Source organism: Phaethon aethereus, assembly GCF_964289735.1.
Source record: "Phaethon aethereus genome assembly, chromosome: Z".
Lineage (NCBI taxonomy): Eukaryota > Metazoa > Chordata > Aves > Phaethontiformes > Phaethontidae > Phaethon > Phaethon aethereus.
In genome coordinates, this window is record NC_138577.1 from 56,710,154 (window position 1) to 56,852,788 (window position 142,635).

Here is a 142,635-nt window from a genome sequence, read left to right on the forward strand (position 1 = left end):
CTTAAGAAATAATAGAAAGGTTACCCTCTTTACACATGCCCAGTTGTTTCTTAGTCTTCACCTTACCTCCAAATCTGCTGTTCCCCTTGTGCTGTTGTAGCTACTTTTCCACCCTTAATTCAGAAAGAAAGGGTTGTGATGGTGACTCTCTTTTTCTGAGTAAAACAAGAAAAAAAAATGTTTTCCCAGCTGTGTCCAGAAAAATCCAGACATACAGAGGAATATCCAATAAATTATTAACTCATTCTTTCCATCTGTGGATAATGGTGTTTCTGGTTCAGGTTTTTTATTATTATAGGTTTTTTTATTGCTAGCTGCCTTCTCCCCCATGGAAAAAGAGGATCTCTATTTGATTTGAAATGCAATGTCCTGAGCCATTTTCTGGCAAGTGCCTAGATGATGGCTTACATGTGGTTTTCTGCCGTTTGAATGAGGAGGAATAAATTGGAAGTGAGTTTCCTGTACTTCTCTCATCTCCCTGTGAGAGGAGAATAACGAGCAAGAGAGCACCCTTATAGACAAAAGATTACATAGTTTATGCACTGGTTATTCTTTACAGACCACTGGTTGCAATACATTCCTTTTTTTTCTGAGGGGGTGGTGTGGTGAGAGAAGGTATTTTCAGCTGTGAATTTTTGACCCAGATGATTAATGTTTGTCTTAGTAAGTGTGGGAAGAGGCCAGTGCACTGGAACAGGCACTGGTACAGCAATGTTGCGATGCTCAATCCATGCATCCACCCAGGTGCTGCCCTCTCGGTGAGGGAAAGCACTCTGTGGCTCCACACTGTGACCAGAGGCAGGTTTGATCCATCTGGTATGGTCAGAAAAATGCATTTAGTTTGCTGTCCTGCTCCCACTCTGGTGATCAAGTGTGGAGGTTCTTGATGGGCACACCTTAGCAGCCCTGTGACACTGTATAACTTACCCATTTTCCTGTTTCTTGACCTTCTGTTTTCCACCCAAGACTCCTTGCCAACAAGCAATCCACCATAATTACTTTTTTGCCTTGATCTCCCAGTTTTGCTACATGGCATACCCAAACTTGGTATTTTCAATACCTAGGCGATCTCAGTCAGTTGGATTACTGGAGCACCACTGGCCTTGCAAGGCTCCGCTTCCCAAAATATCCCCAGCGATTGCCTGTGCACTTTGGGCACTTCTGACACAACTCCCCCTTAATCAAGCTGTGAGATCCAGCGGTCCCTCATGCCGCTATCTGCCATGGCCAGCGGCTTCTGACATTGCCTCTGACTTCCCGTGTCCTATTTGCCCAGCTGAGCCTCAGGCCAGCATGCAGGCTGCAGCCCTTGGCCGGGGGATTTGCAGCAGCTTAGCCACTGAACCAGGTTGGATGTTCCTGCAGAGTTGACTGACATCTTCACAGAGGTTGACTGGTGGGTGCCTGCCTCTGTCGTCTTTTTTTTTTTAATTCTAGGTTGGGCATGCTCGAACTTAAAACCTTAAGCAACTCAGAGTGCTCTGTAGCTGTGATGTGCCCTCGTAACTACTTAGCAAGGTGCCACCTTTTTGTCTCAGCTTTTGCTGCAATCATTTTTTTAATATAACTAACTGGAAACTTAAATCAAGCCTTTGGACAAAAAATACAGATTTCCTTCTTAAACGCACTAAACCCACCCTATTTCTCTGCTGGTTGCCTGTTCACCGTAATGTTTAGGGATTTAATATGGCCCTAGTGCAGAAAGCAGTGATGGGGTAACAAATGGGGTAAGAAATACCGCCTTCCCTTGTGCAAACCTCAGGACGCATGGTGCCAAACCCCACCGCCCTCCTTTGCAGTGAAGCAAACCAACAGCTAGATGCCCTCGTGACAGAGGCTTGCAGGATCATCCTCCCCCAGGGCTAGCAAATGCTCTCCTCTCCGAGTCCTACGGCACAGAGCATATTCCCAGCGACCTAAATGTCCGGGTGATTCAGGCCAGATGCATGGATCAGGAAGAAAAGGTCAAATTCTTCTCAACTAAACACAAATACAGGAAAACAACAACCACAAAAAAACCAAATTGGAGACCAGTGGCCACAGCTGCCACCTCGGTGCTCAGGGCTGGGCGACAGGCAGCTGCCTGGCAAGCGGCAGCACCAGCCCTCCCCTTGAACCCAGCTTTTGCTCCTAGCTGCCTCCTGGCCTGCAGCAGCATTACCTCAGCCCTGCTGGGGAGGAGAGAGACAGAGCACATCACCTCCTCAGAGACCCAGGCACTGGGTGGTTTCTTTTTCCGCTGCGTTAGCCAGCTCAGATGTGGCTCAGATGGGGAACCTGCAGCCTGTGCCCCCACACCTGCACCCGGGGCCTTGGAGGCATCTGAAACAGATGGGACAAAACCCTGCTGGGGTCAAAATGTGCTTGGCCTCACAGCCCTGGCTGGGGGAGAGGGGTGAGGCCCTCCAGCACATCACCCTGCCCCACTGGGGCACTGCGGTCCGTGGTGCGTGTCGGCCATGGATGGATGGGCATGGGGCTGCATCACAGTGACATGCAGCTCCCATGGGTGTCGGGCTCTGCCCTGGCACATGGGACACATGAAGTGGTGCCTGTGGTCTGATGCAGGGACCTCTTTGGGATCTGTGCCAGCCATTTTGGGGGATGGAAAGCCAAGCTGTCATCCAGCTGTTCCCAGGGGACCGAAGTGACTGGAGTGGAGGGCTGCTGAGCAGGGCAGGAGCAGATCCTGTGGTGCTGCTCCTGGGATGCGTGGGCAAGCACAGCTTGTGGTGCTGGGGAGCCAGCGGGAGGCTTGGGATGGGGAGAGGGAAAGCTGTGGGGAAAGAGCGGGGTGCCTTCTGAGATACAGGGTACACCAGGCCTGAGGCACCCAGATGACTGAGGCAGCGCAGTCTTGTGCAGGGTGGCGTGGGTGGAAAGCAGGAGCAGCGCTGCACAGGGACGTATGGAGCTGGAGGTGGTGAGAAAGAGGGGGTTTGGGTTAGGGGGAGCAGTGTGAGCTCTGCGTACCGCAGCCCTGCTGGGAGGAGCACGGGGAGATGCTGCTGGATGGAGCCTCCAGAACTGGAAGAGCTGAGGAATGGTGCTGCCACCCCAGTCTCAATGTCAAACAAGGAAAGCTCCAGCCCAGGGTGCATCATGCTCTATGCCTGGGCTTACCTTTATCCTGTCAGAAATGGATTTTTTGTTTGTTTGGTTTTTTGGTTTCGTGTTTTGGTGCTGGAGAACTGAAAGGCAGCCATCACCCTGTGCTGGCAGGGAGCGTGGCTTGGCAGTGGGCCAGGAGGCCAGTGGGGAACAAGGCAGGGGTACACCTTCTCCTCGGCCACAGAGATGCTGCTGTCTGCGGGTGTGGTATACTCACGTCAGTGACTTCACGGTGATGCGCTGCTACCACCAGGACCAAAGGTCCAAAGCCTTTCATAACAGCAAAGCAGCTGGAACAACCTTGCCTTCTACCTAAGACGCAGCTTTTTTTTCCAGTGCAGGGGAAGGAGCAAACACAGAAGTGCTTAGCGAGTCCTGGTACTTGCTCCAGGTTACTCCAGAAAGCCCATCCTCAATTTTGTGGAGTGGGGAAAAAAAAAAAGCTTTCAACTGCGACTGAACAAAACACATATACGCTTAAACTGCAGAAATTAACATTCTTCTTTCTCCAGTCTGTCAGCTACTTGTGCAGCTAACTCCCATAACTGGGCCCATGAGATTTGGGGAAATTTTCTAAAGCACAGCTTCTGACGGGGAAATCCTGCTCTTATTAAAAAGGACAAGTTGCAGAGTTCCTGGTTAGAGAAATCCTAACGGTGTGGCTGCGTGCTCAGAAACCTGACGATGCGAGAGAACTTCCAGTCAGATGTGGAAAAAAATAAAAAGGAGAAGTGGGTTTTGAACGTTCAGAAGGGGTTACTCCAACGACATCTGTGCTTGTTTGAAGTCGGGCTCCAAAGGAAAGCCCCAGGGCTGGAAAAGGCTCTTGGTTCGGGGTTTTTTGTTAATTTGTTTTGCTTTGTTGTTTTTTTTTTCCCCCCCCCCCAGCAACTGCGAGCAGCACTGAAGGGATCTCGGAGCGGAGCACGGCATGTCCCGGCCCCGCGGGCTGCGGACGGGCCGCACCCCAGCGCCGTTGCTGCGGGCACGCGGTCTCGGTTGTGGTTTTCACTCTGTAGCTTTGCTAATCCTGAAATAATTCTGGGTTTTTTTGTTTTTTAATCTTTTTGAGGAGCACGTGGCGCTCCCCGTCCCCCTTCCCTTCATCGCGCCTCCCCTCCTCCCTCCGCCCCCCGCTCCCAATCCCGGGCAGCCCCTCCCGCCCCTCGGGCCCGGCCCCGCCCCGCCCGGCTCGCGTCCGCGCCCGCCGCGCGGGGGCTACCCGCCGCCGCGCTGCCCGGCTCCGCCGCCGGCGCTGCGGCCCGGCCCGGCCCGGCGCGGCTCGGCCCGGCTCGGCGCGGCTCAGCTCGGCCCGGCGCGAGGGCGGCAGCGATCCGCCGCGGCCGGCGATGGGAGATGGAAGGAGCCGGCGGTGCGGTAAGGGGCGGTGTGTGCCCGTGCGGGTGCGCTCAGCCGGGCCACTTTTTTCCTTTCATCTACTTGCACCTTTTTTCTCATTCCCGTCCCTTCCCTTTTCTTTTTTAGTCTCCCTTTTTCTTTCTTCCCTTTATTTTTTCCTTTATCTTTCCTTTTTCCTTCTTTCCATTTCCTTTTTGTTCTCCTTTTCCTTTTTTCCCTTTCCCTCTTTTATATCTTCCTTTTTTTTCCTCCTTATTTTCTTCTCTGCTCCCTTTTCTTTTTTTCTCCTTCCTTTTTATCTCCTTCTTTTCACCCTTCCCTAAGAGAAGAAAGCTCAGAGGCTGCTTCTGCGCCCATTACCACTAGATCCCCAGAGACACCAACTGCACCAGGGCGGCTGCACTGGGACCCCCACCCCAGGGCTGGGACCCCCAGCCTGCATTCGGTGCGGTTGGTTTTGCTTCTGTCTCTGCGTAACTTTGTCTGTGTAACAAATCGGCACTATTGCTGCACTGACAAGCTCTCTTAATCATGCCAAATTCTCAAATTAAATGAGATGTTGTGAAAAAGCCAGTGTCTTTGGCTGAGTAGTAGCATTGTGCCTTCTGGGGGGAGACTGGGATTGAAATGAATTCAGCAAAGGTGTAAAGTTTTAGAACATTAAACGTACACAGGGACACATTCCTGTGCAGTTGTGGTGTTATCTTCGTCCTTGCTACTGGGGACTGGAGCTACGCTTCTGAATGGGAACATAAACATAGAGTTGTAATGAGCTTGAACTTCACACAAACTCACCAAAGATGCTAGCTTCCCATATAGACGCAGTATTTCCATGCCATAAACAACAATTACCTTGCTCCCACAGGGTGCCAGTTAGTACAGTGTCAGCCAGAGCACATCTATATGTTATTGAAGCGATTTGGGTGTGTAACAGGCAACTGCAATTACTACTGCTTTTGCAGCTTCAGTCACACTTTAATTCTGTCTGTGTGTAGGGCCACTCAAACAGAGAGAGAAAGTCAAATGCAATATTTCTAATGAAACTGGTGGTTGCACACCCAGTGTTTGAAGCAATTGTAATAGGCTGCTGAGAATCATCCAAGCCTTTCTGGTTTAACTACTAGAAAGAAACCTCTCTCTAGTCCAAATGCTTTTTTCACCAGTCATATCCTTAGCTGTTGTGTTTCGGCAGATGTTACAATTTACGGCTAGCTGTGAATCTGACTTACCTCAGTTGATTTACACAGACTGAGAGTAGTTTGGCTATAGAGGTGTTGGTTTTGGGGTATGCCTTTGGTGGGAGAGAAAGTGAGGTTAAACTGTGTAGGAGTCCCTGTGGAAATGCTCCCCTTCAATTACAGACTTGGTTCATTGCAGAAAAGAGTATAAGAAAATCCTTTGCGGTGGTGGTGATGTTAAAAACAATTCCAAGAGACTTACGTGCTGCGCTCTTCAAAACTCGATACAGCAAAAAAATTAGGACTTCTTGAGACACAAAGAAAATTCTTGCACAACTTACCTGTGTGAAAGGGGTCTGCTTGTGTTACTGGTGCTTGAGCAGATTATCTGATTTGCTGTTGCCATTTCTATGCCATCAAACTGAGAAAGAAAAGAGCGGTGAGGATCCTAATGAACACGCTAGTGTTTTTTTTTTTTAGCAAGAATTTCTTCGCTGTGTCAAGGTGCATAGCTGAAAGACCTGCATGTCATTCAGTGTATTTGCCCTCCCTATCTCCCCCGCAAACCGGTCCTTCCTATTCTTGCCCCGTCTTACCAGGAAAGTTTGGCATTTGATTTTGCAGCTTTGATTTAAGAGGCAGTTTGGGGTTTGATTCCTGTGGGATGAAGAGGCAGTCTGTCTGCAGGAATACTGCGGACCAGCGCCACGGAGCGTCTCTGCAGACATGTGGTTGTCTCCATGGGCATGCTCTCAGCCAAGTGCTGGGAGCTTCAGCGTTGGGGCTGGTGGTCGAGGCGGCACAAGTCGCACACCCCACGCGTGGCCGTTGGTGCAGAGGAAGGATGCTTTGGCTGTGGCTGATAAACTGCCCTTGCGCATGCAGCAGAGCTGATGGCTTGAAATGATCCCTGCTCCATGGAGACATGGGCTGGCAGACCATTTTTTCTGAGGCGTTGCATGTCTTCTTTTTGGAGTTCCTCTGTGTAGTTGCAAGGGTCCTGAGGGAGAGCAAGAACCTGGGATACTTCTGGGTGCTGGTTTAAAGATAATTTAGAGGTAGCACAAAGTAGTGCCTTAGGGAAGAGAGCTCAACGAAGGGGAGGGAGGGGTAGCGCCTGGAGAATAAGATTACGTGGGTCCTCAGGGTATCAGAGAGTCATCTGCCAAGCTGCTGTGCTCCAGCTGAGGCTGGGCAGACCTGTGAACTGCTGCCAAAACTCGAAGGTCGGGGCAGGCAGCCACCAGCCAGAGTATCCTGCTTCATGTCAGCCCGGTGATGCAGGCGCTGGAGATCCCAGGGGTGCAGCGTCTGGTAGAGTTGGTCGGTGCGAGGTTTGTGGGCCCGCCAGAAGAGGTGGGAGCGACGTCCCTGGGCTCGGCGACATATGTTGCCCATTCTCCTTGAAGGGACGTTTCTTTGCAGCCGCTTCTTGATGGAAAGCTGGCTTCTGGTGGAGCAGGGATTTCATGGTCTGGCTTTCCCACCCAGACCTGTTTCGTTGCCTGGGGGGTTTGTTGCATCCCGGTGGGTTGTAAAACTGTGTAGAGGTCCTTCCCTTTGGACGTTTGGCTGAGAGATAGAGAGCTCCTCCAGAGTGTTGCCATGCAGGGAAGTGGGGCTGCAGATGGACAAGTTTAGGTCTTGAGCAATTTGGGTCTTAAACATCTGAATCTCCCTTTCAAGGGATTCCTGTCCTCCAGCACCCATGGTAACAGGGGCTGTTTCCAGTCCTTTTTTCCTGTTTGCACTGAGATGGGGTGGGGTGTAGAAATTGTGTGCTACCGTGGGATGAAAAAACAATTTGAGACCAGCTCCGACACTTTCAGTCTGGCTGTTAAGTGTCCTGTTCCTTTCAGGAATGGCACTGTTTGAAGTATGCTTCTGCAGTATGTTTCCAGGTGCTTTTTCTGAAGCACTGCCCCTCCTTGCTCTGAGATGCCTCTTGCTGTTGCGCCAGCTCCTTGCCAGAGACCGCAGGCTCCTGGGATGCTAATGCATCCAAGCATTTATTCTCTGCATTACAGGGAAGAGCAAGGCGGGTCGTGGATGTGGCTTAAAAGCAGGGTGGGGTGAGGGCTAGCCCTCTGGGTGCGAGCTAGGTTGCTACAGGGTTCAATCAGGAGTCAAGAGGAGCTCGGGTATTATCTAGCCCTTGGAAGCCTGAATTGCCTCTGAATTCTTCAAATTCAAAGTACTTCCTGGATGCTGTAAGCAAACAGACCTGCCAGGGCACCGGATCAAGCTGTCCATCAGAGCGGGAGCTCTGCGCTTCCACCTCCACCACGTGCCTCGGCTAACCAGCTCCGGCTGCGGGAAGTGCGCGGCGTTTGCCGTGGCTTGCTTTGCTAACTGTACGAAAAGATTGTCAGTGCTGTGACCGCTGGACTAAGCCTGAGGAGACCGGGCTGGAGCTGGCTTTTGGGGACGGGCTGCCAAGGCAGAAGCACACTGGTCACTGTCACGCCTGCCGAGCGCTTCATGTCGCAGCCGGAGCAATTTTTTTGACACCTGGTGAAAGGACTAAACAAGAGGGTGTTGTCTTGAGTCTGTGATGCAGTATGGTAGCAGTAAGAAAATGACCCAAACAGCACAGATTACACAATGCAAGCCTCCCTTTTTGCACAAGCAATGAATGGGGCTTGCTTTCTCTTCTTAGCATGAAAAGGCACAGTGGAAGAGGTGGGTTATCTCCCAAGTGCACTCATTTTTTTACAACAGTTTTCAAACTGGAAGTGTCATTGGGGTAAAAAGTGCATCTCCCAGGCTGCACAAATGCCAAGTGTGATGGCAGGATGCGCTTAAGCCTGGGATATAGCTGCATGTAGGTGTTAAAGGAAGAACCCTTTTCCAGGAAAGCCCTTTTCTCAAAAGAAAACAAATTCTAGTACTCGCAAGTTCTGGTTTTCATCAGCTTTCTCATCTGTAGACTCGCTGTGGCCTAATGAGGGAAAAAGAAGTATTACCTTACTCAGCAGTGGGGACACTAAGTGCCAGCCGGCGTACATTGTGCTGCTTGTGGGGGGTGCATCACCTTTGGTGTCTTCTGCCCTCCTGCCACAGCAGAAACTGCCTGGTAGCTCCTGAGTGTTCGTGGGGCCACAGCTGCCCGAGGATGCTGGTGCTGGCACTCCTTAACGCGCGCTTTTTTAGCAAGCAAACAGCCTGCTCTTGCAGCAACATCTTTTCCATCCCCCAGGCACTTGCACAGCAGGAGGCTTGCATGAAATTTGTTGGTGTGACTTCTAGCTTCTGCCCTAACTGTGCAGGGGGAAGATGGCTCAGATCAGACTTCAGTCAAATTTCTGATCCGGGTAACTTCTGTTAAATCTAGTTAAGACTCAGAAAGAACAATCTAGGTGAAAGCCGTAAAATTAATTGAAATACGTAATGTGAAATAATCGTGCAGGGTGAATGAGCTATGTCTAAGTTAGGGGGAGATACATACACCTTTTTGCATGCTTTGTCACTGTGCTGTAGCTCTACAGTTTTCCCTCACCAGAGAGGAAATTCAGTTTTTTTACACCTTTGCAAATGTAAATTTTTCCAGTTGCTTTTGCGTAGAGTGGTTTGGATTTTGAGTGTGGGGTTTTTTGTTTACTGTTCGCTGAACTTGACGTGCAAAGCCTATTTTAATCACTTGGGGATACTATCGCTAACCATGTTTGTAATATTGGTTTGAAAAAGGCAGATGAGGTCTCCTGCTATCTCGTCATTCTTTATCTATCATCCGTAAAAACAACGCTTATTTAAATGGACGTAGAGAATATACAGCACATGGGGAAGGATGTGCCCTGCAAGTTCTCAAAGCTCAGCAGATGTTGGCTTGGGTTTTGGAAGAAATTTAGTTGCTTAAAGATCCACATGTAACTTCTGGTAGGCTCAGGAGGTGCGTAGGCATATCCAAATTTTAGCTTCCATAGAGTTGAAATCCATGTGCGGCAGACCTGTAGCCTGCCTAAACATTGTTCTGCCATCTGAGATACATGAAGAAGATGGAAGCGCACTACCTGATGAAAAGAAGCAGTCTGTCAGTTTGCTAAATATACTTGGAACAGATTGAACAAAAAAAGTAAATGCAAGATGTCTAGTACACGCAGCACTGAATTATCTGAATAAAAGATGCTGTCTTTGTGCAGTTTCTCTTATCAGGCCCCCATCCCAGTGCTGTTTGACATAACTCAGGAAAGACACTTGCACTATGGCTTTTAATGGTTTAGATCTTTTTTACTGTCTACGTTTTATATCTAACAACACAGTGGTTCATGCAGTGAGCTGAAGCCTACCTCTCAACTGGCTTGCTTTGATTCTTGCGCATACCTTAGAAATAATGCCTAGACATCCAGAGGTCCATACAGAACGCGTCAAAAATCACTGACTTGGCAAATAGAAAATGCTGAGTGACCTTTAAAGGTAAAGTGTAATCATACAGACTTTGAATTAATATGCTGTTCACATTCATGCAGTTACAGCTCAGACAGTGTCAGCCTTTGCATAATAAAAAGCATTTAATTCAGTATAACAGCTGACTGCCTCCTAACAACTTCAGCCAAACAACAAAGCAAACATTTCTTTAAGGGGAGAGAAACTCAAGTGTAGGCATAAAACAAGGCGAGCAGACTGAAAACAAATTTTACCTGCGCCTGCTTGATACTTCTGCTAAGGCACCCATTTTTTTGTCACTGTTCCCATGCCTTTTTCTAAGCAGCCACTCTTTTGCTTCATTTCTGAATTGAGCCTCTCATCAGACACTGAAATTTTGTCAAGTCTGCCTTTGAGCGGGTAGAGCAGCTCCGATGGTATCTGCGCCCTTTCAGTTTTGCCTTTCAGTCCAGCCTGACTGCTTCCTGGGAGACTGCTCCTGGGAAACATGTCCCGCGGCACTGGATGCCTTTTGGTGAATCCTTGGGGTGAAGGTGTGGGGTGCGTTGCGGTGAGGACTGAGGAAAGGAGCTGGCTGGACAGTACCGAGCCTGAGGTCTGCCCTGTCCAGGGCCATACCAAAGCCGGTAAGAGTGGCTGGCTGCACTTGGTTTGGACCCAAGGTCAGTTTAGCCCAGGAGCATGTATGTGGTCATGGATGTCAGTAGATGCCTGAGAAGAGTTCAGCTTGGAGCTGAAGGATGTGATTTCTATGTATGTTGTGGATTTCAATTCCTTGAGCTTGTTCACCCTCCTTTTCAGCTCCCGTAGGATTTTGGTTTCCATGACCTTGCTTTGCAGGGAGGTCTGTGGTTTTGACTACAAACTGTGTGAGGAACCATCTCCTGTTTGGTGTATGCTGACTCCTAATACCTTCTTTTGGTGTCCTCTGGCTGTTGTATTAAAAGACGTGGTGAATCACCGATTGCGCTTTGCCTTTTCCAGACCCCTTGTGACTGTGTGCATCTCTGCCACGTGTCTCTCAGCTGCCTCATTCCTTCAGATGAGAAGTCCTAGCTGATTTCTTTATCCCTTTCTATAATTCAGACTTCTCTGCTGGATAACGGCTGTAGGCAACGCCCTCATCCAAGCCCTTTCCTTCCTCTCCCATCTTCTGCCTCTCAACACATCTCCCTGCAACTCCTGATAGTTAGGAATTAGTTTAAAACCCAAGCTGAGATTTCTTCTCATCCAAAACCTTTGCTCGCATTAGCTTTTTGCAGCTCCAGGTGAGATTTAGCCATGCAAAACTCCTGTTCTTTTGAGTCTTGATCTGTTTCTGATGCTTTAAGAATTGCAAACATGTATATTAGCATGTGGAATAGTGTGTGTGAGGAAAACACAAATAGTATGGTGTATGAGGTCACATGGAAGTAAAATCTACAAACCTTGCTAGCAGGCTTTTTGTGAGCACCGGCACTCAATCTGCTCTCTCTGTGCTGTTGGTGCACTAGCTTTTGCCAGCTAGCACATTCATTTTCACTCCAGTTTTCTGCATTTCATCCTGTTACTTAGGATGGTGACTTAAGAAAAACTCAGCAGAAGTAGTCTTTTTAGAACAATTAGTATGGTCTGTCAAAAGCAGAGAGGCCTGCTAAGCTCATGCCCACACAGGAATGATAACTGTGATTAAAAACAAGGGCTGGCCACTAGTTATGCCAGGCTGTTGGGAGGGTTTGTCTGTCTATGACAGCAGAGGCAGAACATCTCAATGTGTGACTCCGTAAAGACTTGACCACTGCGTTGCAGCTTGACTCACATGGTCCTTTTGCTTTGCTGGGAACTTGCTGGAGAGGGTTGTAACCTGTGGAAACCTTCTACCCATCATTCCTGACTTTCTTCTATTTATTTATTATTTTGAAGCTAGCTCCATTACCAGTTACTACGTTTCTGTCAGTCTCTGGGGAAACTCCTGAGGTGCAGAAGACAAGATGAAGGGAGATGTTTAAACTCCTCCCGAGAGCATAAACTCACTGTATCAGGGTATGTGATAGGCTGCAGAGAGGCGTTTGGCTTTTTTGCTGCCGAAGATGTTGGTGAAGCAATGAGAATGGAACAAGCATGGCCTGGGGTTAGAAATGGTCCAGGTGTGGCTGTGAAGTCCTCCATAGCTGGCTGTGTGTTACAGGCCTCCCGCAGAGAGGCTTTCTCGTGCTTCCTTGCAGTAGCACCGACGGCTCCGTTGTGGCCGCTGCGGCATCTCCCCACTAGCCACTGTGAAACCGCCGGAAAGCGCCGTGCTGCCGGCGCAGGGACTGTCGCCCGCCGGTGGGGAGCTGGCACCCATCAGCTGTGTGGCCGAGGGGCAAGGCGGTCAGCACGGGGAAAAGGAGCTGTGCACATGCAAAAAGTGTGGAAAACTGGGGCTCCCCTGAGGCTGCGGCACGGTATGGCTTAGCTGTGGACACCCCCACCCCAACTAGCCAGTTCCCTCCAGGTTTTCCAGTAAGCCTAGAAGAATTGGAGTAACTTTTCCTTCCAGGGGTAGATGGCTGGGTTTTATTAAGAAAGCTTGCACGGGTCCCCCTGAGGACGCTTTGGCCTCTCTGTCCTGGCTCACAGCCCTTCTTGAAAGGTCCTTAGACCCCTTCCTGCCGATGTTTTCCTTTAGCATGACTGGTGTCCTGCTGTCTGGCATTTCATCTGACTCTTCCTCCTTGAAGGCTCAAGCTTGGGCACCCATCCCATTCTGCTTTTTCCCAAGCACCATTTTCCCAGGTCTCCTGCGAGTAGGAGGTCTCTCTAACAGCATCTGTCCTCTCAGGGGGTCTGAGAAACTCCACACTGACATTTGCCAGTTAATTATCTGCTCCTGTGAACACTTCCTCCTTTATTAGACTTTTTCAAAGAAAACACATGACCTTAAGTGTGAATGCTTCAGGAGGCATGGGTTCATGCCAGCTCTTTGTGCTCAGACTGACCCATTCCTTGTCCCAGCAGCCGTGGACAATGTCATCTCCTTCCACTGAGACCCACAGAGATGGAGCCCAGCTCTCTTGTTGGCTCAGCTGCAAATGGTGGTGAGAGAACAAGGCTTTGGTATTCCTCAGTTAATACTCTCTGAGATGTAGGTGTTTAAAAAAATAATAAAAAGCCCCAAGAAGAAAACAGTCTGTCCTCAGAAAGGCCCCAGTCAGAACCTCAGTTAAGTTCAAAAGAGGATGCCGTGTTGCTCTCCTTCCATGGAGAAAGGAGAAGCATTTTCTGCAGGCTTGGATGACTTGCTGCTGTAAAAACCACGGGGGTTTTTGGTGGGAGCTCATGACCGGAGTCGAAATCAAGCTCATCCAGGAGACAGTGTGCTTCAGGAAAGGCAGCAGCCAGCTCTCATCAGGGGCCTGCCTAAAGCCCCCTCTCGGGGGTGGCAACAGCTTCTCCTTACAGCTGCCGACCCACTGCTCCAGATTGCAGGCTCAGACAGAAGAGCGGAGCAGAGGCAGCATGCGTGCTCCGTGCTGGTTGACTTACCCCTCCGGGGCAGCTCCCGCTGCAGGGGCAGGGTCCCTGAGGGCTCATCATCCTGCTGCTGTTCTGTTCAGTCCTGAGACACGGATTCAGCAGCTTCGCTTCCCGTGCGAGCCTGAAACCACCACAGTCGCTGTGGACACGTCCTAAACGATCTCCGCTCCTGCAGCAAGGGACAAAGACCCAGCGAGCTGGGACCTCTGTTGACCCATGCCAATGCCTTGTGCCAGGTTGACAGAAACTGGTCCACTGTGTTGGCCAGAGGTCTGGGGGGTGAGGACTGCCACGTCCAAGCTAATGCAGCCTCACAGACGTTACGCAAAATTCACCTGAGAGGCAAATGCAGCCTTCCCTGCTCCCGACCAGGAACCGTGACCCAGAGAGGTAGGCTTGATCAAACATGCTGAAACAGGCAGAAAGTGCTGCAAGAGTGGTGAGTGGATGGGCAGGAACTCGCCGCTGCTCTGCCCAGAGCGTAATCGGACTGAAAAACTGTGTGTATGTGGCTCATGAGGAGTGTATGTACAGCTGGACTGATTTAAGGGGGTTGATGCTCTAAGCGAGCATCACCCTCTCTGGCAGTGACAAACGCCAGATGCATCAAAAGTGGCGGTTAAATCCTTCTCAGGGAAGCAATTATGAAATGAGCTGACCCGGATGCAGATTTCTTTGTCCTTCAGCTGAGGGAGAAGGCTTAAGCTGGAGTTTTGTATCCCTTCCAATCTTGCTCATATTTAACCCTTGCTAATGCAGCTTGGAAAGCACCATGAACATTTGCCCTGCCCTTCTCTGGGCTCCTGGTTTTGGAGCATGATGACTTCTGCAAGGTTTGGGTGAACAGCAGACTGAAAGAAGAAAAGGAGAGTACATGTTCTCTCTTAATTTTCTGGTGGTGGTGGAGGGTGTTTGTTTGGGGTTTTTTTGGTTTTTTTGTTTGTTTTTCTGGTTGTTGTTTCCCTGTCTCTAAGGAAGGACAGCAGTAAAGCAACAGTCTTAAAAGCCAGCTCTGACCTCATAGCATCTTCATTCTCTTCCCCTCTTGCTTTCTCTTTTTAATATCTCTTCCTTGGATGAAATATCAGAAACATATCCATAAGCCTGTATCTGGAGGCTCTGAAATGCTTTACCTTTACACATCCGTATAGTGCTCTGACAACCTAGATAGATGTTAGGTTGAGCTGTTCCCGTGCACAAACCAGTATCTGTAATTCTCATCAGTGGTCCTGAGCACTTCTGAAAATCAAGTTATCCCTTTCAGATGCCAAGACAAAGGACTTGCAGTCTCCGCTTAGGCACCTAACTGTGATAAATGCTGCACAGTATACTGAAAAACCATTAACTTAACCATTAATTTCTGCCTGTTATTGGATGATGCAGAGGGTGCTGTGAACCGAACTCTTCATCACTTTATGGTAAGGTACAGGCAAATACAGACCCTTGGAAGATTTTTTTGCTGGCAGGAAAGCTCAGCGCAGCAGATGTCTGTGAAGCCTCAAAGAGCAGGGCTGACGGATGGAGATGCTGTGTCCCAGAGGTGTGTAGTCAGAAATTCCTGACTGCTCAGGAACTGGACTGTTCTGTCCATTTTATTTGCTGTTTCATTCATCTGTGGGCGGGATTTGGCACTAGCTAGTTTAGCCATTCCATTCCTTCGCATCCATCTGGGTAGGCTGAATTTTTGTCTGGCTCCATAAGCTACTCCTGTCCAGGCTGTTGCAGACTGAGACCCTCCTCCTGTGTGCCGCGGGTCCAGCTGTTCCTTTTCTAGCTCTTCCTGCTTCCCTTCCTGCGAATGAATGCAGCCCTGTAAAAGCACAGGAGGCATGGAGGCTTCTTCCAAGCTTGTTTCATCATGCTTGTGATAGTCACCTTTGTGCTAGAAAGCCCTTCATCTGTTTCAACACTTTTTTCCCAAAGTATTTGGTAGGCTAGTGTTAGCAGGTCCATCAGAGTACCCATGGGAGTCCTGGTGATGCATAGTTGAACCAGTGGATGGTAAATAAATATACCCAAGACCCTGCTGCCCACTTATTACAGAGGTGTGTTGGACTAAATCCTGCAGAACTGGCACAATGCAGAAAGGTGGAAGAAGAAATGGGGGCAAAAGGCCCAGAAAACCTGGAGCAAAACAGTTCTAGGATGTGGGGCAAGACAGTTATTTGTCAATATGTTCTTGGAAAAAAAATGTAATTGTTGGAGAGCTGGCCTTGGAGGAATGTATGGATTTGTGATTCCATCCATCTCTGATTAAAGAGCCTTGACCGTGTGTTTCTGTGAATTATATGTCTTCTGTACTTTGAATTTCTGTTTGTAGCTGACGCTTACCCTAAGGTATTTGGTGGAATTGCATAAAAGTTATTATTGTCCTGGGAGGTGGAATGTTCCATCTGGCTTCTTTTTTTTAAAGAGTATTTTTGTAAGCTAAGGCCTTTGCCAGTGTGAACCATGCAGTGACTTGCTATGCCGTAACAATTGGCTGCCTCAAACATAGAGTATGAATATAAAGGTCACTGAAGAATTTATAGAGTTAATGATTTATTTCATCTGTCACTTCAGACAGAAGAATTATAGGCTCTGTCTTGGCCAGCTGCGAAGAAACTTAATGCCGACTGCAGACAGTTTTTGCACTACAGTTTATGGCTGGTGTGTGCTTTATCTTGGAGATTTGATTTGTCCCCACCTGTTCAGAAAACAAATTTTAATCTTAGTCCTGCCGCCTTTCTCTCCTTTGAGAAACTGGACCTTTACTGTGTCGAACTGTGGTGGGAGGGTTCTGGTGGCACCAGGATGCTCGATCTGTCTCTCCATCTGTCCCCCCAGGTGCTCCCCTGAAAGCAGGGAGACCACCCTGTGCCCCCTCCCGGCCTCGTGGCCACCAAGGCAGGTTTGACTTACGTGGTATGGCCATAGAAACAGGTTGGGCTATTCTCCTGATCTAGACGGTGGTGGTCAGGTGTGGGCTGTCCAACAGGGACCCTCAGGCAGCTCTCGCCACACGTTTGCGTACCTTATTACCCTTTTTCGCGTTTCTGATCATCCTTGTAGCCCTCGCTCCTCCCTTTCTCCACCCTAGTCTCCTCCCAAAGAAACAGCTTGCCCCATTTATGGTTTTCCCACGGGTCCAGTTTTGCAACATCCATACTGAAATTTGCTATTTCCAATACTCTTCTCTAGGCATTTTTAACCCTAACTGCATTACTGAGATGGTTGCCCAGTGCTGCTGGCCTTGCAGCGGGTAAGCCAGCTAAAGATGTGAGGGGTTGGGTGCTCTAACATTACTGCTTAATATTGAAATGCCTGCGTTTGAAGACTGAGAGGTGAGCTCTTCAAAAGCACTCTGGGTTGGGCCATGTCTTCTCTGGTTGATCTTGGTGGTGATAGTGTTAAATGAACACTTTGAAAATCTTACCTGACAGCCCACCTGAAGGGATTTCATTGCTGCTGTTTTTTCACTAAAAGATAGGTAAGCTGTGTTTGTTTTGACTCTACAGGCAGAGGCACTCTTGTGGGATAATGATGTATCAGCTCATGCCCAGACTGTTGCCAAGGCCAAATATGAATTTTTATTTGGCTTGGAAGAAGAGAAGCCTTCAGAAATGGGTAAGTGCTATTTATTACTATTGTGTGCAAAATAATAAAAAAAGTAATCTCTTAAGCCACTCAGGAACGTTTTGCAGAACCTCCTCCCTAACTACCCCATGAGGTCTCGCTCACTGTGTGATGCTGCCCTTCACCAGACCACAGTGCAAGCACCCGACCAAAGGAGCGTGCTGGTTTGGCCCCAGAAAATGACAGCAGCTCCCTGTCTTATGCCCCCACCTTTCTCTGTGGCTCACCTGGGCCACCTCGATGTGACGGCAGGGACTCGTGCGCCAGAGACATGTTGGCAGAGGGAGTCCCAGCACCTCTCTGCAGCAGAGTAATTTCAGCCACGTGTTCTGCAATCGCACATGCTGAAACACGGCCATCTCTGCCTGGAGGTCCTTCCAGGAATGCCCTTCATGGTCTGCATGCTGCTCTTCCTACGGCTAGAGGTAGATAAGATTTTAATTTAGATACTTGAGGTGGTACCTGAACTGCTCCGTCCTCTGCAGTTAGTAATTCAGGAAATCCAGGTGCGGTATCTAATGTTTTGCCTAAGGATCTGTCTTGTTTGTGTTCTTTTCTTGTAAATACAGGGCGTTTTCTACTTTTTCTCAGCCCAAGCTTAGAAAAAAAATGTAGTTACTATACCTCTTTCTCTTGCCTCGCTGTAATTATCAACAATTCCTGCCCTCTTTGCAAAAGTATGTCCTCGGGCTGTTCTCTTTGCACCTTGATCCTTTCTAATTGCAAACTTTCTGGAATGTCACTTTTAATTAAAGAAGACTCCCTTCTTGCCAGAGAAGGGCAGCACTTTGTACAGAAACAAGCTGTGTACGCTCCTCCGCTTCAGTAAGGAAAGGAAGAAAAAAAAAAAAGGAAAAATTGCAGAACTGAAGCCTGGAAAGTGGGTAAACAGTTTCTCCCTGGATTTCCTAAAGTTTGGTCTTCCCCTTGGAAAATCCTAATTGCAGATTGGAGGGGAAAAACCTCAAAACAATGAAAATATCCTCATTAAGGAATTCTTAAAACTTTTATGAAGTGCCACAAAGTGTGTATTGGATTATTACATGAATCTCAATGACTTCATTTCTTGTTTGGAGAGGCACAGTGTGAGAGTGCTGTCAGCAGGCATTAGTACATTTCCGGAGATTGGCATTAAATAAAGTATGCTGTGTCTAATAAATCCAAGTGAATCTATTGTCATTACTAACCAAAACAATTATCAAATGGGATGGGTATTCTGAGCTGATCAAGTACTGCACCCTAAAATAAAGGGCAGCAAAGAATAAGCCAGATATATTGGCTTATGTGTGTACTTTTCTGTATTTTTCCTGTGCTGCTTCTTGCCCTTGTTTCTGAATCTCCTTCTGTTCCTTTATTAATCAGAAACTACCATTAGGGGCTAACAGTTAGTGAAATGGGAGTGACTTCAAGGGAGAGTCTCCGTATATTTAACAGTGGTTAACATACACCACTTGTGAATTGTACCTGAAAGCTGGGTGACATTGTGCCCAGACTGGCTTCATGCTGTCACAGACAAATGCACCCTCTTCCTCCTCTTCCTGAAGAAGACGTTTGACTGCAATGGATAAATGAGAGTGGTGCTGCCCCTCCTACTTTTTTTTCTTCAAGTGAGCAGGTTTTAAGAGCTTATTAACTGGAGATGAATGAGGATGGCGTGACTGAGGGCACAGTAGTACAAACCCAGTGCTCTGTGCACCAAATCCTGGCTTCCTTTGATTTGACAGATGTCAAATATGTCATGACATAAATTTTGGGGGCAAGCAGCTATGCCTGAAAGTATCTCTGTCCTTCTTTGTGGTAGACGGGGAGGGAAAAAACACCACCAAAAATCCAAGCAAGCCTGCTATTTTCTAAAGTTGCCGTTAAAAGAAAGAACACATGCTTTTCATGGGTCAAAGTATGAAAGATTTCAAGCAAACGAGTGGTGGGGGCAGGACCAGGAGAGGTACTGGTGTTTAAAGTTGATCAAGAGAACAGCTTGTCATGTGGGCAGTAAAGCTGAACTTTAATTTATCTAATCCAAAGTAGGTTCACCCATGCCTTGGCTAGTTTCAGAAACCGAGAACGTAACATGTAAGCTGCTGAACAGCTTAATTAATTCTGCCTCCCAGTTTATCCTTTCCCTTTCAGCCACAACCATATCACTGAAGCCCTGCTGGATGCTGTTGAGGGTATAGATTTTTTACGTGGGTACTGAAATACTTGCATCAGACAAGGCAATTCACAAAGAAGGAAGAATAACTGGGGGTGACTATAGCAGACACTTCTGTTTGCCTAGATGGGAGATGGCGGACTTTGTTAATAAGCTGCTGTGCTGATTTTTACCTTCCATGTTGAAGCTTGCTATCATTTTCACAGGTGAAATGAGGGGGGAAAAAAAAGTTAGATGCCTGTAGAAGAGGTGTGTCATTGATGATATTCACATGCTAATAAAGCTGCCATGTTAAAAACAATTTGTCCTCATTTCTCTCCTTTGCTGTCCTCAGTCTGTTTTTTTCTGGGATGTTTGTGATCCCTGAGGTACTCATGTGCTCTCGTCTTTATTGTATGATGCCTCTTGTCTGGCTCCTCTCCTCTTTTGTCTATTGCCTGTCCTCCTGCCCTGGATGCATCACTTGGAGCAGCAGCAGTCCCAGGCCCCTGGGACCCTCATCACATCCCAAGAGGGCTCAGGGCCACGCGTCTCCCTGCAGACCCCTGCTCGTGGGGCTGCTTCTCGCTGCCACGGGAGTGGGGAGGATGCACCACACGTGGCCATGCGCCCCTGCGCCACCTTCCTCGGCGAAACCCCAGCCTGCTGCCTTCCAGCAAAAGAAAATGTTTTTTAAAAACTGAATTTGGCTGTTAGACAAGACGTCTTCTGAGCCTCGTTGACATAAAGGGTGCTTGTTGTGTATGGAAACATACTTGCCTCTGGAACTGGCTGTGGAAACAGTGATCTCTATTGAGTAGCCTTATCTTTAGGCTTAGGCACACTTACAGAGTACTGATTTTTATGAACTTGCAGTTAATACATTTAAATACCAAAAAGAAAAAAAAAGTCTGGACAACGTGACTTAATCCTAAAAAGTGGGATTGGGGGAAAAAAACGGGGGGGGGGGGGGGTTGTGCTACAAAATAATTGCTTAGGTAAACACGAAAGCCAAGTACCCCATAACTTCTGTTGTATGAGAAATCCAAGATAGTTGTTAGGAAGAAAATAGCTTCGTAAGAATCATAAACAGTCTTTTCTCTGGTGCTTCTTAGGAGGAGAAAGCTTTCACCCCTCCTATGTAACAGAGGGTTTAATCTCACCCTTCACAAAAAAGCTCTGTACAAACAGTCCCTGGGTTGCTATGCAAATCTGGTCTCTCCCAACAGCTGCTAGAATAAGCTTGTTTTTGAATTCCTGGTGAAACAAATAGCTTTTTGGAAAGCCTGTCACTTGCTGTTTTGTGTACAGTGAGGTGTCATGAGGCAACTGAGCTCATTTAACAGCTTGCTTCTGCCAAAAGAGATGGTCCCAGCCGCACACTGCTGCAGATTGTCTCATGCTAGTTCTTGTGCTCCTCTGTTTTCTTAGCAAGCTCAAGCCAGCAAAAACTGAGTAACAAAAAAAAACAAACCAAAAAACAATTCTAAAAAAAAAAATTTACTTTCTCCTGGCAACATGTGCTGATCACCTCTGCAAGGGGTCAAACAGTGTCAGAGCTGACACGTGAAAGAAAATGAAATACTTTACGCCATGCAACATACCCGTTCCTGAACGTGAATTATAGAAATGATTGTGTTTGCTGCAGAATTTCTTTAACTTGTTTCAGGAACAAAAGAAGCACACGACTTCCGCTTTTTTTGTACAGGCAAAGCCTTTCTGTGGTCCTATGATGCTGATTTAAACAGCCTTAAGAAAATGACCCCAGTAACTTTCTGTAAAATGAGTATCACTGACTTACTAGATTATCCTCTGCTCTTCTGCCTCGCTTGCTTTCTCTGTGTAACTTGGAAGTCGTGTGTGCCCAGCTCTGCGGCATCCTCCTTGCATTGCATGGATGCGGCACCTTCATGATTCTCACGCTAAAGACTGCCCGTAGACCGCAGTCACTCACATGTTGCATCGTTCTCAAGCTAGCCCAGATTGCTGACTGTAGTCTTGCCCAGTCCTCCAACAAGCATCGCTTTCCATTTTGATGTACCACCCTTTGTCATGTTTTCGTCTCTTGCTCTTTCCATCTCCAGGCAATCCTGAAAGTCTGGGCTCCCTGGGCTGATATCTTCCTCTGCAGGTCTTCTTTCCTGAAGAGGTACAAAACTGTATTTTCTGAGGACTGAAGGACTGCCCGATTTTCACTTTCATGTTGCCTAATTGTGGTGGGCAAAAGAGCCTGTGAGGATAGGTACCTTAGATGTGTCCTGCAACATTTACCAGGAACACATGCAAGGCTGGGAATCCGGAAAGCTCAGACCAGTGGTGCTCCCCCACACTTAATTAAAATTCCATCATCCTGTTGTGCGTACTTGACTGTACCAGCTTTTTTTGTTGTTGTTTCTAGTGTCCCACTGCGTTTTCTGACACACTGAAGACCTGCAGTTTTAAAATAGTAGCACGTAATCAATACATTTTCTCGTAGATACCCCTGATGTTTGGTGTCACTGGTTGGCAATGATGCAAGGAGAAGGTCAACTTTTAAAATTTTAAGTCTCCAGAGGTACTATATTAAAAGGTGCTTTTCCAGTTGAGTTTGTGCACTCTTAAGCGATTGCTTCTCTGGCAGCACCACGTTTACCGGCCGTGCTGCGTACTCCTTTTTCACTCCAGTGTGGAGTAAATCAGGTGATTGTGAACTACGGCTTGGAGGCTCTGAAGAGCAGCAAGCTCTTACAGCGCTGTCAGAAGAGCACATCTGACTTGTGCATGTGGAAAAACTAATGCTGGTGAAGGAGGACGGGTGGCACTGCACTCTGCATCTCGGCTGCGTGAGGTGGGGCCGTCTTGCTGTCTCTCCCTTTTGAATTTGAGTCCCACTACCCAGTGCTGGGCAAAGCCGGGGCACGCTCCGGAGCCGTCAGGTGTGGTGTGATGGATGTCTGGGTTTCCAGTCCCAGGGAAAGGAAAACTAAGGGGGTGTGAGGCATTACAAAAAGTCCCTTGCTCTGCAGGAGGAAATTGGATGTCTTGTGACCTGCACTTGAAAGCTGGATAGTTCAAGTTATCATAACCTACAGCTGCAGGGAGGAGATTACCACATCCTTGACTTGGTAAACAACAGAGTTGTTTGAAGGCCAAGGGTTTAGTACAAATAATTGTTAAAACATGGGCTGTTTGTTTGTTTTTTTTTTTTAAAGGTGCAGTGTTAAGCACTCAGAAGTTAGGAAATGCCAGACTTAAGGCAGTAATTACCTCCCCGTCTGGGCTGTCGGCTGAAGCCGAGAGCCACGCTGACGTGAGTGCACAAATATTTGGGGGGCCTGGTGATGCTGGCAGCTTGTTGGTGGCACAGGCTGAGCTCGGCTGAAGCTGGCAGGGCTCAGAAAATCTTTCCTGGAAGTGGTGGGGCCCTTCCCTTCCATCAGGCAGATGGAAGACGATGCATCCAGGTCAGTGGGCATTACGGGAGAGGCTCAGCCAGCTGACTTGTCTGGCTGTAGGCGGGTATGGTGGGGCACAGGGCACAGCTGCATTTTTGTTTGTCACCTTGGGCTCCTCTCCTCTCCTGGGCTTCAGCCCCATCACCTGGTTGGACAGGCAGCACGCCAGCGCAAGCCTTCCATCGTGCTGTAGCCTCGAATCATCTCTGAAGTTTTCTGAAGGAAAAGATGCATGTTATCCTCCTGCGGGGGATGGCCTGGTAATGAACATGGAGAAGGCATTTCATTAAAATGATGTGGGTAGATGCAGTTCTGGCCTGGTATTGCACCCAAAAAGTGTAACACAGGGTAGAGCAAGTACTTTTCCTGTTTGCAGTTCACCGCTTTAAACAAGTGCCTTCTGCTCTAGAGCCCCACGTTGTGTATTTAACTCTGCACAGCTTCCCAAGGAGGTGAATCTCACTCGCGGTGCGGCTTGCTGAAGAGTTACCATGCGATGTCCAGCAAATACTCCGAGCGTGGGAGACACACACGTCCCTCTGCAGCCTATTTTTGTTTTAGCTGGGTGCATAACTCGATGTCCAGCTCCTGGGGTACTTTGGAGACTGCTTAGCAAGCTTTCTCTTAGCCTGGCTATTTGATCCCGAACCCTGAAATGCAGTAAAGGGCACCCTTTTCTGCGGATGTGCCTAGTTTCTTCAGTGGCTGCTGCGAAGATCCAGAGTTTCTGAGATCTGTGAGTAGTAGTGTGGGTTTTTTTAAGCCATTCGTGCTTGCTTAAAGTCTGGTGATGCACTTTTTATCTGAAGCGATCTTTCTATTTAAAGGATTTTTTTTTTTAAGGATTCTTTAAAAAATACAGTAATTTAAAAATGGTAACATTAAGTACAAGTGGATTCAGAGAGGCTGTATAGTCTTTGTAGACACTGCAGGTGTCAAAGCAGCTGTGGGCTGTCACTGCTCCAGAAGTTTAGTCTTTCAGCTCAAGGCTCTTAGGGAGCTTTTAAAATAATTTGTGCTATTGCTCTGTGTATCACACTTAGAAAACCACCTGTTACCTGCTTTCTTTCTAGATGACGGCAGTGGAAAAATAGAAAATTTCAAATTTTTTGGGGGATCTGTCTCTTGAGTTTTGGGTGTAAGACTTTTCCAAACATAAGTCTTAAAACAAAACTCGATATTCTTGCAGCCACGTTACTCCAGGGGGTGGGTCTTTAAAGAAGAAAAGTGCATTAAATATAGTAAGGCTCATGCACGCTTTTGCATCAGGGTAAGGAGCCCAGATACTCCCTTTGTATTCCCTCCTGTTCCTGCTAGCAGCTGTTTCGCTCTACCTTTTGCTTCCCAGGGTAATGACTCTGGGGACTGAGCTATCTCACTGACCATCTGTGGCCCATACAGCAATTTGTAGCGGGTAATCCCTCACAATAAACCCTCCCAGCACGTGCTGCGTGTTAGTTTTGGACTTGGTCCTGTTCTGGGCTCACTGTAGGCCTGGGAGCTGCTGCGGCAAGGTGCTCTCCATCCCACAGCCGGGGGAAAGGTGTGGGGCTCCCTGGAGGACTCTTAGTTCAGTGTGGTTGGGGTTATGCAAGTGCTCCCAAACCCTGTTTACCGCTGGGCAATAGTTAAAATCTGTGGGGAAAAAAAATACGCAACCGAGTCACAGCATTGCTTACCTAAGGCTTTCCGTCAGGAACAGGGTTAGAAGGTTTGCAGTTGTAAAAAAACCCACACGCACAAAGAGACACACAGTGACTGCCATATTTTACATGCTGTTTTGGTCATTGTTTTACATTCTTAAGCTGGCAGCTTTTCTCACTCTCTGCTTTTTCAAGCCGTGACAACGCGGGCATCACATCACCACCCAACTCCATTCGCTGGCCCTCGGCTAGTGGAGAGACTCATGACGAATTACCTACTGTGGGCATGGCTGTCCTGTGGCAGGCTGAAGGTTCACCTTACATGGCCTCTGGTTGCACAGAACCCCCAGAATTTAGGGAACTATGCAAGAGCAGCAGCGAGCAGTACTTCCTCGATAACCTCTTCCAGTGTGCAGCAAGCCATGGGTGAAAGATTTCCTGGGTGCAGGGGGATTATTTTCTTCCCCGAACCGGTCAGTTTAATTTCTGGGTAACCCTGGGCCGCCGGCTGCCACACCACTGCCTGGCTGGTCAAGCACGGTAGGCGCGCGGCGCACGCTGCCGGTACGCGCCGCTGGGTCTGCGTCAAAGCTCCTGCCGGCAGCAGGGACCCCCTCCGGTTGCCACTTTTTGGGGTGAGGGATCTCAGCCAACACGGTCACTTTTTCTGTGTAGGCTCTGCTGTACCTCTGGTCCCCTCCACCTCCCCCGTGCGTTTGCTAAGCCAGCACAGGCATTTAACCAGGGCTTGTTTTCTAGGCAACTCTCCCCTACCTCTTCCCTTTGCTTCCCCGCCGGCCTTCGCTCAGCTTCCCCGGTTCTACCAGCTTTTTGCTTTTACATAATGCCGGTGTAACTTTGCAGGGATGAAGGCCCGGTTCCTCTTCCCTGGGGCGAGCAAACTGCCCGAAAGCCTGGAGGGGCTGCAAGCTGCAGAAAACCCTGCGCCCAGTCCGGGGCGGACGTCGTTTGCAGTCCAGTTACAAAAGCACAGTGCTTGCATTATGCTAATCCCCCCGCTTTGGCTAACGAAGGACCTCCGCCGGCCAGGCAGGACCTATCGCGGCATGGAGAATGACATCATTTGGGAAGAGGGCTGCTGCACGAGGCTGCCAGTGATTGTGCAGCATCCCTCCCCTCTCACAGGGGGAGGCCGCTCCGTCTCGGTGTGCGCAGGCACTGCTTTATAAATCCGAATACTTCTAATTGCCACGGAAGTTGTAACTCGAGGGAGTTCAGGATGAGGAGGCACATGTGATCCCCCTCTCTGGCCAGCTGCACTAATGATATAATGCCATAAATCCTGCCATTTGTTTGTTAAGCTCTGTCACCTAGAGATTCGTTTCCTCTTAATGCACGCATTGTTTTTACTTGCCCTAATTTGCCTTTTACAAATAATGGCAAGAAATGCCGGTACCAAGAAAGCGTCACTGGTGTGACGCTGCATCCAGGCTCACCCACGTGCTGCCTGTGACCGGCACAAGGAGCTGCGGAGAAATAAAATACAAGATGACTGGCCTGCTTTGTGAAACCTTCCAGCTCAGTAATCCCGAAACGCCGTCAGGCGCCCCATGCTCGGAAACCAGCACACGACTCTCGGCACCGTTGTTCTGCCCGTTTCTTTCCTTATGGATGCGGTTATCATAAACGGCAGCTAAGTCTCCCTGGCATACGGTCAGGCAGCCTTGCTGGAGGAAATTATACACCCCCCCACCGCAAGCTGCCAAAGGTGGACTCCTTAGCTCCTGCGATAGACTGAATGAGACTGCAGTTCCCCCATCAGTTTCATAATACTCAGAAAGCATCCATTTACATCATTGTGTGCAGTGCAGGGCAGCAGCTGCCAGGAAATTTGAAACTATTTTGATTCCAGTTGACTAGAACAGCAGCAATTGAATTAGCTGGTATCGCTATAGATAAACTGATGATCTGTGCATTTTATTTCTTTGACCAATGGGTAACTGCTGGAGCTACAGTAACCTCTGTGAGTAAGGAGACTGTTCAAGCAAATATATCTAATTTCTCGAGCTAGCTAATATATAGAGACACACACCATTCTTTTGTAAAATGTACCTGTAAACAAAATGTCTGTCTATGCTTGTAACTTGTGTTTTGCTTCCTAGAATTTCCTTTTATTATGCTGTAGACAAGCTTGCTTAACATGGAATGGTTATTTACCTATGAAATATCATATCTATGCCTGATGTAAGTCATGAATTCTTTCAACACCTAGTCATCAGAAAATCTGCCAACTGCTCTTAGGTTATATTTGCCCGGTCTCAGTTTTCTAGCCACTCATCCCCTTTCTATTTCAGCTTTTTCTCTCTCCGTTTAATCCTTTTTATTTATTTTTTTTTCTTTGTTGAAAGAAGCCACTTTCAATGCAAAGTAGAAATCGGTGTTACCTGAGAGTGTGTGTCCTTTCTTTGTTTGTTTGGTGATGGGTATTTTTTTTCCCTGCTCATCTTCAGTGCAGTCCTTAAATTTTGTTGTTGCCTTTCTAGCCTTGTTTGTAATGCAGTCATATTGGGGGATGGGGTTGGACAGGATATGCCAGTAGCTCCAGCAAGACATGATGCTGTGGTGGTGGATGGGAATAAGGGAGGAGTTTCCCTTAAAGAGCTCAAGCTCCTCTAGGCTCTGGTACCTGAAATAGCTCTCTGAGCAAAGGGGAAGGAAGGCTTTGCACCTTTCAGGATCAGGGGGCAACTGGTGGTGGCTTGCTGCAAAGAGTGGAGACCTCGGCAGTCCTGTGCATGGTGGTACCTAATGTGATGGGGACAGGCTGCTGCTTTGGTGCCATATGTGAATTTTTTTTTAAGCAGGCAGTGAATTAGGCAACGTTCCTGCAGGATGCTGTGAAGGCGAGAGGTCCGCTGACTTCTGCCTGCATATGGCAGCAGCAGCAGTCCTTCCAGAGCAGGGCTGCTGGCGCCTCACTGTAGAAGAGGCCTTAAATTTCTGCCGTGAAAGTGCTCCTCTCTTGCCCAGGCGAAACATGGCTTGCAAGCGGGGCAGAGAGGAGTACCTGCATGCACGCTCCCTCCTCCTGCACGTCTGTGTATGCATGTATGTGCTCCCTGTGTGTGCACCTTCCGCAGTCTGCCGGGCATGCCAGAGGGTAAAGTGTGCCTGGGATGAAGTTCTGGAGGAGAAGTAAATGAGAAACTTGCTCGGGATTGCGTACCGCCGTCAGCAGCAGCCTTCGGTGGCAGGCGGGGACGCGCAGCGGTGCATTTAGCATTCATCCCCAGAAATAAGGCCGCCTCTGTTTCCCTCATGTCGGTTCAGAAGCTAAGAAAGCAATTAGCAGAGACGAGCCTGGCCCCTTGGCAGGGCTTGTGTGCGGTGCCTTGTCAGGGCTTGGCCTCCAGCGCGCGTTGGCTGCATCCCAGCCCCTCGGCGGGGGCGATGCTCCGGGCTTCCTTCCAGCGAGGCGGGGTGCGTGGGTCGGAGGGAGGCGCGGGGGGTCCCACCGCCTGGGGCACTGTGCGTGGCCTTGCTCCGGGATGCGGCCAGAGTGCGCAGCCCGGGCAGCGGCGTGGCCAAGCGCTGCCCCGCGGTGCTGGGAGCATGAGGCGATCCCCAGCCGTGGCACCTCCCAGCCGCCGGCAGGTCCGCAAGCTGAGGGTTGCTGTAGGTGCAGCTGCGCCCAGCAAGAAGGGTTCACATCAGCCTCGATAGTGATGGGCTCCCTGTCGGCAGTCCTTCTCTCTTAAAAAAATCCCATTTCTGGACACGTGCTGAAAAAGCGACAAGCACTAATGTGTTAGAGCAGATGAAGGCTGCGGGATGGGGACCTGGGGCCTTTTGCTGGCTTGGGCTGGTCCTGGTGCAGGTGTAGGGGCGTGGAAGACACACAGCATCGTTTTCATCTGTGAGTCCATCCCAGTGGAATTGTCCCCCACGGGCAACCTGGTGCCTGTGCTGTGAAGTTGGTGGGCTTGGGATGCACCTAAGCACTGTGTGGCTGAATTGTGTGCAAAGGGGGCTGTTTGCCAGGGGCTTCAGGCGCTTAGAAAAAGCACCACGCCTGGAAACCCTCACGTGGGGAGAGGGAACTCGCTCTCTTCTTCAGACTCTCCCAGTGCACCTACACCTGTGTGTTGGAAACCTTGCTCCTCACAGCGCCCTGCGACCTAGCAGCAGAGAAAAAGGTCCCTGTTTTGTCCAGTGGCTGTCCTCAACAGCAACCAGGTCATCTTAGGTGAAGGCTGACCCACTGAAGTTTTATTTTGGAGTGATTAAATCAACCGCATGGAGATACCTGGAGAACCTACTGAGGAAGAGACTGTGGTTTGGCATGGTCTGTCACTTTGATCCTGCACCACACACAATGTGTGGTATTTACCCTGTGGCTAGATAGTGAGCCGGATAGTGAGCCAGCAGGTGTGAGCTGCCGCTTACCTTTGCAAACCACTGGCAGATAGATAGCCACATTAGTGCGGTGCTGAGCTCGCATTAAATTATCCTCCCTTTCACCTTGAACTCAGCCTATCATTAACCACAGCTACATGGCTTCCTCCTCAGAAATGGCTTGTGGCCAGCCTGCCTCGGAGCAGAGATGGGGATCAGTTTGCAGTACAGCATCTAGAGATGTACCTCGAGTGGGGCAAAGCGTCTGAATGCAAGTTGGTGTCTGATTTCAGAGCTGCTGCCCCTGATATTCTTCCGAGTAGGTGTTTGGATCTTGCCCCCCTGTTGTTTGTTTTAAAGCGCATTTATGCTCCAGGCCAATTTTTTTTCCAGATGCAGCTGTTGCCATTGTTTTTTTCAAAAGCTCAGCTCCTCCTTGGACTGTAATAGAAGGTGGCCAAGTATCCATCATTGTGCCATCCATGAGGTCCCTCTGAGGACAGCTGGTTCTCTGTTACCCCAGAACAATGGGAGCCACTGGGTGCTCAGTGCTTGGAAAACGGGATCACCGTTTTTGTTCCCGCTTTGTTTACACCCGTTGGAAAAGCAGCAGGAGGAGGGGAGGGGTAGCAAACGTTTTGTGCAGCGGTGAATTTGGTGCAACAGAAAATGCGAATTGCTCGGTATGTGTACATACACCACTGCAACACAACCTTCAGTTACATGAGTTGTTAAAGGAAGAGGATAGTTCTGGCAGAAAGTTAAATTGCTCATTAATTGCTTTGTAATTTAGCTAATTGGTTTTGTCAAGGCTGTGGAATATACGGGGTGTGGCTGATTATCTTCCCAGTATTTCATCTTTACAAGTGAAAATGACCTAAAAGCATTTTTTAAAAATAAAACCAACATGTATGGTGCATGCTGTGAGTGGATGTCAGAACTCTGAATATCTGCTTTCTTCAGCCTTTGCGCCTGGCCTGTGGCCTCAGCCTGTTCATGGGCCACTGGGACCCTTTCTGAAGTGCAGCAGACATTTCTGGCATTCCTTCCTCAGCAGTGCACACTCCCAAAGTAGGGCTGCCCAAAAACTCCTGTTTAAAAGGACCAGCTCCGGATAACTGCAGTGTGAAAGCGTGCAGAAGTGAGTGAAACTGCACGGTATTTTCCCTGCAGGGTAAAGTGTAGTTACTCTGTTAGGAGAGGGCTGGGAGGGGACGTCAGGCTTTTTGGTCATGCACGCGGTAGATAAACCCACGCTCTCTGTTTTTACGTTGCAGGTAGTGGCCATGGAAGCAGCACTTTGCTCCCTCATACCATCATCAATGAATTTCCTGAGTACGGCACCGTAGAGCCAAGCGGAGATGCACCGAGGGCTTCATCACTGTGCCCGGCAGAGCCTGTGACGCGCAGTCCAGAAAGACGGGACGGTCACCACCATGTAGCTGGCAGGGCCCTTCCTCAGCATGCGGCTCCTGCAGACAATTCGAGACCTGACGCTGGGACAGCACAGCTGCCCACCCCCGAAGAAGGTTTGCAACCTGTGGGTAACCTGCCAGAGATTATGAAAATCTCTCGACAGCTGGAAGCAACAAAGGTGCAAGAGAGAGCAAATACTTCTCTTGATTCTGAGACGCAAATGGAAAAAAAGAGCGTTTCTGGCAGCCAAAATGCTCAGGCAGACACAGAACCAGTTCCAGCAGGCCAAGAAAAACCCTCAGACATGCCTCTTCCATCTGAACGAACAGCTGAGGAAAAAATGCATTTGATCGTAGAGAGAGATCTGGCTGCAATATGGACTGGAGAAAAGCAGTCCGAGTCCTTGCAAGCCATCAGTAATAAAGCCGAGGAGGTCCACGCAGCACAGGAGACAAGCTGTCATAGACCATCTGTGAGAAACCTGGAAGCAGCCAGCAGAATGGAGGGGTGGGCGCATTTTGAGGAGTTTTCAGCGTACAGTCAAGGCAAAATGCAAATGGGTCCTGAGAGGAAGCTCTCTAAAGAGGCAGCTGTGAGCAAACATGTAGAATTTCAAGGGGTGGAGATTTTATGGCTGCAAAGAGCCGAGGAGCAGAGAAGAAAGAAGCACTCGCTGCTGGAGACTGTGTCTGTGGAGAGGAAGGCATTCCTCAAAACATCCAGCCACCCTGCACCACCGATGGTCTCCTCAGACTTGGTCTCCTTGCCAGACAGCACTTGGAGCAAGGTCTGTGAGGTCCCGAGGCTGGGACCTGCTGCCTCTGGAGCTGCTCCTCTGGAGCTGCTCGATGAAAGCGGGGAGGATGAAGTTTTTGTGAAGGACAAGAAAAACCACAGCGAGGAGGAGGCGGCTGAGCTAGCGAGAGGCCGGGGCAGGTGAGGTGGTGCTTGGGGGGCATGGGGGGCAGGTGGGGTTTCTCTCCTCCCAAGCGCATGGCTTGTGCCTACCCCTTTAGGAGCTAATGACAAACAACAAATGCTTGTCTGCTGCCTGTGGCATGGTGGCAGTGGTAGCAGTTCATGCCTGGTGGTGGCTAGTGCATGAAGCTGGGACTGAACCCCGTCCTTGCCGAAGTTTGAAGTCCATCTCAGGTTTGGAAATCTAAAGATGTCTCTTGCTGTTTGCAGAGTAACGAAGCACCTGTAGCAGGTGTAGCTGGGATCTGGACATGGCATGTAATTAAATACAGGCAGCATGCAGGCCTGGCTGTATGCCTCTGGCCAGATTTTCTGGCTTAGGACAGAGTTTGAGCAAGAATGGTGTAAGCACCTCTGTGAGGTCAGATAATAAAGATGTTTCACCCACTGTCGTGTATGTTGTAAGCGTAAATGGTGTGATGTGCTTTCTATATTACCTATCTATCTCGTTTTATATAATTTTATCTGTATGCATTGCAAAGATTGTGTGCTGCTTTTTACCAGAGCATCCCGATTTGCTCACTTTCCTCTCCTGGTGCACATCTGTAGCAAAGCAAAAGGTCCCAGCGGCACACTCTGAGCAAACCATGCCTGCTCTGACCTGGGGGGTGGTTGCTGCTGAAACAACAGGATCTCAGCAAGGGAGGCTCTCCCGCCTTTGCACCTCGGGATCCGTGGAGTTTTGCTTTTGGCTAGCATGTGGGATGGCTCAGGCAGGCGGCCCTGATGCCTGGCACGTGCCGTGGGAAGCCCTGCAGTATTCGGTGCATCAGAGAAGAAGACTCTCCGCAGAGGGATGCTACACCTTCCCCTGTGCATCCACAAGCAGGCCGAACCTTCCCCATTGAAATCTGGTTCTCCTGGCTCTGGGTTTTTAATTGCATTTGCTTCTCTTTGTGTTTTGGAGGGATTTCCTCCAGCCTTTTGTCAAAGACTCCAGCCCTAGGACTGCAGAGGCAGCAAACTGCCCTCCGGAGCAGACCACGTCTGGGTGCACGTCTGCAACCTGTGCAGCCTCTGGCATGGCAGTGGTGCCAGCGGGGACCTTGTGCAGTTGTGAGTGCTCTTTTCCTTTGCACGTAAGCAGCTGATGTTAACTGTTAGGCAATATTAGGCTTTCCCCCCACCCTTACCCCTTTTTACCCAGAAGATTGTTTCTTTTCATGTCCCCAGAGAGGTTCCAGTCATGAGCAGAGGTGTGCACGGAGAAACTAGCTTTTTACCTGCAGTGTCCTCTCCTGCATGAAGCCACTTTGACCCTTCTGTTGCAAAGGTGGAAGGCGAGGAGGTTCACCCAGAGATCTAAACCTTGCCCCCAAGCTGAAAGGAGCTGTTTCTGATTAATTTCCAGGATGATGGAGGAGGGGGAAGCAGCCATGGGAGGATATGAAGATGACCTTGGGCAGAGGCACTCCGACGTCTCCACTGATCTGTACAGCTCACAGTTTGAAAACATCCTAGACAATGCATCTTTATACTACAGTGCAGAGTCGCTGGAGACGTTGTACTCGGAGCCTGATAGCTACTTCAGCTTTGAGATGCCACTCACTCCCATGATCCAGCAGCGCATGAAGGAGGGCGGCCAGTTTTTAGATCAGACGTCAGCCTCATGGCAGCCAGATGTCCTGCAGCTTCCCCGTGATGGGGAGGTGAAGGGCTGCAGTGAAGGCATCACCAATGGCTTAAGGGATGTAAGCGAAACACTCTTCAGAGGAGATGTCACGGAGGTCCCTCGTCTGGAAAGGTAAAAGCAGTGGCTGAGCTTTCTATGTGCCTGCTGGTTTTTCCCCTGATGGCTGTTTGCTTCAGCGGGCTGTTGCAGAGTGTAGTTTTGCTTCTTTCAATGCTGCCTATTTTCTACACAGAATAATTTCCAATGTAACAAAGTGAACTGCAGGAGAGAAGTGAGCCATCCAAACCTGTCGTTCATTAGCAAAATGTGAATTTGCAGAGGTTTTGTAGGTGATACCTGTGGCTGATAAAAGGCTGGTTGGTATTGTTGCATCTCTGGGACGTGTCCCTGGAGGAGTTAGTTACCAGTTACAGATGAACCTTGTTCAACCTCATATACCTGAATTTGTTAGCAGCAGTTTTAGGAACGATAACACCCTGTGCATACAGATGAGTTGTCCAAATGCAGTTTGAGATTTGGATGTTAAAGGTGTGTCGCTGGGCATAGCTTTTCATCTCTTGAGATCAGTGGGAGTTTTGCCTAGTTACTTCAGCTGGGACAAGGTTTTGCTCCTACCACATCCATGGGATGAGAGACCGTTAGCTGCTTGTTCTGTTTGTGCGCTAGTTACTGATTGAGAGAGGAGAGAACATTGCAAAAATGTTAATAATTTCCATTTAGGTAAAAGGATAGGTAAGAAAAAACTATTAAGCAAAGAGTCATGTGAGAAGCAAAAACTAGGCTAAGTGGTCAGAAAATACTGTAATTTTACAAACTCACTCTATGAGCAAACTTTCCTCATGGTGTGTTGTCAAAGAGGGTGGGGAGAGTGAAAGGCAGCGACAGGCAGAGCAGAGGATCAAGCCAAAAGCAGTGATCTGTGAAGAGGTGAGGGATGTTGTGAATGACAAAAATACCTTGGGTCTCCATCCTCCAGGACCTGGATGTTATCTAAGAGCCCTTAGACTATGCCCTTAGATGGGACTGGTCTAGTCTGAGCTTTCCTGGGAGTCAGGAAGGTCTTTTATCTGATTTATTCCTTTAGTGCAAGTGTGAAAGAAGTCCTTTGAGCAGAAGTAGTTTGGCTAACTTTATGGATTAAGGTAATTTGCCCTTCAAAGAACAGGCAGAAGGACTTAGAAGTTCAGAATGTTTTTTCCATCAATCCAAAGGGGGGGCGGGGGGGAGAAAAAAGTGTTGAAATTTTGTATGACCTGGAGTTGCTTGGTGCCGATAGGCAATAAGTGACTGCTAATCTGCTACAACCAGTACGGAGTCAGAAACTAAGGTCAGTCCTGACACTTGTGGCTCCTTACTTGTACTGAAACCAGAGATTGCCATAGGACTGGGCAGTGGAGGACAAGCAGCCCAGACAGACCCTGATTCTGTTACCCCATAAGTGCAGCATCTAGTATCTAAAAAGTACTGTTGAGTAAGGCCCACATTGGCTCAAGACAGAAATTAGTGCAGCGTGTGCTTGGAGACAGATTAGGTGCCTGCCCAGTGTGGATTTCATTAGGAATTAAGTTAATTTCAGTTTAAATTTCCATCTGTAGTGATAAAACAACAGAGCATTTTTAAACTCTTCTTTTTTGCTCCTTGATAAAAAAAGAAATAAATGTCCCCAAGAGCAGCTTTGTTAGAAAGCTCTGCTCTTGTAGTTTGCAGGGCTGTCTTGGGGGAGAGCCCCACGGGCTCGCTTTGTTAAGGTGGGTGCTGATAAAGAGTGTAGCTGCAGCAGTACAGCCAGCCACAGATGTTTCCAAAGAGGGCAACCCTCCAGGCAATAACCTTATTAACCACACCATCCCCTGCCACGATACTCTCATCTCGTGTCGTATTGCACCACGGTACAGGTGACTGACAGATCAGTGACTGTATTGTTGGAGCCAATGATGAACCACGGCGTTAACATTGTGCGGGTGAGATGCTGGGGGCTGCGTGGGTTTTACCTGCAGAGGGGTCAAGATGGTGTGTCACTGTGATGCTCAGGTGAACCAGAAATAGCCGCCTGAGCCATGGGTGCTATTTCTAAGAGTTTGTGTGTGCAGTTGTGTTGCCTGAAGGCTTGTTTTTTCAATCGAAAGTCCAGATGTACGATATGCATGCGGTAGCCACCGCCTTTGTGCCTTCTCCTCCACGTTCTCGTTTCCTACGGTGCCACAAACCCGCGGTTGCGCTGGGGCCGTTGTTTCCCGTGCGTAGCACCTGCCTGGCGCTGCAGGGCGTCCGGGGTCACCCTCTGAAGCGGTTCAGCTTCTCCCGGAGAATGCGGTGCAGAAGGCAAGCCCACCGCCTTGCTGGACCTGGGCAGTGCTGCCGGGCCCCGTGTCCCGCAGCCACCGGTGGAGGTTTGCAGGCAGCGGCGTGCCTGCTGTACAGCCCGGAGCCACCGGAGGTCTCTGTGCCCTCTGCAGAGCTGCCGGCTCTCCCTGGAGCCGGGGGCTCTGGCAGCTCCCGCTGCCCACCGTGTTATGTGCAGTCCCTGGAGGGTGCAGGCAGGAGCCGGGGTGCAGGCAGGAGAGGGGGTGCAGGCAGGAGAGCAGCTGGAGGACCCCCTCCCGTAGGGATGGAGCCAGCTGTGGGGTGTCTCAGCGTGTGAATAGTGGCAAGCGCAAACCGAAGTGGGGGAATTTGGGGTGCGGGGTCTTGGGAGCAAAGCAATGCAACATTGGAGTGCGGTGCAACAAGAAGCGTTTCTCTTTCGCAGAAACTGCGCTGCCAACCCAAGCGAAGAAAAAACGAAACCAAAACTTCAGCAGCTCCCTGTGCCGTGGTATTTTGGTGACATAAAACAACGTGTGGGAGAGTGGGAAGGGAGGAGCAGGTGCTCCCCATGGCCAGGCCCTCCTGTTAGCAGGTGGCTGAGCACCACAGCACCTTTTGTATCTCTCCGGAGGGATCCTGAGCGTTACTGGTTAGGAGGACCCTCGGCGGCGTGAGGTTTTAACATGTAACGGCAAGCGAACCTAGTCTTGTCATGAGTATGCGGGAGGGTAACATCCTTCTCCACTCTTAGGAAATCGCTGGCTCTGGGAGGGGTCAGCTCTGGTATGTGAAGGCCAGTCACATGCCTTCAGAATTGAAGGGGAAAAAAAAAAAGAGGAAAAAAAATTAATGATTAGAGGCTTGTGGGCTGCAAGTTCCTACGGGCTCCTGGGTGTCTGGGTGTTTTGTCCCTGCTGTCCTCTCTGTCAGCCGCTGGCCGTGGTTAAACGCAGTAAGTCCTGGTGAGAGCCGTGTGAGGTGCCTGCTCTGACAGCCCCCCACTGCGCTTCCTCGGGCAAGGGGATGTCAGCTGGCCCCTGCATTTTTCTGCAGGACAGGTTGGCTTGCTTTTGGAAGCAGTGCTTTCTGAGCACAGCTTGGGTGTCCTTTGTGTCTGGCCAGTGGAGGAGGGAGGCTTGGGGAGAAGGGCGGGCAGCTTGCCTTCCTTTGGGAACGGTTCCAGCTGTTGGTGGCTTTCAGGAAGTTTAATATCTTTCCGAGGTCTGTCATGATCTTCCTTCCGGGGGAAGAACAAATTTCTGCAGCTGAAGTAGCCTTAAGTTTCCCCAGGTTGGGGGTGGGAGAACTGGGGGAGGTGGGGAAGCGTGTGAGGTTTCAGAGGTGAGAGACAGCCTTGCTGTGTATCAGGGCAACCATGGGGTCCCTGTGAAACGTGCTGAGCCACAGGTTGCCGGTGTAATGAAGCTTGGCAGTAAAGGTATTGCATTTGGGTTGTGTTTGGTCCCCTTGCCTCCGTGTTATCCCTGCAGAGGCGTGCAGTCCCCGCCGTCGCACACATGCCCCAGGTACTGCAATCCTCCTTTCTCGTGCCAGCGGGTTGCCTTGATACGGGGCAGGGCTCAGCTTTGGTGTATGGGAGTTTAATCTTACTTGCAGAGGCAGTAAGGAGGACTGTTTGCAAGGTGCTACCCAGGTGTTGAGCCTGAGTTTGCATTGCCCGAACTAGGTGTAATCATTTACACCAAATCAGAGTGGGAGGCAGGGGCTGTTAATTCCAAAGCAGTAAGATATACCTGAGGGAAAAGTGACTTATCTTTGCTGTGTATACAGTGAGCAACAGAGCATCTGTGTGTTTAAAAGTAAAGTATGAAGTTCTCTAGGTGATGATCCCCATCTTTCTTTTCTATTTTCAGACTTTAAAGACGGGATTTCTTTTAATCTTTCTTTTTTCTGCATTCTTTATAGTATACTTCCCTTGTATGCTTACAGTCAGAACAAGAAATTAAAAAAACCCACTGAAGTTCTGGCATTTCTTGAGTTGTCTTGGAAGGTGTGGTCTCTGTTGGTAGGACATTGCACAAGATTTTTCTAAACCTGGAGACAAAAGAAAAAAAATCTGTATTGCAGCTCCTAATCCTCAAAAATGCTAAATATTTGCCACCTGCCATCATCTTCAAAGAATTGCTGGTGCTCAGCAAATTCTGCAAGTCCTCTTTTTTTCTTTCTTCTTTTTTTTCCCCTAGAGATGCAAACACAAATTTAGTCCCATATATATTCTTTTGTAATTCAAAGGGGGAAGAAAACAAACTGCCCAAAGCAGTCTGGTGGTTCTCAGAATAAATGCGAACTAACATAGACTGCAGCTCCCAGTGGCTACCAGGTTACTCTTAATGGTTTGGGCCTCTAACAGTAGTTTCCATAGTTGTTGTCTTTCTTCTGTGTATGGGTCATTTCCAGTAGTTTCTTAGTTGTCACTCTGCGTATTCCTTCTTTGAGGCAATAAACTTAGTTGACAGATAAACCCAGTTTCTATCCCTTTCTCCAGGTTGATTCTCTAAGTCTCCTCCCAGTTCATCAGTATCCTGCGTGCCAGTTATACTTCTGGTTTTTAATTTGCACTCTGGTATTTTTGTCCAAGGTAGCTTGTATTTGATTTTCAGTGTAGATGTGAGACTCAGTACTTACCTATCTAACACGTAACCTTTATTCATTCATTTCATTAGTTTCTCCAACAGCGGTCTGGTAGAACTTTTTTCCCCTTTAAAGACTCACCTTGCAACCTGGTTGAATTTTTTCATTTAGTGTGAAATCTGCTGAGATCCCTGTGTTCCTAAGCAGACATTTTTTGGCCTTTGGACATGCCTCAGCTCATGACACTTGGACCTAGGAGAGGTAGGGCTGTCAGAAGGTGGTACTTCATATTTGCTGCCATCCATATGCCTGGGATAAGGAAAGTTATTCAGAGGAATGCCACTGGTTGTTGACCTAGAAGAACAAATGTGTCAAATGCATCTGCAGCCAGTGAGCAAGGAAACACGTGCTGGAGTCCATTTGCCTGCACATGGGCTATGGCATCTGTCAGTGGTTGAGCCACTAGTAAGCACAATATGCTGGACGAGTATGTTAAATCCAGGTAAAGATGAAGTGGCACAACTCTCGGGGTAGATTTCTGTAACCAGTGGCATTTTGGCAGCTGAGGATTTGCCCCTTTGTTGCATGGCTTAGTCAAAAACATTAAGCCAAACTGATCACCTTGGCATTCCCTGCAGGAAGGTGGCGTCACTTTATCAAGGCTGTGGAAATAGAACATGCGAGTTTGCCTTTGCTCTGGCCAACATGGTGCTTGCAACACCAGTTTAGTGAGAGTTTGTAAAACTGTTCCTAAATAAACTGTTGTTTTAGGGAAAAAAGGGCTGCTGACTTTTCGCCTCTTCAGTTCCCAGCCTCCTCTGAAAATAAAAATCCAGGAGCTGACAGAGACAGAAAAGAAAACAACAACAAAAAAAGAATAAAAAAGTGGAGCAGCTGATCAGTTCACTGCACAAAGCGCCTCAGTATAAAGCTGTCAGCTGCTTAGCTTGTAAGTTGGCATCTGTTGGCATGACTCTGTTAAAGTCAAAGCCATTTAGGTTAGGAAGCCTTCATTCACCGAAACCGAGGCATCCCTGCCAGCCCTGAGTCCGTCCCGAAGTGCAGTCTGCCGTCTCATCCGTTAGCCACAACTGGCTGCCAGTCAAGCCCCGCTCTGCATTGCTGCTGGTTAACTCTCTTCTTCCTCCGTCCGTCTGTTGAGATAGAGAGGCAGAGCCTGGCAGCTGGCAGGGCGGTGTAGAGGCATGTGTACCTTCGGATGTGATGCAGCAGCGCCGGTGAAGAAGAGCAGGGCACGTAGCGTGCAGACTCCTTGCTAGCACAGCTGGGTGAGCTGTGGGTTGGTTGGTGGTTGTTTTTCCCTTGTTGCGGAAGTCTGTTTTTTATTAACTATTCTTTTTGAGGACAGGTGGTTCATTTCGCTGCACGGTTGCAACGTAAACCTCCTGTGCGATACTACTGGCAGTGCTGAAATGCTCCATCAGCATGTCTGTGAGGAGCCTTAACCAAAAGACGTAAACGTTCGTATTTTTATGCATCTGTTTTGCTCTCTGCTAGGGAGGACCAGCTGGCCCAGCTGCCCCATTAAGATGCACTGCCTGGGCCAGTCTACAAACAGTTAAAGTGAGTCGAGAGCGTACTCCTCTGGCTTCCCCGTTTTGCTCCTGTCCAGAGGTCCCTGCAGGAGCCGTGTGGGGAAATGACACGCTGCTGCTGGGTGTGGGGACGCACGCGGGCGGTGCGTGGGCGCTGGGGAGAGAGCCTGAGGGCCTCAGGGGCTGGGTGTTTCCTGAGCGAGGTTACAGGTGTGCAGTGCATTCTTTGGGGCTGCTTGCTCCTGTCTGGGGGCAGGTGGGCCAGATCCTGAGTGTGGGACTATCTTGATGTACCCAAGAGACCTGTCTACAGGTCAATGCATTTGTCAGAAATATCCATTGCGGGGGGAGCTCTTGAATACCCTCTGTGGTAAGGGCCGGATTTTCACTTTCTAGGCATGGGGACATTAATGTGGCAAGAGTCCCTTTGCCGTCACTAACCCCCACCACAGCGGTGTAAGGAGCCTGAGGTGGAAAGGGAATCAAACTTGAAGTATTTTTAGCAAAACATTTGTACTTCAGGTGGCGGCGGGCCAGCGTTTGTGTGTAATGAAGGACACGCTGTCTCTCGGAAGGGCTGCAATCCTGTCCCTGCATGTGGCGGGACTTCTTGTCCCGTTACGGTGTGATCCCATAACGATAGCGTTTGCATTTGCTGTAATGCAAGCCTGCCAGAAATGGCATTTTCTGAACACTTTGGATGCTAGCTCTCTACTTACCATCAGCGGGAATTCTTTTAATCAAAGAAAAAGGCAGGTGATTACAGGGAGCAAGAGGTTATTTTTAAGCAGCAGCATCCATTTCAGCCCCTGGAATTGACTTTGCATATGGATTTTATTGATAACCAACAGGAGATTACAGGGCTTGTTCGTTTAGTTTTTACTTTGCTCCTCTCTGTGCGACGTGACAAGGCTGAGGTGCTTTTTAATGGTGGGTACTCTGGCTGCTAGGAACCATCCTCCCTTCGTGTGTCCTGGCTGATGCTGTGCTCGTGAGACACCCACGGAATTGAGTTGCAGCAAAGTGCAGCTGTGTCAGTCCTCAAAGAGGGATCTACTTCAAAGCATGTCTTTGAAGAGAATCCATACGTAGGACTTCAAAGCTGATTAAACCATGCGGAGTGAAACAGCACAGTGAGTCATCTGCTAGGAAGGGGCATTATTTTTATTTTTATTATTTTTGTCCCCTTCCTACAGTTGTGTATTGGAAGAGCCCTGGAGCTGGAGGTAACTGGCAAGGTAAATCGTTGCTTGATGTGCTTTTGTGCTTGCTCTCTCCTGGCCCCAAAGAAGCCCATTCAGAACTGCAGCAAAGCTGCAGCAGAGCCCTTCCCAGTCCATCTGCGGTCAGTCATTTGTAGCAGGAACTGACTCATCACGTCCCACTGCTGCCGGGCTTTCTTCGCTTTCTCTGGTGAGGCTACTCCTTTCAGAGCCAGGCTTTTCAAGCATGGCTTTTCGGCTCTCTCGAAACAAAATTCAGCCTGTGCCACCGATCGTTTCTGCTCCGCTCTGAAATGTGGAAGGGTGTCACTGGCTGAACATCCACATCTCTCTGAAGGGTTATAGGGCAGGGATTCCTTCCCTCAGGGCAGGACTTTTTCACAGAGGGAAATCTGCTCTCTCCTGCAGTCCAGGCTGGTGTCAGGGGCATCTGAGTGCTTCTGCCTTCCTGAGGTCCCTGCCACGCTGCAAGATGAGAGCCACTGCTGAGGGGCTGTTGAATTAGAGTGCATTTTTCACAGCCAGAGTTGATGGTTATGATTGGGGGGATAGTGTCCCCTGTTTCGGAACCGGCAGGAGAAGGCATCTCGGAGTGAAGGCATTTAAAACAACAGGGCCAGCACAGTGCTGCAGAGGGTGATTATCAGCCCCTGTGTAACTCCCCGGCGGATGCCGTACTCCTGCTGAAAACAAAATTTGTTCTGGCCCTAGCTTCAGCATGCCGGAATGTCTCTCTCCACCCTTCCTTATTTTTAATCATTGCTGTGTTTTGCTCCGATGGACTTTGCTGACAAATGCCTGACTTAGCCTGCCTTGAAGTAAAGCCGATGTTTAAAGGCATGCAGATTTCTTTGAGAGAAAAAGTTGGTTTTCCTCCTGTTTCCTCCTCCTTTGTTTCCAAAAAGACCGGGTGAAAGGTCCCAGCCCTTTCTCATCCAACCTCCTGCTGAAACATGCATCTGGTGCACTCCCTCCAGATGTACACGCCGCATGGATTAGCGTTCCTGGAAGGGCCCCATGTGCATCCAGGGGAGACCGTGTGCCATGGAGCGTAGGCTACGCTTCGGTCCAGCAAGAGCTGCAGGCAAGTGGCAAGCTGGGATCGCTGCTGTGGCTGGTCTGAGTTGTCACACCCTGACGCTCAGTGTCAGCTCCGAATGTCTTCTCCTTGTTAGCAGCTGGGGCAGTTGCTCTGTGCTGGATCCGAGCTCTTCTCCCCGAAAGCAAAATGCTAACATGCTTTTCTTCCTTGGGACAAAACAGAGATTTTTTTTTCCCCATGGATTTGCTAAAAAATGAAAAGCATCCCAAGGTTTAAGGCACCTGAAACTGCAGGTACTCCTGATGAGGTGTCCTATTGCAGCCTAGTAGACTGGGAGAGTGGACCACTGAGATACGAGGTACCTGTATCCTTACCATTATGTTACTGGCCTTGCTCTGGTTTTGTCTGGAAGTTGCAGCCATTCCCCATGACACATTGTTGTGGAGGGTTTAAATTTTGGTGAAAGCCAGGATGGGGTGGCAGGGGAAGTAAGTGAATCTAGAACATTCTTAGACAGATCAACTCTGCTAAGTGCTGAGCATGAGACGATTGAGATACCTTGGCATTGAGAGCTAAATCATTGTAGACCTGGTTGGTAATGGAATTAGTGAAGAAAAACTGTATAAAAAGTGTCAGACTCTGCCTAGCTGTTTCAGTGTGTTACGGGAAACCAGCTTTACAGATGTTGCTGTCTGTCCGTGTTTCATCCGTGAGCGTGGAGGAGCCGCTGATGCTATTAGAATGTATTGAATTTACCATCACAGCTGTTTATCAAATTGCTGTAATTTCTGCTGGATATGGTGGTCACAGGCTCCGTGCATTCACTGTGAACCTGGGGCTGCTTTGGCAGAAGGAGGGAGGATGTGTCAGGGGTGCATGGCTGGAGAGAGAAATAAGAAGGTCTAAGGACCTGGTTTCTGGCCACAGCTCATGCACCATGAGACCAAAGGGGTCTGTTTTTTCATAGCTTCTGTTTTTTGTGTTTTCTCATAACAGAGATTAATGTAAGAGTCTCTGGATGAAAATCAGCAGCCATTGCTGTACAGGCAATTACTAGTACTATCATTGCAGTCCTTTTGGCCTTGAATCCAGGATTAGAGGGAAAATAATCTATTGCATTTTCAGCTTACTTTTGTCAGTGGATGTTTCTCATTTTTATGTGACAGAGTAAAGCTGCATGAGAAATCTGTGTCCAGTCTTGCTCTGCATCACAAAGCCCTTTCTTGGCTCTGTTTAGCTGGTAATGCTGCTGTGGACTCTTTATGTGTAGAAACTGCAGACTGCAGAAGACAAAACCTACTGGCAGCCTTGGTCGCCCCTTGCCCTTGATTAGCATCCACTGTAAGCACTTTACAGAGGGAGGCAAGTATTGCTGTCTGTGTTCAGCATCTGAGGAAACGGAGACATGGAAAGAAATTGGTGCATCCAGAGAGACTTGGAGGTAAGAAGAGATGTCAGACTTTCCCCTGAGTAACACCCGCTGGACCCTGCTAAAATGACCTGCCCAGAAGGCAGCTTGCAGTAGTCATGCAGAGGGCATCTGTATTTCCTAAGCCTTCAGCGATTGTGGGCACTGAGTCTTGTCACCACCTAAAAAACATGAGAACTGAAGTCTCACTTTAATGTTAACAATCTGGCATTTTCCCTGAACAAGAAGCTTATGTTACAGACAACCTATATTGTGATTTGATCGCCCTCTTGTACTTATTATGTAATAAGATAATTAACTGTCAGAATAACTGAAGGAAGCATTGCTTATTCTTCGACCTGATACATGTACAGGGACCCTCCATCAGGATGAAGTTTTAAATCAGGGAGGTCAGAAGGAAAGGTTTCTTAAGCTGCTCTATTGGTTAGTTTTCGTGAGCAGGGGAAAGAGCAAGCTCTCCTTCTCACTGGGTGTTCCTCCTTCACATCCCAGCCGCTGCTCTGAGAGGCAAAACAGAAGCCGGGAGCTGCCGTACTATTTATTTCATTAAGTGGCAGATGCTGGCACTTCCTTTCTTTCTAAACTTATGGTGGTTTGTGGTAACGTTGACTCTCGTAGCGCACTGGTTCCTAGCAGGGTGCAGATGTTTCTTGTCAGCTTTGGCCATCTTTCAGGGCTATAAATACTGCTTTTAATAAAGAGCGGTGGTGAAACAGGGCTGTGATTTATGAGTGAGGCTCTGCAAGTTGGCATGGCTTTTGAAGCAGTATTTTTATGTGGAAGGCTTTGTAGATGTGTTAGCTCACCTTTGCTGTTGTCAATTGTTAGAGCTGGAAGTTTGAAACCAGTTGTGCCTGATTTGAACGGGCAAGGTGTTGCTTGGGGCATGTGTCAGAGGACTCTGGAATTTGCTTTCTTTGCAAGTTTGGAGTAGACCAAATCTAGAGAATTTTGGACATTGGCTAGTGCTTTTGGAAAGGGCTGAGGAGGCATTTCCTGCAAAAACAGGAGGGGCTTTTTTTGTTTTGTAGCATAGCTGGTGGTCAGTAATATTAATGCTGCTGGAATTATTTTTACGATATTAATTCCCCACTAGAGCACTGGGCCGTGAGCCTCTTTTGTTATAGCACCTTGTTGTTTACATTGAAATGAATGCAAAATCAAATCCCTGTAGAATCTTAGAATAGTTTGGGTTGGAAGGGACCTTTAAAGGTCTTCTAGTCCAACCCCCTGCAATGAGCAGGGACATCTTCAACTAGATCAGGTTGCTCAGAGCCCCATCCAACCTGGAATTGGGGCCAGGGATGGGGCATCTACCACCTCTCTGGGCAGCCTGTGCCAGGGGTTCACCACCCTCATTGTGAAAAATTTCTTCCTCATAACTAGTCTAAATCTGTCCTCTTTTAGTTTAAAATCACTACCCCTTGTCCTATCACTACAGGCCCTGCTAAAAAGTCTGTCGCCATCTTTCTTACACCCCCCCTTTAAGTACTGGAAGGCTGCAGTAAGGTCTCCCCAGAGCATTCTCTTCTCCAGGCTGAACAACGCCACCTCTCTCAGCCCTTCTTCATAGGAGAGGTGTTCCATCCCTCAGATCATTTTTGTGGCCCCCCTCTGGACCCTCTCCAACAGGTCCGTGTCTTTCCTGTGCTGAGGGCTCCAGAGCTGGATGCAGGACTCCAGGTGGGGTCTCACAAGAGCGGAGTAGAGGGGCAGAATCACCTTCCTTGACCTGCTGGCCATGCTTCTTTTGATGCATCCCGGGGTACGGTTGGCTTTCTAGGCTACGAGTGCACATTGCCAGCTCATGTCCAGCTTTTTGTCCACCAGTACCCCCAAGTCCTTCTCGGCAGGGCTGCTCTCAATCCCTTCATCCCCCAGCCTGTATTGATACCAGGGGTTGCCCTGACCGTGGTGCAGCACCCTGCGCTTGGCCTAGTTTTATCTCATGAAGTTCACACAGGTCCATCACTTGAGCTTGTCCAGGTCCCTCTGGATGGCATCCTGTCCCTCAGGCGTGTCAACCGTACCACTCATCTTGATGTCGTCTGCAAACTTGCTGAGGGTGTACTGGATCCCACTGTCTATATCATTGGTGAAGATATTAAAGAGTACTGGCCCCACCCCTGAGGGACACCGCTTGTCACCAGTCTCCATCTGGACATTGAGCCATGGACCACTACCATCCAACCAATTACTCCTCCACCAAACAGTCCCCCCATCAAATCCATCTCTCCCTAATGTAGAGAGAAGGATGTTGTGGGGGACTGTGTCAGAGGCCTTACAGAAGGCCAGATAGATGACATCAGTAGCTCTTCCCTTGTTCACTGTTGTGGTCACTCCATCATAGAAGGCCCGTAGGTTGGTCAGGCAGGACTTGCCCTTGGTGAAGCCATGCTGGCTGTCTCAAATCACCTCCCTGGGCCTCCATGTGCCTTAGCATAACTTCTGGGAGGATCTGCTCCATGATCTTCCCAGGCACAGAGATGAGGCTGATGGGTCAGTAGTTCCCAGGGTCCTTACTGCTCCCTTTTTAAAAAATGGGTGCAATGTTTCCCTTTTCCAATCTCTAGGATCTTCACCTGAGTGCCGTGACTTTTCAGATACCATTGAGAGTGGCTTGGCAACTACCTCAGCCAGTTCCCTCAGGACTCTGGGATGCATCTCATCAGATCCCATAGACTTATGTATGTTCAGCTTCCTCAGGTGGTTTTGAACTTGATCTTCTCCTACAGTGAGAGGGACTTTGCTCCTCCAGTCCCCACCTTGCAGTCCATCCCCTCGAGCGGTGTAGGAAGAGACACTGCTAGTGAAGACTGAGGCAAAGAAGTCATTCAGTACCTCAGCCTCTTCCTTGTCCATGTTCACCAGTCTGCCAGTCTTGCTTATCAACAAGGGTGTGCTTTCTTTGACCTTCCTTTTCTGGCTGACATACCTTTAGATGCCCTTTTTATTATTCTCTGCATCCCTTGCCAAGTTCAGCTCCGGCCTCTCCTTAGCCTTCCTGACCTTATCCCTACACAACAGGGCAGTGTCCTTGTACTCTTATCAGGACACCTGCACCTACTTCCACTGTCTGTGCATTTACTTCTTGCCCTTTAGTTCGACCAGATGGTCCTCGTCCTTCTAGTGAGGACTTTTCCCTAGATACTTCATTAAAAAAGTTGTATCCAGTGTGGATGTGTGATACTTTGATGTTCTAGCAGCACTAGGAATATGAAAGTAGAGGTGAAATGGGCAAGTCTCCTTCCTGTCGGAGTACCACACACCTCCTTCTCTTAAACGATGCATGGCAAGAGATGTAGGGCACAGAGGTGATGATTTGTGTGGAAGGAGGCATGCAGAATAGCAAAGATTTTTATTGTCAGCTCACATTATTTGAAAATTGCATCTTCAAGGGGTTAATAAGTGGCTAGCAGACATTTCAGTAAATGGCTAGATAATTGTTACTGGAGTGCTTGTCAAGCCCGAAGATTACAGTGGTGTATGAAACCATGGTATGTTGAAGTGTTGTGTTTAAAATCATCTTTAACTCATTCCACTCATATCTGCCCTGTGCATGACCCCTGCTGATTGTTCACTAGCCCTGTGTAAATGAGGATTTAGAGGGAAGAATTTCTGTATAGTATTTTTTTTAAATAGACATGCTGTCACACACACGCACACACACACAGAGCTGAGGTTTTGCAAGAATTTTCATGCCAGTGTCGCAGAAAAGCTTTTCCAAAGTTAAAAGCCTGCCTGCGTGCAGGGGTGTGTATGTGGGGATGCACTTTCTGGTGTGGAGGGCTCTTCTCTCCTCTTTGAGGGAAGAAGCAAAGCAGGCACACAGCTCAGCCAGAGCTTTCCTACTGTAGTAGAGGTGGGAGGAATCTATAAATGCATGATTTATGTAAAGTGCCTGGGATTGCCATGCTGAACATCCAGACTTTGAGCAGCCAGTGAGGGAAATTATTGCCACTGCAAGGGAGGAGGAGGAAAGCAAGCAGTTCTCCAGGCTGGCCTCGGTGGCTTGTGTTTCTCTCCTGTTCCCCAAAGTGGGTTCCTTGCTCTGAGTCCTGCTTTTTCTAGTGGTGCATCCCCATGGGATGCCCAGTGCTCATGGGCGGCACGGAAGCCGCTGAGGCTTCTGCGGATGTTATTTTAGATTTGGGGAGTTGTATTGTTTCCAGGACAACTGGGGAAGAATGAGGAAGAGACTTGTGCCGAGTCAGCTTGGAGCTAGTGAACACCCTGGCTTGCTCACTGCATTTTCCCCTGGAAAACGGCTAATGGCCTACTTTTACAGGGATCCCCTCAAGCCAAGCAAGTGATTGGGTTAAAAAATACTAGTGCAAGAAGCACATGAGGAGCCAGTGTTGTCAGGTGCAGTTGTAGTCTGATAATAGCAAGCAGCTCTCTGTGAAGCGAGCACTGTGAAGTTGTGGACACTCAGCACACTCAGAAGGTGAGTGCAGAGCAGAATGTGTTTCTGGGCTGGAAAGCCCATATTTGGGTCTCTATGTTTAACTCTCTTAACCTTTGATGACTGCTAAATAAATGTCCCTGTTCTACACAGCTCCTTCGATTAAGTGGAACGTGCTATATTGTGTGATCTTGCCTCTGTACCATTAATTGAATTCTATTCTAAGAGGAATTAAATCCTCTTGAAACTGTAATTAGTCACCTTATTTTTCTTCTTTCCATATTCTTTCTGTCTCATAGCAATGCTGAACTGCAGAATGTGGTGTTAAACTCCAGTGCTGCCATGGGGAGCAATAAACTTCAGGAGAAAGATGCCACTGGAGCTCCTGGCCACGATCTCAGCAACGGCAGCAGCAATTTGGAAGCAGCCAGGCGCCTGGCTAAACGCCTCTACCATCTGGACAGATTCAAACGGTCCGATGTGGCAAAGCATTTGGGTAAAAAGTACGTGCTGCTGATATGAGACCTTTGGCCACGTTGTTCTGCTTGCTGGTTCTGGAGGGATTCACTCTCAAATGATAACCTTTACATATTTATTTGTTTGTTTAAAGCAATGAATTCAGCAAGCTTGTGGCCGAAGAATACCTTAAGTTTTTTGACTTCACAGGCATGACGCTCGACTACTCACTCAGGTACATGCCCGTCTGCAGACCTTATGTTCTTGTTTTAGTAACAGTGCTGTTTGCTGTGTTGTCCTGATTGAAGCGGTTGCCCTGTGGGTGCTTAAGTGGGTGAAGAGAGGGATATGGGGCGTTTTTGGGACGGAGCATTTATCTTCTATTTAGCTTGGCATGCTGCTGTACTCCGGAGTGCTATTGCAGCAGTGGCATTTCCTGGAGAGGGAAATCTTAGGGTGGACCTGCTTAGAGATGGTCATTGATGAAGAGGAGATGGAGAAAAATGACCAGTTACTCGGTAAACAGGGGACTTGGAGTCTGCCAGGTGCTGCTGGGGAGTGAAGGTGTTGCTCACAGCTGAGCTGCGCAGACTTTTTGGCTGATGGCCTCTGGAGCTTGCTCTGCCCTGCTGCAGTTCACAGAGCCAGGGCCAGGGTTTGATGTGGCTCGGCAGCCCTCCTCCCTGCGTCCCTCTCAGGCACCCAAAAATGTGCAGAACAGCAAAAGCTTCCACGTGGAAAATGCCATTGAGAGTTTGGTAGCTGACAGCGTGGGTGTTTGAAAACCCAGCCCTTCAATTTTCCTTCCTTTTTACACTGGAATTAGGCCTCAACAATGTTTGTTTCCAGTGGTTTTTTTTCGTAGTAGGCAAAACACCCAACTTTGTGTAGCAGTGGCCTGTTAGCACAGTTGCTGGTGTTTGGGTGTGTAAAGGGATTTAAAGGGGGTTTAGATCATCTGGCTGAGGTTACTTAAGTGGGTTATAGTTTTTTTCTAGTGAGACAAAACCAGGAGGTCCGCAGGCACTTGCCAGTCCCATTGCAAATGCATTTCCAGGGGGTTAACTCCAGGAGACTGTAGCAGACCCCAAGGAAAGCCCAGAGTCCTACCTGCCAAAGGTGGCAGAAGGGAGACGCGCCTGCGGCCGGGGGATCGGAGCTGAGCCGGAGCACCCACTCCGCACAGGGTGGAAGCAGCCGGGGCAGTGGGGGAGGTCTGCTGCACATTCTGGGTTTCAGCAGCCCTGAAGCACGATGCTAAATATAGCCATCTTTTAAGTTGTGAAATCCAAAACTTAATTGCTTTGTGGCACATATTTAGGAGGTCTCTGCTCCCAGTAGATCTCCTGTTAATATTAATAGTCGTGACCTTCTCTAAAATATGCCCTGGCTCATGTGGGACTTAGACACATCAGGGGTTTGCTGAGGTTTCAGGAGTAGCTGCAGCAACTGCTGGCTGCACGCCCTGAGCATGCAGCAGAGGCCAGGGACAGAGCATCGTCCCGAAGCCTGGGGAGCCGAGGCGTGCTCCCTCAGGCTTGTAGAGAGCCAGAGGTAACCACCCTGTTGCTGCTGGCTGGCTGACAAGCTGTGGTTTGTTAAGTGTTTTGGAGCCCAAGGTGGCAGCCCAGACCTGTGCTACCCCAGGCTGTGGGAGGCCATTGTGCAGTGCGTATTGCTGTCAGTGGCAAGTCTGGGACATGGGGGAGGATTGGTCCTTCGTCGTCCTCATCTACTTCCACACTCTGGACTCACATTGCTCATGCATCTCCCAAGTGCATCTCTTGTGTCCTCTGCAGGACCGCAGGAGGGGAGGAGGTGGGACCGCTGCTCCAGCCCCTCTCAGAGTCCATCCTGATCCTCCCAGTGGGCGGAAACTCGCCCCCATGGCCCTTGGCTGCTGCATCGTGCTCTGAGAGCAAGGAACCTGTTGGTTCATCAGTTGCCTCTCTGAGGTGGCTTCCAGGGCGGTAAAGGTGCTGAAGAGGAGGAGAGGGTGTAGGTCAGTGATGCCTGGCGTGGGCAGGGCATGTCACTGGAAAGAGCCCGCACTGGAAGAGGGGGAAAGATGGCTAGGTGTCAAAATGTCCCATGGGGACATGAGGTAGGAAAGCAAGAGAAACCCTGCAAAGACTCAGTTGTATCTACTTGTGAATTGGGTTATTCGCAATACATTACATGTTAAATTAAGTTATTACCAGGCAGATCACACTCCGTATGGGTGTGAGATCAATGCAGGTACAGCCCATCTCTGATCTTGCATTGAAGAGAAAAAAATTAATGTTTATTTTTCCAGGCTAGATAGACGTGAGTGTTCCACCAACATATTCCACACGTCTCAGATCTGGTGTCAGTTTCAGTCTATTTTGGGTGTTTAAAAATTGTGTATTAGGCACTCATTTTGTGTGCCGTCTTGCTTCGGACGCAGAAGGTTTGTATTTTCAGGCTTTTCTTAGAAGCATCCTGACAAAGGAGCGTAGGCTCATACTGCTGAGGTCATCTCTTGGCTCCAGGATATGGGGATTTTGGGAAGTGCAGAAGTTCTTCTTTGGCTGCGAGGCGAGTTTTTCTAGCAGGAAGAGTAGCGGCATGGTTAAGAGGTGGGGTGGTTAAGTGTCAGATGAAGAGTGGAAGATGTCTGTGCGTCCCACCTCTTTGCACAGGCTCGCTGGCTGTTTCTAATGAACGTGCCGAGGTGGGCACCAGCCCTGCACCGTGGACTGTCATGAGCAGGAGCCCAGGAGGGCCAGGTTGCTCCTCCCACTGTTGAAGCTCAGTGGGAGATGTTGTGACTCTTCTGCCCTCTTCTCCAGATGTTTTCTGCAGGTCAGGTAGTCACATTGCCCTCTGCAAGGTGGCCTGGCTGGTCTGATGGGTCACCCTCCGGAAGGAGGATCACACCTTTGGCGTGGAGTCTGAGTCTCCAGTGCACCTGCTTGACTTCACCGCCTGGAGTAGCTCCTCTGATTTGGGTGGGAATACTAGTGAGTGTAACGTTAAAAGGTGCGGGCGTGACAGACAATTAGAAAAGGACAGAGAACACCCTGGATGTCTGTCATTCATAAACAACACCTGCTCCAGTTCCTTCCCCAAAGAAAATTATTAAAAATAAGAACAGCTCTTTCAAATGGTGTAATTCCGTATTAGTTTGTATATTCCGTGGCTGAGACCAATGGTAATTTAACTCCTGCTTCGTTACATGATGGGATTAATTGCAAACAGGATTATAGCCTGTTTTTCTAGAAAGTCTTCTCAGAACCAAATGTCTGGTGTGTGCTTATGTACTTCTTGCTGTGAAGTAAGGTGATGTACTCTGTGAGCTGTGTGAGGCGAAAAGAGATTTAAGACTTTGATTTCACCTTTTTCTGCTCTTCTTTTAGAAGTTTCTTTAAAGCCTTTTCACTTATCGGAGAAACTCAGGAACGAGAGAGAGTTTTAATCCACTTCTCCAGCAGATACTACCAGTGCAACCCAAACACCATTTCTTCTCAAGGTAACTTTGTTTCTGATACGAAGGTCTTTGGCTGCCTCCTTCTTCCTTCGTTACAGCCTTCGACAGCATGTATGGTGTGTGCCTGGGAACTGAAGGTGTGTAATTGCCGTGCCACACTTCAGAGACTGCCTGTGGTGAGCACTGAAACCCTCCACGTTCTCCAAACGTAATTGTGGTAAGGCAGTGAAAAAATCTGTATTTATCCCCAGTTAGGAAAGCTGTTGAGGCCTCCTCAGTGTAAATCCTCAGCTGTAGCATCTCCAGATTTTAACGTTCTCAGCTGTAGTTTCTGGTTCTTGCTGACTTCCAGCGTGTGTGGGTATCTGTACTCTGGCTACACACACGTGGCTGAGAATAAGTTCCATCTCAGGTGGAAGAGAAGCTCTTTCCTTTCCATGCTCCGTTCAATGCTTGTGTCTCTGCATGCACTGGCAGCAGGCATGCCAGTTCTTGCCAGTTGTGGGGGTGAATTTTGGGTGCTGTATCCAGACCCTGGCATAGTTTCATCTTGACTAGCTAACATCAGCCGGAGTGCTGTCTCCTAGCCAATGTTTTCAGTCATTTTGGAAATCTATGGTGGAAACAAACAAGCACACAGATCAAACCTGAGAAATCTGGCATTGGAGAAGAGGACAAACTGTCCGCTGGCATAGCTGCTGTGTTCCGCCAGCCATGCCGGCAGAGGCATGCGATCCTGTAATTGCAGCGCAGGCTGGTCACACGCTGAGAAAGGGAGGAGGGCGAGAAAGAAAATAAGCACAGGCTAAGCTGTGCCTTTAGTCTCAAGTGTGAATGAGAAGGAGCTGCTACACTTGGAGGTACTCCCACACTTCCTTAGCCCTTGCTTTGTGACCCGCCCCCATTGCAGTGAGGCGATGTTTGTCCACTTTGCACCAGTTCAGCTTTACTGGCTCGCACACCAGGGAAGGGAATAGGCAGCAGTAAGACAGGATCTGCTCCCATGGTGTCTCAGTCCTCTTCCTAATGCCTTTCTTGTTTCAAGACACCGCAGGCAGTCAGCTAGAATAGATGTGTCATGTCCAGACTGAAATAATGACTTGCATGTCAAGTCATTGACAAGAGATGGGATATCATCCAGAGGGACCTGGACAAGCTCAAGGAATGGACCTGTGTGAACCTCATGCTGTTCAACAAGGGCAAGTGCAGGATCCTGCACCTGGGTCAGGGCAACCCCTAGTATAATACAGGCTGGGGGATGAAGGGATCGAGAGCTCTGCTGAGAAGAACTTGAGGGTACTGGTGGACAAAAAGCTGGACATGAGCTGGCAATGTGTGCTCGCAGCTCAGAAGGCCAGCCGTACCCTGGGCTGCATCTAAAGAAGCGTGGCCAGCAGGTTGAGGGAAGTGATTCTGCCCCTCTGCTCTTGTGAGACCCCACCTGGAGTACTGCATCCAGCTCTGGAGCCCTCAGCACAGGAAAGACACAGACCTGTTGGTGCAGGTCCAGAGGAGGGCCACAAAAATGATCTGAGGGATGGAACACCTCTCCTGTGAAGAAAGGCTGAGAGAGTTGGGGCTGTTCAGCCTGGAGAAGAGAATGCTCTGGGGAGACATTACTGCAGCCTTCCAGTACTAAAAGGGGGTGTGTAAGAAAGATGGCGACAGACTTTTTAGCAGGGCCTGTAGTGATAGGACAAGGGGTAATGGTTTTAAACTAAAAGAGGGTAGATTTAGACTAGATATGAGGAAGCAATTTTTCACAATGAGGGTGGTGAACCCCTGGCACAGGTTGCCCAGAGAGGTGGTAGATGCCCCATCCCTGGAAACTTTCAAGGTGAGGTTGGACGGGGCTCTGAGCAACCTGATCTAGTTGAAGATGTCCCTGCTCATTGCAGGGGGTTGGACTAGAAGACCTTTAAAGGTCCCTTCCAACCCAAAGATTCTATAATCTATGTTGACATGGCAGCCTTACTCTAGTCTAGGGTGCAGGAGGGAGATTACCACTTCTGAGCCTGAGTAAGCATTTAGGTTAAAATGAGTCCTTCAGACTTTGCCCAGGATTCTACATGATTTTGATGCTGTATTTCTACTGTCGGTAGTCAACTCCTACACTGCAGAAATATGTTGGTGGTTCCTTTCAGTGGAGATCCAGGACTGCATTTGTCTTTCTTTTTTCCTCTTCCCCTTTTCCATCCTCTGGATGCATTTACAGTTTGCAAATGAGAGGGCAGGCTACTCTAGAGAAATGCGTAGACCTGAACTGGAGCACCACAGCCCCAATTCAAGCTTCTTCAGACTTAGCGCTGCTAGTGGTCACGGTTTTTCTCTTATTTCACGCTCTGCTACAGTTAGGTCGCGTTGCTTGGGTGCTGGAGCGTGTACAAACATTGTAAGAAAACATTGTTCTTACCTTGGAGAACATCTTCTTGTAATGGCTTCATCTTGCACAGATTTAAGGCTGTGATAGTCACACTGAGTGTGGGGTCTATCTGTCCTCATCCCCCATTCCTCTTCCTTCACAGCACAGAGGAACCCGTGCATGGTCATTATCCAGACTCAGCTACAAAGGTTTTTATGTACATCTCCCTGCAGTGTGTGCACGTCTCATGTATGACTCTGTGTCTTTATAACAACCCTGTGAGAAAAGGGAAGGTGGTACCATGTGTTTATGAACAAGAGAATGGAGAAAATATTTTTCCTAATGCGTTACTAAAGTTTGGAAACTGCCTAGAGGCATTTGGGTTTTCAGAGGTGATAAATGGCACCATGGGCACTGTCACCTTCATTGGGATTTGTGCACAGTCATTTTGGGTTTTGAAAGGGGTGCCTGGAAAATGAGGAATGTGAAATTGGTGTCCACTTTTGCAAATGGCAGCCTACACTGACTTTCCCAACTCTGCAACAGTGACTCCAGGGATGGAGATAGAGATACAGTCGGTCTTAGGTGGCTCATTGTTGAGGGCCTTTGCTACAGAACCACCTTAGAAATGGCTGGAGCACTCTCTACCCAATATGGAGCCAAGGCAGCGTAAAGAGCTGACTGAAGTTCTCCAAAATTCAGTCTAATTGAGCCCTGAATGAGGAGTGGGCCACAGAGGGAAGAAGACAGGATACCGTGCTGTATCTGCTCTGCACGCAAGAATGGATGTATTTTACTCTTCCCTCTCTACCCTGAAAAAAATGAAGAGGGAGCTGATTCAGGCTGTGGTATTGGTATTAGTAAGCAAAGGGTGACAGCATGGTTTCCTGTCTAGTTTGCCTCATCCATGGGTGCTGCAAGATAGTTTTGACAGTCATTAAAAGATGAAAGAAAGGCTGTTCTGGCTTGGCAGCTGCAGGATGATCTCACTGTTCATTTATTTAATTATGTGTATTTCTTGATAAAACAGATTCTTATTAAGGGAACATACTCAATTAGGGTATGAGGCTCAGCTTCAGCTGTTCTTGAAGGTCCAGTTGTGGGTTTGCATGTGACTCTGGTTATGTCTCTTTCTGCAGATGGAGTTCACTGTCTCACGTGTGCCATGATGCTGCTCAACACAGACCTGCACGGCCATGTGAGTACACACAGCTTTGTGTAGGCTGCTCCCATTGACACTGTGCTTGGAGAGGGTGGTCTTCTGTCAGCAGAGTCCCTTGGCTGGTGACCTGCTCCTAAAGCACCTCTGCAGACAGCAAACAGTGAGGTGGCTGCACCCCCAGGCTGTCATCCTGGGCAGGGCTTTCCAGCATGCCCAGAACAGTCATGTGTAAGCCTGGCATTGTGCCTAGTTTTGCCATGACATGTGAACATGCTCCTTGTCCTCAGGCCTCTGTCTTTCTTGTGTGCTTCCCATCCTTCCCTGGTTACAGCAGCTGGCTCTGGCTGGGAAGCTGTGGTTGGGATTGGCTTCCCCTTTCCAGTACGTAAAAACATTTGGGAAGGGAGAAGAAAGAACAGAGGTGAAAAGGTGCTGGGAAGGTCACAAGGGGAAGGTGATGTTTGCAGGCATCCAGTTGCAGGGGGGAGAGCTTGTGGAAGCAGAGTTCTGCTCAGCCAGGGTAATAATGGGTGTACCCAGAGCCAAGAGAGTGGAGGGGCGACGTGGGCATCCTAAGTGGGAGCACTGTGTTCCCCTGCTGCGCACCTCTCCCCACTGCCTGCCTGGGGGAAATAGTATTCCAGTTTGAGTCCTCTTAGTCACACTGGTGCAGGGTGCCAGCAGACCTAGGACATGTATTTCAGCACCCACGGTGCAATATGCCTGCTATGCCTGGTACTCCCGTGCTGTTGGCAGGCTTCCTCTGTCCTGGAGTCAGGATGGAGAGGGAGGAACACAGGGACTCTGGCATGGTAGCATGCAGGAGCGGTGGCTTCAGCCAGGTGGCTTTGGGGCTTCTTTCTGGCTGAGACCGTCCACTGCACTGCCAAAGGCTCTTGCAGGAGGGTCTCAGTTGGGAGCTCTAACACAGCAAGGGTGGTGGGTTGGGCAGCAGGAGATGGAGGCACCCTGGGTCTGTCTCCAAGGGCTGCTAGGCCCCTGTGGGTGCAGCTCTGCGGTGGGTGCAGGTAGTGAAGTCGAGGCTTGTGTGTGCTTCCCCAGGGGTTTTGAAATTGAATGCCTTTGTCTGAAAATTGTAGAAATGGGAGGGGGAAGGGAGTTGTGAAGAACTTTTTTCTCTGCAGGCTGAGCTTTCCCTGACTGAGGAATGTGTCAGTCACACGGGAGGGTGAGCGGAGGTGCAGGAACGTGCCCCGGTGTGCCTCTTAGCATATGCCGCTTCTCTTAAGCACACCTGAGACTGCCTGCCCAGGTATCCCGCTCCCCAGAGACTGCCTGGCCTTGCAGTCCAGGGAGGGAGACTAAATGGTCGTGCATCAGCCTGGCAGCATTTCCTGTTGCTCCCTGCAATGCTTTGGTGGGCCCTACTATCTTCATTAGGTACTGGAGTAAATGATCTGGCTCTGGCTCTGACCCATCGTTGCTGCTGCTGATTTGCAGCTGAAGCTAGGATGGCTCTGGCTCTTGCAGTGTGCAACTTTGGAGGCTTATCCTACTGGCAGTCCTTAGTGTGGTGTTACATGTACGCAGCTGTAATGTTTGCCAGACTCCTGCATGTTTCTCTTCTCTTCTCTCTCTCTCCCCCACCTCCCCCTGCCGTACTTTTCTGTAATTTTGGTCTTCCTCTTATGGCTTTGCGTTTTTCCACATAGGTGGTAAGTTGGGCATTTTTTACTTGGAATGCAGCCCCGTGCATATATACACTAATTGCCTGTTTCCTAACAAAGATAATGCTCTGAACCATCCTTAGCATGATTCTGCTAGAACAGGAAGCAAATGAGTCACAGGGCTTGTCTACACTGAGCTCTATTTGTTGCTGACATACTGATCATAAGTGCAGGCTCTTCTATTTCACAATAAGCTCAACTGGTTGTAGGGGTGTAGTGCAGCTGCTCTGCCTTCAGTTCATACTTTCCCTTAACTTTTGCAGACAAACTCTTACTTATCCTTGTATTTATCCCTGTCTTGCCACATCTCTTTGTAACTAAATCATTTCTGCTAGCTGTGTCTTGGAGATGCATGCTCGCTTCTTGGCAGGGATGTCATCACCCAGACTGTGATGCTAGAGACTTTTAAGGTATTTCTAGACTGCCAGGCACATCTGCTGGAACCTGTGTGGAACTGTGTGGAGGTGTTTGCTTTGATCCTGGAGCAAAACAGCCATTCCTCTGCAATGCCAGTTATCTCAGTGGGTGAAACGAGCCACACTGCTGTTGGTTTTGGTCAGCGTGGGGAAGCTGCAAACTGCTGCATGGGGGAAACAAACAGAAGCAAGTTGAAGTCTGTTGCAGGGAGGAAGGAAAGCAGTTGCAAGGCTAGTAGAATGGCTCCAGCCTGCACCCAAAGACGGCAATTATGAGCTGTATTCTGCAAGCTTAGCAACTAGAGAGCCAGGATTACAGCCAGACTGTGTTGTCAGGAGCCTTCCTGATGTGGGAAGCAGTGCATTGTGTGCCCCTCCAAAAGTATCTCCTCTCTTCTGGAAGGTGGTGTTCCTGCCTGCCTTCTTCCTGCTCATCTGTGCTGGCCACAGGCTACGGGATCTTTCTTTGTGGCTAGATGAGGCAGATGGTCAAGGTTTGCTGGTTTTCCATCTCTCCCAGATCATACATTATGGAAGGGAAATAGAGGATGTGCAGTCCAAGCTGTCATGAAACTGTAACATTGAATGACCTGCATTACAGATTGGTGCCCTTCTTCAGGGTCCACTCCTCTGTTAATTTGGGCTCTTACTCCTAACCCAAGTCACTGTTGGCACATAAAGTTCTTCCACTGTATTTCTGCAGCCATGGCATATCGTGATCGTGGAGAAGTCGTCTTCAGCCCCTTCTCCTGACTGGCAGCAGTGATATCCCCAAAAATATCCTGGTCATCACAGGGCCTGGTTTCCCTCTGCCTTTACCATGTCTCACCCCAAGCAGCTCACCCCAGGCTGCTTCCCTTTCTTCAGATCTCTCTGGGCTCCTTTTTCACCAACTCAGTGTTGTCATTGCTGTCTGCTCACAAGGCTCCCTGCATGCCAGCTGTGGGACTTCTAGCACCCAGGGGACTGAGTACAGACGCCTTTTCTGAGGGGTGGTGAAGACTGGGATCCAAGAGCAGTTTAGGGCAGCTTCAAGACTCCAAATGGAACAGTTTGGGTCCTACATGAACATAGCTGTTCCTTTCCTGTGTGTGGCTCAGTTGGGCAACTTTCAGCCTTGGAATTAGAAAGAGAGAAAAGAGAGCAATCCTATGGAAATGTCAGCCTGTGGATCAGAAAAGGATTCCTGGGAATCTTACTCCAACTCAGGGCAGTTGCTGCTGGAAGGGAGCATAAGAAATCATAAGAGAAAGGTCTGGAAAGGGCCTCAGTTGGCTATTTCCTTACACTCCACAGCAGGACCAAGTAGAGCTTTTCCATCAGAGGCTGGTAGAGCCTCTGGAGACACTGGGGGTGTAAGGCACCATGCAGATACCAGGGAGCTTCATCATCACCCTCTTCATTACCCTCCAGTGTTTAGCTGTTTTTCTTTTCAGACAGGTGTGTGGGATTTGGCATCCAAATACACCTTCCCTTTTCTCACTATTCACAAAAGGATGCTTGTCTCTGAGTAATTTTAGGAATGCCACCTTAGTGCTGCCTGCCTTGGGCTTAAATGAGAGCAGGGAGATACAATTCATTTGATGTTGCTTTTTTATGTCATTTTGGAAAGCAGCATGAATATTATGTGTTCCTCTGCCATTCCTTCCAGAACATTGGGAAAAAGATGACCTGCCAAGAGTTCATTGCTAACCTCCAGGGGATGAACGATGGCAAAGACTTCCCAAAAGGGCTGTTGAAGGTAAGGAATGCAGAACATGTGTTTCATTTTTAGTGAGAGATGGTTCAAAACGGAGCACCCTGCTTGCATTTTCTGAATCTTAATTGTCAAACAGGACAAACGCGGAGCACATTTCTCCTTCTAGAACATATATAGTATATACAGTGCTTATTCTGTTGTTTTGCCTCTTGACTTCACTTGATTGTGATCGAGACTCTGCAGCATGGAAAGGTGAGACTGAACTCCAGTGGGGCCAGCTCCAGAGCTGTGCATCTTGTAAGCTCATGTGATCATGCCGTCTCAGAGTGCTGTCTGCTGGTTAAAGTGGACAGAAGCAGCCAGTTGGTTCTGACTGTTGAATATGTAAGGACTAATCCTGAGCTCTGCATATCTGGAAAGAGTGTGTGTTTTCATCAAAGGTGCTTTGGGGTTTTCACATTAGAGCAGGCGATGTAATTTCAGATTAGAATGTGTTGTCTGGCACAGCCTGCTTTGCTTCAGGTTTTGTTCATTAAATTTGTGCCAGGAGTTAAATCTGAAGAACAGGGAAGGAGGCTGAGCAGGACCAATCTTGTTTCATTGTCAATAATAATGAGAATGTTTCATTTTTCTTTTGTCTGATTGCTAGTATGAAACAGCAGTCTCTTTGAAAGAAGAGAGGAGGACATACACTAGAGTTTATAATTTTTTTTTGGTAGTGGAAATAAAAATGAGAGGTTGCTGCATCTGAGAGCTGACCCAAAGCGTATCAAAGTAAATCAAAAGAATTGCTGTCTTCTGTGGGCTTTGTGTCAAGTTCATTGTGAGATGTGGATATACCTGCATAGTTAAAAGTAGACTTTGTTTTCTAGTATTGGTAATTTCTTCAGTTTCTCCAGCCTCTTCAGGGAGTTTTTTGTTGGGCTCTCCTGCCTCAGTTATTACTAAGGACTTAGGAATATAAACTCAACCCCTTTATTTTTAGATTTAATGTCTTGATTTTTAGAATCTGGATACAGAGTATTCATCTTCCAGCAGCAACACTTAGTTTTAAATTTTTTTTTTCCCCAAGGAATCTTATCTCTCATTCTGCCATAGAGAGATGTATTGAGATTAATTTGCAGGCTAATTACAGCCCTTATTGAATAAATAGGTCTCCAGACTGTGTTTAAATAACCTTCTGAGTGTACTGATGAGAGACTTCCATGGGTGCTCACTTGCTGTTTATTTTCCTGCTGACAGAATTACGCAGTCGAGGCTGCATCTTGGTGTTTAGTGCTGACCTGCTAATGCTAAGGCTGTCTGGCTCTTTGCCAGCCCACCCAAAGCAAGGGCTGGGGCTCAGGATTTTTTGGATGTAGCAGGATGGATGAAGGCCAGTGTCTGTGTCCCGCCTTGTTTGAGGCTTTCTGCCCTTTTCTGCATACTGCCCTGATGTCTTGGCAACAGAGGTAGCACGCAACCTTAGTCTCTCATCTGTCTGAAGATTTGCTGATGATCTGCACCTTGTTGTTTTAATTTAGCAGTGGAGAGGAGTGGAGTGACTGGCAGTAACTGTGCATTTCAGGAGCTACTTCCCTGTGTCTGCAGCAGCCACCCTACCACTAGATATGTGATTACAAAGACTTAGCAGAAATTAAATTTACATTAGTCTCAATAAATTAAATTTACAGAGCCTTCCTACAGCACAGCGCCAAAGTGCACATGGCTTGCCGGTGCATTAGCAGTGTAACTAATGAGCATCGGTGAGTGAGGCTGCGAGCCATCTCCCCGCATCCTTCCCCAGCCGCTTGGGAGAGGAAGGATGGTTTCCACAGGGTGGCAGTGTGCCCCTGTGGGAGTGAGGTTCTGAGCACCCACTGGTGAACAGTGCAGACCTGTGGGGAAGCTACTGGGCTTTTCTGTCTCTTCGATCTTTCTGCATTCCCCTCGTTGCTCTGCTGCACCCCTGTACGAAGCTCTGCAACTCTGCCGAGCCTCGGAGCAACGCTGAGTGGTGCTGGAGGGGAAAGAAGGTTGGGGAGATGTGGTCATGCATTGGAACAGGCTGCGCAGGGAAGTGGTGGAGTCACCGTCACTGCAGGTGTTCAAAAAACATGTAGATGTGGTACTTTGGGACATGGTTTAGTGAGCTTGGTGGTCTCGGGTGGACGGTTGGACTTGATGATCTCAGAGGTCCTTTCCAACCTTAATGATTCTATGATTCTGTGGTTAGCAAGTGCTTACATCTTTGCAGGCAGTATTCACCCAGGGCTTGGGAAGCTCTCCACAGCATTTACCATGGACCCAATTCACAGAGTCAGGGGTGCAAATACTGCTTGGGATATCCAGGACTGTCATCAGACAAGCAGAAATCAAATGTTTCCTTCAGTCAATTGCATTACCCTTAGTGCTACCGAGTGCAGCGTGGCCTTGAGCGTTTTTTTTGTCTGGATGGGATAATAGCCCTTCAAGGGGCAGACATCAACATCTGAGGGACACTTCTGTCTTCTGCGTGATAAGCCTCAGAAATCTTCAGTGTGAGATCTGATTGCTCCTTTCCTGGAGCTCCATGAGGGAGCCATTTCTTTGTTTTATTAAGTTTTTTCCCAACAATAAGGATGCTTTGGTAAACACTATAAGGCCTTCAGGGCATGATTCTCACAGTGTCACTGATAGTTCTTTAAGAACAGAGATTTAACTCTGGCTAGAGATGGAAATGAGAAATGCTAATATAATCTTGCTCACCTTGTGTCTTTCTCTCTGTTCATTAACACTGAAAAGACTTTTGCTTTTGTGCACCCATCTAGACAAAGATTAATTTCTTTTTCTTCTTCCTCGTTCTTTTTGTCAGATCTGAGGTTTCTTTTAAAGTTGGGACCCATAAAGGTAAATATGCCAAACAGTGATTAAAAGCATGGTTCTTCCCATGGGATCTGCTTGCAGTATTCATATATTCAGTACTTTGCCAGGCAGGCAGGTAGATGTACCTTCCCTTTTATTCCATCTTAGCTCTGGTTTGATGTGCAGACAGTAGCTTGATTTCCAGTTATGTACTGTCAGTGCATGCTGACCTGAGAGCCGTAGTTTATACGTACTGCAGGGTTCCTGTATGCCTTCAGACTGGGGTAAATTCCTTTTAAATGAGAACCAGCATCCCAAGCTGTGATTCTCTTCTCTGGTGTAAATCAGGAGCATCTATCTCTGTGGGTCTGGCTGGTGTAGAAGGTGAGTCAGATCTGTTAAATCCAGACAGATTAAGGTTGTTGAAAGTAAAATTTTTCAAAGGCAAGAAAACTTTTTGAAACTCCTGTCCTTTGACTCTGAGCTGTCACGCTCCAAGAACACAAATAATTTTATATTGTATCAAGCTGTGATCAGGCAAGGTGATGCTGAATTTCATCTTTGATCTTATAGTTCCCTGTAGCAAAGGCCTCTTTGCCCTGGTGAGTTGAAGCCCTGGAAGGAATGCTAGAAATACTGAGAGTTGTGACTGCCCATGTTCTAGTTAGTGCAGCAGTACTTTGCTGTGGCTGGGCTCAGGGCTCGCTCCTATAGCTGATGGTGAATCACACAGTTACCAGCACTTACAGGTGGGGACAGGTGACAGGTTTATCAGGACTGAGAGAGTCAAAGGGACCCAGCTGCAGCGCTCATCTCCTCAGAGCGGATGTACCTGACATCCCGGATCAGCTGCCGCAGACGCTGCTGCGAATGGTGAGGGAAGCTGGAGGAGAGATGCAGCACCACCATGAGTGACGGCTGAACACATCGGAAACAATCAAAACAACCAACTCCAATCTGGAGGTTGTTAACCTAGGAGAATCGTGACCAGACCATTGCTTGTTTATTCCTGTAGACAGGGAGGCCACAGCTAGAGTCTCCTTACTTGGAAGGGAAATGAAATCAATCTGGGGCAATGTCAGGAGCCTCATGACTACAGCATAGGGGCAGTTTATCTGCAGGCTGGTTCCTTCCTCCTGTGTTCACACCAGCTTTAATCTGGTGCACTGATGATGCTCTGGGCTTGTGTTATGTGTCCATAGCCTTCTTCAAAGCTGGGCTTCATGAGATTGTCTGGAATGAGAAGAGCAGGAGATTGGCTTGTAAAGAGTAGGCTTTGGAAAGATTTTGGCCATGCATGCTTGCTTCGTTTCCCGTAGGCAGTGCGGTCCTCACAAATGAAGTGCTGGTACACAATGCTGGCCACTGTCTTGTCACCTTTGTGGCAAGGTCTGTGAGACTCCATTCGAGCAAGGTGGTAGTGACAAGGTCTTTCTTACGCAAGGAGAGAAAACATCTGCTCCAGCCCACAGAGAGCCTGCAAGGAGTCACCTCTGAGGAAACTGATCCCTGCTTTTGTTAGGCAGCGTCTTGGGAAGAGTGCTCTGTCATTAGGCAGTGTGCTAAGTACCACCTGCCCATATTGTCCTTACATAGGTAAATGTCCTCTGCATCTCCAGTGTCCGAGGTACCTCATTCATGGAGTCGAGGGCATCACCCAACCTCTGATGTGGGCTGACGCTGGTGGCTGTGTTGCCCCATGGCATGAACACTGGATGTGAGGGGGTTGTGCCTGTCTTCTGGTAGGAGGTAGTATCTCCTTGCTGACCCACTGTGCTGTCAGGGAGCCTCTCCATCATTCTGAGGGGCTTAGGGTGCTCTACAGGGACTTGGCCATCCCAGCAGGGGCTGCTGATGGAGATAAGATGTCACTCCTGCGTAAAAGATCTGCTTTCTCTCAGAGGCTGTTTTTAGGCTAGGCCTTATCTCCTGGAGAAGCACTGTAATGAAGTGACCAAAGTTAAGTGGGAGTTCCTGGTGCTGAACTGTTCTGAAGAACTGGTCCCCCTTAATTTCCTAAATGATCTGACTTCTTGATCAGGATTGCTGGGATATGCAGTTTCCTACAGAAGCTGCAAGGTAGGGTTTATCTCATTTTGCTGTCAGTTCCCTGCACTTTAATTAAGGATATTTTTTGCCACTGTCTTTCTACCTCCCCTCTCTCTTTTTTTTTTCCTCCACCACCTCCCGTCTCTGCCAAAAGCCCTCCAAAGCAAACACTCAATTTAAAGAGAATTACTGGCATCTTGCTTCATCCGTTCTAATAATTTCAGGTATTTAGCAGAGAGAAGGGAATGAGCATCAGGTGGGTACCTCCCCCCCATTTACACAGAGGAAAGCACACTAATCAGACTGCTGTATACACCCTAATTGCTCTCATCTGCCGTCTCCACACTTCCTCCATTTCATGGCTGAGGCTCTTTGGCAAGGAATTCCCACCTTCCTGCTACTGCTGAATGGAGATGGGAGCCTGATGAATTCGGGGAGATGGGAGTGTGTGGCAGCGTGCCGGAAGGGCCCCAGGAGGACAGCCTTGACGGCTGGAGAACCCTGCAACTGCGGGCAGAGGAGGGGGGCAGAGGGGACCAAGTGTTTCTGCTCCCCTAAAGAAGTCAGAGCTCTGCTCAGCAGGAAGAGAGCTTGCCTCCTTGTTTCCCCCCGAAAAATGAAGTTTTTCCTGTTAAAAATATTTCTCTTGGGATAATGTTTCTAGGGCAGCCATTTCTTATCTGTTTGAAATGAAAGATCTGTTACTGAAGGCCCCTTTCAGCTGCTAGGAGACAACAGAGTCTAATCTGGCAGTATAAAAGTCAGTGAACGAAGGATAAAAACATTAATCCTTGTCTTAAACAGTTGTTTGCAAAAGCATACTTTCCTTTCACTCTCCACAGAGCCATAGTGACTGAAGAGAACACCCTGCTTGTCTTTGCTCTCCTCCATCCTCAGTGAGGACCTTCCTGCTGCGATAACCTTTGTTTCCTCTGGCTTGCCATTTTTTGCGTGTTGTCATTTGTCCTGTCTAAGAGTAATAACCAGTTAAAGCATGCCTGTGCAGAACTGTGAATTAAAACAGGTTATGACAGTGCGTGGATTGGTTTGGGTCCCAAGAGTAACAGAGATCCTGACACCCCCCTGCCCTGTTGAAATGCAAACGTGTTTTCTTTTTGCGTTCCAAGAACTTGTTTCAATGCACATAAAGAGAAAAATCTGAAATCTGTGCACTTCTCTCAAGTCAAATAAGCCCAGGTATTGCGTTGAGGAAAGCCACATAAGATCGTAACAAAAGCCTAATGCTCTCCACCAACTCTCTGTCCCTGAGAAGGGAAAGTAGAACTTTAGAAAAGGCTGAAAACATAAAATTTTGTAGTGGTGATGCAGGAATTCCTCTGTGTGGTCTAGGGGTGGTACTAGGGATTGCTTATCTCGCTAGGAAGCACCCATTACAGGTCGGGCCTGTTTCTGCTTTCATGCTCTGCATTTCTCTGAATTATTTTTGCTCCTACAACCTTTCATCTCTTTGCTTTCCAACTGTTACTCGAAAGATGTCACCTAGCCCACCAGGCCTTTGTGTCAGCAGGGAGTGAAACCCAAGCACAGTCAGCTAAGAATTTCCATTACTACTAGCTGCAATTACGTGGCTCAATACCAGGCTCCTAATGAATGTTTAGGGGTTTAATTTTCATCTGTGGAGGCAACATCTCTGTAGTGTCTTGTCCAGGTTGATCAGGCAAGTGAATCATTTGATGTTTAGCTTCTCCAACCTGTCAGATAGCCAAGGCTGTCAGAAGTCCCCTGGTTTAACTTAGCAGCTTCTGAGGATGAATGTCATCATTCAGAGCTTCCCATTCCTTGTGCTGTCAGTGTGGAGGATACAGACTGGTAGTCTCCAGGAATGATGTGCTCTGCCACTTTAAAGGAGGAATTCTGGGCTCTTTTCAAGCCGGGAAATCTCTAATACAATGTCACACATACATTTTGGTCCCTATGACATATTACTCCCACCTCCATGTAGGTAGAAAACAAATCCTGAAAAACATTCTTTGATCTTCCACCCACTGATCTGCTTGAAATTTAAGTTCTGTGCTGCAAGTTGAGGGAAGGAGGAGTAGGAATATAATTTATACCATATTTAAAAAAAAAAAAAAGAGAAGAGGAGAAAACGCCACTTCCACCAGTTTTAGAATTATTGCTGTGTAAATCTTTGGTATTCCTTCCTTCTGTTTGTCACCACACTTTTGAAATGACATTGGTCTATTCTCTCTCTGACCTAGTTACACTGTTTTTGTTCAAGCAAGAGCACTAGGTTGCTTTTTAAATTTTGATTATCTCTTTTCTTTCCTCCTTTCCGGTGATGTTAAATGGAATGTTTAGTTTACTTCCGAGGTCATGCTTCCTTGGGCGATGAAGTATTTGTAAGAGCCGGGCAGAAACATGGGGCAAATCCAACCCACCTACTTTTTGCCCTGCTGACAAATGGGTTCTGGCAGGAGTCGTGAGGGTTAGGAAGGATTTTTCCTGCTTTTGGGTCAAGACAGCTGGCCGTCACTCCATAGGTACATGCAGTTGCAGAGGAAAGGGATGTCAAAGTTTATGCCCGTTTTCCGCCCTGGAGCTGCTCCTTCCATGGTGCAATGCTTGCAAGTGCAGGTGACACCCACGTGAAACCTGTGTGATTCTCAGGGCAGCCTGGATTCTCCTTTTTCCTCCTTTTTCCTCCTTTTTTCCTTTCTGTTGTTATTGTGTTTGCTGTCTGAATCAGAGGGAAGCATTGAAGGGTGGTTGTTTTTCTTTTTTTATGCACATCTGTGGAGGAGTGCTGGGTGATGAGGGTTTTATTTCGATGTTGTTGACTCTAAGCACTCTCACTGCAGGGACAGAGGGAGGGGCTGTTTGCAGCTGATCTAAGAGAGTTGGTAGGCTTTGCACCAGTGCTTGGTTCACCTCCCTGCGTGTTTCTTGTCACAACTATGCAGAATTTTAGGGGTTTGGTGCTTTTACAGATTTGTTCAAGGTGCTGCTGTTTTCTGTAGCTACATTTGGCAGCTTTAACTTAAGAAGCTTGGTGGTCTGTGTTAGTTGGTGCCTACTATGTGTCTCAATTTCCATCAACCCTGTTGAGAGTAGGTGATAGTTCCTAAAAGGAGGAATGTGAGGGGAGAAACTTTTTCCTGTGGAGACTATAGTGCTTTGCCAGGAAATGCAACAGCTAGTCTGTGACACAGCTGTTTTCAGATATGCCGCAAGGAAATTGAAGATGGGTAATGGCATCTCTTCACTTGCAATGCTAATCAGGATAAAGGAGGCATGGTTTCTTTGCATCCCTGTTGCTATCAAAGTGCTTGTTTTCATTAAACCTGTGGTGTCCCACCATTCCCAGCAGAGCACTTATCTTAGGAGTGGTTTCTTTTGGCTTAAGATGCAGCATGAATCCCAGAGAGGTACACAGATACCAGGATTGATTTGGTCTTCCACCAGCCAATATTGTTTTGTCACTCTGCTCACTTTTAGGGGCTTACTGATGTGAAAAGTCAGTAGTCAAGACTTGTGTCTGTGACCACAAGCCAGCTGGCTGTGGACATGCTTTTAGCCTGCTTCTCGTGTAAATTAAAACATACAGACTTCAGTTGCCCTCATGGGATCATAGAAGCAATGCTTGTGTTTTCCTGGTGCTATGAGTTGATGTCCTTTGCTTCATGGTTGAGGTGGTCTAAAAGCATGTGCTTATGCAGCTACAATAGCCTAGTTGACATGGGATAGCTTTCTGGGCTGTAGTAATTTGACCGCTATCCATTGTAAGGATTACTTTCCATTTTATAAGAGAAATCAGAGTCATCCCCAGGGATTCCCTCAGAGCCTATAGCACAAGTGTATGTACTACAATATAAACTGTAAGAAAGTGAAAGATTCTTTCTCAAAGACATCAATATTTTTTTTGCTGGTAAATTCAGATTGGGATAAAAGCCAGCATCTCTGTAAATGTCTGGTAATAAGGTACTGTGGTTAGTGGAGAATAGGGGTCTTTCATGGGGAAAGCTAGGTGGATAATTTTGGTTAATAATTTTGAAATTTTCTGTCAATACCCATCATTCTTCCACCGTACCTGCCGTTACCCTGCTAGGGTTCCTGTTGACCTAGTTGCTTATGCATGTAGAAATGAAGTGGTAGTATTTATGCTCTTTACAGGGATGGCAGTTGGAGACATTTATATTTAATCTTGATTGTAGCTCCCCTTGGTCAGCAGACCTCAGAAATCATTATCTTAGTATCACCGGAGTGTCAGTTCAATAATGTTACTGCCCATCAGTTGTTAAGTTCTAGTTCTGTAGCCATCGTGTATGAGCAGCTTATCCAGCAAAATTAACTTTCCCCTCCCTGTCCATTTTGGGGAGAATAAAAAAACAGGGATGAAGGGAGAAGTAAACCAATCTTATGAAAGACTTAATGTTGTTTATTTAACAAACAGTAGTTAATAGCAGCATTAAATAGTGCCACTTCTGCACCACGCAAATATGTTACTGGTTCTTGAGACTATATTTCAGGTAATTGGTTTGCATGTGTTTAGATGTTTTGTTGGCTCTTGTTGTTGATATTTTTGTCACTGGGATCAGGCTTAAATGATGCTAATGGATTCTTGCGGCTTTGTGTGAGGACATTGGAGTTCTTCAGGCACAATAACATGGTCCTTGGGTTTGGTCCCTAAAAGCCAGTATTAATTTAATTTTGAATTCCACAGCGTTTCTTCTTGTGTTGTTGATTTGCTGAATGACATTAGGAGGACCAAGCAAGAACTGAGTATGTTTGGCATCCCAGGGAAACTTGACTGGTGGGAGGAAGAGATATGAAGGAGCTTATTGCACAGTAAGTTGAAATGGCTGCCTGTTTCCTCTATGGGTGATGAAGTTTGTGGTAGTGCCTGTGACAGGTGAAAAGCTTTTGGGTTGAGACGGAAGGAATGGTAGAGACTCTGGTTTTCCCCTCTGTATCTGTTTTGGCCCAAAGTTTCAAATAATCCTGCTGGTTTATGGTTTACTTCTTAGAGGTGGTAGTAGGGAAGATCCATGAATAGGGTCACCATCCTTTCAGTTGCCCCAGTGGTGTCACTGGGCTGTTCAGACTAAATACTGACTGAATATCTGCATTCTGCCCCTTTCTCACAACCTCTTTGCTGGCCTCTTCAAGGGTAAGATGATATCTTCTCCACACACCTGGAGGGTCCCCTGGGTGTGGTCAGCTTTGATTTTTCTGGTACTGTGCAGCCGTATCAGCCCCTTTTTAAAAAACAAAAATCCTTTCTATCCCTCTATTTATGTTAACAACCCACTTCTCCCTCAGAAATCCCTGTTGCTCAGTTACAGACAGAAATCAATCCTGTGTGCATGCGAATTTCTAAAATGGTGGGCCTTCTCTAATGTTGAAGAGTGGTCTTTCGCCAGCAGAAGACAGTCACTGTATGCACAGGGCTACCGGCTCAGTGAGGAGTACAAGACTGTATTACCACTTGCAGATGAAAATCATGGGCACTGATGAATCCCTGAGCTGAAGACATTTAAGGCTTCAAAAGCATGATCCCAGGAGGCTCTCTCTTTTGGAGAGTGTGAGCTGGGAGAGAAGTGTTTTCCGTACTCCGTTGGGGAAAAAAAATAATTGAACAAGATGCAGCCTGTCACCCTTGGCATTTTGGAGTGCTGCTTGGTTACAGCTGAACCAGACCTGTTCCCTTGTGAATTAAGGCTCCTGTCCTGCCTGAGGATCTGCTAACCTCAGCTGAGAGGGTGCTAGGTGGAGAACTGCTGCACTTAGGTAGCAGCGATGGTGCTGTGCTGTGGGCAACAGAAGAGAAATGTTGCTGTGATTCAGTCTAGCTTTTCTTTAATAATGAAATTGCTCTGTGTAATTCAAATTGGCCTAGGTCTGTGTGTGATATTTAGGAAATATTATTATTTCAGATGTGTTGAGGGTGCTTGGGGAGGTGGCCTTATAAATCCGAGAGCAAGAATAATCTGCTAGGCAGGGGCTGGTAGGATGGGGAGTGATTTGTGGCCATTTGCATAGCACCTGTCAGGACCTGCTGCTTAGCTTATCTGGAGCTGTTTGCAGTGAAAATTTCCTCTAAGAAGAGATTTTCTTTGAAAAGCTTTTCCACTAGCAGTGGATAATTTCAAATGGGTTAAGTAACGTAAAACCTTTTCTGGGAAGTGGCACAAGTAACTTAGAGCATGCAATTGCTGGTTGCCAGAGAAAAAGGGTCCTCTGTTCCTTCAGGTACGCCCTAGCAATGACAGGTTTGTGTAAAAAGGCTGGAGCACGTCTAGGATTTGATCTTAATATGTGAGGTTGGGGTGGGCTTGCTAGAACCGACTGTTGTGGAAATGAGAATGCATTTTGCTTGTTTGCCAGGTGGGAAAAAGTCTGTACCTCAAGCAGGACAGAGGCAGGATCTGTGAGGAATATGAAGTTTGTCACCCCAGGAACAGTTTTTATATTGATATTAAGGTCCCTTGTGCCCCATCCCACTGACCGTTGCCTTTCAGCATGGTCCACACTGATGGCAATCTGTGGGCAGGGTTTGCATCTGTGGCATCCTTGGGGGTAATGCAAGCAAAGGGTGGCTGCTGACCGAAGGGCTGCTGCATAGTGGGGAGGCAGCAATGTCTTTTATGAGAAAAAATGCACCACGGACAATAACGTGGCTATCTAGCCATTTGCCCATTAAGGATGTAAATCCCTCACTGCAGGAGGCTGGGAAGGTGTAACCAGGGGAAAAGCCCACTCTGCTTCTTACCTACTCCTGGGTGCTGTCACGTGGGTGTCAGGTAGGGTGAGCAAACTCTCGCTCTGCCTCAGCATGGCTTGGCTGACACTGAGCGGGACTCGGGCACGAATGGGGGCTTGAGCACCTTCACCCAGCCTTCAGCTGCCTGACGTGTTTTGGTGCGGGACGTTCACGTCGGTGTGCCAGGGCAGCAGCCCCTCGTCCCTGGCTGCACACGCAGACTTACAGCTCCCTCTGCATCATGGTGGCAGTGGAGACAAGAGGCTCTGGTGTCCTCCCAGACCACGACCCCGTTGCTGATGGCATTGCCCTGCCTGGTGGGCTGGTGGCACGGGGCAGGCTGCTGAGCCCCATGTTAGCCTGCGGTGAGGTCCCCGTGCCACGCAGTCTCCCAGCGCCTCGTGCTCCCTCTGCACAGGCTGTTCGCCTCTTGAGTTTGGGCTGATGTCACCGTTGTCCACTTCTGCCTTGGCGCTGGCATGAGCCGCTCCACCTGCCCCGGCATGTGCCGGCAGCTGCCACGACCCCGTGCGGAGCAGAGCAGAGATCTCTCTCTAATCAGAGCAGGTTGCCATGGCAATGCACAGTCTGCTTGCGCTCTGGGTCTCCAGGAGCCAGAAATGATGGTGCTTTTGCAACATTGAGGTAAACATCGCTCCTTTCCCTCATGGAGCGCACCCACCCCTGGTAAGAGCGCTGGCTGCCGTGGGCGCCGGCCTCCCCTCGCTCCCTGCGCGGGGGCGAGCGGCCCCAGGCGCCGGGACCGAGCCCGACCCACGGAGCCGGGCTCCCGTGCGTTGCAGCGGTGCGCGTGGGCTGTGGCAGTGGCCCTCCCGTCGCTGGGGAGGAGCGGGATGCCTCTCGGGGGTGAGATCACTCCCGGGGTCAGCCACCGGGGCGTACGGTTTTCTCGTGGCGGGGCGCAGCTACGGCTCCCCTGGGTGCCGAGGGGGGAGATGGGTCCCCAGCTGCTTGCTCACAGCTCTGCCACTGGTTTGCACTGGTCACCTTGGGAAAGTCACCTCTTTTCCCCGAAGCCCCTCTTAGGCCATGAAAGTGGTCTTGCTCTCCCCCTTCCCCCGGGAAGGCACGCCAAGGACTCTGACTAACGAGTGCAAACGCTTAGAGCTGTGGAAATTTGCTGGGGCACCTTTCTGGGGCTTGCCAGAACGTCATTATGGTGCTGTGGGCTTCCACTCATTTCTTCAGTGAATCCATCGGCATTTCTCACATCCAGAAGCCTGTAGCTGGCAGGTGATTGAAGACTCCTTTTTACGGTGTCCTTTGTTACTGCAGGCAGTAATGAGCATGGCAGGCTGTTGCAGGCAGGGAAGTGTGGCCATATGAACTGAAAATGAATCTCTTGCTTGATCTGCTGGCACTTGTTCCAGCATCTTTCTCTCCATCTCTCTCCGTCTCACTGTTGGTGTGTGTATGAAGGGGGAGTTGATGCTAGGGAGGGGAGTGGAGCAGGGGAGGAGCTTCTATCAGCCTCTTCTTTTTCTTTTTTTTCTTTTTTTTCCCCCCCTCCCGTCCAGTGACGTGAGCAATGCCTGGAACAATCAGGCTGGCTCCAAACAGTGTGCCCGAAGATGCTGGAGGAAACAGCCTAGTGCGCTTTAAGCAAACACTGATTGCTTGAGCCTGGGCTCTCCAGAGGTAACCTTTTCCAGTTCCTCTGCAAGGGATTGGGAAGTACCTTAGGCTTTCTTCTCCCCCATCCCATACACTCGCTTGTGGAAATGATCGGAGTTAACAGTGTTCAGAGCACCAGCAAAGTCCGGGTGAGAGCCACAGGTTCGGTGAAATACTCCCGAGAAGAATCTCTGTGGCGGCAGTCCCATCGGTCAAAATCTATGAAAATCTCCAACTCCTCTGAGTTTTCTACTAAAGAAAGCAAGGTAAATAACTGAATATTCATTGTGTTTCTCTCTGCTAGGTGTGGAGATGATGTTGTTGAAAAGGTTAGGCTCTGGAGGAATTAAGGGCTCCGGGTGATCCGCAGTGATCACAGAATTCCTGTCAGGTCAGGAAAAAAAAAAAATCTCTAGGCTTGAGGAGAGACTTGAAGGTGAAAAAGGTCTGGTGTATGGTAGCGATCGGGTCTTAGAGGAATGCCCTGTCACTGAGCTTGGTGCAATAGTAAACAGTGAAAACTTGCCAGTGAGAATGCTAATCGGAGCTCTGCTCTTGGGAAAGGTGCCAGAGTTGGCAAGTGATGTCCTTGGGATTATCTGTTTAATGGGAATGATTTTCTGTGGAAAAATAGTTTTTGCTCCTTCTCTACAGCCCTGTGGCTTAGTAGGTGTCGGTGCTAGGTAAAAATACGATCTCAGTTGCATGCATGGTTAAATATTGCCATCAAGTATTTATTAGGAAGGCATGTTTATAGGAATACATCCGTGTATTGTAGCGGTTGGTAGCACAGGCTGTGCCCAGCTGCTACAGTGGCTGTGTGCAGCATCTCCTCGCCCAGCCCAGTTGTTCAGTTCCTAGGCAAACAACCCCCACTCCATGCAATATCGCTTCTTTCCTCATTCCTTGCTCCCACTCAATAACTGAGAGGCACCTGGGGGCCCCTCCCCTGGCAAGAGCTTTAATAGCCGTCTCCCTCCCAAAGGTGCTCTGTGTCTCCAAGGGTTGGATGAACTTTATGCAGTGGCCGAATATTCCTCTAATTTAATTCCTGCTGCACATGGATTCTACCTTGGGATTAGAAGATGTAACCATTTGCAAAGGTGTGTTGAATGAGGCTGAAATATTTCAGAGCATCAGCCAAAGGCATTTAACCATGTCTTGTGTCCATGTGCATGCCAACAAGCAGGCACATGCATAGATCTTCCTGTACTGTCCCTTCCCTAAATCTCTTCTCTGTCCCGAGAGAAGCCTCCTCTGCTACGGTGAAAAGATGCCCATGCTGCACAGTAGTTCCTACCAGATCACTCTGCTGGCTTACAGGTTGTATGGTATTTCAGAGCCTCAGCTGCAGAGCTTTAATCACAAAGTAATGCAAATAGAAATAAATTAAGTATTTTATTCAGTCCAGTTTCAGAATCCTCTGTTTTGAGGGTCTTATTGCCCATAACTAAGAAACAGTGTACTGCTAAGCTTGTGGCAGAGAAATAGCATGGCCATCGTTCTCGGGCTGTTGCTGATGCAGTATATGCTATCCAGCAAATGCCGAAGTAAAGTCTGCATCTTGCAGGTGCTCTGGCACCCTGCTCTTGTGATCAGTTTCACCCTAGGCATGGGACTAATTGCACGATATTCAGTGGGGGGATTTATGTATGAAAAGTCTCTGCATATGGTGGAAACTCGAGTCTTTTGACATTGGGTGAATCACTTGATCTCTGTACGTCTGTTCCCTCTCCCAGGATTTGTGTCCACTGTGTATGCATGATGTAATGTCCTCAGGGCAGGGACTTTCTCCCTGGGATGGTGTCTGACACAGTTAGTTAGCTACTGCAGTAATGAACGCTCTGTGTTCATCCCTCTGTGGGATTCACATTTCTGCCTCCTGAGTGCTGTAGGTTGTTGTGTGAGAGATACCTACTAATCTTCCTGCCTAGCTCAGTAAGTTGGGAAGTGTACTGCAGCTTTGTTTTTGTTTGTAGTGCTGTTTCCTTATTTCACACAAAAGTATTTGTGTCTGTGGAGCATCTAAGACCTGTAAAAGCTGTGTTACGGGGTGCTGAGAAGATCCTAACATGCCCATCAGTGACGCCTGCCCAGTTGACAAGATGACAAGTGCCTCAGACACCGATTGGTCTTATGATTTTGGGCAGCCCTGTTCTTTCCATATGTCTGTTCCTCCTTCTCTTCTTTGCCCTTCTATTTTGCTAAGATGTCACTGATTTAGAGAACTGATTTTATATTTGAGCTTTGGCTCCTCCGTTGTGTTGACGGAAGAGACCTGGAAGTTTTTGCCAATGTGTAGCATTGCAAAGGAGGTCTTTTTATCAGTGTAAGTCTGCGTGTATGTGCTTGTACATCACCTCTCATGAAATGTCTTCATTTCTAGGCTGGACTTTCTAGACAGTGGTGCCGTGTAGATCTCCTCGGTTTCAATCAGGGCTTTATTTGTAGACTTGTCCTCTTCCATATTTCTGTGGATGTGTTTCCCCCTTTGTGTCTGGACTGCCTTGTGTTTTTTGTGCTCCCTATACAAAGTAATTACAATGCTCAAGGCCTGTTTCTGCGAATGCTTCATCTGACTTTGGGCAGGAGGCAGCTTTAACCCATTTGTGCCTCGGAAACACACTCCTCTGATACTTTGCACTTACGTGACTCAGCCTATTTTGCTAGGCTAGAGAGTATTATATATACTTATGCTCTAGCCAGGACGAACACGGCACCAACATGCTGCCTGCATATGAGGTCTGCCTGCTGCCAGCGTCAAAGAAGCTAGGTAGCCCATGGACGCATCATCTCCTTGGAAAACATCAGGTAGTGCTTTGGTGCACACATACGTACACACATGCACCTGTACATATAGAGGCTCTGCTAGGTGATGCGTCCTGGGTGTGTATTACAGGTAGGTATCACAGCCTCAGGCCAGCAGGAGAACCTGCAAAAAGGATACTGTGAATTGATGTACTGTTGTTCTCAGGAGAGTAAGCTCAAACCCAGGATGCGTGCAAGGTGAGTCAGAGGACCTTAGGATCATCTGTGTGACCCAGCAGGCTCAGCAGTCTCTCCTCCTGACAGACTCTGTTTTCCCATGGCCATGGACTGAATTGCAGAGTGCCTGTGCCTGTCCTGCCTGCAAATGCACAGGGCCAATAAAACAATTTCTGAAATAGGCTGTGTAGGTGCTCTGCTATCAAGTAACACTTCTCTAGCCTTTTCTCTGTTCACTCATAAAAATTCAGTATGTGGCCTTTACCAGGAACACTGATGAAACATTCCAGCAAGTACAGAACAATTCTTTTCTAGCAATGCCCATGTATCAGTTTTACAGAGGATGCATTTGTTGTGTAGCATTAATTTCTTGGCTCTCAGGAGCCCCAGCTAAACCATCCTTTTCTGTTTTATGATGATATATCTGGCACAATCTTTCCTTCCTTTTTCTTTCTCCCCCTCCTGCTGCTTCTCCATACGAACCAGATTTTTAACAGCGGAGTTTCTCTTAGAAATGTTCTCCTCTAGTTGGTGACGCACTTGAAATTCCCTGGGTGAAATGATCTCCTTTCCTTCGCCCTAAAACATTCCTATCAGCCCTATCTCCACCCACACCAAAACAACATTCATTGGTTCCATATGCTGCTGAACAGCTCTGTGCTGTTTTATGAATAATGTATGCTGGCTTGTTAGAAGAACGTTTGTTGTACAAACCTGTGGAATTTGAAATTGAGAGTGGTATCAGCAGACATGCCATGCCATGCACTAACCCAGAGGATTCTTGGGGTACTACTCTGGCGTCTTTACTGCATCCTTCTCAGAAGGGGGAAAATGTGTGAGACATTGGGGCATGTGGGCTTTGAGCCTGGGAAGAAGCTACAGGCACCCAGTGATCCGAGCCCTTATCCTTGCCTTGCCAGGTATTACAGATCTGTGCAAGAGGAGAGGAGAAAATTTCAAGATCTGGATTTTGGGGGAGGGTGGCAAATAGGAGATGGTGACGTAGTGTAGATCTTTATGCAAGCAACAGTTCTGGGGGAGCGTCAACCTTCAGGTAATCACCTGAACAGCAAATAGGGAATGCTATATAGCAATGTGTTGCATCCCATCCAAACCTGGCAATGACACAGAGACACACCCAGGTCCAAAGGACGGGCGCATTAACATCTATCAGGACTGCATGCAGACACCTGCGATGTCTGGTATCTGTTGCATCTGTAACCTGTTTTATTTTTGTAGGGTTCTGCTACTTTTGTTGTTTTTCCTACCTCCCATAAACCATGTATGATGGAAGCTGGGGCTGGTGCCTGGCTGACTGCTGTGGTCCCAGGGGCAGAGCTGATGGACTGGTGCTGAGTGACCATGGGAGGTGCTGAACTTCTGACTGAGCACTTCTGACTGCAAAGACTGAGCACGTCTTTGCCCAGAGGTGTGACTAGGCTGCTTTGGCTGCCTGGGATCAACCATGCTGCTACCAGCTGGAGATGAAGAAGAAATGTCCCCAGGCAGGGCTGCTTCTGACAGTGGCTGCAGGGGAGGGTGGCAGGGACCTGGGTCAAAGAGCACAAGTGCATCCCTGTCCTGGGGGCTGCAAAAGACACCCAGGGTATCTCCTGTAATGATCAGATGGTCATTCCCCCAACAACAACTCCAAAAATCAGGGTGGAATTAGATGTGAGCAGCCAGCCTGGGAAACAAAAACTGGAGAAGACAGTCTGGATCATCCCTGATGGCTTTTTGAACTCTGTTTTGGTTTTGCTTGTTTACCTGCTCATGGCAGGCATTTCTGGCACAATTTCTTTGGTGCACAGAGCAGGTATAAGAAACACCTGCAGTGTATTCCTTTCCCTCTTGGTAGGCTTTTCTGAATGGGCTAGTATGTACAGAAAGCCAGTAGTCTGTCTCGAGAGCCTTGCAGAGGCAAGGTCTATGTTGTCCTGTGTTGCTTTTTTGAGGCAAGGGCTCACACAGTGCCCTGGGACCTCTTTCACCCTGCTGGCCAGGGCCTGGGGACCCTGTGCCTACTTGTTACCTAGATGATTTGCCAAGACGAGTATTTGGGTAATTCGTTACGTCTTTGTCCCTGTGTACACAGCTGGTTGTGCCTGTCTTTGCTCACTGCTTCTGCATGCAGAGGCTGAGTCACAGCAGAACCAGCAGTCGGCAGGTGCCAGGAGCAGCCTGTTTAAATGGGTGCAATGGTTCGTGCATGTGACAAGTTTTTGAGGGAGGTGAGGATGGCGAGTGACCTTTTTTCTTGGCAGCTTTGTAGAATAAACAGTTTTCAGAAGCACTCCCTGCATAATTTTGCTTCTCTTTCTGATTGGAATAGAAATACCAATGGGTAAGGGCTTGTGAGAATCTGGATTTTTAGTTGACCTACCTGCTTACCAAAGGGAAAATGGGGATGGAATTCAGCAGCTTCTTATAGAGTTACAGGCTTGCCCTTAAAAAAGGAAGTGTAAGTGTACTGCCCAGTTTATGAACAAATACAAACAAATCCCACAAATACATAACAAATCCCATTGTTTTTTTATACTGCAGTCTGCTAAGGGTCAAATTTGAACTACGGGAAACAGCATTGGAGTTAAAATAAGGAAAGTGTCTAGGATGTTGCCTGCTATTCTGTTGTATGCAGCAGTTAATTTCTTTTATGCTCCCTTCAAAAATTGTTTCTCCAGGGAGCTTAGAGCACTGCTTGGCCTCAGGTGTGGTGGATGCAGAGATCAGCAATTCTCAGAAAAGGGAAAGCTGTAAGGAGTAAGTTTTTGCGGTCTGGGTAACGGAGCTTAAGAACTGAAGCAGTGAAGTTGGATACTGCTGCGTAGTTGGTAGCTGGGAGTTTGGAACCTGCCTACAGTAGCCTTGGGTGCCAAAAGAGAAAGTCGCTCCTCTTTCCAAGTTGTGTTAGTCCAGCTTGGAAGGTGAGACCTGTGCAATATTCAATTCTGGCATTCCCTGCTGTGGTCCAGCCTCCAGTTTTCTGGCTTAGACAGCAAATTTTCCACGCACTTCCCAGTCCAGCAGGTAAGAAGCTGTGATTGTTGTAAAACCGTAAGTGCTTTAAATCAGAGCTTTTTTTTTTTCATTTCCCAGAGAGTAAACATGAGTTAATAAAACCTGTCCTTGCAGCTAGTTAAATACGGTGAAAGTCATGTCCCTGCCATAATCTCTGATCAGCTTTGTTGCAATTTAGTGAAGCATTTAAGTGCTTGTCTCCAAGTTTGTTTGATTTAATCGTACTCTGGAGAAATGTGTGCTGAAAAGAGCTGCTGTCTGAATCAGGGCCTTGGGAAACAGCCATGAAATAAATGATAGAACAGTTGCTGGGCTGTACACGTCTGCTACTGGTTGGAAAACATGGGAGGAGGAAATTTTTCTTCTCCAGATCGTGTGTGAGCCCAGTAGACACCAGGAAAATGTTAAAGCGTAAATTGCTTTGGAGAAGGAACGTAAGGCAGCTCTAAAAGGCTGGTGAGTACAGCAGCCAAGCGCACAGCTTGGCAGCAGTCTTTGCCAGAGAGGTGGGTCGGGGGGCAGGCATGAGAACTCATGTATCTCCACCCCTTGAGAGGTCTGCTCACTGAGGTCTTGGTGAACGTGCTTGGTAGACACACTGAACATGCCCTGTATACAGCTGCCCAGGCTGTGGATTCTCTCTAGAGTTTTCTGTTTCATTTTTGTAAATAGCAGAGTCTTTCTGAGAGGCTATATTTGGTGGTCTATGGGGGACATTGTGTCCTTCGTCAGATGTATGCCATATGACTGGGTTACTGTCTGTTACTCCCTAAAGAAGGAAGATGGAGTCTGGCTCATTAGTAAAGATCGGGACAAACACATGTCACTTTCCACAAGGCAAAAGCCTGGGGCATTTGTTGTTCCCACACCAATCTGGAGTGCTGCTTTTGTATGTCCTGCTCTTTGGCTGTAGTGATCCCTAGAGGCTTCCTTAGCAGCAGAATCCCATAAAAAGCGGTACTGCATAGGGCAGGTGTTCATTTTCAGAGGTCTTGATGCAATCTTGCAGGCATTTGGGCCAGAGAGCAGCAAAATGCATTTCTGATACCCCAGGCCAGGTTTTTGCTACATTTTAAAAGCTCATTCAACCAGCTGGGGAGAAAAATGCTGCTTCTGAAAAAATGAGGAGGCAACGCAGGAAAAAACTGCAGCCTCTTTGCCTTATTGTGGAAGTAGTTTTCTGGCTCAAAATGTAAGATAATATTTTAATCATAGTGGGAAGAAAAAGACAAGTCAAAGAATAACAGGGGGGCTTTGGCCAATTCATTAGAAACATAGTGGCTTCTAACAGAAAATATTTCGTGACCCCAGGGAATCAGTGTCAGCATCAGCTTGTGCAGAAAAATGGAGGTGCATCTAATTCTGTTGGATTGCTGGCTGCATGGTAGGAGGAATGTTAGCCCTTTCTTTTGCTTTCTTCTGGCAGGCTGGTCTTAAAATCTCTTGATAGCAGTCACCTGAAAATTAAGCTAAGTGCCTACAAACTGTCAGCAATGCCCTCTCCTTCACCTTCTGGCTGTTTGCCTTTGGATCAGAGCTCCTTACAGAAGTTTGGAGAAGATAGGATAAATAGAAATAGACAATGAAAACTCCAGAGTTGGAAATATTTCATCATATTGCTGTGAGTAGCACAGCAAAGCCCTGTTAGCGGTGGGGACCTCTCTCTGATAGCTCAGTGTAAGTAGTATGTGGGGTGATTCTTCCTGGTGGTCATATCTGTTCTGTTGCTCTGAGAAACCTACTTTTATGGTACACTATGACTAAAAGTTGCTGCATGTGTAGCATCAGTGTGAGGCAAGTTGAATCAGTATGTTTGACCTGCTTGTGTATGGTTCAGCTGAGCCAGATTTTCACAGAGCTGAATATTAAGGATCTTCAGATAGACCATCAAGATTCAGAAAGGAGCCAGTGGATCACAGAGTGAGCAGTGGAATATGCTCATGGGATTCTTGTTGCAAGTTCAGCTGTGGCATATGCAGAAGACTAGTTTCAAATCTTCAATTTTCCAAATTATTTTTGTTTTGGGTCAGAGTAAAGGCTATATAAATGCTAATGTTTCTGTTGAGTGTGTCATAGCTATTATAGTATGTGATTTTCAGGCTTGTTCATACTTGATGTGCTACTTTTCAGTAATCATGTGCATCAACAGTTCTTCTACACGTTAACATATTTTGAGATTGTGTAGGAGTTAGGTGCCAGAGGGAGTAAATCTAGCTATGTATATAAGGTAAATTACAAATGTGGATTATAAATGTGAGAATCAGGGACATTCCATACCAAAATACTTCATTTGAGTCAAGTGGCCTATTTGAAGAGCTCCATTAGCTTGTAGTAATAGCAGGCATTTATCCATTGTATGCATCAGCTACTGGAGGGCTGAAATCAGACACACTTATCCAAGTGTTATACCTACTCCCTCTCGAAAGAAATCCATCCCAACCATCTGATATCCACCCAGGCTTAAGTCAGCCTCCAGACCCTTGTCTCTGTAGACTGGTATCAACACCAGAATTACGACCTTTAGTCTCAAACCTGCTGGCATCTTTCCTATGAATTGAAAGAGTAATGATGTTAGGAGGCAGCAATCCAAGACATTGATTTTTAAGCACGAAAGCTGCTTATTGTTCATTTTCTGTTTTGCACTTAGAAACAGAATGTGTTTGGGTTTGGGTGTGTGACTGGGGAAGCATTCAGGTGTCTGTAAGGCTCAAGGGCTTTGGATAGCTTTTCTGGCATAGTTTTACAGGTAGGCCCATACAGTGAAATCTTGGCCCCGTTAAAGGCAGTGACAAAAAGATCTCACTGACTATCAGGAATTAAATGGGACCTTGAATTTCAAGGCTGTAGTCTTGTAGCTTTTGAAAGTTTAACAGGGTTCTTTAAAAAAAAAAAAAACACAAAACCCCAAAATCTGCTTGAGAAAATGACTGTAATCTCAAACCCTGTATTCTGGTATTTTTTCCCTAGATCAGACTTTTGCTCAAGACTCTTGTTACTGTGAGCAGATACGGTACTTCCTTGATCAGAGACAGCTTGCTTGATGGTATTAGTTAGGCAGTTTTCCTCAGCATATTAATATATGTGTAGCAGGAGACAAACAATAATCCCATCTCATTTCTTTCCCTTTGCAGGCCCTCTACAATTCAATCAAGAATGAGAAGCTGGAATGGGCAGTGTAAGTATACTGCATGAAATTAGGAGTTTAAAAATAGTACCTGTGTAGTAATCTGTTTATATGTCCTATGTCACTGCCTGAGTGGGCTCCAAAGCCTGTAGAAGATAGCCAGTGTATGTAATGAGTTTGCTTTTCTGTTAATGAATGACCTGGCGATACTGCCTCATCTGTTTCTCCAGCAAGGGGAGCTGTTAATGACAGGAGCCAAACTGCATTTGTAAGGAAAGAGAACGTTTCATTTAGTAGGAAACTTCAGCCTGAAAAGAGAGAAATTAAATCCGCTGTTGTTCTATGACTGCATAAATAAAACAGAAGTTGACTTCTCCCTTTATCTTTCGGGACATTGTGTCAGAACCGCTGAATAGAAACACATCTTGGATTGAGTTTCCTGCTGTTGGTTTATTGTCTCAGTTTGTCTCCTGATTAACTATAGATAACTTGACAACAACCTAATATGAAAGATGATAAATTGGACAAAGTCTGATATACCCCATCCTTAGCTGCTTTCGACAGGCTAACACTTGTTGACTATGGAAATACTGCAGACAAGAAAGAGCTTCAATTTCTGATTGTGTTAAACTGACATTTCTCTGTGCTTAGGTTTTATGTGGTCTAGGTATGCCAGCAAAGCCTAGAAGGGTCTGCTTTAGATTTTGCTGCTTGCAGAACAGTGGATTTTGGTGTGAAATAAAAGAACAATGTCTTTTATCTACTTTGGATGTACAAGATGTTTACCTGCGTGGGCTTACGTATCTGAAACCTCACCTTCTTGAGAATGATATATGTCTGTGATGCATGCTCCTGCACCTTATGTGGTAGCAGTCTTAATAACTGGCATAGGTCTTGCAGGCCCGTTGGCTTCTGATGTTCCTTGTTTTAAGTTCATCACCTGCAAATGAATTCTCGTCAGGGTGTGCATCCTTGCTTAAAAGCGCTGCTGGTCCCAGCTGGGATTGCAGCCCCTGCTCAGAAGTGTGTTAGGTAATGTCAGAGTAGTGAGGAAGGTGTGCTGGTAAGGGGAATTACCAAGAAGTGCCATCTCTGATGAGCCTCATAAGAAGCACGATGGGAGACATTTTCCCAGAGTGTGTCTTGGATCTGGAACATGCTGTGTGAATCCTACACGTCACAACACCAAAGCTGATTGCAAGACACTCTCTTACAGGTACTTTTGACCCAGCAGAATCCATTATGTGACTTTCTTGATATCAGAATTTTCCTCCAGCTCTTGGCAAGAGACCATACTGTGTCTAATAGTCTTGGGCAGCCTCCAGGTGGGAACTGGCTCATGCCTGGCTCGGCTCCCATGAACTTCAGTCAAGGTGATTTATGAAACAGCTAGCTCCTGTATAGGTAGAAACTCCTCTGGCATTTATAACGCCCAGTCCATATCCCTTGCTAATGAGTTGTTTGGGGAAAAATTACAAGCAGGCTGGAAAAGGGAGAAATCAGAATCCTCCTTAAATAAGGCTTTGGGATGTAGGGGTAAAGCCACCTTCTCCCAGCAGAATGCTCAAAGTGGCCAATTGTCCATTCCAATCTGAAACTCAGACAGATAGCTGGGACAGATGTGACAATTACTTTCCATGCTGTGAAACAAAGGTCATTCTGGGCATAGTCAAAGAGCGTCTTGCACTTACCTTTAGGGCTGAGAGTGCTGTCTGGAAGAGGGAGCACGAAGATGTGTCTTCTCTAGACAGAAGTTTCAACACAAGCAAAAGGCTCAGTTGCTACCTCCAATAAACATAACTTGTCTTTTCCTCACCCCTTACTCAACAACACTTTGAAAGCTTAGTTCAGCATGATGCTTTCACTGTCACAGCTGCAGATTAGCATAATTCAAAGACCAGCTTCTGGTGTTTCTTGAAGGGCACAACTTTAAAAGGGCAGAAGGGGAACTCATCCACACTGGAAAACACCTACGAGCTTTATGACCATGGATTCCACATCTTCAGCTGCACTGAGACAAGGCAGCAGAAAAAGACGATGGGGCAGGACTCTACAAGAATTCTACAGAGATGTGTGGTTGATGTAAAGTAATCACTCCAAGGAGCCCATGGACTGCCTGAGCTAGAGGGAGGAGGCATATCACTCTCTTGCTCTGCTGTCGTGATCTGTAGAGAAAGGTGGATAAGAATGGGATGCGGCTGGTTTTGCTGTGGTGGGATTGAGGAAGATCCTCTCTCCTTTCCAAAGAATATCCCTTTGCTTCCCTGATGCAGTTGGCAAGGGAAGAAGTGGGAGGTAAGACAAAGGTGGAAATAGGTCTTCAAAACCCAGCATAAGCTCCCTTGCAATGCTGGCATGTTGAAGGAATGCCTGTCCTCCAGCCAGAATCCCTTTGAGGAGCTAAGACTCTCTTACGAGCTAAGTAACAGTTTTAGAGCTGCTCTGGCAGTATATTTGTGGTGAATTAATGACTGTCAATAAGCCCATAGGCGGGAGAGGGTAGCAACGATACATAAGATGGGGGAAGACATGGTCCTTCTCTTAGTTGTGACGTAGGTGTGTCATGAATGGTTTGCTGTCCATTTACAGTAGAACTACAGTCTGATCCAAGGCTCCCAGAAAGAAAAGGCTACCATTGATTCCAATTTTGTAGTCAAGAGAAGTGGCACCTTAATCAGTAGATGTGCTCCAGAGACTTTCAGTAAGAGTTACTCATTTATCCTTTATGAACAGGGAAGCACAAGTACAGGTCTGGAAGAGAGAATTTCATTACAGTTCTTTTTCTGCAGTTGTTCCAGTTTCAAGTTCTCTAAAAGGTTAAAAGCGAACCACATACCATGATTTGTAAAATAAACAGATCTAACCCCGAATTTACCCTGAACTGGTGAATGTAGGATCCTGAATGCACACTCCTACTCAGGACTGCACCCCACAAATTTTTTGGTTACTTTTTACAATAGAACTGCTAGAAAATATTCTGCCATTTACTTGGTGTGCCATTTGCTTTGCTTGCTGTTTCCTCTTGTGTGTTCAGTGTCGTGGGAGAAAAGCAGGATGGGAAAACTAACCGTCAGAAATACGATTATTCTGTCTTTTGTCCCATTCAGTATTTCCTCTCTACTGCTTACGGTTTCTCCTGTCTGTTGGACTGTGGTTCATTTCTTCGAACAGCAAGTGAAGCACTGAAGTTATTGGCAGAAGTTCCTACTGACTGCAGTGAAGCCACGTACTATTTCATCCAGTTAGTCCAATCTGTTTTCAGTGTGCTTAGGTCACTGGAACCACTGCAGGAGTGCATGTAGCCCAAATAATTGTGTCATAATTTCTCATGTTGCTTAAATTTCCCTGAGGGACTTGATATTTCTATGAGGTTTTTTCATACTTGAATGGTAAACTCTTGTTCTTCAACCCTGACATCACCTGTAAGTTGAAATGAATTAAAGATCCTGTGAACATAAGTGGTGAGATTCAGAGTTGGGTTTGTTTACGTGGAAAAGGGAGCACTGAGGAGAGGGACCTGAGTGTATTTTTTTTAGTGTGTAAAAGCTGTTGCAGAGGAGAAGGGTGTGAACTATTCTTCACACCCATTGTGGATGGACTTAAATTTGAAACAAGGGAGGTTTGGGCCAAACATTAAAAAAAGCTTTCTAGCAATAAGCTTTTTAAACCAGGGCATAGATTTGCTTGGATGAGCTATGGAAGTGCTTTTACTGGACGCTTTTGTGAACTGGGTATTCTGTCCAGAATGGGTTAGGAAGAGTGGATCCAGCCTTAAAGAGATGGATTGGCTGACCTCTTAACATTCCTTCAGTCCCATTGTCTATAATATTATGGCCCAGATTTTGTAGATGTTTTTCATTCTTTGGCTTTTGCACTGATCATTGTCAGCTTTAAGCTGAAGAAGAAAAAATAATGTGATTTCAAAGGCGCCAGAGCTAAATATGTTTTCTTTGCATGATGTCTACATGGAAATGTGGTGGTGAACATTATTATTCTCTATTGTTCCTAATATTATCTCTCCTTCCTGTTGAAGGTGATCGGAATAATAAAATCATCATCTTAAAATAGGCTGAATGGTGATCTAGAATTAACATGTGAAATATCCCAAAGTGCCCCTTACAAAATTGCAAAACCCAAATGGCTGCATTTGAGACAGTTGTATTCTGAAAATTTCTCTCAGCAGCCCAGTGTAGTTTTCAGGAGAATCCCTTGTTTTTTAAGTCGTTGATGAAACAGATTTCTTGCCAGAGAAGTTTAGACGTAGACACAGTGTATTCTTTTTTGTTTTTCTGGACTGCACTGAAAAATCCTCTCCTGCCTGCCAAACCAAAATAGATCCTTGAGACAGTGATAGTGGGAAAGGGCTGCTGCCAAATCTTTCTGTGTTTCCTGCGGCAAACTGTGATGCTGAGACTGGGGTGGTTACAAAGATGTCCATGCCGAAGCTCACCTTTCTCTAGGTCAAACCCAGAACTCTCTCCCCATTGTAATTAACTCTTCATCTCCCAAGTTCTAGAATCTTTCCTGTTTGCAACTTCATGATTGGTTTTAGAGGCAGGTCAGGTAGTAATCACCTGGTTCTCCTTTCTCTTCTCTCCTCCCTTGGGGAAATAGGCCAAAACTTATCTCCACTGGTTTTTCAAGTCAATTTCTTAATACAGATGCTATCAGTTCCACAGATTCATGTAATTATACATTATAAATCTGAATTTTTTTTTAAATGCCAATTTTTAAATGGACAAACCCAATCTCTTGCCATGTCATATAAGTTTTCTATTTGAAAAATGCAGAGATGAAGCGGACTTTCAAAAATGAAGGGCTTGACCCTGGCTTTACAGCTCAGTGACTTCAAAGTTTTCTAAGGCAGAGCCTCAAATCAGACCGCACAGCATACAGAAATGTTTTTGTTACTGAGAGAACCAGATGGTGGTTTTCTCCCAGAAGACAAAAATGGAACTTTCTTGTATAGGGTCTTTTTGGGGAGAAGCAAAAATATGTTTCTTCACCAAAATGGCAATATCTACATTTTTGCATGTGTTTCAATTCTGCGTGCTTAAGAGTAAGAAAGAGGCAAACTCCTTCTGGTTGTCAGTGATCACGCATTTGAGAAGGAGAATACTGCTGTTTCAATGCTGTATCTCCAAGTGATGATAGAGCAAGCAGATTCTGGCTTTGGTGTGCTGGTTCTCATGGGCAGCCAGTGCCCTGGTTACTGCTCGCTCTGCACGTCGTTTTCCAAAGAGAGAAGCTCAGGGAGGTGGAACTGAAACTCCTTGTTTTGGGAAACCTTGTAAATAACCACATGCTGCAAGCAGAGTCTTGGAGAATCTTTACAGGTGGTAGCCTTTTCCTTTCACTCAGTACCCTGCAGACCAGAGACTTTAGTAGGTCCCACTTTCCATGGATGGACCTACAAGGGGGTTCATAGCCATCAGCCCCTACCAGTTGTGGGAGAGGGGTCACCAGAGGAACAAATTCCAGACCCAGAGCCAGGAATGATCTCCCTCTGCTTATCAAAGACAGAAAATCTCTTAAGACTTCTGCAAACCTAAGTGGACACTCATGATGATGTTTTGCTGCTGAAATGTATGTTGGAACCAGCGTGGAGCTTTTCACCTGAAGGCACAAGGATTGTACTATTTCCTGTACCAAATGGAAAGGAGAGGCACCGAGCCTGCCCTTGACAAGGACCTGAGCTCTGCCTGTGTGACACTAGATCCTTGAATCTGAACATACCTGCACAGAGACACCACCCACTGACTGTTACTTCTGCATCACTGGATGCCTTCATGCTGGGACTGTATCATCTGTGAGAGCCATCTGAGGATGAGGAAGTAGTTGCACCCCGCACAGTCTAGAGTTTCAAACAAAGATCAGTTTTGAGGTGTATGTATCCAGAGGCCAGCTCTTCCTTTTTGCAGCTGTACCCTAAAGGTTGGTGAGGAGTAAGCTCAAATTGTTATATCCTTGATAAAAACTATCCAGGACTTGTCTATTCAGCCAACTTTGGAGGGCACATAAGCAAAGGCTAATCCCGGAACTGTTTTGCTACTTTGAAATTCCTCCCAATTGTCCTGCTTTCTTCTTATGCACTGAAGCAACATGGAGTATTTGAAGTGGGTCCCAGACCCCCTGGTTTTATTTCCACTGGTGTTCTATGTTCCAAGAACAGAGGGAGATAGAGGCTCCTTTTAGTTCTATTTTCTCAGCTGTTCATCCATTTCTTGTTGTCTGTAATGAGTCCTCCTTGCCTTTCTGGTTCCCTTCATTGCATCTTACAGACTAGCTCGTGCACCTTGACCTCATGCATCTTGTCAGAGCACTCAGCTCTCACAAGTGCCTGAGGCTTCTGAGTCTCAAGGATGTCCCATTTTCAATGACAGATTAAAGTACCAATTAAAGGTTTGTTCAGTGCTACCAGTAGTCATGACAGCAGATGCCATTTTGTCCTGTCTGCCCTGTCTGCATTTGTCTATTGAAGAATTCCTGTTTAATAGCTGCCCCAGAGGTGCTGAGTTTGAGAGCACTGCTCTCAGCACTAGTGGTGTCAAGGATCCCCAGGATTCCTCACAACACCTATGGCTGCTTGGATAAGGATACTGGTACATTCCCACAGGACAGTTGATCAGAATAAGATAATTTGATCTCATACCTCCAAAGGAGATAGCTTATCCCAAAAAAATGGTAAGCCATTTACTGCAGTAGGTCTCTCCTGACAGGGACAAATCCACTGTGTCCTTGGCTGAGATCCCAGAATTCACAAGGCACTTCAGTGTGACAAATCAGCCTGAGTGCTTGTACCCTATGTGAGATTTTAGTCTGGATAAGGTACCACAGACTTGTGTTCAGAGAATTTGCTCCTGGAATGGACACATCTCTAAGAAACACATGTCACACAATGGTCCAGGCTTGCCAGCAGCTAGTAAATGCTGTAGACACAGGAAGGGTGGGGACAATCAAAATTGTCAGAAATTCCTACACTTTTTTAATTGGCAGAGGGCTTCAACCAAAGCATGCATGAAGAAATCCTTATTGCTTTGACCAACAAAAAGTTTTTTGCAGATCTGTCTGTTCTGGAGTGGGAAAACACGTATCAATAGGCTGAAAGATGCAAGGACTGCTCTCCCTTGCAGGAATCAGGTCTTCAGGTAAAAGTTTTGTTCCTCTTAATCAGGAGACCTTGCCAGACAACACCGTGATGGTATGGTGCACCACCTTGGCTACATCTCTACAACTAAATCAAATGTGTGGCACCTTTGTGTGACTCTCAGGCTGAGTGTCAATGTGTAGCATCTGTATCCATGCTGTTGAAAAGTCTTACCCTCTAAAAGAAGATGCTTGCTTTTATACTGCCTGTTGGGGTGGTCCTTGACTGTCCTGATTCCCAACCGGGGTCTGGAAATTGTTTGGGAGTGTGGTGGGCTGAGACCATGCGAAGCACAAAGTAATATGAGGTGATCAAAGTCAAATGCCTGTGAACATGCCCTGGCACTGCTAAGTTCACTAATATAGCCTCCATGTCTCTACCTCCATGTCTCTAGTTGTCACACCAGTCTGTTACCCTTGTATCTTCTCAGACTTAAGTTACTCCCCAGAAGACCATTTCAGCAGAGATCAGGATAACATAGATTGTTGCTCTAGCCTGCATTTCTTGGGGGACATTTCTTTGGGTGGTCATTCCCATAAGCAGATACGGTTGCAGTGTGCCCCAAGAGGAGCTTTTGGACTGATGTGTGCCTTGCTAATTCTCTTCTGATACACGCCTGTGAACGTATGCATGTGATTGGAAAATCTACCTGAGTTTGTGCTCTCTTCTGATCACCTGGGTCCAGTGAGATGCAGCAGCTTGAAGTCCAACCTCACTATTGGCCATCATTACACTGAAGTGATAATGATTTGGTTTTTTAATCAGGTGCTGGTCTTAGGAGAAGCATTGCTACCATGATTTTCCAATGACAGCCTTCATCCTCCCTGACACACCTTTCCCAGTCACCTGGACAGGAATGTGTGGGGACTTCAAGGGACACAGGCCTGCTCTGTAATCTGACACTGACTGTGATTCCTCCAGATACACCATCCACCCAGATTCAGTGGCCTGTTGTTCTCTGAAAACCATCATCCTACTCTTGTGACAGACACCCTTTGTCTTCTAGGTTGCCTGGTTCTTTTTGCCTTTGGCTGTGACAAGCAAAAAGGCATTTATTAGTCAGGCAATGCTTGTGACTTGCTGAAATGGGTTGCGTTGTTGTCCTCAAGAGCTGTGTTGTATATGTTGCCCTAATAAGTAACATTTTGAGCAGTATTTTTTTCCTAAAATACAGATAACGTAATTCACCTAGTGTAGTATTTATTTTTAAATTACTACTTTTATGCTAGTCTGCAGAGGAAAACAAAGAAAAGGAGGTAGAGTCTGTGTTTCATATGCTAACTTAAGGGGTAAGCCACAGTGATCTGCAGTAATCTAATCCTTTTCGTCTACATGTGAACTCATGAACAAATTGGAGATTTTTCAGGAGAGTCCAGCAGGCAAGTATTTCCCATTTTAGCACTCAAATAAGTGGAATTAAAAATAGGTGAAGTTGGAGGACACATAACACTTTTGAAATCCTGGCTTTTGAGACTGTAAAGGGGAAACTTGGGCTTTTTTGAAAATCCGGCTCCTATCTGCTGTGCTGGTGAAGTAGGTGAATTGAATAATCTGAGTACGTTTTGGTACATTAGGTTTCTCTCTAAACAGGGTTCCCTTTAAAGAGAGAGGTATGTTTTGACAAGGAGCGTGCAAAAATTACTGAAATGAAACTTTGCTGGTCAGTCCCTTGTTCATGCTTGGTTTTCACTGCTTTTTAAGGGATGAAGAAGAGAAAAAAAAATCTCATTCAGATGGTACAGATGAAAAGGATAATGGGAGCCAGACGAAGGCTGTCAGTCGAATTGGCAACTCGAATAACCCATTCCTGGACATCCCTCATGATCCCAACGCTGCTGTGTATAAAACTGGATTTCTGGCTCGGAAAAGCCATGCAGATATGGATGGAAAGAAAAGTGAGTATCTTTCATTTTTAACATCTCATGGTCTTGTTATCTCTGCACAATGCCGCTGATGATGAACCCATATGCTTCTCAAGGCAAATAGTGCTGCTTCATTAGGGGAAATTGCAGCAATAACAAACAACGCAGCAATTGGATTATCACACTCTCACTACTAGGCCAGGATTTACAATGTTCAGTCCCATTTGCAGCATTTCTAATGCATGAACATAATGAGTGATGTAATACAGCAAAGCAATGTGAATCTTTTGTGCTAAAAGAAAATGAATCTCATGGTTTACAGAAGAGAAAACAATTTCAAGTGAATTACAGTAGCTGTTCTGTAGTAGTTTGGTAAGTCTCCTTTTCCTTATGTGACACCAAATTGTTTAAAATCTCCCCTCCTCTCTGGGTCTGTCTTTAAAGAAAGGCTGTTTTTCATCTCTGCTTGGAAGTTGCTGTAACCATTCCCTCCCCTACTCTCCCAGGCAATGAAGTTCATCAGCTTTTGGTGACAGCCAGATTTATGCCATGCAGTTCCTCGCTGCCCCTTCTTCGTAATAATCCTGCTGTCTCTCTTACTTTAATTATAGCCTTTCCTTCTTGTCCTACTTCTGTTTGTGGTGCACTCATTATTGAAGGCTTCTGATTAACCTGTGTGTGTTTTGTTGTTTGCACATCTTCATTTGTTTGTTTCCTATTGGCATTCTTGGAAATTAGAGAGGGTACTCAGAGCATCTGTATTTTCCCCGATCATTGCTGATGATCACCTATTCATGGTTCACGCAATTGGGCTGAATCTTGAAGGCAAAGTCTGACTTTGTGATAGGTTTCCAGTAACTGCAACTCTCTCCTAGCTGGGCTAAGCTCTTTGGTGTTCGCATGTTTTGCTAGTATATTTCAGAAGGTACAATTGGAGGTTGGTGTTTTGAAGCTGGAGGCTGACAGCTGGACAATCCAAACAGAGATGTTGAAATCAAACTGACCTCATTCTTTGCAATGACTGAATGCTCTGAATAGGTTTCTCTTTATTAAACTTCTGTTTATTGAACCTTAATAAGTAGTTGTGTCTAGTTGCCTGTATTAAATTATTTCTTTAATTATAAGTAATCAGAATTGCTTATTATTCAGCACACTGGATGTTGACATTCTGGGGATAATCCTTTTATGAGTAGTGTAATTAGGGCCATGTACATCTTAGAGGTCTGTCTCTCATTGTCATGCGGGTCTTGAAAAAGTTACATTCTGACTTCCCAGTTGCAAATAAAATGAAACAAATTTTTTTTAAAGTTAGTTAGACCTTTTCATACTTCATTTCCTAATGGAGTTGCTGCAGGGCAGAGATCAGCTTGTACGGGATTGCTAATGATTGCTAATGAAGTTATGCACTAGCATGCTGTATGTATTTTCTCAGGCAAGGAGTACTGAGGGCTAAGGCTCTTAGGGAGTCTAGAGGAGGACGTAACTGGGGCCGACGGCTGGAAGCTGAACCGAACAAATGCCAATTAGAAATAAGGCCCATCATACGAGATGAGCATGATTAACCTGTGGAGCAAGGGACTAATAACCTCTCCACCATCACTTGCTGTCTTCAGATCAGAATGGCATGCCTGTCTGAGGGTGATGCTTTAGTTGTGCATGGCTTATTAATTTCAATGTAGAGGCAAGTGGATGCTGGTCAGTGGTGTGTGCTTGGTGGAGAGTGAGCTTAAATGCAGGCTTCTGGTCTCTGGCTCTGTGACTGTATAGCCTGTCCCTTCTTTTCCTCTATTGCAGCTGAATTTCAAACTGGAGCCTTCATGCTGAACCCCCCCCTTTTTTTTTCCTTTTCTTTTATCTTCTTCCCCCTCACCCCAGCTTTGTTTCTAGGAATTTGTGGGCTGGATATGTCATTTCTTAACATATCTTCAGGTTAACGTTCTTCAACCTCTAACTGATACAAGTTTCTTGAGGGGTGATTTTTTTTTTTTGCTTAGGTTTTTGTTTGTCTCCCCTCTCCCTTCTCTCCTTTGGCTTCCCCTGTGGCAGCAGGAAGAGGAGAGGGGACCAAGAAGCCATCTGACCACTCAGTGCCAACTCGGGTGTGCAGCAGCAGCAAGGGGGAAAGATGCTCTTAGGAGGCACAGCTTTCTGAGCAGTGTCCTGTTGGTCCTGAACAGCGTCTGCCAGCCTGCTGTAGCATGGGGAAAGGGTGTTTCCTTCTGAAAACTCTTGCCACAGCTCAGAGCTCAGACCTAGCTGTGTAGAGGCAGTGTCTGCCTACCTGCAAGAGCACAAAGACTGGATCTCTCTGGCCTGCTTTCTGCATTGCTGCTGTTCCCTTCTGATCCAGTCCAAAGCTGTCGTCAGGGTTTATTACTCTCTCACACAGCAGGTATGTGCAGGCACTGTGCTGAGTTGCATTGTCCTTTGAAAAGGAGAGTACAAAGCAGGTTTAACACAGGACTAATGTAGCTCTCCTGTTGCCTAGACAAAGTGTAAAAATGGATCAGAGGTAAATGGGTTTTCATTTGTTTTCTTTGCAGCTCCCCGGGGAAAGCGAGGCTGGAAAACCTTTTATGCTGTGCTGAAGGGAACGGTCCTGTACTTGCAGAAGGTAGGGGAAATGACTGTCTTTTGGAAACTAATTAAAGAGGGGTAAAGCAGCAAGCATCCTCTCTGCTCTCACAGCTCACCTCCAGGCTCCTTTCCCTCCGGCACACAGTGTAGCGGCTCTCTCTGCCCCCCACCCTGTTTACACACGCATTGAGGCATGAATCCTTTCATTGACACTCTCCCCCTTTTCACACTTTCAAGTTCAGTTCCATTGCCCCCATCCACATATGCACCCTATCAATTCTAGTTTGTACCATTACTGTCACTCACGGCTGAAAAAATAGCCAGCTTCTCCAGCAAAGACAGCATCATCTCTCTGTGTCTTGCTCACATTCCTCTAGGCTGCTTTTAACATTGCATTTCATACGTATGACTTCCCCTCCTGTAAGGCTGTCCTCTTTTCCCATCTTTTCATAGTATACTTTCCTGCAATGCCTGCAAGACAAGCTCCAAAACAATTGAACGGCAGCTTGGCCTTGGTAAGAATCTGCAGTTTCTGGTCCATAGCAAAATTGAAGGATTAAAGGGTACTTTTGTTTTCCCCAAAGCAAGATGAGACACTGGTTTCTAACAAACTTTGCTCCCTAACAGCAAGAAGTCTAAAAAAAATGTCAGCTGAAACCTTTCAAGTCTTTTGGCGCAAGTTTAAATATAGTACAGTACAGTTTTAAGTAGTCTCTTGGAATGTGAAATGCAACATATGAGTGAGAACTGTCAAAAGCAAATAAATGGTAGCAGCTGAGTAGATTGTTAAGATTTTTGTCCCCCAGCATAGCTGAAATATTAATGAAAAAGGTGGTATTTGTCCAAACTGCCCTGTATTGTAGAATTATGCTCCTTTGAAAGCCTTTTTATATTTCCACTGTGTTTTGCAACCATCAGGAGCTCAAGTTCAAGTGCATACTGCTGTTTCCTCCTCCCCTGCTGTGGCTTTCTGAAGTTGTTGGCTTCACTGGAGCCAACCTGGACAGTCTCGGAGAAGAGAGTGGTTTTCATAAAATTCTTACAGCATGAGGTTTACAAGGTGGATGCTCTGGGTGCAGTATGTTTTTGAGAGTGCTGAAAATCCTGAAACAGGCTGTCATGAGGGAAGATTAGGGCTGAAAGTTGAATGTGACATGCTCAAAGCCAGTGCAGGAGACTAGAACTAAGTCTGTTGAATTGCAGCTGAGCCTTCCCTGTGGTCCTCTTGCTGGCAGCAGGTTCAGATTTTATTAAAGTGGCCTTCATGGCAGGTTTGTACTTGCCCTTTCCTGGCTGAAATGGAGTCACCTGTTTTGATTTCTGAAATAAGTCATCTTTAGTGTCACCCTGAAAGGACTGCATGATTCCCTAAGAAGTGAGAAGGCTCCTTGTCTATAACATATTAATTTCTTATTTGATCTTTTAAGGGGGGATTAATAAGCTTGCAAGGAGGAGAAATGGAGATGCTGTCTATATTTTGAGTCTTAATTAAATACTTTAGTGAGTATCACTGGCATATTAGTTGAAAACACATTCTGTTTGACAAAACGTATTGATGCTGATGTAGCGTGCAAATTTTCTACAAAATGTTGCTCTCCCCTGTCTCACCCTCCATCCTTTGGAGAGCAAGAGAGTAATTGCACATCTGACTGCATCTTCGCAGAATGAAATGCATTGCTGGAGTTCTTGTTCTTATTTGTTTCTTATTTGTGTGTCTTGCACTTGTCACAGCACTTGAATTCAGTGAAAGCAGGGTGGTTAAGCTGCAGTCTCCCACTTGGTCCTGAAGACACTTGCACGGAAGCCATCTCACTGTAGCACAGCACCAATAAAGGCTTTTACTTTAGTGCTGTTAAAAGGTTGGCAGAGGGGCCTGATGGAAAATGACTCATTCCCAGAGTGATGGGGCAGCTGTGAGCCTCCCCAGGGTGCCTCTGGCCCCTGCACAGCCACAGTGCCTCATGCCACTGCTATGAAACATCCTCTGATTTCTCTTCAGCTCCAGAAGGTCCAGCAGGCCTTTGCTTCATCCCTGAAATAAGCTTTGGTCTGCTAGGGATGTGGTATCACAGAAGGTGGGGGTGCCAGGTTTTTAAAATACACAGCTAGACCAAGCTGTTTATAGTAAAAGTTGCTGAGCTGTTGTTTCCTTTTGCAATATACCAGGAGACTGAAATGATCCTGATTTCAGAAAGTTCAGGAGCGTTTTAGAACAGCTTGATTTCTCTGTAGAAATGTATAGCTCTGGCAGTACTCGTGGGCAAAGGATTTCCTTGACTCTGTTTGCATTCTCTTCTGATTATGGAGTGCTGTAGGGCAGGGTGCATTCGCCTATGCACACACACATTTTCCCTCTTCCGCTCATTATCTGTATATTATCTGTATCTCTGTGGAGGTAACGTCTGTGAGGATGGATTCATTGCACTGAGTGCTATTCAAGCAGGGGAGAGAGAAATCTCACCGTTCTAGGTGCTGTATACATGCAAACACGTGCAAACCTCTGTGCTATTGCTTTCCATGTTTATCTTTAACTCAGCTGTTCCCTGAAGACACTGCTATAGTGTAAATATTGTTTGTAGCAGCTGTGATTCCCCCAGTGGGCAGTGTGATCCCAATTCTGCTGTCATTCCGTTTGCATACCAGTCCAGTTCTCCTTGTTCTGCTGTCAAAGTTCATGTGTGAGAGTAGTTTGTAAATGGTGGTCACTTGAGATTTACTGGGGAGTTTTATCTGGGCAGCCTTGTCTCCATGCCCACATTTTTTTTTTTTTTCCCATTGGAACTCTTCCAGTGCTAATTCCTGTGCTGCATATTGTTTTATTTTTAAACGAGTGATTTAAGAGAGACGGTTTCTGAATCAGTGAGCACAGAGGCCACCGGAGGGGCTCAGTGGAAGCGTTCACAATTAGCCAGCTAAACATGCCTGCACAGTATTACATAAAATGAGAGGTTTGACATGTTTGGGATGTTGGTCCTGTCTCTGGGCATCCTCAGGCCAAGGTTAATTTCCTGCCCTCTGTTCATAGCAAGAGGAAATTGAAAAGTAGGAGCTTGACAGAACGTCTGTTCACTAGACTGACGTGGGATGTGCTGTGTGTGCAGAAGAGAGGTTTAGGAGAGGACATAAGGTTGACCTTGCTTCCTTGCTAGAAATTGCTTCTGGGCAGGCAGTGCAGGACATGGACCTTCATGTTTTGTTCGGACTCTTCTGTGAGCTTTGTAACATCTTTGCTTTTTGATGTGGCAGCTTATAATCTTGCAGGCTTTTGGATATTTTTATATAACTTTTCTCAAATGTGTTTCCTGTATTAAAATATTAAAAAAGAGAGAAAGTGATGTAAGTGATGTAAAGTGTTAAGTGATGTGACTTTCTGAAAGAGAATTTTTCAGCCATCACATGCAACTGAGCGGAGATAACCACCCACGGTACATTGACTGATAAAAAGCCAAATACCATTCTCTGGTCTATCAAAAACCTATTTAGAAACATGCTGACTCCAGGTCAGCAGGATGTGGGAAAGTCATTCTCTAGGAGTCTGAGAAAGATGAATTCAGCAAGTCATTGCATTGTGTGCAGCACTCACTTCAGCGTTCAGTTGGTAGAGAAGTCACAGTTTCTTTCTGGCTCTTCATAAGTTTCTTGCCACTGTCTTAACTTCGCTGAGCTGCCTTCCATTTCAGCTCAACTTCCACGCTGACACCAGCACATCAGAGCATGTGCAATCCTTGATGGCGTACAAGATACGAATGTTCCTGCTTCTCTAGCATTCCCCACCAGTTGAAAAGAGTTTGAGGCCTTAGAGGAGGAATTTTGACAGCACATTGACATCGTTCCAGCTTTCTCTGAGGCTGGCCAACTATGTGGAGACATTTCCGGTATGCTGATCAGTGCCTTTGGAGAGGCTGGCAGAGCCCCAGCTGTCAAGGTAGATTGCAGCCATCTGATCCAGTGGGATTAGCAAGGATTATCATGAAAACTCTCTTCCGGTAAAGAGGGATTCTCCGCTAGGACTGCTTCTGGGACTGCCCAAATGTGGAGTTTTTCTGGAACAGGTTTAGACACCAGAGTGGGTTGTGAACGTTGGATACATCTCACAAGAGGAAGCTTGGAAGCAACAGGCAAGGTCATAGCTGACACTGGTTCTAGGCAGTAACTTGAGGAAAGACAGAATATGATGTTTCTGAGGCCTGACTAAGTTCATTTCCTGTCCTTGAAGTTTTCACAGTCTTCCTGGACAGGGAAGTCAGTCATTTACCCCAAAACTACCACCAAATAAATCAGCTTTTGAACCTATAAAGGGCTTAATCTAGGGGCTTGCTTCCTCCATCTTCAAGATGCTTCCTCCAGTTCTTGTTCTTCAAGTAGGGACTTTCCGAAATCTTACTTGAAGAATGTTTAAAGAGTGCCCTAAGCAGCAGTAGGAAAAGTCCATCATCATATAGGGGTCCCTCCAAAGCCTGCTGGGACTCAAGCTATGGGAGAGGAAGGACATTTCGCTTTGCTCACCACCAGACCTTAAACACCCCTTATGTCACAGATGCTTAGGTTGAAGGCTGCCCTTTGGTCATCTGTGCAGCAGTGCTCTGCCTTTCTGCTAGGCATGCCAGATCTGTGGTGGGTTCCATCCTTGTCTGACCCCAGGTGGAGGTGGTGCTGTGACAGTATTGATGGTTAGCTGCATCTCCTTTGGTGAAGTGTGAGCAGCAGCAAGTTCTGGGCCCGCACTAGCTGGACCGCAACTGGTGGCTCGCCATCCATTGAAGTCATTCTGGAAAGCCCTGACCAAACCAGCCTGGCGATAGCACAAGATGCCCTTGTAGTTCCCTCTAGCTGCAACACTGGTCTGTGTGCTGCCAGATAAGTCCTGTAAACCAATTAATGCACATTAACCAGCTCTTCTTTGGGGTGGGTGCCTCTGTACATGCTCTGCGTCCTGTACCCTGTTGCGTGCTAAACCCCATCTTGTAACTCTTGTGTTCAAGTGGAAGGATCAATAGTTATCATGCCTGCAGGGAAATGTTCCTCTGTTTTGCAGCCGCCACACCCCCTCCCTTAGTGGGTGTTTCAGCTAAGACTGATTTCTATGATGTACTAAGGGGGAGAAATGGAGTCAGCTGCAGACTGCGCTGGCCTCTCCTTCAGAAACATTGCATGTGCAGCATTGCTGGCAAATGACTTGTTCTTGAAAAAAGCTCCTGGTTTTCTGAAGCCATTTATAGTGAGGTGGGCTTTAAACTGAACTTGTGGCTACACCATGATTGTGCTCTCATCCAGCTTCTATCACTCAGGAGATCAAAGACTGCTCCCAGGCTGACACTTGCAACACAGAGAAGTTTGACTCTCTGCTTTTGTCATTTGGTGTTAGGACTGCTACTGTTGTGTCAAAAAACTGGACAGTGCTGTGCTTGCCATTTGCAGACCCTGAGAAGAGAGATTTAAAGGAGGTTGCTGTATTTGCTTTGTGGAGACTGATAAGGAGACTTCTCCACTGTGTCAGGGCCTGCCTAGGAGGACACAAAAGGTAGTTGTTTGAGAAAAATTGAGCAGTGGAGGCTGAGAACCCAAGCAGAAACCCAGCAGCTGAGCAGTGGAGGTGGGGAGCTAGCCATAAAGGATTCCTGAAATGAAGACAAATTAAACTGTTGGGATAGTCAAATACTCCCTGTTTACCCCTCTTCCTGTCAAGCAGGTAGTGGAACTACTTCTTTCCCTCGCAAAGAGATCAGAAAAGGGAAAGAAAGAGAAAGGAAAAGATGTTAAAGGTAATGGAAACCACAAGTAGTCAAGTCAGGTTGCATTCAGTTCATATACATTACTACTATTCATGACTATGGAACAAGGGTTTTTCCGTAGGTTAAGGAAAAAGAAGTAGCACGCAGAGAAATAAGATGCCATTTTACCCCTATTAACTCCTGCAGGATGAATATAAGCCAGAAAAGGCTTTGTCGGAGGAAGATCTGAAGAATGCAGTTAGTGTGCATCATGCACTGGCATCCAAGGCAACAGACTATGAGAAGAAACCCAATGTCCTCAAGCTTAAAACAGCAGATTGGAGGGTCCTGCTTTTCCAAGCCCAGTAAGTGCTCTCTCCTGATTTGTGCCAATAGTTCAGGAAGGAAAACAGTGCTGAAGGAGGGGTAAATTCATGCCTGGACAGGTTAAAAGAGAGGCTTAAGAGGTTCAATCTGTTTATTTGATCAGAAATAAGATTAAGTAGTGATTTGATTAGAGTACACAAGTAGTTCATGAGAAGGCTTTAAGAGGCTGGTTTTAAGAGGCTTTTTAATCTATCTGAGAAAGGCATAACAAGATGCAGCAGCTGGAAGCTGAAGCCGCAGGAAATTCAATTTGGAAACAAGGCACAAACTTCTAACAGGGTGATTAATCATTGAAACAAATGACAAAAGGCAGTCTTGGATTATCCGTCTCCTGATGTCATCAGGTCCTAGCCGGATGTCTTTCTAGAAGGTACACTTTGGTCAGAAACAGTTACTACTTAATACAAGAATAATTTCATGAAGTTCTTCAAGCTGTGATATCCAGACGGAACAGTTGACCAGCCTTTTGCTTCTGACATTAAAAACCTGTGCATCACTCTTGCACATGAGCCTGTTTCTGCTGAGATCCATGTGAAACCTCCTAGAGATATGTGGTGTCAGGCACAGCTGAGACCTTAGGACGTATGTCTGAATCAGGGCATTGGTTGGCTCTGTCGTCTGTGTCATTGGATTAGGAAAAGATGTATGCTAGGGTGAGTTACGGACCTAATCACGAGCCAGGCTGTGACTGAAATATCTGACACTAACTGCTTGCAAAGGTAGACCAGAAGACTGAGTAGACTGTAAGACTTGTCCAGTTCTTGTTATTTGTGCTTTTAAAATGCTATTGAAGCGGTGGGAGAGAGGTAGAGGAGGCTGCATCAACAGGTGCTTAATACGTGTTTCTTCCCCAGGAGCCAAGAGGAGATGCAGACCTGGATCAACAAGATTAATTGTGTGGCTGCTGTCTTCTCTGCACCACCATTTCCAGCAGCAATTGGCTCTCAGAAGAAGTTCAGTCGCCCACTCCTGCCAGCCACCACAACGAAGCTATCTCAGGTGAGCTGTTTTTGTATAGAGGGTGATGGCGATTTCTCTGGCTGGCTGAAGACTGGATGACAGTCCTTGGCTTTGTTTTGTGGCTGTCGCCACAAGTGTTCCTAGGGGAAGGAGGCTTGCATGGACCTCTGCTAGCAGAGTAAATCTCTGCGCATTTCCTGATGCAAGATTTGAAGTGAGGGGAGAGAAGGAGTAGTCTTGAATATACTTGTTTTATGTTTTTGAAGAAAAGAAGCAATCACCAGTGTTCCTAGTACCAGGTACAGGATTTTCAGCCTGCAGTTATGGCTCTGCAGAGGTCATTTCAAATACTGTCTGACTGGTGGTTTTTTTGAATTTGGGTGTTTATTACTACTTATTTCAGAAGAAATTGACACACTCCTGGTCTTTGGCTCTTCGGGGTGATAAAAAGTGAAAGCTGATGCGTCAGGAAAGCATCAATTGTATTTCTCCCGCAATACTTTTCCAGACTCCAGCCCTTATCAGCTCAGTGATTTACTGTTTAATGTAGATTTATAAACTGTCTCTTAGATGAATGTCATTGGTCTCCCCTTGTGATCGCATAAGCTTTTAGCTTCCACAACATACTGCGGCAGGGAGTTGCACAGCTCTACTACTTCTTGCTCAAAAAAACACCTACTTCTGCTTGTTTCGGACTGGCTGTCTGATGCTTGCACCCACAGCTGTGTGTAGTTTGGGAGCTGTGATGCATGCCTGTAATTCCTTCTGCACTGGCAGAAACACAATATTGATGGCGTTGATCAAGTTAACAAAGTGGCAGAGGTGATAGATCCCAGTCCTAGGTGTATACTTTACAAGTAACTTCCTGTAGCTTTTAAAGTCATCTGCCCATGCTGGATTGCCTCTTAAATGCATTTTTTTGACATCTTCATAGCTTAGCAACACTCCTTAGAAACCACTATCTCATAATCTGCATTTCTCTAAGGGGGTGAGAAGAGAATGTCGCCCCTGCTTTTTCCCTCTCTGTGGCAGTAGCCTTTCTTCTTACAATGAGGTGACTGACTTTCCATCTTCTATTCTGGGTTAAAGTTTAAAACATGTCTTATACAGAATAATACTAATTTGTCTTATCCTTGTGATTTTACCTTTTGCTCACACATACCTTTTTTTAAGATACTGTATGGGGTTTCAATAGTTTACCCCCAGTCACCAAAAAAACGTTTTCATTCATCATTGTTCTGTGTGATTTTTCGATTTAGCACATTGTTTCCTAGTCTTATTGTTTCCGTTTAATCTGGAAAGGAAAAAAATGGAACGCAGCCCTGTGTTTTGTGTCTCAAAGAAGGGGAGACACGAAAAGTGGAATAAGATAAGCTGTTTTAGCTAAAGGCAGAAGAATGTTAAGTGTTCAAAGCAGATAAATTCAAAGGCAAGCAGAAACATGTCTGCTTTTATCTGTCAGTGTGGAAAAGCTGCCAGCGGGCTGCTTCTCATTTGGCAGACAGAAAAATAGGAATTGTCAAATCCCTGTAGTTGCTGTTTTGGATTTTGTGGGCTGAATCATGATGGACAGTACTCCTTCAAAGGGCCTGGTTTTGGTCAGGCAGAAGTCAGGATGCAGCCAGAACCTAACATGGGTGAGGGAGAGAGGTTGGACATGCCAGGATGCGCAAGATCATTGTACCAAGTTTGCTTTCAAAAGCAGATCAGTGTCTGATCTTGGTTAGTCCAACCAAAGAGGGATGTGATAAAGCTATATATAAAGGAACAACCAGTATAGAAAAGATCTGCTAGGTTGGGGTTTTTTCCCCCTTTTTTCTGAGAGTGTGCATGCACACAGAAAAGCTCCAAAGGCCTGCTGCCCTGGAAATTACAAGTGCCAAATTAATAGCTGCTCAGAGACCTATCATCAGGCTGTAGAACTCGCTGCAACAGGATGTCACTAGGACCAGGGATTCAGCACAACGTGAAGAGTGATTGGGCACTAATAGAGATAGCGAGTGGATCGCTAGGGTAGTCACTAAGAGCAACAAGAATTTTTGGCAGCCAATAGCGAGTGGTTTGAGTCCTACCATGTATAAGCAGAGGCAAATTATCCCACGTTTCTTTCTGCAGTTCTCTTGCAAAAGATCTGAAATACAAGATTATGTGTGGCTCAAGTGTCATCCTCTGTAGAAGTTTTCCCCCATTCTGCTCTTTGCTGCAGCTCCAGCTCAGTAAGCCGAGAGGCTTAGTCCTTGGTGTGACTCACAGTGCAGTGCAGGCATGTCCGACCTAGCGTGCCCCACGCCACTGGGGCACAACTACTGGCAGCTATCTCCTCCTCTGAGGCTGGGTACCTAGGCGGGAGCTGAGCTGGGTACTGCCTGCTGTTACAACTCTGGCTCAGTCACTGAGGTCTGCGTGATCATGTCTGTATTTTGGACGTACCTAATTCAAACATGATTTCAGATCCAAGCCTAGAGATGGCCAGAAGGCCATGCTGCAGGAGCTGGAAACCTTCTGAGCTGAGGGAACATTAGCTGACAGATGGACTGGAGGAAGTGAGTGGGCCTGGGATTGTGATAAAGGAAATTGACTACAAAGGGGGAGTAGCAGCTCTGCACTCTCTCCAGCTGCACAGTGGGATAAAAGCTGGTAGCAGCTTAGCAAAATGAGATACCTTTTGGGGGTTGGACAGCCCTTCCTCTTCTGCATGCATTGCATTGTTCTGAAAAAAATGGAAACCACAGACCGGAAAGCATTTGGTAGTGCAGAAATGGAAGGAAGGGCCTTGACTCTGTGTCCTTTCTGTCCTGGAAGGAACTACCTTTATGTGGCAAAGACCTGAGGCAGGGTCTTCACCTGTCTCATTCTGCCCCTGGTCTGACTGCGTACACAACAGCCTTAATTAATTTGCCAAAAAATGTATTAAAGCAGAAGTGTCATGTTGTCAGTAATGCTCTGCAGCAAGCTGCTTCCGTTGCTCTCAGCAAGGCGAGGGATGACAGGTTTGCTATCCTTCCCGGTGGCATCTGCTAGCTGCTGAGTTTTTCTGCAAACTTGGCCACTTTGCTTGGGTGCCTTTGAGAGACCGGTTGGGGGCATAGCTCTATAATAACAGACTTTTTCAGTCTAATTAAAATTGGTTAAAGGAAAGGACCAGAGAAAGAAAGGGAGAAAGAAAAAGAAACTACTTGGTATTATTGTAGAGGGATCTCTCTTTCCTTTGCTTATTCAATATTTTAGATTCTGTTACTTAAGTGCCTATTGTGTTTCTGAAGGATGAACAGCTGAAGTCCCATGAAGCGAAGCTGAAGCAGATCTCCACTGAGCTTGCCGAACATCGCTCCTATCCTCCTGACAAGAAGCTCAAAGGCAAGGAAGTAGATGATTACAAACTGAAGGACCACTATCTGGAGTTTGAGGTATGTATGGGAAACATTATTACTTTTACTTTTTGTGTGTGGATGGGGCAGCTGGTCTTACACTTGGGGTGCAGTCCTAAAGTTCTGCATTTTTCATCTTACTTCACCAAGGAATATGTTCTCTTTAGACAGATACGTCACAGCAATCCCAGAAGCTGGGATGTGGCTCCTCTTTCCTGATAAGGACTTCCTGTGACCTTAGCCATGAATTTAGCTCCTCATCTGTAAAATGGAAGATAAAAATGTGACCGCCTGTCTTTGCCTGATGTATCTGTTTGAAGAGATGATGAGGTCTTCAGGCAGGAACTGTCTCATGTTCTAAGACCATGTGTTGCCTAGTGTGTTGGCACCCCAGTCTTTACGGAATGACTGCCTTCTGCAGTAATGCAGATCATGATAATTGTCTTCCATTGGTACATTCTGAAGGAACTACTTTTCTAAAATTGTTGTCATAGGCACACCTCATCAGAACCATTTGTGTTGTGTACCAGTGAGGTAGATGTCAGGATGAGCAGGAAGAGGGTAGAATGAAAGATCACAGTGTGATGCTGCTTAGGCAGCTGCATTAGGACATTGTTCTGAGTATCTGACAGCAGCTTTTATCCTTAATAGCATCTGCCCCATTGTAGACTTATGTGGGAGGGGTTTGGCAACCCAGCAGATGCCTGGTGTTTTTCATGGCTGCACCTTTGAGCTTTTTCCCCCCGAACCACAAGTCAATGTTGCCTTGGGTCTGAAAGGGTCCTACGCTAGATAGGCACTGCCTGGCAAGGAAAATACATAGTCTGAAGAAGAGAAAGAGCAGATAAAACAAAAGTCAGAGAGACCACTGGACATACTGGAGGCAACATAGCTGAAACAGGCAACACACTCCAAAACTGAAGTAAGCCTTCTGCCATGTGTTACATGAGTTTCTGTTGGAGGAACTCTTTTTACTCCTCGTCTTGACTAGTTGCATACTTTTGCTTTTGCAGAAGGTTGTAGCCGCTGTGTTGGGTTTGACTTTGCTGTAGCTCTGGGCTGCATTGCATATAGTGAGCTAGAGATGTTTTGCGTAGATGCTTTGCTACTGTTTTGTATAGGGAACACAGCTAGCCAATTTGTTCTTCCACATCCCACATACCTGAAATGATCTAACCAATGACCAAATGAGGAAGTGGTAGACAGGGCTGGCAAGCAAAGAGAGCACAATGATGTGAACAGGAGAGACTACGTAATCAATAAAACAGTGCTGAAGTGAGGTGGATAGCTCACATGACTAAAGTGCTGCCATGAATGGATAGAGGCCTTTTAGAAAGGACAGAAGGAGCAAGGAGGGGGAGTCACCCTTTATGTGAGTGAGTAGCATGAAACTTTGCCTAAGGAAGGGTGATGAGCCAGGTGAGAGCTTGTGGGTCAGGATTAGTGGGCACATGAAGATGGGTGATGTTGTGTTGGCTGTCTGCTAGGCTTTTTTCAAAAAACTGGAAGAAACCCTCGCCCTCATGAGAAACTTCAACCACCCGTATATGAGCTGGAGGGGCAACAAAACAGGGCACAAGCAATCCAGGACATTTCTGGAGTGCACTGACAACAACATCCTAACACAGGTGACCAAGCAGCAGACAAAGAGAGGCACTTTGCTGGACCTCTCACTTAAAAACTAGGAAGAATTGGTTGGGGATGTGAAGCTTAAGGGCAACCATGGCAACAGTGACCGTGAGATGTTGGACATCATGATCCTGAAAGGAGGGGTCAAAGTAAAAAGTAGGATCACAGCCCTGGCCTGCAGGAGAGCTGACTTTGGCCTGTTCAGAGAACTGCTTGGAAGAATCCCATTAGATACGGCCTTGGTGGGAAAAGGGCTTTAGGAGAGCTCGTAACTTTTCAAGGATTCCCTCCTTAAGCTCAGGAATGGTTCACCCTGACAAGCAGGAAACCAAGCAAAGGTGGCTGAAGGTCTTCATGGATGAACAAGTTGCTCCTGGCAAAACTCCACCATAAAAAAGGAGTGTGCAGTAGGTGGAAGCAGTGGCAGGTGACACCAGAGGAATAGAGATACTGTCCAAGCATGTAGGATTGTGTTTAGGAAAGCCAAAGCCCATGTGAAGTTGAATCTGGCAAAAGATGTGAAGGGCAGGAAGAAAGGTTTCTACCGGTATGTTAACAGCAGGACAGCTAGCTCCCCCTACCCAGGTGGGGCCTATAATGGGGCAGGGGACCTGATCACAAAGAACAGGGAAAGGCCAGGGTCCTCAATGTCTTCTTTGTCTGGGTCTTTACTGGTAAGACCGGCCTTCAGCAGTCACAGATAAATGAGCCCAGTGAGAAAATCTGGAGCAAGGAGGACTTACCCTTGGTGAAGGATGATAAAGTTAGGCAATATTTAAACTGGACATATGCAAGGCCATGGGATCTGATGGGATGCACCCATGAGTACTGAGGGAGCTGGATGATGTCATTGCAAGGCCACTCTTGATTACCTTTGAAAGGTCATGGTGATCAGGGGAGGTTCCTGAGGACTGGAGGAAAGCAAATGTCATTCCTGTCTTCAAAAAAGGCAAGGAGGAAGGTCCAGGGAACTACAGGATGGTCAGCTGCTTCTCTTTTCGTGGGAGGGTGATGGAGCAAATTCTTCTGGAAATCACTTCCAAACACATTAAAGACAAGAAGGTGATTATGAGTAATCAGCATGGCTTTATGAAGGGGCAATCATGCCTGACCAACATGATAGCCTTTCACAATCACAGTGTGATGGATGAGGGGAGAACGGTGGATGTTTTTTCATCTTGACTTTAACAAGGATTTTTATATTGTCTCCTCTAACATCCTCATAGACAAACTGATAAAGTGTGGACTAGGAAATTGACAATAATGTGGTTTAGAAGCTGGCTGAACAATTGAGATCAAAGGGTTGTGATCAATGGCACAATGGCAGTTTTGAACACGGCGCTTGGATGTACAGAGCAAGCCACACATTCTCACTCTGTAGGGAGCCTTATGCAGCTTGGGAAAACAGAGTTTCTTGGCTTTGGGTCCTTGACACAAAGTTTATTTTTTATCACTTCTGGAAGCATGATGAGTTAGGATGAAATGTAGTGCAGTGTTAGATGATTTTAGAAAGGTTGATGGAGAAGCAGACTGTTCTAGTTTTTTTCTGCTTTCTGTCAATTTTATCATGGTGGTCTTTAGAGAAATATTCCTCAGGTATCTCAGTACAAAGCAGAACCAGTACAGCCCAGGAAACAAAAGATGTCTTCTTCCCTAGTGAGAGCCTTGAACAGCAGTTGAGCTGTGCAGTTCAGATACGTGATCAGCACTGCAGGAATGCCTGTCTAGGCAGGCAAGTGCTGGCACCAACTTCAGTTGTGTGCTAGAGATGGTGATTCAGGGTGCTGCTGTGCAATGCTGTGTTACCTTCACACATGGCACATATTTCACAGGACATGCTGAACTATAAATAGGCAGTAAAAAAAAAAGAAAAAAAGAAAAAAAAAAAAAAGGTGAGCTGTATGAATGGAAACTTTCCCCTGGTTTTGGAGTTTCCTCAACCTTCCCTTCAGAGCAAAGTCCTGTCAGGGTCAGGCAGAGCTGGTGACAGACCTTGCTGCATGGGGTCAAAGCAAAAGGGCAAGAGGCAGGTGAGGCAGTATTTTGTACTTGGCTCTTTCAGGCTGAGCCTGCAGACCACACCTTGCATCCATGATACAACTCCAGAAGCATACCAAAAGGGCCTGCGAGTCCCAAGGGAAGCAACATAGTCTCATTAGGAAGGAAGAAGCCAGATTCCTTTTTTGTAGGCCCTTGTAATTCACTTTTGTTCACCCGCTGGCATTCCCTTCATTCTTGTTGCTGATGAAAGACAACTGAGATGGCATTTCCTTCTCAGGGGAGATGAACCAGGAGGTGCCTGGTCCTTGCTCAGGGATGCAGCCACGAGCATTTCTTCTTGCTGGTGTCTTTGCTTGTATACACCAAGCGAAAAAACATTTCCTTTTTCCTAGAATCATTAAGGTTGGAAAAGACCTGTAAAATCATCAAATCCAGCCGTCAATCCAATGCCACCATGCCCACTAAACCATGTCCTGAAGACCCACATCCACATGTTTTTTGAACACTTCTAGTGATGGTGACTCCACCGCTTCCCTGGGCATCTTTTACTCTCTCAGTAAAAACATTTTTCCTAATATCCTATCTAAACCTCCCCTGGCACAACTTGAGGCCATTTCCTCTTGTCCTGTCACTAGTTAGTTGGGAGAAGAGACCAACACCCACCTCGTATCAGGTAGTTGTAGAGAGTGATAAGGTCTCCCCTCAGCCTCCTCCAGACTGAACAACCCCAGTGCCCTCAGCCACTCCTCATAAGACTTGTGCTCCAGACCCCTCACCAGCTTTGTTGCCCTTCTCTGGACACACTCCAGCATCTCAATGTCCTTCTTGTAGTGAGGGGCCCAAAACTGAACACAGTATTCAAGGTGCGGCCTCACCAGTGCCAAGTACAGGGGCACAATCATTTCCCTGCTCCTGCTGGCCACACTATTTCTGATACGGGTCAGGACGCTGTTGGCCTTCTTGGCCACCTGGCCACACTGACAGCTCATATTCAGCCAGCTGTCAACCAGCACCCCCAGGTCCCTTTCCGCTGGGCAGCTCTCCAGCCACTCCTCCCCAAGCCTGTAGCGTTGCATGGGGTTGTTGCGGCCGAAGTGCAGGGCCCGGCACTTGGCCTTATTAAACCTCATACAATTGACCTCTGCCCATTGATCCAGCCTGTCCAGATCCCTCTGCAGAGCCCTCCTACCCTCCAGCAGATCAACATTCCAACCCAACTTGGTGTCATCTGCAAACTTACTGAGGGAGCACTCAATCCCCTCATCCAGATCATCAACAAAGATATTGAACAAGACCGGCCCCAAAACTGAGCCCGGGGGAACACCGCTTGTGACTGGCCACCAACTGGATTTAACTCCGTTCACCACGACTCTCTGGGCTCAGCTGTCCAGCCAGTATTTATTATTTATTCCAGTGAAGAGTACACCTGTCTAAGCCATGAGATGGCAGCTTCTCTAGGAGAATGCTGTGGGAGATGCTGTGCAAGGCTTTACTAAAGTCCAGGTAGACAACATCCACAGCCTTTCCCTCATCCACTAGGTGGGTCACCTGGTCATAGAAGGAGATCAGGTTGGTCAAGCAGGACCTGCCTTTCATGAACCCATGCTGGCTGCGCCTGATCCCTTGGTTATCCTTCACATGCCCTGTGAGTGCCCTCAAGATGAACTGTTCCATAATCTTCCCCGATACGGAGGTCAGGCTGACAGGCCTGTAGTTCCCTGGATCTTCCTTCTGACCCTTCTTGTAGATGGGTGTCACATTGGCAAGCCTCCAGTCATCTGGGACCTCCTCTGTTAACCAGGACTGCTGATAAATGATGGAGAGTGGCTTGGCAAGCTCCTCCACCAGCCTCCTCAGTAGTCTTGGGTGGATCCCATCCGGCTCTAGGGACTTGTGGGTGTCCAGGTGGCACAGCAGGTCCTTAACTGCTTCCTCCTGGATTATGGAGGGTTTATTCTGCTCTCCATTGCTGTCTTCCAGCTCAGGGGGCTGAATACCCTGAGGATAATTGCAATAACTTTTACTTGATGTCTGAGGATGTACGGCTCCAGATGATGGTTGCTCATTGCAGCAAATTTATGGTTTGAGAGAGACCTTTTAAATTCTGTCAGGTGAGAGATGAAGCCAGAAATTTGATGAGTGGCTACCTCATCTTCTCTTTACTACGTGCATTCAGTTTGCAGAGATAATGTTGCAAAAGCTTTTGAGTGGTTTTAACTTTTGCGTTTTTACTTTCTTGACAGAATTTTCCAGATTACTTTCTTTTAAGGAAAAATTTCCACCAGCTTTACTACCTAGCTTCAAATACTAAAATGCAAACTAGTTGCTGTTGAAATCAAAATAGAAACTTCCAAATGCATTGCTTAATTGCGATAGAAATCATGGGCCCACAAAATCCAGGGCAAAATGGCCATTGGCAGACATGCAGGGCAGAAACTGGTCCTGGATTTCCATTCTGAGTGCCGGGTCGTGTGACCCTCATGGTATTTACTGGACCAACAAAAAACAGAAGACCATATGGCAGTAAAGTCCCTCTCTCCTGTGATGAATATTATGTTGATCCCAGGCTTAGAGCACTGGCTTGCCTTCTCTTTTGCAGAGGTGGCCCATTCGTTGCGTGGTGAATCATTACTCAGCCCAGTGCATCATCATCATCAGTGTTCTGCTTGCTGTTTCTCTGTTTCCTTTTTTATTGAATGACACATCTTACCTGCTTCATGTGTTTGTCTCTCGCATTGTGGATCTGGAGCTCCAGATATGGAATTGATAAGAATGCTTTTTTATTTAAATTTTAGGTGGATTCTTTTGTGATTCTCCTCTATGAGGTTTTTGTTTATTCGAAGGACTCTTTGGAAACCCAGTCACGTTCTCTCGTTCTTTTTTCCCTTTATATTCCACATTTCAAAGCAGTTACTAAGCTTTTTGACTTCCTGCCCTCGAATATGTGTTAATACCAGAACTTTATTATTTTATTATAAACTGGAAGGATTTTTCTTAAACGCTTTTTCCTCTGTCAGGAATGTAATAGTTTGGCAACTGTTTTGCCACTTTGAAATATAAATTAACAGTCAATACGGATGTTTATGTCCTCCTTCCCTGGCCCCCAGACCACTGAGATCACCTTAATTACAATGTCTGAAGTACATCTGTAGTGGGTATGTCAGGGGCAGGTTACTAAACAAATCCCGGGAGGTGGGTTGCTGTGTTCTAAGGACCTTCTGCCCCAGCTTCTGGTTTTGAGGCCCTGCAGGGATCTTCGGTTAAGGTACCCTCATTTTGTTGGTTGCCAAGATGTTCTGTAGAGAAAGATGTTACTGTGGCACTTGTAGGGGCAGAGGGCAAGCTCTGCTCCAGACAAGGAACAGAACACGTCAGCACGGGGCACAGTAAAGTGAACTTTTTCCAGTTGAAAAATACAAGTGTCTGGACAGAGAGCAGCCTTCATCATTCACCATGAGTGGCCCTGTCAGGAGAACGTGCTGTGCTGCTGTCATGGCCCTCTCATCTGCCCCTTTTTGTTAAGGTCTGTCCTTGCAGAACATTCTCTCACGGGCTCAGTGGTGGCCACGCTGGTACAGTCTGAGCTTAGCAGGACCCTGCTTTTGGTTTCTGCCCCATGGGCTGAAGCAAGGAAAGCAGGACCTGCTAGCGGCAGTGGAGGGACACAAGATAGAGCTGTAGCCAGCCACAGCAGGACTTTTGTTGTCCCTTAGTGTGCAGCACTTTATCTCCACGCCTGCATGGGGCACATAACATCTCCGTATGTGTAAGCACAGAATATGACTCAGCATGACTAAGGTCAGCAAGCTCTCGCTTGGTGTTGTTACTTGGAAATCACCATGCGCTCCAGCTAGCTGGGAGCCACCGTTCAGCAGAGCGCTGGGATTTGTGTGCTGCAGAATTGAGTACCTCTAGCCTGCCTGAAATCCTTTTTGTACAGTGTAATTTACATTAGCCACCATTGTTCATGTCCGCATCAGGCACCATTGTTCACATCCCTATTTGGCTCCTGGCTTTCGAGGCCAGCAGAAACCCATTAACTTACCCGGACAGTCTCTCAAGAGCTTCTGCAGAATTTCTTCCAGACTGATTTGGGCCTTTTTTTTCATTTCCCAGAAAAATCGCTATGAGATTTACGTCGGCCTCCTGAAAGAAGGGGTGAAGGAGCTGCTGAGCGTAGGAGAGAACGATGCGCCAGGACTGAAGAAATCCCACTCAAGTCCCTCGTTGAATCAGGAGTCTCCAGTTAGTGCCAAGGTGAAACGCAATGTCTCGGAGAGGAAGGACTACAGGCCAGAAACACCCAGCATTAAGCAGAAGGTCACTTAGGGTGGAAACGACAACTAGGGGAACAGCCATGCAGCGAAGTACCGGTGGTCAAAATTTTTTCATTTAATAACCTGTCATTCACAAAAAATAAGTGCATCTGCCTGAATGGGGTGTTAGTGACATTTTCTATTGTATATTTTGCTGTTTCTGTGCAGATTGTGGGAGATGTCTTTGCTCCTGCTTTGCTTTGTTAATTTATCATTTAGCAATTGAAGCATCGGGACTTTTTTGTGTTGTTCTGTTTCTAAAGGAGCTGGGGGAGGGGTAGAGCGCTGTGACGTATATTCTGTCTCTTCCCCATTTACCTCCTCCCATCGGCACGTGGCTTTCATCTCTCAAGTCACTTGTCACTTTATTTACGTGGTGGGTGGGAAAAGTAACTGGACAAATGCTGCAGTGCTGTGAATGCGAGCTGTAGCTGTGAGAAAAGCTGTGCAAACGGGCAGCTGCAGAAGGCTGGATAGAACCTAGGGTGCTGGGAACACTGGTTTCCTGACGATGCAGAGCATGTTGGTACTGGTACTTAGCAGCAGGTGCTACAGTAAATAGTCGCTGTTGCTTGTTGTTATTGTATTGACCCTGGACCCATGAGCGTGAAGTAATGAAACCTGGAAAACCTCTGGCAATGCTGGGATGGCAGCACTGGAATAATTTGTTTGCTTCCTTCCAAGCAAAGAGTCTTCTGAATTAGCAGGCTGGAAGGTATCCAAACCGGTGCTGTCTCTGCGGTCAGGGAGATCAGGGATGACCCAGTCAGAATGACTACCTGGGTTTTAAATTTATTTGCGGAGGAGGCTGCTGTAGATGTCAGCCATTAGCATTGTATTGTAAAGACAAAGGGCCTCTGCGTAGTTTTTAACTATACGCTCTCACTTAGCTGCTATATAGAGCCTTATGATATATTGTGCCCCGATGCTCCCCCTTACAGGAGTTTCCTTGTTGGTGTGCACAGATGTTTGCAGCTGTTCGCAATTTCTCTGCTAGTGACAAAGCACTTTGCCTTTTCTCTTCAGGAAGGGATTCTCCTCAGCTCTCCATTTTCCTGTTTTAGCTCACACGTAGGTGGAGAGGGCTGGTGCAGACCGGAGAATGGGACATACCTGTCCTTGCTGCAGACCAGAGTTTGATGCCATCCTGGCTACTCTGTGCCTGGGGGCCAGCACAAGGCAGCCTCAGCTTTGGCAGATCCTACATTTCACCCGCAGGGAACCAGCCCACCTTGCAGCTCCTGTGTACCCTGCGCCAGGATTTCAGAGGGGAGCGCGGGTCGGGGATAGAGCACCGTGGGTAGAGCTTTCCATACCTGAAAGCCCCATTTATGCCACAGACCCTCAGGGTGGCCAGCAGTCTTCAGGCACAGGGAGTAGAAAGACGATGTAGAAGTAATTTCCCTGCTTCCCAGCCCCTCTCTCCTGGGCAGCCTTGTGGCTCTGCATAGAGCACTGGCTCACCTGTTACTTAACACCCTACATTTTAATCCTGAGTTTGATCCTGGCCCGCTGGGTGAGCTCGGACAGGTCTCTTCCATTTTGCCTCACCCTTACCCTGTGCAGAGCAGTACAACGAAACTGGCCGTTCCTGCAGAGCACCTTGGGAGGTAATGTTGAGGGCCAGCTGAAAATTGTTTGTTGCTGTTGTTTTTGTTGTGCCTGGCACAGGGCAGCCTTCCTGATGGATGTAATTCTTAATGCATAAAGAAGCGTCAAGATCAATGCAAGGACTGTTTAGAAATGCTCTGTTGTTTCCAGCAAGTGTAGTCGAAGGGCCACACATCAAAAAAATTACCACCTGAGTGGATTTGTGCTCTGCCAGACTTCCCGAAGGGTCCGAGTCAATTTATCTAGCTTATTGAACTGCCAGTTCAGTGGGCAGGACAGAGAGCGATCAAAGAGAGAAGGGCCTTAACAGGCGCCGCGTGACTTGCCTCCCCCACTGAGGACCACCGTGCAACAGCTTTCCTGGTGGTGCGCTCACCGTTGGCTGTAACGAAGACGTTGCGCTCTGAGACACTGGGAGGTGTTGGAGAAAATCGATCCTTGCAGTTGCAGCCCTGGCAGCAAAACCAGACGGGGCCGTTTCCACGAGTGATGTTGGGATGCACGCACGTCTGGCATCTGCCCCTGGGAGCAGCTGCTCCACACTAGAATTCAGGGGGGTCATCCCCTTAACCCGGGCGGTGTTGCTAAAAGCTGCAAGAGGCCTGAAAAGAAACTGTCGACGCTTCCCAAATGCTGCGGCTTCAGAAGTCGTGCGTGCGTACGGTGGAGCGAAGGTTCAGCCCTCCTCCTGAAGGAGAGAGATGCCTTCTGCTGCTGGAGGCAAAGTGATGCAGGGCAGCATGCTGTGTTAGGAGACTCGGCGCAGGCAGGTGCATGATAGTGCTCGTTGGGAAGATTTGTTTGAATTAATCAAATGTGGTAGGTCAGCAGCTCATGGAGGCGAAACAAAGCCAGGAGATCCCTGCAGCTGTTTATCATGCTCTGGTGGTTTAAAACAAACAAGCAGAAGAGAGAGAAGAAATGCATTGGGGGCATGCACAATGCACGTTTTGAGAAGATAATTCGTCCTGTTTTAGATACGGCATTAGGAAGCATGCAGCGGAAACAAAAAAAAAAGTGCCGATTTGTAAGTGGGACCTGCTTGGCTGTCAGGGCGCGGTTGTCTAGATGAGCTTTTTTGAAGGCAGGCTGGAACATGCCCAGCAAACCTCCTGTGATTATGGAGTGCAGTGCTTTAAAAGGCTCAGAGGTGACATTTAACATTTTTTCCTGGCTTTTCAAATATTCTGGTTGCTGTAGACTGCAGTTAAATTGCTGAGCTCAAAAAGAAATTATTCTTATAAAATGCGTTTCCCAGCTTTGACACAGAAACTGGATAATTCCTCTTCAAAGTCATTGGAGAGGAGAGGATGTGGAGCAATAGGAAAAGTCAAAAAGTGAACTGCAAAAATTTTTTTTTTTTTTTCATTATTTGTTCTCTATTTCCATCTATAATTGTAAATGGATTAAGGTATATTTTTGAAGTCTCATCTGGGCTTAGCAAATGCAGTTTTTCACTGCATTTTTAGTGATTAAACATTTGTGGAGCTTGGAGCACTCTTGGTGAGACTGCTGAAGCATGCAGATTAGTTTGCTGAGAATTTGCCAGGTTCTGCTCGAGTTTTAATTAACGCCATTTTGCTCCATTGCTTTCCAGATTCTAGGCATCCCAGGCACCCATGTGAAAATGCACATTTCGGAAGCCGAGAGAAAAAGGTGATCTTGTTGTGAATGCCTAAGGCTCCCGGGCTCCCTTGGGAATAGGATCATCTGCTAAGCAGTACTGTAATTTGCATCCCCGCCTTGCCAGCGATGTGGTGGGAAAGGGTGGGGGCAGGTTCTCAGGAGCATCTTTCTTGGGTGGCATCACTGACAGTCTGGCCAGGTAGCTTTGCGTGGTACCGAGTACCCTGCCTGCCTTTGCTGAAATGTTTGCCGTTAGCAGTGCTTGACCTCGGTGACTCAGGAGCTCCCATGGCAGCATGTGTGGATACTCTGCTGATGTCCAGCCCTCCGCTGGGGCCCACCATGCACCTGAACGGAGGTTCAGCGGAGCAGCTTGCAGCTTTCTGGGGGTGCTCAGTGCGAGCAGGAGTTACTGGCAGACCACCGTGAGCATGCGTGCGTGCAAGCCGGCCTTTGCGTCAGTGCTGCAGGGAGGTGCCAGCCTTCCTTGTCGTCCTCCCTGCTGCAGCGTGCAACTGTTGCTCAGGCAAAGCCTCTGCCTGCGTTTTGAGAGGGGGGAGGCGAGGAGGGGAGCAGGATGGGGCTAATGGCTCCGCGCATCCCTGCTTTCAAATGCAGAGGCCCTGGCCCAGGGACCCATCTTGCTCTGAAGCATTGCTGGTTGCTCACCTCCCGGGGCTGGACCATCTTCTCTCCCTGGCTGAGGAGAAGAGGACCTCACTGGGTCTGCACCTGACAGCAGAGAGGCAAGGGAAAAGGACAAAACTGCTTTCCCCTCTCCCCACTCAGCAACCAAACCAAAGTGAGATACTTTCCTGAAGCCAAAACCACGCTCTCCTCTGTTAGCCAGCAGGATGCAAGGGTCTGGTTGAGACGGTTTTCGTTCAGCAGCGGCTGCGAAAGAGACTCTCTGGGCCGGCTGTGTGTTTGTGTGCGTCTTGCAGATAAATCACACATGGACCAGTGAACGCGACTACAGCTTTTTAATCCAGTATTTATGTTGTGTCTTTAATTGATGTAGAGAGATAAGTCAGCCAGCAGAGTGATTAATGCAGCGGAGCTGTGGGGGAGCGCTGTTCAGCTGCGACATCGACTCAGTCAGTTTTTCATCTATAGCCAGCCACTTGTAAATGGTTACCGGAAGCTTTCTAAGGGCTTGTAACAGCTCATCCCTTAAGTGCTTTCCCTCTGATCCCACTTGCTCCCAGGGTGCAGTCTGGCCACGTCTGGGGGCTCTCCTGGAGAGCGTTGCTCAGCTCAGCCCTGCTTTGAGCAGGAGTTTGGACTAACAGACATCCAAAGACTGGAATTGTTCAGTGACTTTTGACAGCTCCAGTGCCTTTAAGTAACAAGGCTCATTATTCTTCTGGCTTGAAACAGCCAGCATTTTTGCCTTTCTCTGGTGGGGGAGTGAGGTTCTCACTTAATTAGAGCAGCCCCTTCAGTGAGGGGGTGGTTGTGGCAGTGGAGGAGGTCAAAGCTGGCAGGGTTATCTCTGGGCTTCTGGAGGCATTGCATGGCAATGTTTTTCCTGAAAGCAGGGAAGGCTTTTCTCTGCAGACCGTGTACCACTTACCGTGTCTGCATTTTCCATCCCTAAGTCAATTTTGGCCTTATTGCAGTTAGTCTGACAGCTCCTCCTCCTTTTCTGTCAAGCTGCTCCTGTCTGTCATCTTAGCACCTCAGCTGCTTCTGTATAACAGGTCTCTTTCCTTCCATGCTTGCAAGAAATCCAGAAAATTTGACTGTCCCATCTTGCCTTGAGAAAACCTACTCTGAAGCAGAGCTGCGTTGAATGGGTAACCCTGTGAACAGCTTTTGCATTCTGCTCGTTGGTAGCCTATGTTTCCAGCCACAGTTATAGCTGGGAGGTGTGAGACGGAGTTTCAGACTGCCGTGATCCTCTACCATTATGCTGCAGGGATGCAAACGCAAGGTCCTCCCACGCTCAGACCAGACACTTGTGACATTCCTTGTCTCCTTTCCAAAAGTCTTGGGGGCAGAGGCAACCCATGCTGAGGGGAAGCTTTGAAACACTGTTTTGCAAAGAGTTGGTTACTTTCCCAATCAGGCCATACATTTTGCAGCCTTTTGGGGAGCTGTGTAAAAAGAATAAATAATAATGCCATTTTCAACCAGTGTCCCTCAAGCACAGAGAGATGGTGTCCAGGTTATCGGAAACACCAGCTGCTTTTGCAGAGGCAAAAGTAGTATACACAGCTTTATCTCAAGCAATCTTCCATCTTGCTGTTTGTTTAAACTTTCCTCAGTATTGCTCTCCCCAGGCTCTGGGACGTCACATCTGCTCTGAGAGGGCCGTTATGAAGTCCACATTTCTCCCCAGAGCACGACCAGAGCCTCCCCAGCGTGTGTTCCCAGCAGACAATATCTGGGCTGCCTAGAGGGGCGAGCCAAAGAAGCTGTCTCAGAAGTTTCTTTGAAAGAGCTGGTCTCCAGCTTGTGCTTTTTAGAGGGTATTTTTAGTACGTATAGAGGCAGTATGCCTGACCTCCCTTCTCCTCTCTTCCACAGCGCTCTCAGCAGCCTAAGTGTAGTATAGTGAGCTGCTTCACCTCGAGCTTTACTGTGTGGGACCTGAACATTTGCTCCAGCAAGAAGAGGCTTTGTCAGCCTCCAGAGAAATGGTATCACCTAAGCTAAGCACCAGTGCACAGGACAACGATACTGTAGGAAGACAGTCAGAAAGCCAAGTGCCAACCTCCATGGCTGGTCACCTGCTGGGGACTGTGTGCTCAAGCATTGCCCTCCATGCTGGGGCTAATTAGAAATGCTGGCTTCCTTTTCCATCTACACTGTGCTGCTTGGTGAACTGTCCCTGTTACCTGTTGCTTTTTTCCCTTGTGACAGCAGCACTCAGGGGTGCCACAGTCCTATTGTGAGTAGGATGATTTAAATAAGAGCAAGGAGGACAGGTCCTGGGGAGACGTGTCCAGCTGCCCTCTGGAGGTATCTGCTGTCCTCTTGGCAACATCCAGGTGAACAGTGCAAGGAGGCAGGCTCATCCTTGCCAGAGAGAAAGTACCTTGCTTGTTCATTTTGTTAGCTGTATTGAGGCTGTATTTTTATTATTTATTAGGGCACTTCCCTTAGAAAATGCAAGTAACAGCTGCCCCAAGGGCCACACCATTGACCTGACTTCACTCCCATGGTCAGAAGGAGCAAATTTAGGCCAGCCCAAAGCATTCTCTGCCCTCCCCTTTGAACAATGAACTACTCTGTAAAAATCGTAAATGTTTAAACAATGAGGGACCTCCCATGGCATCTGCTGTTAAATCTATGCCAGGAATCAGCTGGGGTACAGGCCAGAGGTTTGGCCTGAGAAGAAGTTCATCACATAGCAATGCAAGGATTGAAAGTGCTGCAAACTACAAGGGCAGGATTTTTCTCTGACATAAACCATTGTAATTAGTAGCCACTCTATGGCAGTGGTTCTGTATGTAACTCACCTAAATGAGATCAGCACAAGAAGATACTTTCTGTCTAAGCAGGCAAGATTCCAGCTTTGCCTTGGGCCAAGCGAATATCCTGCTGTACTCACAGAGCAGCTAGCCAAGCTGCCATGGAGACTTGTCTGACGCAAAATCCTCTGACTCCCTTGAGCCTCTTGCTGGGAGAAGGGAGATTGATCATATCCAGGCTGTGTCACTGCACAGGGCAAACTCTATCAGTGATAGAAGTCTTAAATCACTTACACACGTATGAAAACCACATGCTTAGTGCTGTCAAATTCTAAAAGACTGTAGGATGAGAACAGGCGTAGATTGTGTGGTTTGTTTTTTTTTCATTTGTACATATTCATGACAACTATGTCCTCTTTACTTGAGGCTGGGATTATAATTTGGCTAAAAGAACAGAGTTTTTTGGCAGTTTGAAAACTTTAAAAATGACTACTCTGTGTGAGGTACAATCTGAGGCTTATGTTACTTGGTGAACTTGTTTAAGTGGTAACTATAGATATGTGTATGTATTTCATAGGTATAGTATGGCTTCTGTGGTTCAGCACTCCAAAGCCTGCTGTTCTTTTCTGAGGCTTATTTTGGTCAAAGCACTTCAGCAGCTGCAAACTTTGTTAGGATGCTTGTTGTTCTAGTTGTTCTCAAATTAGGTTAAACAATCATCGGAGCTTTTGCAGATTTAGGGTGTCCCTTGAGCTCCCTTGATCTCTGTGTGTTGTCCGCCAGGGGCTGCCTGTTCTGCATGTCAAAAGCAAAGGCATAGATTTGAGAGTCTAAGCAAGGATTACTGGGTGGGATTTTCTGCTAGCTTAAACTCTCTCCCTGTTGATGTCAGCCGATGCCTACACCAGGAGCATCTGTGCTGACTTCTGAAAATCACGCTCTGGGGATCTAATACACAGCTTTACTTCTGAAAATGTTGACCTTGCTCTGTGAAAATTCAGGAAAGGGACATCATGTCCAAAAGTGTCCAAGCAGGACAGGTGCCTGTGATGTCTCCTGCCAAGACAGCCGTACAGCAGTAGTGAGTGTTTCTTTCTGCAACTGTACGGATTTCCAGAAGACTGGCTCATCAGCGGGGAAAAGAAGAGCAACAGGACTGAAATATCTCTCTCGAGCATCTTGTATGCCTCCCAGAGGTTTCCCTTGGGAGGTTTAAACAACCTTTTAACAAGTGGGTTTTCCTATTGTGCTCTAGTCAGGGCAACACTAGCATTATCTGCATTATCCCTGGAAAGGGAGAGCAAAGCCTGAGGGTGGGATTCTTACCTGGAGTCATAAAACTCTTATGTTCAGTTACCTTAAAGCACTTGAGCAACCTCAGTGAAGCCATGCCTTTGTGCTTCACTGGACCATGGCCAGAGTGATCGTGTCTTGAGACACAAGTGGACTGCAGCTCAGGGTGTAATGAAGGGGGGCATCCGCATCACCTCGCTTTGGGCGAGCTGTAATTCTGTAATCCTTTTTTAGACGCTGGGTCTCCCTTCGTTACCTGTCTCCCATGGTGATGTAGCGGGAAGATGAGGGTAAACACTGTCGCGCTCAGAGTCAGTTAGGAAGTGTCATTTGCCCTCCACCTGAGCTGTTGCAGTGTTGTTTTCCCTTAGGCCGAGAAAGGGGACTGAATTTTCAGTTATCATTGCACGGTACCCATATGGAAGGAGTAACTCTTGGTAGTAGTAGTGCAGAAGAACATTTTGCACGTGTGTGTAGACACACCCTGTGCATCTCTTGTGTGCAGACCTAACCTTACAGGGCCTGGCAGCAGTCCTTGCAAGACCTTTCCTCTGGGTGGCCTCCTGTCTCTTTTGCCAAGTGTAGGAACCTTCTTTCTAATAACCTTGAACTTGGTTTACTTTCATCACTGAATCGCTGGCGTGTTTTTCATCCAACACACTAGAGACGCAGTCCCGGTCTCACTGCTTTGTGGTAACTTCTTGGTCTGCTGTGAAGCAGCATTGAGGTTATCACTAAATCTTTTCCAGCAGCGTGAAACTTGCTGCTCTGACTCTTGGGGAGGTCATTGTCTCAGGTTTGAGGCTGTCCTACCACCAGGACACCCTGTTTTGTCCCTGGGAACATGCATGGCCAGAAAACCATACTCCTCAGTGGTCCGAGTCAGAGCTGTGCAGGCTTAAGTCAAGCCCTGGTTCATGGGAGGTGTTTCCACGTGCTGCTGATGTCCGTAAGGACTCAAACATATACTCACTTACTTACACAGAGATGCTTTCCTGAAGCAGAGTTGTCACTCTTTTCTACAGGTACCACAGGATGCCCTCCCTTATTCTGCTTCATGTAACTGGTACTAGAATGATCATTTCCTGATAAATGAAGGCACTTAATCAGTCCTCTTCCCCTTGGAAGAAGGACTTTTGGGGATATTGTTATATCATTTAAAATAATATTTTGGAATTTAAGTTTACATTGCTTTATTTTTCACTTGAGGTGACTGTATATAAATATTTTCCTCTATTTTATCATTGCTGATAAAGTAAGCCTACAGTACACAGACAAATAATTTGCCTTTGATGTATTGAAACTGTGAGATATAAAGTAGATTTCTCTCTTGTGTCCATGTTCCTGACTATAATTCTGTTCCTCTGTGTTTTTATAAGTTGGAATTAATGTTGCTTACGGGCAACAGAGAGCCTGCAAGCTTCCCAATAATTTTTATGTAATAGAAATCAAGCAACCCTAGTGAAGGATCTCACATATGTATAATGATATATGTATATGTACAAACTTTAGAAAGAAATAAACCAAATGTATTTCATCTTCTGCAGTTGAATGTTTTTTATTGGAGGCCTTGCCGTTGCTTCCTATGAGTAAGAACATGAAGGTGGCTCTACCAGCTGATACAGCAGCCTCCAGCTGTCCTGCTCAGGGAAGATACAGACCAAGTAGCTGGTGCAGCCCTTTCCCCACTGCACCCTTCTGACTTCTGGCCGTCAGCAGTTTCAAGGTTTCCTGAGCCGGAGGGTGCACGTACTGTCTGCCTCACAGAAACACAGTCTGCACCTGAATGCCTCTGCCAGGGCAGAGACCAACACTGCCCCACACAAATATATAGCAAACACGCCTCACGAAGGAAGCACGAGGAGGCATGTGGTACTGCACGCACACTTGTCCTGTGTGAGGGCAGCTGGAGTACGTCTCTCTTCCTTTTGCGTCTCCCCTCCAGGCTGTTGCAGGGTGCGTAGCCTGCAGAGTTACCACTGCTTAGCTCTGAAGAGACACGAAGAAGGAGATGAACTGGTTAAAAATGGGTTTGCCAGCACATGGGTTGGAAGAGGGAGGCTGCAGCAAGCAGCTGTTCAGAAATGATTGGGAGTTGACCTCAAAATTTTTATGAGGTATTTTGTTGAGGGCACTGTCAAGATTGAGAATGGCTGTTGGCCTGGTGGTTGGGAAACAAGGACCTATGAGAGGCAGACGCTAAAGACAGACGCTAAAGAAAAAGGAGGAATGCAGAAAGACAGAGGTGGGAGTGGGTAAGAAACGATGGCTATCCAAAGTGAGAGGAAACAGGCTGTACAACACACAGGAAGCAAACAACCTTGTGCTTGCAGTTCTTGGGTTGGATGTGGCTCAACCTGGGAAGATAGGATACTGTGTGGTGGGTGAATAACAGGGCAAATGAAGAGGATACGTCCAATACCAGGTGAGGCATGGAGAAGTTTTACAACAGGGCTGTGAGCTTGTATTTTGCGACAATAGTAGGGAAGACATGTTTTTTCTTACCAACATCTCTGTGAATGTTTGACCATCTTGAGATGATTGTTTCTTTGTATTTTTTCTTCCTAGAGACTCAGCATGTTGCCTTTAGATTAATGGCAAGACCTCCAGTGCTTGAGATAGTTACGCCCTTTTTTCCCACACTATGCCAGGGGATGTCACAATTTTTCATTGCTGTTCCATCCTAGTTACTTCAAAGCACTCAGGGTTTTTGGTTCCAGTGCATGTTCCTGGATTAGTAGGTCTTTTATGAAAAAACTGAACAAAGTCATGGTGAGGATTGGTGGGAGTATTTTGCAAAGATGTATTAAAATGCCTCCTCTAAGCCCAGATGAATGTTTTAACCGTATCTGAATGTTAATGTCAGTGCTGCTCACCACATCTTTTCCTATTCTGTCTTCCTAGCTGACAAAGTCAACACTGAGCATTTTCTGGTGATTTTCTGCCTGGAATCATTAGTCGTGTCACGTTGCTTACAATACATTAAACTAGAACAAAATGACAGAACAGGTGCAAAGTAAAAGACAAACGCATTTTTATTATCTTCATTGTCCATTTTCAGTTCAAGTTTCGAAGTACAGAATATAATTATCAAGGGAGCCTGAAAGGGCTAGCTTGTATATGCAAGTGAAACCTCCACAGTCCACAGAAGCTACACGTCTCTTTGGCTATTTATAATTAATGTAGCACAAGAGGGTGACTTAGGCCAAAAGTAAAGCACAACTTGGCCTGAAATTGTCATGAGTATCTCTAGATTAGAAATGGGAAGAAAGTTCTTACCCAGGGGAGTGCTGACGTACTATAGTGGCATCCTAAACGGCAAGGAAAGGGCAAAAATACCCAGTAGCATTTAAGGTGGAGCTTGAAGGGGAATGATGATGATGACCCAGGTTTTCGTCTGTCAGGCCATTGCATGCTCAGGCCATCACATGTTCCAGTTCTTTCTTTCCATATTTGCTGCTAAATAGTTTTTTATCAAAAGAAATTGTGTCAGCCATTATACGAGCCATTTTGCCAGAAAAAGGGCCGCCCTAGAAAACATGAACTACTGCTCAACAGCTAGTCACCATGCTGGGTTTGCTGTCATGGTAATGTTCATTTTAGGACATCTCTTCTGGTACCGTTCCACAGCTAGTTTTTGGGTGGATCAGGTACATAGATGATGTGGGTCTTTGTTTTGCTGGTCTGCTCTTGACAACAAGATGCAAAGACAAGTAGCTTAACTGGGATGAGGTGGAAGAATCATGGCTAAGTAGACTGATTTGCCTCAGAGAATGAACTGGAAAATGGTGGGGAGGTTTTGGCCTCCTGTACCCAGGCAGTGTCTATCAGTAATACTGTACAAGGCTGAGATTGCCCCAGTAACAACTTTGGAAACACCCCTGCTGAGAGAGACTTCAGGGTACTCGTGGCTGAAAAACTAGACATGAGCTGGCAATGTGCGCTCATAGCCCAGAAGGCCAACCGCATCCTGGGCTGCATCCAAAGCAGCGTGGCCAACAGGTAGAGAGAGGTGATTCTGCTCCTCTGCTCTGCTCTGGTGACACCCCACCTGCAGTGCTGCGTCCAGCTCTGGAGCCCTCAGCACAGGAGAGACATGGACCTGTTGGAGCAGGTCTAGAGGGGGGCCACAGAAATGATCAGGGGGATGGAACACCCCTCTTATGAAGAAAGGCTGAGAGACTTGGGATTGTTCAGCATGGAGAAGAGAAGGCTCTGGTGAGACCTTACTGCAGCATTCCAGTACTTAAAAGGGGACTTCTAAGAAAGATGGGGACAGACTTTTTAGCAGGGCCTTTAGTGATAGAACAAGGGATAATGGTTTTAAACTAAAAGAGGGTAGATTTACACTAGATATAAGGAAGAAATTTTTCACAATGAGGTTGGTGAACCACTGGCACAGGTTGCCCAGAGAGGTGGTAGATGCTCCGTCCCTGGAAATGTTCAAGGTCAGGTTGGATGGGGCTCTGAGCAACCTGGTCTAGTTGAGGATGTCCCTGCTTGTTGCAGGGGCAGTGGACTAGATGACCTTTAAAGGTCCCTTCCAACCCAAAGATTCTGTGATTCTATGATGCTGTGACTTTGGTACAGATGTTACCAAATTGGGCCAGTGAGGAAAAACAAGGGACGTGTTGTGTCTTAGGGAGGAGCTTGGGCAGAGAAAGGGAGGTGCAAGGGTGGAAAAAAGGTTGTTCCAGAAATAGAAACAATGATGAATAAGGTAGAATAGCAGGTAAAGAACAAAGGATGGGGGGATCTTCTGAAAGGAGGAATGCATGTGCTTACAGATGACAGTGATACTGACTTGCAAGCCTGAGCCAACGGGACTCCCTGTTGGACTATCCATCAGGTCTGTGTCTGAAAAAATCAGTGTGAGAGGGTGGGCTGCAGAGGGACAGATTTCTGCCCTGGTGATAGGTCATGTAGGGAGGGAAAGGTGGTGGATTTGTAAGCGAATAGTAGATGTGTGTGATTCATAAGATTTAAGAGTGTTAGATTAACAGCTTTATAATTGTGTGTAATAAGGTGGAAAACAGTATAACTGCAGATTAGTAATAGTGGTGTGTTTATTTGATAATCAAATTATTGATTACTTAATAGATTGACCGGTTTCTTAGTAATGTGTTGCTTAATCATTAAACACTGTAGTTTCCTAAATCAGTTACATCCTGATTTTGCAATCTAAATGGAGGGAGCTGCTTCCTGAAATATTTACATAGGGAGAAAGGCTTCAGGACACTTCCTATCTAGTCTTAACTTGCTTCAGCCATAACAAGTTTAATGACTTAGACAACTTCAAGGATGTTTGTAGGAATATTTGAAAATATTTGAGTTATGCAGGAGCTCTGCCAGTGTCCACAAGCCACAAGCTAAAAAGGATGAGTCTTGAGAATGCAAAAAAAAAAAAAAAAAGTAAAAAGAACATATTGGGAAAGCAAGATCTGTGAACTAAAATCTCAGAGACAGGCTTTTATAGTGCACAAGCATTGTGGTTTCTCAAAGAGCAAACACTACTCGTCTGCACGTGTAAAGGCACTGGTGCATCTTTATCTGTGCAGTCATGAAATGTAGGTGAAACGTACCCTACAGATGGCTACAAGACTGCAGAAGAAAGAAGAATATAGCACCAGGGACTGAAAACTCTGTAGAAAAGTACATGGCAGGGAGCATTTGCCCAAGGGGAGAGCAACCAGGAAGCGTTTGAAAGCCAGAGGCAAGGAGAAAACTGAACAAGAATGTAAAGAAAAAGCATGAGAGGCAACTGAACAGTACGCAGATTCAGTTATCACTTGGAAAAGGCAATCCATAAAAAGAAAGGAGCAGCCACCTGTGAAGGTTCCCTAATGCCTCCCTTTGTCCAAGTGCTCTTTTGGTGAAAGGTTCTCATTCCCCCATTGTTTGCAGAGGCACTTTGAACACTGCAGGGCTGCCATGGGGTCAGGAGAGCGTGCTGCGTGCTGGCCTTCTGGGAAAACTGCTCAGAGTTAGCCAACATAAATATTCCTTCCTGTGATTTATAGCTTGGAAGACAGCAGCATCCATGGGTCTGTGCGCTGTCTGCTGGATGTGGAGAGTCTTTTCTGGAAAGGACAGAAAAAAAACCCCAAACCAGGCAGAAGCCCATTGTTGCCTCACCACTCTACAGAGATTGTTCAAAGCATGTGGGTTTGGATGGGTGGGCGGTTGTTTGTAAAATGTCTTTGTTCAGCCAGAAATCATCTTTCCTATCTGCCTCACCTTTTGATGCTGAGCTCAGAAATGCACAGTAGAGATGCTCTGTCGTCTCTTTGGGAAGGTGAATATTTTTAGTCAGCTTGAGCAACCTTCTCCTCTCTGCCCAGGAGTCCAGTGTAAAAAAGCACAGTTTTTCTTTTCAGGGTAATTCCAACCAGGACTTGTTTTACCAAGATGTCTCTCTCTGGACACTGTTCGTGGGTACAGTCTTCAACACAGACACATGCTCTGTCATTTGAGAAGAAGTGGTTTTGATAAAGGTGATGATGGAGCTGCTGCTGTTAGAGTGGGTATGGAGAATGCTCCTGCTCCTGTCAAGTCAGAAGAGCACGTGCAATACCCATTTCTTGGTGCACACTGCTTCCTTTCCTTTCCCATCCCATCCTATCCCATCTGGGGCTGAACTGTGCTGGGCACTCCATAAGTACAAGTGCTGAGACAGGGGTGGATGGAGCCAGGGCCATTACCAGCATCATTATCAGAGTAATAAAGACGCCTATTACTGCACCCTTGGCTTCTCCCACAGAGATGCTCACCATGGCAGAAACTTGCAGTGGGCTGTGCCTGGGGTGGGAATACTCTCCATGTCTGGTTAAAACATCCTGCTGGGAGAGTTTTGTGGGAGCCTTGCAGACAGCCAATGATAGCAAGCATGGTGTAAAACCTGAGTCCCTATTACCACAGCCGTACCCACGCTGCGTTTCTCGGGCAACTGAGGTGTGGGCGGCAGTTAGAGGTTGTAATTGTTTTGGGGGGGGGAAGCCCATGTACACACACACACACACACACACAAAAAAAAACCCAAACCAAAAAAAGAAGTGCTCTTCCTGTTTAGCTGCAATTTCTGACTGCACTTGAGATAAATTGTTAGAATCTGCATTCCTGTTGGCAAGGAGCCAGGCTCCCCGGCACGCTGATCAAACTGTGTGTGGGCAAAAGGTAGGCAGCTGATGGGGACCCGGTACAGTGAAACCTTGGAGAGCTTTGTTTTCCTTTGCTGCTGCTTTCTTTTCCTCTCCAAACTCCTTGCAGGCTAGTTTTCTGACCGTCCCCTGTTGGATCCATTTTGGGGCTTGAACCTCTGACTTTGGGAGCTGAAAAGAGCCGTGAACCCACAGCAGCAGCTGCTCATGGTACATAACCCTTAGCTGCTTGTTCACCTGCAGGTGAGCAGATAACTCTCTGAGAGCAGTGAAGGTACTGGAGAGACCAAACACATTGGGCTACAGCAATATAAAGGGAATTTTTGCGGGCGAATGCGAAACCATCTTCTGCAAAGGGCCCAGCCAGACAGCAAGGGAGTGCTCCTGGTCCAGCTTCAGCCTCCCCAGGAGCTCCATCTGCGATGGCTCCACTGAGGAGCATGGCTTTGCTTCAAGGAGCTACGCTGCCCTTCTCCAGCCTGGGGCACTGGGATCCCACCAGCTGACACCACAGGCAGCTGCCCAGGAAGCATTGGAGCTGGGGAGCTTGAGACATTGGCTTTCCAGTCAATCTGCTGCTTAAATCTCGCAGCGGTAGCGTTTCCACTGCCTTGTGTGTGGAGACTGGGGACTGTTGCATTGTTCCCAGGATATGTGTCTGCCTGTCATGGCAGGCACCCGTGGTTTATACTGACTTGCTTGTTCACTAACTTTTCATTTGGTCTCTCATCATTTCTTTTAAGGACTTGTCAGCATACAGTCAAGAAGGTAAGGTGAGTTGACCAACCTTTGGAGCTAGAGCATACATTGGGTGGAGACGCTTTTCAGGAACATGATGTCTGAGCTCCACTGTGACCCAAGGTAGCTCCCCTTCCACATGGGAGCCGATGCCACCACAAAGGCCTTTGACTGGAGAGCTACACCTCAAGTCAGGTAACTCTGCTTTAAAAAGGGTGAGCTGTGCTGCACTGCACACCTGTGTGGGCATCCTGATTCAGGGGCAGAGTGGCCTCCATGCAGTCTAGCCTCCAGACCGAGACAAGCCGAATCCTTTTTTTAAATCTGAACAGGCAAGCTGAATCCCTCTTTTAAATCGCACAGCGATTTGATTCACATCTTTAGCTAATTTCTCTTGAACTTTCTAAGAGATCTGGCACACACAAGTCCCTAGAGGTATCTTGCAGCCCTCCGGGCTCTTGCTGCGCTTGTGATTCATCAGATGTGTCTTGACGTTTAGCTCAGTGCGCGGTCTGATGGACGGGGGCTCCTTGCCCAGCGTTAGGAGCTGCAGGAGCCCCGCAGGGGCTCGCGTGTGCCGACCGCGCAGGCTGGGCCACAGCCTGTCATGATTACAGGGAAAGGCCCAGTCCTCCAGGTAGGAGCTACCTGGAGGCTGAGGTTCCAGCTCCAGCACACCCCCCCACCCCACCGTGACCTGCCTCTGTGCCCAGGAGCCAGGGAGGCTTCACCCTCAGCTTCCCCAGGAGCAGACGAAGGCCAGAGCTGTGTGTGTGAATGCCAGTTCTGCCTATACTATTTAAACTGCAAATTCTCCAGGGCAGGTGCTTAGGCTGTGTGCATCCAATAGTAATAAATATTAATCCTTATGATTTGCAAACTGCTTGGCTTTCAGAGGCTGGCGCGACTTTAATGCAGAACACAAAAGGCCTGGCGTGGTGTCTCATGAGCCCTGGTGACAGTCAACTTGTTCGAACGTGTACTTGGCTTTGAGTCACAGATGTGATCATTCAAAGGAGCAGTCTTCTCCCTCTGACTCACCAAGGCTGATTCCCTGAATTTGAGGGGTTTAAATACCCACTTGATTCAACCAGTAAGGAGTTTGACTTGAAAAATTCTGGATGCTGAAATCACGGTGGAGGCAACTGACCCCAGCTCCGGCAAGGTCAAGGAAAGATCACTCGGGTGCTAAGGGCAGAGAACATCTACTGGCTTTCATCAGCTAAGAACTGAGCTTCGTGGGCAATGAACTGTAGACTCGCTGGGGTGCCAAAGCGAGAAAACTCCCCCGTAAATGTGCTCATTTCTGTCTCTCATCTAAATAGCTTTAAAAAAAAAGAAGAAAACCAATGTTTTGTTTTTCCCTCATGTAATAGGATTTTCAGGTTCGTCATTCCATTCCTGGGAACATGATTTTGCCAAAGGACATTAAAATGAGAAGGGAGAAAAAAACCCCGACCTGCTCCCCACTTTTCCATTCAGGTACCTCCTGTTGAAGTACAATTTTTATTCCACATTTCCTCAGCAGGTAGGTCTTGAGGCCTGGTGAGTTTCTGCAGTGCTTGCACTGTCCCACCTTGAATGGTGAAAACCACGGTAATTGCTGTTCCTCTTTCGGCTGTGATAGGTGTGAGAAAACACCAAATTTCTTTGGCTGTTGGTATCACTTGTAGCATTGTGTCGCTGGAGTATGTCATCCCTTGCTTATCTGTGCCCCTCAGTGCTTTTATCGTTGTGCTAACCGATCACATCATATTGCATCCTCTCCCCATGCTGTTGTCCTCTAAGTGGAAAATGGAGCACAAAAAGCCTCAGTAACTCGGTCACCCACGAATTTGTGAGCACATACAGAAGGTGAATTCCCCTCTCCCAGAAAAGGCACTGTATCACTTTGTGTCATGCTCCTTTTTCAGCTGCCTCAAGTACTTCGACAGCTTCACCTCTTTTGTGAAGATCATCCCTTCTTGGTTTTATCCTTCATTCTTGCTCTCAGCTTGTTTAGTTCTGAGTTGCCATTAGAGAAAACTTCGCAACCGGCTGAATCTCTGCAATTATGACTAACACCTCTAGCACCTGTGCTGTGCTCTCAGCTCAGCACAGAACCCCAGTGTCAGACCAAGAAGTAGAGCTGGACAGGTATCTCTGCGGTCGCTTGTGCCACAGTCATCACCTGAGTTCAGAGTACTGCTATGCTAAGCAATGTGTAAAGCCTCCCAATGCCTCCAGACTGTGGCTTTGATCCAAAGGTTTATACCCAAGCTGAGATTAGAGGTAGGAGATTTATTGGACTTTTTGCTGTTAAATGCTAATAGGGTCAGGACACACTGGATGGCTGCACAGCATGAAGATTAGCAGACAAAATAATTAGGATAGACAGATAAACAACGAAACAGGCACACTATGGCAATTTGCCCATGGTCAGAACATTGTTACTCTTAACTGTTCTTAAAGCTGTTGTTATGCACAAAAAACAAAAATAGGGGCTGCTTGGATTGAGGGTGGAGGTTAGCTCTGCCCTGGCAGTGGCTTCCATCCTGCCAGGAGAGACAAGGAGAGCACAACTTCAAATAAATGTAAGCACTAGCCCCTGTTTTCCTGCTTAAACACAGCACAAAATATACAGTATCGGCCAAGACTCCTTATTAATTTCACCCTGTAAGCAATCATAAAACATTTAGTTTTAATATGAAATATTCAAGTTCTTCTCTGATTGTTTTTTAATTCTTTATGTATAATTTAAAGATTTTGCTAACACAGAAATTATTAAACATGAATATGTCAGATTACAACAAAGCTAAAGAGGAGGGACAAGGATACTGAAAAACGAAGGATCTACCAAAACTATAACAAAGTATTTGGAGTGCAAGATTTTTTCCTTGGGTAATGAAAACAAGAAATAGTCCCCGATTTTAAGGCTAGAAATGACCTTGTTGATAATGTGCTAAAGCCAGCGCTGCTCAGTCTGCAAAGCACTGGATGGGGTTATTACTGACACTAGGCTGTCATCACACCAGATGAGTTGCCTGACTTTGCTGTGCGCTTTAGTGTGGTGAGTCCCAGCTTTTGCAAAGGGTGTTCCAGAAAACATCACCCTGTGGTTCCCACACATTTGAGCTAGGAAAGTCCTGATGGAAAGACTTCAAGGGATTGACTTTGTGCCTAGGTAAACTGCTCTTCACTTGAAAAAAAAGTGTCATGCTTGCTGTGACGTTGTATCCCCAACATGTGCCATGGAGCTGTAAAGTATTTGTAGCGTTGTCAAAAACAACACAAGGACTCCAAGGGATGAAAGTGCGTTGTTCTGACCTCTCCCAGTGCTATTTACTTACAGGCTTTCTGCGTGCATCCCCACACTGCCTCCCTCGAAAGCAGAAGATGGCGAGGCTGGCGTGCAGAGGGAGAGCGTTCAAGCTGAAAGCCCCCCCCCTTGCTCCTTCGTGGAGTTGAGCTATGCCTGAAACCCACCAACTTTCTCAAGTCAGGTTTCTTCTCTGACTCCTCCCAAAACGGCACTGCCCCCAGCTCTGTGCATGCACGTCCCCGAGAACATCCAGGTCCTGCGTCCTTCTGCTGCCCCACAGCCGTGCCAGCGCGTAGCACTCTGCTCCAAAACCCAGAGCTGCAAGAGGCTGCAAGCCCCTCTTTGCTGACACACTCCTCACCCTTTGCCCACTGGCTTTCCTGGCTACCTGCGATCTGCTGGTGCACGGCCGCAACGCTCCCTTGCCCAGGCGTTGTCTGGTCTCCTCTGAGCCCAGATTAGCGGGGCGCATCCTTCTTGATTCGCCGGCTACCAGTCACCTCATGGCTCCCCGTTAGCTGTCGCACTAGCGGCACCCTCCTGGCTGCCCTGCGCTGCGTGGGGCTGTTGGGGAGTGTCCCCCGTACTCAGCTGGCGGGCAGGGAGGGGGCACATTTCCTGCACCATGTGCAGGCACAGCAAAACCCCTGCCAGGCGCCTGCCTGCGCTGCCCTGCCCGCGCTGCCGGAGCAGCCAGAGCGGTCAGGGCAGCCAGCGAGCAATGCTCCCGAGGCGGAGGAACAGCTCTTGTCCCATTTGCGCGGCCTCACGGGCCTGTCTGGCACGGCAGGGGCGAGCGATCGGTGGCTGTGACCGTTGGGGAGGGAGGGGGAAAAAGCGGGACCCCCCACAAACGTGCCAAAGCAGAGCTCAGTGCTGCCAGCATACAAACACCCGAGGTGCTCCGGGAGAGATGTGGGGGAAGTCTGACACGGGAGAGCTGGAGAGGCAGAGGGGGCTGAAGGTCTGAGAAGTGGAGAAGCGTTAAAACTTGGTGCTGTGAAGAAGACTGGCTCAGGGGAGCCCGGCAACGTGCTCCTGGTTGTTCGAGGACATGGGAATGGGCAGTGGGGAGGCTCATGAAGAATGTGGGGGCAAGGGCAACCAGGAGATGTATGGGAGAAGCACCAGCAGGTCCGTCCCTTGCCCCAGGCCTTGGCCTCGAGCTCTTTTGCTGGTGTCTGGGTCAGCAAATCGTGAATCATTACTCAGAGCCTGGAAAGGGATACCGCATTGCTTGGAGCTTCCCACCTGATTGTCTGAGTTGTGCCGCAGGCTGGTGGTGGGGTTGGCAAGATAAGAGAGGGGGCAGAACTTGCTAGATGGAGCTTGCTGTTCCTCTTCGGCCAAAAAAAGTTGCTGCTGTGATTATTCACCCTTTCCAAGGCTATTAGTGGGCTGTAGGCGTGTAGGTTTTCAAGAAAAATGTTATCCATTTAAAAGCCAGATTAAAAAACCAGCAACCAGCTATGTTTCTGAGTAGAAATATGAATTTCTGGAGAGCCAAACACCTATTTATTATTACTGAGAAACTGAGTACTTCTGAAAAACCTGTCTCTTTGTTGCTTCTTGTAGTTTCAAATTTGATGCAGTTGCAGGTGGGGACAGTTCTGTGGTGGGAACTTTCACATGGATTAGTGGCACAATAGGCACGGGAGCAGAGAGAACAGTTTGTGCATTGCATCACAGCAGCTAAGAAAGGCATATGTGAAATACCACCCTCCCATCAGCCACGCAGGCATACATCTCAATTCTTTCTTCCCCAACCGGCTTCCGCTTCAGGGGGCAATGAGAAATGGAGCGCTGTGTCGGGAATGCAATCACTGATTGCAGAGGAAAAGACAGTCCTTGGAGAAATGGTTATCATTCAAGCCTTGTGCCTGCTCCAGAAGATCCAGGACTTAACATTCTTCCTGAGCAAAAGGAAAGGAAGGATGGAGTGGGGCAAACTACTGTGCATTTTAAACAGCTTTGATTCCGAGCTGGAGTTTTATGTTAAATACCGTGATTCATCTCTATTTATTTTGTTAAGCAGTGAGCAAGCAGAAAGTCTAGCAGCTGAAATGATGTGCCTGAAAGATTCCTGGCAGGCAATCCATCAAACAAGTATTGATTACTACTGCCACAGGAGCCATTTTGCGCAGTAAGACCTTTATTTTTTTCTCTGACAAATGCTCACTTAGATGTAAATTAGCTGAAGGTGTCCTTCTCTCACACTGTAGGGCTGAATTGGGAATGAAGGTTTGATCTCCTAAGAGCAGAAGTGTGGAAAGCATAGCAAGAGCCATGAGGAAAAAAAAAATAATGGTAAGATTCCAGTGTCCAGGAGGTGTTTTTTTCCTTTTAAAAAAGGAGGAGAGAAGATAAAACCAAAAATTCCCCTGAGGGAAGTAACTGGGGTTACTTTCAGGTATAACTGAAAAGTCCTTTCCTGGGCTGAAATGGACAAACAGAGGCTTGTTGGTAATGGTGCTACCCAATAGCCTAGCCTCACTCACCTCCCATGCAGCATAATGTGAAGGAGATCGAAGGTGAGAAAAGTGCAATGGAAGTTATACCATATTATACCATTTAAGCCTTGCATTACAGGTGGAAACTTCCCTGCATTGCCCCAGTAGTGTGCATGTCAGTACAATGGATGAGCCAAGCTTTGCTCTCCCAGAAGGGATCTAAAGATGCCGCTCTTGACAATTCCTACCAAATGTTTAATTCCTCATTAATTTTACAAATATTACTAAACTCAGTGTAAACATCTGACTTCAATTTCCAGCCATTGGTTCCCATTGTACCTTTCTCTGCTTGACTGCTGAGCCTTTCAGGATCTGGAATTTTCTCTCCCACAGAGGTGCTTTTGCACTGCTATCATGGCCTACTTCTTGAAGAACTAAGCAGAAGAGCTCTCCCCTTCTCTCAGTACTGGATATCTGCTCTGATCCTAGCCTCAAATGCCCATTCTAGTTTTCCCAGTGTCCCAGCTGATGGGCATTCCAAGTACCATTACAGGATAGTGTGCTCAAACTCAGTAGTACACCTTTGGTTTCCTTCACATGGGCTGCAGAAACACAATCACACCTCTTGTCCTGCCCCTTGCCTCTCTGCTGGGGCTTTGCAGAGGCTGGTGCTAATAGCTGGTGCTGACAGCCAGAACACAGCATTGTGTTTTTTCTGGGCTCCACAGTGGTCTCTGGGTGAATTTGCTCAGGATGGATGACCTGTTGGGCTTTAAGCTCCCTGAGCTTCTTTTGGCCTTTGGCTATGAAAATAGGTGGTGGTGTTATCTTTGCTGGCACCATGTTGAACTAATTGTTCACTGTTTTCCTCAAAGAAATGAGATATGCAGATCTCGTTCCTGTGTCATAACTGAAACCTTCTCCCAAACTCATGAAAAATACATGGTGGTGAAACAATCACTATAAGTGATTAGCTGTTTGTAAAGGCTGGATGAGAGGCAGTTTGCTGGTTGTGCCTGGAGAGATCTCTACATGCGTGATTTTCAGTGTCTTTGTAGGCAGTGTACCCTTGATAGCTTGCGGCTAATGCCATCTCCCTCCTGGAATTAATTAGGTGTTGCCAGATCAACAGCGAGTTCCTGAACTGGGTAGGACTGCAGACAATTGGCAGTAGGTGCTGTGCTCAGTCTGCCAGCAGCTCAACACACCCATAAGCATCAACCCAAGAAGGTGGTATATTGGAAAGCATCACAGGTGAACAGGAGTTAGCAGGCTGTTGAGTACAACAGCTGGGCAGAGGCAATATCTGGGGAATGTCCTGGGTTTTTGTCCCCAGAATGCAGGTAGTGAAGCAGATAGCGCTTGAATGTCTGCAGCTTGTGGCTAAATGCTGACAAGAGTCCCTGCCTGCCCTGGGGATGGGTGCATGGCAGGTAAATCACCCCAGGGCCAGGATGGTGACTCTGAGTGGAGGGCTCTGCTGCAGCTCAGGAGAGCGACAGCCCTGCTGAGTTGCCATGCGGGCAGTGAAAAAGTTTTTTTTTCTGCTCGTCTTCCTCCTGCACCCAGGGAGAGCTTTCAGGTCTTTCTCAGATGCAGTGATATCTCCATTACCCATGGAGGTCTTGGTCTGAGGCTCCTCCTGTACCTTAGTCCTCGTCCTGGCAATATGCAAACACCTTGCAAACCCACTATCTCTGTATGATATGAATTAAGTTTAGGTTTAGGTGACTTAAGACATTACTGTAGTCAGCTGCCCAGTCCATCTCTTGGAAGGGTATTACTGGACCTGAAATGAAGACATCCATATTTCATCTCAGCATGGTGCAGCTTGTACCACCAATGCATCTGAGGTAGCATTAAAACAACCAGGCTATGAGGTACACATCCTATTATGTCCCAGAGTGTTAGATCATGAAGGAAATAATGTGACCAAGAAGGAAAATAAACCATTCTCTTCCATATCACTGCCTAAATCCACTTTTTATCATTGAGAAAATATTTTATTACAATGCTTTCACTGGACTGATTCTGAATGACTTCCACTCCTTTGGCTTCAATGCAATTTTAGCCCTGGCCAAAGCTAAAACTGTATAGAGCCTGTGCCTAAATGCATTTTGAACTGAGGCTGCTGTGAAATATAATGATTTTAGCCAAGCTGTGACTTGTACTCTTTCAGATTTTATGGGTTTTTTTTGTTTGGTTTTTTTTTTTTTTCCTTTATAACTAACAATTCCAGGAATGGGTGGCAGGGCACAGGGTGAATGCACGTATAGAGACATGTTCAGTCTCAGCTATTTAAACAGCAATTAGTTGTAATCTCTTCTAATTTATTAACTTGTGCAGGTTCTGGTATCACAAGATATTAATAAGAGCTGGATAGGGAATTCAACAGCAACAAACTATCTGTATGCATTTAATTGCATGTTCAGCTTATTAAATTGTAGTGGTAGTACAATGTGAAGACACTCAACGGTGTAAACTGATGTGACCTCACCTATTTTACTCTGCATTTATAGCCACTGGGGATCTCAGTACTTCTTTGTCGTTCTTGGGGACCATTTCTACTTCACAGCTCAGGTACTGGTTTCTCCTATTAGGGGCAGGCAGAAAAAACATGGAGAAGCACATGGCAGGATCCAGCTGAGGCATTGGAAGAGGAAGATCTGTAAGTATGAACCAACAGTGCCTAATTCCATCATTAAGTTTGCAGGAGAGGGGTCAGAAGGGACACCTGCAGTCAAATGTACACACCGGCTGCAAGGACTGACAACAGCTGGTAGGGTCTCGTGCACCATGTGCTGCTCCGCTTTGTCTCCATGGTACTACCTCTTCACCACTGCTCAGAGCCTTTTTTTCCTGTGTGCATCCTGGGCTCCCTCCTTGCAACACCTCAGGTTTTTTTCCCGCTACATGTGGATGCCAGCAAACCATTAGCAAGATGCCGTAGGGCTGGTGCTTATATATGCCTGTCTAAAACACAACAGGAAGGATTTTCCAAGGACCTAGCATCACTTTTACCAATTTTTCTAGCCATACAATTGGTCAGCCCACAAAAATGGGGCAAGGAGGGTAATGGGTAAATGGGGCAAGGCAACACAAAAGATGGAGCAGCCCTTAAAGATATATGATCATACATTTCACCAGTAGTGCCATTCAGGCTGTGAGGTCTCTGTGCTCACCATATGGAAACCTTTTAGGAAGCGAGACCTCACACCTGGTGGTGGTAGTACATCATTGTTGCCTGCTGCCTTAGTCCAGCTCTTTTAGACATCTCTGACAATGTCACCCTGCTGGTGACAGTGACAGAAGGCAGTGGGACCCGGAGGTGCTGGAAGGATGGTGGCCACCCAAAAGGCTCGTTGGGAGTAGGGAACTCCGGCATGCTGTGGACAGTCCTGATGAGCTTCTGACTGAGATGGGCAAATGCAGGCTGGTTCTCTAGGGAGCTGGCAGGCACTGCTCTGCGCTGTGTTCACCTCTGCCACAGGCTGGTTGCAGCCCCAGGGTCACTGCAGCCCCTTTGCCTGACTGTTCTCCAGCTGTCTCAGGTGTTTGCAAGCTGCCGGGTGCTGCCTGCCTCCGTTTGAGCCTGGGGCAGAGGCAGAGGACATGGCTGGGCACCACCAATATCCCTTGTTTTAATCCACCCACTGAAAGCCCTGCTCGGTGATGACACTGAAAGAATGAACGAGACAGAGCACAGCATCTCCTGGGAGGTGGGAAATAGGCAAGGAAGAAGCCCGTTTTCTAGACCTGACGCTCATTTTCTTGCATTAAAAACTGGCCAGATACCTGCATGCTTTCATCTAGCCACGCTGCCAGAAGTGACAGGTAGGAATGCAGGAGCTGGCCAAGACACACAGTACACGGAGCCTTATGTCTGACTCCAGCTGCCACAAGCAGCGAGTGCTGCAGAGGAAGGTGTAAGAATCCTCCAGTGGTTTCTGGCTCGGTTAGAGGCTCATGGAGTCTGCAAGACCAGCCCTGGTCTGTGCTACGCTTCTGCGGCCGCTGCGCTCCTTCTCCCCTGCAGCACTTGTCCAGAGAAGCCCAGGGGCGCAGCAAAGGCAGTACGCTTTGTCTCATTTAGCTTGCGCAGCAAATGTGGCTGCCAACGCCTCCAGCAGGAGCCATCCTGGTCCTGTGCCCACATACTTTGTGTACCTCCCTGGCTACAGCTCGACTCTCCCTGCCCTGGGGCATGAAGGAGGACAGGAAAGGAAACCTTGGCAAACCAAGGGGAAAGCCCTTCTCGGGTGCAGCCAGGGACACAGGGTTGGCTCTGGGGTGCGTGCCTGGGGCAATACCTGAGCTTGCAAGAACAGGGGCTGCCAAAATGGCCACAGCTACAGTTTAGAGGATCAGGGAAAGCCAAGCTGGTGCCTGCTGAGGGAAAAGCAGGGAGTCTACCCTCCCAGGGCTTTTGGTGCAATGCCAGCTCAGGCATCCTCCGTCATCCTGCCGGGGGACACAGCTGACCTTCTCTGGTTCGGCTCCTGGCAGTGGTCTCTCAGGGTTTTGCCTCCCTTCTTCCAAGGAGGCCAGCGTACTCTGAAGCAGGAGGAGGCTTTGCAGATGGATGCTGCGGCACCCTGCAGCCCTCTCACGACTTCAGAGGGAGGAGGGCTGGGAGATAATCAACACCTTGGAAATGCTCCCCACAGATGCAGTAACTCTTGTGTAAGTCTCATCTCAGTGCATTCCACCTCTGCAGATGGGGTGGGGGAAACCAAACAAGCAGTGGTAGTTGCTTCAAGAATATCCTGTGCTAGGTACTTAGTTTAGTTACAGGCTTTGTTATTTCTCTTCGTGTGTTTTAAGCCTATTATTTGCACGTTTCCACATCCACGTGTTATTATGAGAGTGGAATTACCCAGCTGCCCATCCAGCAAGCCATTCAGTATTTGAGATATAGCCTTAAATTTCCATCTATGACTTCTCCTTCTGAAATGAAGTCCTGATTGTTCAGTCCCTGAAGCTGCATGAGATTCTTGCCTTCCTCAGAGGCTTTTCCTACACCCGGTTTGAACTCACCCACAAATATTGCTAGGCAAGGGTGTAATTTCAGCTAATCACTGCCTGTTCACCTTCTGGGGAAGTTCGGGTGCTGCCCTGGTATGCAGGCTGCTCATCAACACCAGCTCTAGCTGCTGCTTTCCTCACTATTCATTCTCAAATGGTGAAAGCAAGTGAGCCAGCTGCTAAATGTTTCCCACAGAGCATAACCGAGTAACACCTCCTGTTTGCCTCCACCTCACTTTCAGCTGCAAAACACCACCTGAAGAACAGTAACAGCCTTCTCCTTCATGATCTTGCCATTGTACCAACCCACCAGAGTAGTTAAACCTTCCATTTTGGTGCCAGTAGGTGGCATTGCTCACTCTCGTAAAGCGAGGCAAGACATTCGGCCTTGCCTTCAGCGGCACCCTGTTGGAAAGCCTCTTAACCTTTCCCAACACTGCAACAGTATCCAAATCCAGTGTCTAAATTTAGGCTGGAAATTACTCTGGTTTCTAACCACCAGAGGAATGAAGTTCTGTGAGCGCTTCCCTGCTGGAATTACAGGGGCAGAAAAAACTAGGTAGTTTTATGCTGTAACATGATAAATTTGTGAACAGGGTGCAATGGTTACCTGTGATATTGAAGAACTGCAGTCCATGAACCTTGTCGTTTCTGCAGCGGTGTGCTAATGCAGTCTGCTCAATGGAGCTGGGCCACTTGCAGTTACAGCACCGTCTTGCACTGGGTTGCAACCATGGTTGCAATCATGTTTTGTCACTCCATGGCAGAGACTGCCAAAGAAGTGGCTGTGCCATCTCTCTTCCCAATGGATAGCCATTTCCTGTCCTGGAAATAAAGCACATGGGACACCATCTCTCTATCATAAAAAGACTGGAGAGAGTTTTCCAAGTGGATGTTGAAAGTTCCTGGATTTGGCACTGCAAATGCAACTTTGCTGAGAATCAGCACTCCAGGAAAGGGAACTTGGCAGGCTAGGGATGGCTATGGTGCCATCACAGGAGACGACTGTCTACAGGCTACTGGGAGAGGAGGGGTATATGAGGAGAAAGGCAAGCAGCACAAAGGCAATTGGAAGTCTAAGTGGTGAACCCCCCAATGTTGTCCTGCATCCAGGAAAAATTACACAGACATGTACATGACTCCAGGGAAAACCTCAGGGTCTCTTGACTCTTTGCAGGGAAGTAGTCTCCTGGAGGACTCCCCCAGCACTCAGCACCACTGGATTAGATTTATGACCAGAAGATGTATCCTTGTGCCACTCATGAGGGTACTACTGAAATTGACAAGATACGTTAAGTGACATGCCCAAGATCAGCCTGGACACTTGTCTCTGAAGCAAAGGGCTAACCATCCTGCCCCTTATCCTGACTCAGGGAAGTAGAGGTCCAAGCAAAACTTTTTATCCAACCATCTCTGTGTCATCACATCCCAGATCAAAAGCACAAGGTGTCCCATTGCAAAGGTGTGCCTTGAGCATGATGATGACACACAGCGTGATTCACCTGCTTCCTCTGAGAGGATGCTTCGGGCAGAGGACAGCCTGGACAAAAAGGCTGAGCAGCTCTCTGAAGGAGAACTAGGTCTGAATCAGCCCACTGTGTCTGTGTAGACCACTGCACAGCACAATCACAGCATCTGGGGAAAGTTTTATGAGCTGGTCAGGGCCCATTGTTTTGCCTTCCATCAGGTTGGTCTGCTCCTTGCTGTCAGGATGATATACTGTACATACCACTGGTCTAGCTACAGTACCCGGCATGATTCTGTCTTTCTTTGCACAGCAGATAGACCACCGCTTTCTCGGCTATGCATGGCGTCTGACATGAATATGGGATGCATGAGCGGCATCATGCAAGCTGCCCATGACAAAGGCAAACAAGCTGCTCTTGTCTCTACAGTGATCTCCTACCATGTGCTGTCCCTATCTTTCAATTAGGAAAGGCTTGTTGGAGTGCATGTCTGCTCCTTCAGGAGTCGAAATGGACTAGGCCCTACATGGTCTCTCCTGTGTAGCTGGGATACTTGATCTATACCACTGAGATGCCACCCTAGGCCTTGATGCGGTAGGAGTGGGGCTCATCTGACACAGGAACCTGAGCCATGTGGAAGACACCCCATCACAGAATCACAGAATCATTAAGGTTGGAAGGGACCTTTGAGATCAAATCCAACCATTAACCCAACACCAGCATGCCCCCTAAACCATGTCCTGAAGACCCACATCCACATGTTTTTTGAACACTTCCAGAGATGGTGACTCTACCACCTCCCTGGGCAGCCTGTTCCATGCTTGAACACTCTCTTGGTGAAGAAATTTTTCCTAATATCCAATCTAAACCTCCCCTGGCACAACTTGCGGCCATTTCCTCTCATCCTATCACTAGTTACTTGGGAGAAGAGACCAACACCCATGTCACCACAACCCCCTTTCATGTAGTTGTAGAGAATGATAAAGTCTCCCCTCAGCCTCCTCTTCTCCAGACTAAACAACCCCAGTTCCCTCAGACGCTCCTCGTAAGACTTGTGCTCCAGACCCCTCACCAGCTTCCTTGCCCTTCGTTGGACACACTCAAGAACCTCAACGTCCTTCTTGTAGTGAGGGGCCCAAAACTGAACACAGGATTCAAGGTGTGGCCTCACCAGTGCCAAGTACAGGGGCACAACCACTTCCCTACTCCTGCTGGCCACACTATTTCTGATACAGGCCAGGACGCTGTTGGCCTTCTTGGCCACCTGGGCACACTGCTGGCTCATATTCATCCCTCTGTCATCCAGCACCCCCAGGTCATTTTCCACCAGGCAGCTCTCCATCCACTCCTCCCCAAGCCTGCAGGAAGACCTCAGGACACAGACAGTGACTTTAGGCCCATTCTCTCTTTACCCATACCTGAAAGGTCCTGTGTTCTACCACATGCCTCAAACTGCTGACCAGAGCTGATGATTTTGGCCCCTGAACACCAGCTGTGCAACAAGAGCAAGGTCTGGAGAACACATTTCCTTATCAGATGACCATTACTAAATACCTTTCAGTTTGTATCACAGTATTCCTTTGTCCCAGACTGAAGACTCCTGAATGGAGAATATAATTAGCATCAGAAAATGTTCACTGTGAATTAAAAGACTTTCAATTCCATTGTATATTAATTCTATGGAGCCTACTTAGATTACACTTTCATGATTTATTTTTAAATTGCGGCAAAGCACTGGAATCTGTTCTTCTTGGAAAGTGACGTATGACAAGCTGTGGGATGTTCTCTTGGGTGGAGTCAGATTGTCTTCTCGCATAGTGACTTTACCATTTTTGGTTGCAGACTCTTACAGAAAATTTGAGGGTGATTCAGGTTCTTAAACACATGTACCCAACACCATTTTAGACATTCCTGGGTTGTCCAAACCCTCCACCCAGAATAGGCAGATCTAGTATGGCACCTGCAGACCTACAGAGTTCACAGACTATTGACTGCAAGGTACAGCTTTGGTAAATGGCCCCTTTGTTATTCAATATAGATTATTTCTTGCATATTCACATGTCAATGGAAAAATAGTGTTGCTCTTTAACACTGTAGGAGTTATGGGGGAAGTAGCCTCTTGGGCTAATAGTCAGCTCATCACCTGCTTATTTTATGTCATACCCAAAGCATCTCAGCCAGAATCGACTAGCATAAGAAGGGGAAAAGAGAAAAGAAAGGGCTTCTATGGTAGGAAATCATGGGTTAAAATAAACCAGTGAATGTACAGCTTGTCTACTTTGAAAATAAGAAATTTCATACTCCTCTCTTTCACTTGTGCAATCAAGGAGCTGACAGCCAAGTAGAAGGCAGTCCATGCTTCAGCAGAGTGATTTTTTTTTTGGTAGAAGATGCCTCTGCTTTCTTTTCTTCTGCAATTAGGAAATCCCACTCCTCCACCTGTGGCCACGATGGCCTTGGCTGCAAATTTCATAGGTCAGGCTGACCTGGATTGGCCTGTTCCTTCAATTGAGAGAGTCCTCCAGGGAGCGGCAGCAGCCCAAAACACATGGTGTCTCCTCCTTAGACTTGGCTGGGACTCTGCTATGCTGTTGGCAGCCTTTCCTCAACTCTGCTTTTCGTCTTGCTGGTTATATCATCACTGCCATGATATCCACTCACTGGGACCAAATTAGCCCTGAAACGTGCTTGGGTACGTATTGTAGCGTCGCTGTGGTAGCCGAGAGCTGAAAATGGTTCGGCTGCCCGAGTGTGGATGGCTCGTGAACGTGGAGTTCCTGGTCCTCGCAATGAGCCACTGACCCCCAGGTGAGTTGCTTCTAGGGGTGTTTCAGGCTCTATTATGAGAGCCACACTGGTTCTGTTGACAGTGGTATGGGAAGGAGGACAACAACAATGGAAGAAAATACGACTCCTTAATTGCTCACCCTGCACATACCTGTGTGTCTTGACTTCGAAAAAGTAGGATCCTGCCTGAATAATGTAACAATAACTTTTTTAAAGAAAATGACACTGTGTTGTCTTTCCTGCTAGTCAGGATAAGCAAAGCCTAGGATTTAGTACCAAAACACATGACCTGCCCAGAAGTTTTTGGGAGATTTTGTATGCTGTCACTGACATGGGTGCAGAATGCTACTCCCTGGAAAGAAAGGGCTACAGTGGAGGAAGTGGCAATGCAAAGCCTCTGAAGGCTGACAGTGCTGGAGGGAATGAGAAGGCACGTAAGTAAGTGTCAGGACATTTATTTGTTTCTGAGTAGGGCCTGCAAAGCCCCATCAGGAGAGGGAGGGTGTGCCCAGGATATACAGCTCCTCAGGACCGCACTTGGGGCCTGAAAGCTAAACAAACCACCCAGGAGCAAAAGAGGGCGTAAAATGACAGATTGTTTTAACATTACGTGCATCCTTGAAAGGCTGCAGGACCATTGGATTGGCAGCCAACGGATATTTCGTCATTAACAAGGAGACAGAGTAATAAGCTGGTCAGAACATGCCACAGACAGAATGGCCTCGTGTTTCCTTGCAGGTCTAGTCAATGAATTCCAGAGCTCTTCTATTTATATCCCATCAGCAAGCACCGGCGTCAACCTGAGGTGTGCCGGATGCTGCTAGTTGTGCTCCACTGGAACTTGGAGGCGCCGCCTGAGACCAGGGTCCTGCTTTCTAGGACTTTCACATCCCAGGCACATAGTGACTTTTTCAACCTCCATG

General features: G+C 47.3%; 1 protein-coding gene across 2 annotated transcripts; it reads left to right on the forward strand.

Annotated features, from left to right (window-relative positions):
• Positions 1–4,467: 4,467 nt before the first annotated feature.
• On the forward strand, positions 4,468–110,852 carry PSD3 (pleckstrin and Sec7 domain containing 3; the record flags this gene model as incomplete). Of its 2 annotated transcripts, XM_082012853.1 has the most annotated exons (16): positions 4,468–4,488; positions 17,027–17,139; positions 29,990–31,060; positions 32,454–32,846; positions 47,589–47,792; positions 47,900–47,980; positions 51,126–51,238; positions 54,698–54,756; positions 58,476–58,565; positions 80,889–80,932; positions 89,730–89,923; positions 92,434–92,504; positions 98,386–98,543; positions 99,420–99,564; positions 102,789–102,932; positions 110,640–110,852. In XM_082012853.1, 16 exons carry the CDS (start codon positions 4,468–4,470, stop codon positions 110,850–110,852), a joined length of 3,114 nt encoding a protein of 1,037 aa, XP_081868979.1. The 2 variants fall into 2 exon arrangements, with proteins under 2 accessions (XP_081868979.1, XP_081868980.1); XM_082012854.1 differs by lacking the exons at positions 4,468–4,488; positions 17,027–17,139; positions 29,990–31,060; ... (4 more) ...; positions 54,698–54,756; positions 58,476–58,565 and adding an exon at positions 71,266–72,020.
• Positions 110,853–142,635: the final 31,783 nt, after the last annotated feature.